Source organism: Lissotriton vulgaris, chromosome 10, assembly GCF_964263255.1.
Source record: "Lissotriton vulgaris chromosome 10, aLisVul1.2, whole genome shotgun sequence".
Lineage (NCBI taxonomy): Eukaryota > Metazoa > Chordata > Amphibia > Caudata > Salamandridae > Lissotriton > Lissotriton vulgaris.
In genome coordinates, this window is record NC_141698.1 from 834,568,327 (window position 1) to 834,710,035 (window position 141,709).

The 141,709-nt window shown below is 45.9% G+C and overlaps 1 protein-coding gene across 1 annotated transcript; it reads right to left on the bottom strand.

Annotated features, from left to right (window-relative positions):
• Positions 1-26,811: 26,811 nt before the first annotated feature.
• On the bottom strand, positions 26,812-80,863 carry LOC147688856 (protein QNR-71-like). The gene is made up of 11 exons (XM_086941761.1): positions 80,800-80,863; positions 61,884-62,033; positions 61,609-61,758; positions 61,244-61,390; positions 60,987-61,145; positions 44,304-44,915; positions 37,490-37,618; positions 35,813-35,912; positions 27,535-27,743; positions 27,234-27,324; positions 26,812-27,147 (listed from the first exon to the last, which is right to left on the bottom strand). The coding sequence occupies exons 1-11, from the start codon at positions 80,861-80,863 to the stop codon at positions 26,997-26,999; spliced, it is 1,962 nt and encodes a 653-aa protein (XP_086797887.1). The 3' UTR covers positions 26,812-26,996.
• Between the last annotated feature and the right edge of the window lie 60,846 nt (positions 80,864-141,709).

The following is a 141,709-nucleotide window of genomic DNA, read 5'->3' on the forward strand; positions in this document are numbered from 1 at the left end:
CGAAATAAAAGTCGCGCTAGCATTGGAAGCACAAAAGTAAACAAAATTAATCAAGCCGAGTTAGAAGCGAGTCTGGAGAGTTGTATGTGGTATCCAGACTTCATACCGAATCCAAAGCACCTAGGATTTCATAAGGATCAGCTTATACGAGGTAGACCGCACATGATGTATGGAATAAAGAGAAAATTGTCGTTTTCCGATAAAGTAAAGAATTTTTTCAAAACTGACAAGCCCATTAGAACGAGGGAAGGCGTACTCATTCCCCCGCCAAATACCCCTGCCTCTTTTATGATGTTTGATAAAGGGTATCACACTTGTATCTGGCTAGAAAATTGGGCAAAGTATACTGTAGATGACGGAGTCCTGGCGTTCCCTGTGGAAGGTACATTTAATGGTCGGATCCTGTTTAACTTAAGGACCCGCATGAATGAATTACACCCTAGACCTAGGTTGACCCAGTACGAAGCTTTGGAGGAGTGGGAGATTGAGGCTGCAGAGCGAGATAAACCCCGAATGGATAAAGGAGTGAGTAAGTGGTATCCCAGACTTCCAACGCCAACCAAAGAACAGAAAATGAAACAGTGGAGGCAGTCTATGTTAACTGAAGGACTGTTTCCCATGATGGGAGTATTAGAAGAGAAAAGAGGAAAATGTAAAGCAAAAACCCATCACCTAGCACCTACGGGGGATGTAGAAGATGAACACCTGGAAGACTTGTTAATGAAGGATCCACCTCCCTATGTAGCGGAATCAGATTCGGTGCATTCCCAAAGTTCTGTTACCAATTACCCCCGGAGTGGGAGGGAAAGTGATACAGACGGGACAGCTACAGGCAGTAAACATAGGGGAAGGGATGAGTTTTGCAGACCTAAGTCCATAGTCCCGAATTATCAACCATTCGGGGAAAGTCCCCCTCGATTGGTTGCCCCGACTGCCCCGAGTATTTATCCATCCTTAGTACCCCAGGTATTGCATGGCAATTCTGCTGAAAGAGGGTTGCAGGAAAAGGAGAGAGAAGTCCTGACTAGACAGCGAGAGGACTTAGCCAGAACCATTGCACAAATGCATCCCCATCCTGAGGCCTTGACCATCCCGGTAACTATTGGTCCTGCTATCCCAATGTATAAAAATGACTTGATTAGTCCCCTTCCTCCTGTCATCACCCCAATACTGCCTACTCCTAGCTTCCAGACCCCGAGGAAAGAAGTATTCGTAGATGAGGATCAGGAAAGTGAGTGTGAATCTGGAAGTTTAATGGATTTGCCCATAAGGGAGCCGAGGGCCAGTATAGTAGGGGCAAGAAGTCAGCCTAGACAAAAGGAAGTGGTGATTGAAAGTGCATCTGGAATCAGGAACGCCTCTTTAGTTTCCCCTGAAGAATTAGACAGATGGACAAAGGAAATAGAGAAGGAGACCACTTCACAACCTAAAACATTGGAAATATATAAATTAAGAATAGAAATAGAAGAAATGATGGCTGGGAACGTGGGAGTTGAGCGCCTGAGCTCGTATACTGAGGAAGAGTTACTATTCATCAGTAAAAATCTTACCCGGAATGCTAGGGTGCTCCACGAAAAGATAATGGATGCCGCCGCAGAAATGGGAGTTGATGTTAGCCGCTCCAAAATTCTTCAGAAACCCTACAGAGTGGACTTTTCAGACAAGGACTTAGAAAGCCTGAATGTGATGGGGAAACAGATCCAAGTAAAAGAATTGTTGAAACTCCTGCAGAAATGGGGCGAAGTGGGGAAGTGGAGAACAAGGTGGGCAAAGAAAAAGGAAGGCAGCAGGGCTGGGTCAGTATCTTCAGAATTTGTATTAAAGGAAGTAACCCCAACAGAAAAATTGTGTCCCATGAGGGAGGTCCCGGGAGGAAAGTATGTCCATGTCCCTTGGTCCAGGCAAGACATTGTGTCATTTACAAATGACTTCCCGAAATTACGCGAGAAACCAGTTGACTGGTACCGACAGGTAGAGCGTTTCATAAAAGTTCAGAAATGCCTGCTGAAAGACCTGGATGGGTTTTTCGATATTGTGGTCCCTGTAGATCTGTGGACGGAATGTAAAATAGAGATTGATTGGCCTAATGACGAATATCCCAGAGATGAGAGAACGGGAGCCCCTTCACCAGATGTAATGAGGAAATATGACCAAGTCATACAGTATCTTAAGAAAAAGGTGCCAGCCAAAGAGACAGATTGGACCCGAATAGATAGAACAACCCAAGAACGCGATGAGACAGTGCATTCATTTTACGAAAGGTTACTACAGGTGTTCAAAACTTACAGTGGTATTGATAATGTGGACATGAAAGACATGACCCATTTCAGTTACAGATTTGTGTTAGGATTAAGGCCTGAAATATCACAATGGATTCGAGATAACAAAATCAGTTGGCAGGGAAAGCCCATAGATGATGTCCTGAAATATGCGAAATACTGCGAAGATGAAATTGAAAATAAAAAGAAAGCCCTCAAGGAGAAAGTGATGTGGGCACAGGTGAAATTAGCCGAACAGCAAGAAAAACAGTTAAGTAAAATAACTTCTGATAATAATGTTCCGAATACCAATTCTGGGGGGGGAGGAAAGCCCAGACCTAAAATGAGTCGTGAGGAGGCCATGAAAAAGTTTCCGTGCCATGGGTGCGGCCAGATGGGGCATTGGAGAGACGAGTGTCCACACCTACAGGCTGGTAATGCCCCTGTAAATGGTTTAAATCCACAGGTGCCGAAAGAGGGGACAAGAAAAACCCAGCAACAGGTAAAATTACCTCCAGTACCTCGCGCTCCTAGACAGAATTTTAAGAGCCAGGGTCAGCAGAATGAGAGGGCGGAAGTATGGGAGGTTGAGAGTGAAAGAAATGCAGTCATTCCACAGTACTTGCTAAGTGACACCTTCCTTTGTGAAGATCAAGATTGACGGGGCCTGAGAGGGGAGGATGAGGAGTGCGTGCTTGGCGCCTCCTTGCCGGTAGACCAGACTGGACCATACATTGAAGGAAAGGTTGAAGGAAGAGATGTCACCTTTCTGTTGGACACTGGTGCTACCAGATCTACTGTAAGAACAGTGGATGTTCCTAACCTACCCCTCTCGGGAGAAGCGATCCAAGTAGTGGGAGTTTCGAATCAGATAATAAGTACCCCTGTAACTGAACCAATGGAGATTTCCATAGGAAATTTCAAGGAAATGCACAGATTTGTGGTCTGTGATTCCAGTCCTGTAAATCTACTGGGACGTGATTTGTTGTGCAAGATGCGTTGTACCATTTACTGCACACCAAATGGCGTTGAAATTCAGACCCCCGATGAAGATGGCCTGTACAAACTGATGTTAGTCAGACAAGATGCCGATATCAAGCCCTTGACAATTGAGGATTTACCTGAGGAACTCCAGCTAAGAGTGGTACCAGAAGTGTGGGATTTCACAGGAAAAGATGTAGGCCTGATGGCAAATGTGGACCCAGTTAAAATAGCAATAAAAACAAATGCTGTATACCCCAAAACCAGACAGTACAAAATGAGTGCAGAAGTGAAGGCTGAAATCACGAGGCTGCTAGAAGCAGACATAATAGAAGAAGTGTTGAGCAGCCCTTGTAATTCGCCTATCATTGGGATCAAAAAGCCTAGTGGAAAGTACCGGGTGGTGCAAGATTTGCGCAAGGTAAACCAAATTGTTGTGCCTTGCTGTCCCATTGTACCCAACCCTGCAGTGATACTCTACCAGATTCCTTGGAACGCAGAATGGTTCACTGTCATCGATCTGTGCCACGCATTCTTTTCCATCCCATTGCATCCAGAAAGCAAGTTCCTTTTCAGTTTTGAATTTGACAGTCATATCTATGTCTGGAATCGTGTCCCTCAAGGGTACACTGAAAGTCCATCGATTTTCAACCAGATACTGAAAAAGTGCCTTGAATCCCTAGTGCTGCCAAGAGAGTCTGTTTTGGTGCAGTACATAGATGACCTGTTAGTGGCATCTAAAACCCAGTCTGACTGTGTCACTGACACAATTGCCTTGCTGAATCACCTAGGAAAAGGAGGACATAAAGTGTCGCCTGACAAATTACAATTCTGTAAAAACTCAGTAAAATATCTGGGGCACCAGATAGAAAAGGGAATCAGGAAGGTCACTACCGAAAGGATCAAAATAATTAAAGCAATGGAACTGCCCACCACCCAGAAAGAAGTGAGAATGTTCTTGGGAGTTGTGGGTTACTGCAGACAATGGATTGTAGGGTTTGCGGCTCTAGCCGGACCCCTGATAAATATGACAAAGAAAGGAGTGGAAGACCCCGTCCACTGGGACAGTGAGAGCATGAATGCTTGGGTAACTCTGAGAAACTGTCTATGTACCGCACCTGCATTGGGTATGCCTGAGTACACTAAACCCTTTGAACTGTTCTGTGACACCAGAGAAAATTGTGCTCTTTCAGTCCTGACCCAGGAGCACGGATCAGTCAGACGACCAGTAGCCTACTTTTCGGCCACCTTAGACCCAGTGGCCGCTGGACTGCCTGGCTGCTTAAAAGCCGTTGCTGCTACTTGCGTCAGTCTAGAACAGAGTGAGAGCATTGTCATGGGACATCCCGTCACTGTCTATGTTCCTCACTCTGTTGTCATCCTACTGACTAGAACTAAGACCCAGTACCTCACACCTAGTCGGCTGACTAAGTATGAGAGAATTTTGATTGGTGCTGAAAATGTAACTATTTCCCGGTGCAATGTCCTAAATCCTGCGACACTGTTACCTGTTCCTCTGGATGCAGAATCTGATGAGGACGGGGAACATAATTGCATCGATCTGACTGAATATAGCACCAAGCCCCGTCCTGACATCCGTGAAATAGCACTACGGGACGGGGATAAAACAATGTTTGTGGATGGCTCGTGTTTGAGACATGAAAGTGGGAGTCTGAGTGCTGCCTATGCTGTGGTTACACTGACAGGAGTCGTCGAGGCATCTTACATGCGCGAGGTGAAATCTGCACAAGTGGCGGAGCTCATCGCGTTAACTCGAGCATGCAAGAGGGGAAAGAACAAAAGAATTACTGTTTACACAGACAGTCAGTACTGTTTCGGGGTTGTTCATGACTTCGGCCAATTGTGGTTACAAAGAGAATTCATGACTTCCTCAGGCACACCTATCCGAAATGGGAAGGTGGTGCATGACTTACTTGAAGCTATCCAATTACCCAAAGAATTGGCTGTGGTCAAGTGTGCGGCTCACAGATCTGGAAATGATGATGTGACTGCCGGTAATAGGTACGCTGACCAAATTGCACAGTTTTGTGCCCGTCACCAGATGTCCCTACAAATTGCCCGGTGGGATGGAACCAGCTGCCAACTTATGTTGTTTGATAATGTGTCAACGTGGGAAGAATTAAAAGAGATACAACAAGCCACAGACAGGCAAGAAAAAGGCAGGTGGGCCGCAAAGGAATGCGAATTGCGAGAAGATGGTGTGGTGGTAAATCCGGATGGGGTGCCTGTACTGCCTGATAGCTTGATCGACCCCATGGTCAGAATGATACATGAGCCAACACATATGGGAAGAGACGCAATGTGTCGGGTGTTTGAACAGGTGTTCTGTAATTCAAGGTTCAGGGACCAGGCGGAAAGGCTTTGCCAGAGGTGCCTAGTGTGTCAGCAATTCAATGCAGGAAAGAAGACAGTAGTGAAACAGAGTACTATTGGAAAGGCAGTAGGTCCCTTCGTTAGAATGCAGGCAGACTTCATAACCATGCCCAGATGCAAAGGATATAGATATGTCTTAGTCGTAGTATGTCTATTCTCCAGGTGGGTGGAAGCGTATCCAGCTAAGAAAAATGACGCTATCACCACAGCCAAATTGTTGCTCAGGGAGTTGATACCTAGGTATGGGATCCCAGAGACGATCGAAACAGACCAAGGTGGGCTTTTTGCCAACGATGTCCTATTGGAACTCTGTAGAGCCTTCAAAATGAAGCAAAGATTGCACTGTGCCTACCACCCAGAGGCTTCTGGGGTAGTGGAACAAATAAATGGCACTCTGAAGTCCAGACTGGGAAAAATGTGTGATTCCACAAAAATGAACTGGATAGAAGCTTTACCCCTGGTGCTGATGAGTTTGAGAAGTATCCCGAATCGAAAGACTGGCCTGAGTCCCCATGAAGTGTTGATGGGAAGAGTGATGCGCCAGGCATGGGTACCCGGAAACAAACTGCTAAGCATTTCTGATGATATGGTGCTAGAATACTGCAAGCAGCTGGGTGACCAAGTGCGTTCTCTCTCTCAGCAGATTGGAGAGACTGAAGACGAGTGGCCAAAGACTCCAGCACACAACCTGCAGCCAGGAGACTGGGTGGTGTTAAAGAAACACACCCGGAGCAGCTGCTTGAAACCAAGGTGGGGAAAGCGACGACAAGTGATCCTCGTCACTACCACTGCTGTGAAGTGCGCTGGTGTACCGAAGTGGATCCACGCCAGCCACACAAAGCGGGTATCTGGAGAAAACGCGACTGGAGCTGAAGGCAGCACAGCTGAAGAGACTTCCGAGGAGGAAGGTCCGGAACTAGCTGACATCGAACTGCCGAGCACAAGTCGAGACGTTGAATGGTATCCCGCCGACGAACCAGTTCATGATCCAATACGAACAAGGAAATATTCCTACTTAGACAGTGAGTGGGATAGTCCAGGTGAGTCAGGAGTAGAAGGAGAAGGTCAGGTCAACGAAAGCCACAACACACCTGATCAGGACATAGGCCAAGTAGGGTCAGATCAAGATCTCGTGACTCCTCCTGAAACTCCGGAGCCGAGAAAGGGACAGTTAGAAGTTAGAGCTGACGTTCATGCAGAAGAAAACGAAGAGATCGAAGAGCATGAACAGGAACAGATAGAATTAGATCAAAGTGCTCAGACAACGGAAACAACAGTAACCAGAAATAAAAAGAAAGTGCGATTTGAATCTGAGCAGGGACAGAATAGGGACCAGGCAGAAGAAATAGACGAAAGACCTGGAACTAGTCAGACAGGCAGGGAAACAGAAGTGCCACATCAAAAAGTGAAAAGAGTACACGAGGAAGGCGAAGTCTCCTCAACCACTGGGAGGCACGGAGGAAGAAGTGAACCCCGATACGTCAAGAGACTAAGGCTCAGATTAAAGACAGTCGGAGAAAACGATAAAGACCGAAAAAGGGCTCAAAGTGAAAGAAGTGCAGCCCAAGGCAAATCGCTGAGAAAGAGCGACAGAATAAAGAAACAGAACCGACTGTATCGGAGCCCTGAGTGGACGTACTTTGTGTTGGAAGAGATTGACGAGCCTCACCACAGTGGCAACAGTGACAACGAGTCCATTGCTGATCGGAGTTCGGACGAAGACCCTCCTTAAGCGAGCCCTGAAGTGAGCCTTTGGTGCAAAGAAACGAAGAGGGGTAGCAAAAGCCACCTGTAAGCTAAAAATGTCTGATCCGAGTGTCTCTGGGAGATCCCGGTGTGGGTGTCTCAAAACATGTTGTAAGATATGCTTGTGTAGTGTAGCTATGCTAATAGTAATGTGGATAGGACTAACAGTTTTTCTGCCCTTTATGATAAGTAGAGATCCAAACTTGTCCCCTACTGAACCCGAAGCAGTAGATGTAGGGGTTGTACAGACTGCAGAAACACCACGAAGACTAGAAAGACGCGACAAAAGAGTAGGACTGACACACACACGACCTGATTTAGAAGCACCAGATGAGGATGGACTACACTTTCACAAAATGAAGAACAGGACGCACTTAAATGTTTTTGCTAACTTGTTAGTGCATTATGTAGAAGCTATGGAAATAGAGGACTGTTATGTCTGCATGAAGCTACCAACTTCAGTGGCTGAAGGCGTGACATACCACCATCTACCTTTGACCTATGGAATATCCTGTAGTATATTAGCTAGCTTGTTCTATAGAAGCTCCTTGCAGTACTATTATTCAAATGAGGACGTAGTATTTTCTGAACTTCCCATTAGAAGACATTTGAACCGTGTACATACTACAAGTGACGTGACCCGCTATATGGGAGAATATTTCCTGACTATAGGTAACATAGACTTAGATCAAGCAAAAGAAGACAATCTGACCTGTTCTCTGCAAGAGCAGGAAAAGATGTTTATAAAGATGGCAGACAGAAGGAGAGAAAAGTTTCAGAAGAAGGCAAATGACGAGAAGGATAGAATCCCTAGGTGGGCTGAGCACATGGACAACACCTCAGAAGGCGAAGCCAGTCCTGCCTTGTTGCTGGATTTTGAAAGAAAGGGGAAACTTTGTATCCATAGGGAAAAGACAGAGTACTATAACAATGTATTCATCGGTTCCAGCGAGTGTGAACATAATTATAAGGTAATTGGAGGTTGGGGTTTCAAAAACGGGTCAGAACCTGTGTTTCCCGGAATATATTATATATGTGGGAACAAGGCTTATTTCAAATTGCCGGATCACTGGTATGGAAGCTGCTACTTTGGCATTGTTTTCCCGAAAATATACCATGTGAATAACGCAGCTGGAAGCGATGATGAAACTAATGGCTTAGTGCGTAGTAGACGCGAAAGTGTAGGCGAAATTGTAGGTGATATTTTTAGTGCACTGATACCTGGAATGGGGGTAGTTCTGAACACCCATAGAATCTGCAAATTGTCTACAGTAGTGGACCGGTTATCAACGGACACTGCTGCTGGTTTTCTGCTGGTCAATACTGAAATGGTTGCGATCAGATCAATGGTTTTACAAAACCGTCTTGCCCTTGACACCCTATTAGCAAAAGAGGGCGGAGTCTGTAGAATGCTGAGAGCGCAACATTGTTGCACCTACATTCCTGATAAGAGTATCGAATTAAAACAATATGTGAGGAACATAACTAATTTGGAAAAGGAACTCAAACCATTAGAGGTTGACAGTGCCTGGACGAGACTGACTGGAGGTCTCTCCTCTATAGGTAGTTGGTTTACTAACTTAGGTAGAAATATTTTGTGGAAAATACTGATGCCAATAGTTATAATAGGTGTGATTGTATTGATCATTTTTATCTGCTGCAAATGTCAAAGGTGTAAAAAGAAATATACAGTCAATCCGAGGGGGGTGAAAAGAAACATTGATGAGTTAGAATTAGAAGAACTGAAGAGTGCAATTTATAAAAAGGCGAAAAATCACCACTCTCATAGGGAAGCTGAAAGAAAACTAAACAATAAGTTTATTGAAATCGAAATGGACGATATGAATGAATGAGAAAAGTTGGCATCTGTTTCCTTCATGTAGTGATGATAGTAAATATCATCAAAGAGGGGATTGATGGAGCAAGGATTCGCACGTATAGCGCCTTGCTCGTATGCAAAACCCTTGTCTGAATTTCATAATAATATTAACACCGTTGTTCGTCATTTGTAAAGTGTTTTCCCCTACACGCGGGTGTCCCTAGGATGCTTGCTTGTTTGTCTTTTCACGTACTAACGAAGCTTGCACTGAAAATGGCTGCTTTGCCGCAAATTCAGTCTGCGCATGCGTCGGTCATACCCATGTGATGTGACGCACTCGCATTCTGGAGGGATTTTGCGCTCATGCGCATTGATGCTAAATATGGCCGCTTGTCTCTTACCACGCACTCTGCTTACTGCAGCAGCTTTTAGCCTATCTATTCTTTCGCATTAATCTTTAACGCTATAGTCATTATAAAGTAAGGGTTGGTTAAGTTTTAGCTTGGTATACAGTGCGATCATCTTTTATGTATGATTTTAATTTGTTTTCGCTTACTTTTCATGTACCGCGTCTTTGGGGGCTGGGGAGATCATGAGCGGAGCCATACTTGAAGCTCTGCTGGGCACCGTCACATGACCGGAGAAAGTTCCAACTGCGCAGAAGCTAAACCTAGCCAGCTGGCTCCTGAAGCACAATGCGCCTGGGAACCTCGCTGGGAATACGGAGTCTTACCTTGAAAGAAGCGATACTGTTGCTACCTATTGTAAAACTGTCCTGTACTGCTGTATTCTATGCATGGGAACGTGAACCTGGGGGGCGGGTATTCAAATTTGAATATCAACATGTGAAAACTGAATTCTAGGAGGTGGTAAAGACCGCACCACCTCTCCTGACCAATCACAATGTGGGAAACTGTCACTTGCAACATTAGTGGGTGGTCTAAGGGTCCCCAAAACTGTATAACTACCCTAGTTTAGCTTAGGAAAATTGTCCGACTTGTCCGAGTAGCAGACCTGTCATTGACCCTACGATCTCAATAGGTGCTCATTCTGAAAGTGCTGCGGAGCACTTTGTCCATACTTTCCACAATCCCCTAAGGGGTGGAAAATCCTAAGTGCTGGCGAAGCACTTTGCTGGGAATTCGAAAATCCAATCGGGGTTTCTGGCGGATTACTTGCAGGAGGGGGTAACGCAGGCGTTGCTGTCCGAAGCTGTGGGTGTTGGTCGTACCCTGGGAGGCCCAGTCCTTGACCTGAACCTGAGGGGTATCCTGTCCTTACTGTCCGTGAGCTGTACCTGCTCGCATTCTGGCATTCCTTTTCTGAGGGTCCCGGTCCCCGTCTTCCCAACTGACCCGTGGCCAGGGTTGGTCTTCAATCTGAATTAGGTAAATATAGATTGTGGGTTTGCGTATCTCTTTTTCTCTCTCTCTCTCTCTCTTATATCTGAATCTGGTAAAAGTATTCTTACCTGTGTTATTGCCTTATTGCCATTGAACTTATATGTGCCTGAAATTTTAGTTGGTTCCTTTTCTCCCCTTCTCCTTTAGAAATTCATTGATTTTATAAACCATAGCATGTTCCCGTTTTTCCCTTTCCTTTAGTGGATTGCAGTGAGCTTAGCAATAATATTCTGAACACATAGGTTAAGTACATGTTCTAGGTCCCATCCCATTCCTATGTTCTAGTATAACGTTGCAGTGAATAGTATGTGCTAAACTTCTCCCTGTAGTTTCCCATATATTCTAAATGGTCATACTTTTTGTGCAAAGTTACCTTTTGGTACTGATTTTGATGTTTGATATATTACTCTGTGTATCGCTTATTATTTTGGCTTCTTCACTTTGAAATCTTATATAAAAAAAAACTCGAACTTAATCAGGTGTCTGTGGTCATTTTACAAAACTGTGGAAAGTATTTTTAGGATTTTAAGGTGTATTGGATGTTAGGCCTGTCTACTTTTCTTTAACAGCTCCAGGTCCGTCAAGGAATTGCGCCTGCGGTAAGTCGGGTGCATGGTAAGCAGAGGTAAATCCAAACTTGATTACTCCTAGCAGCGTGCAGGAGGAGAAATCCTCACCCAGTTTCACCCAAACGAAATTAATGTGTTCTTCACGCCAAGGGCCCAGTGCGTGTTAAAGAATTGATAACCCGGGTGACCTGGGGAAAACTGCGCGCTCTAGCAAAAAAAGAACCGGGCTGTCTTTGGGCTGGTTTTTTCCTACCAAATCAAGCCCAAGCATAAATGCTTGTGGCTCCTCCCCCCGGCCACCAAGGTTTGGTGACCTGGTGGCCGGATGGTTGAGGGTAGTTTTAGCGTTTCTTTATAATAGTCTTTTTTGACGTCCATTTATTACCAGCAATGGCGGCTGAGGACTATAGAGTTTTGGAGGCTATGCGGCTTCTTAATGAGGCAGGGAGGCTCGATTTGGTGATTGGCAATGCGGTGGGCCCGTCGCGGACTCATCGTCAAGCTTCCGACGGAGTACCGGCGGTGGTGGCGGCTTGCGTCACCCCCAAGCGTTCTCGCTCGGGGGCACTGGGTGAACGTGGCCGCTCGCGTGTAAGGAAGGCGGTCCAGAGCGTGAAGGCGCGGACGTCCGAGGAAGTGGCGTGCCATGCTGAGGAGCGGTCTTGGTTCCGGTAAGATCTTCTCAAGTTGCGGTTTTGCCGGTTGGGGGCCGTGGGAGCTTCTTTTAGCTCCGTCGGTTTCAATTCGGGCGGGCTCAGTTCCGCTGTAGCGGGGGGAAAAAGGTGCGCAGAGCGGTGGCCAGAAGCGTTCTGCTTCGGCCTCCGCTTTTGAATTGTCCGCAGTCACACGAGGAGGGGGGAAGGAGTTGACGCAAGTTGCTTGCTCCCCCTCGCACATTCAAATACAGCCTGTACCGCCCGGTATTGAGGGGCAAAGTTTCTCGGCTTTACTGGCGCTTGCTATGATTCCTCATGCGTGTGTTTTGGGGAGGGGGGCGAGTTTAATGTCACCGACTTGTTCGTCTGTTCGGGGGCAGGAAGGAGTTATGCGGCAAGAGGGGTTACATCCTCAGGTTGAAGGTGATTTTTGTGATCAGGGTGCGATGGGGCAATTTAGCCCCCTGTTGTTTTCCCCCCACGCACCCAATAGGGGTGAAGTGATTTCTGTGCAGAGTGGGTCCGTGGGAGAGGGAGAGTGGGCACAAGTGGGGGGTTGGGTGGACGTGTCTTTTGGGGTTCAGGGTCATGTGGCAGGCACTTTAACTTTCCCTTTTCATTCCTTGGGGTCCACCAGGGGGTTTTCTAACAATATATTGCAGGTAGGCACCCTCCCTTCAAGGGGTGTTGTGAGTAGGAAGTCTGGAGTGGGAACAAGGCCTTGGGAGGGGCTTGATGTTTTTCCTTCATGGTCCAAGGGTATTCAGGAAGCTGATAGGGGCAGGAGTGGTGCCAGTTTTGGAAATCAGGCAGAATTGGAGGGGGATGTTGAGTTGCGCAATCCTATGTTTGTGGGTTAGGGGCCCCAGTCTCTTAATGTAGGGGTTCAAGACCAGGTGGTTTCAGGGGGCCAAACCTTGGGTCCTGCGTCGGCTGTGTTACAGGCCATGCTAGATTGGAGTAGTGGGGAGGAGGTGGTGGAGCCTTCCCCATCTCTTCGCAGGGTTGGTTTTTCTTCAGATAATGTGGTACGGCAGACCAAGGGGAGTATGCAGGGAGTTTGGTCCAAGGATTCGATTGGTTCAAGTGTGGTTTGTAGTCAGGGGCCCATCAGTCCAGCCTTTTTCTTTGCAGGTTAGGGATCGGCGTGGGACAGCGGACTCGGTAGGGCGGAGTCCAGCCCATGTTCACCGAGGAGAAGGGAGGGTGGGGCCTAGCGCGGCACATTCCGTACCATTGGGGGAGCCCGGTGTGGTCAGCAGATGCAGGTCCGGCGCGACCTTGCTGGCCCCTACGTATCTTCACGCAAGGAGGAAGGATTACACTGCTGACGACCTTCACAGGAGTAGTGAAAGGTTGAGGGAATACCAGCGCTTACAGTCGGCTCCCCCTTTAAGTGTTCAAAACGGGTTGGTAAGGCCCATTCTTTTGTGGAAGAGCCTGGGACAGCTCATAGGAGGTTGTTGGTGTCAGAAGCGTAACAGCACAAATCCACTTGCACCCCAAATTGATCACAGCAGCTAAACAACATGCATTGGAAGCAGGAGGAAAGAAGGCCAACACTAAGCCATTAGATAGCAATCTCTCATGTGGATGACAACAGCATTTTCAAGTAGGCTTTCACAAGGATTATATTTTTCACTTTACCCCACAAGACATCAGACACACACTACCATCCAACAGGACAGAACCAAAACTTAATAAACATCACTCGCCATCAAGAAATGCCACACAGACATTGATCTACCTCAATTGGGCTTTGTTCATTTCTAAACCTAGAGCATGCACAAGTATGTGGCAAACCCCTCTGACACCAGCACCAAGAGCATATTCTTACCACTCAATGGAAAAAAGAAAGAACCACACTCAAGAGTGCGATTAAAACCATGTCACCCAGACTGCTATTAAAGCTATAAAATGATTGGAATGGTAAAACGTGCGATATTTTAACTGCCCGGGACTGTATTAAAAGAAAAACGTACATTCCCCAGGTCACATGCGCCGCTTAATCTTCTACAGTTCCTGGCAAACCCCATCAGAAAGCAGGCTTCCTCCCTCACTTCCCCAAGCCAATCACAACGCTGCAATGACAGCATTGTGTGATTAGTGCGGACGGCGCCTGAATGCATGTCATTTTCTCTATATAGGCTGCATTCAGCCTACATAGAGAAAAAAGCGAGAGTGCGCATGACTGGTTTGGCCAGCCCCAGAGGGCCGACCAAACAGTCTGGGCCCACAACAGCGGGCAAGCCACACCCCCTGCCCTCAAGCAGGACCACCCACCCCCATCCAGGCAATTCTGCATTCTCGCTGTGCAAGAATCAGAAACATAAAATGGTATGTTTCAGCTTCGCGCACTGCGAGAAAGCAGTGGGGCAACACCCCCACACCCCAATGGGGGAGCCGCCACTGAGGGTGTGTGACATCTTGGGTCAGTCACTGGTTGGCGCCACACCTACCGATTCTAGTAAAGAAGGATAGGTTCCTAGGTGGGCAGAAGTAGCTGTGGTGAGACTACTACAGCTTCTGGTGACATTTTGGAGAACATCCAGTAAAGTAAGTAACCCAGGAACAATTTTAGCTATCAATGGGGGTTCACTTCACATCATGCCGAAATTGAGGAATTGTTAAGGGGGGCGGGGGTGGTAATGGGGCATAGGTGTTCACTCTACCATCCCCACAGACCAATGATCCGATTGAGAAAACTCAATACAACACAGAAAGGGTATTTATCTTACCAGTCTCTCCCACATTTTCTTTGAAAGATCAAGTGTGGATAATGATGGAGACATTTAAATGTACCCACATACTACTGACCAACCCTATAAGTTAGTTCAACAGATTGCCAGTACGAAGGTCCCTCTTTGGTTGAAAGAGGGGAGTGGCCAGAATGAAAGTCACTGGCCAAACTACAATCTGGGAATGGTCGATCATTTTCTCTAGAAAGAGCACAAACCAGTGCAGGGGAAGACTACAAAGGGTACACAAAAAGGTGTTTGTGAAAGGGAATTTCAGTGACATATCTAGTGCTTTTGCCACCTGGGGCAGTCCTGCAGTTTGCTGCCCAGTGACAGCCCTGGGTGGGATGCGCAAGTGAAAGGGTGAAGTGCTGCCCTCAGTGCAGTCGGGTGGACTGCCTCCCTAAGCTACGCCACTGGATTCAAAACTGCTTTCCCCAATTTGTAAATGTTTTGCTGGGCATAGGTTTGTTTTAGTTTTCGGGGAGAAGATGTGGGCGGCTAGCTAGGCTCACATGCTGGACCATGATGTCATTGGGTTCTGTATTCTATGTTCTATGAACACGGTTTGGACTTGGTTAGATCCTGCTAATGTCAATGCTATTCTACCACCAGTGACAGATCCCCAACACCTTTCAGAATGTTGGGGATCTGTCAGAGAAGTCACAGTTGACTGGGCTGAGCGGCCTTCTGGCGGGGTCTTGATCTGGTCTACTTATGGTCTCCCTGTGATCTTTTATCATCTTCAATCAAACCTCTTTGAATCATCTGAACTGAATGGACTTGATCTCTACAGAATTTTGGCAACTATCTTCAAAAGAAACTGCATCTTCCACCTCAAACTTCAAGCAACTCCATCTACATCTCTCAAGTTTAGCATCTACCTTCAACTGGCATCCTTGAGCCCACCAGTGACCTGCCATTGGTCACCCACTGCAACCGGCCAGTTGTTTGGGAGCCAGGGGAAGTGCTACTACAGGAGCTGCCCATTCACACTTTGGCGTCTACTCCCCACTATCTCTGCGCATCCTGTGCCTTCATGTGTGGGTAAGCCTCTAATTAAACAACGTCTGCCTTCCGCGCCACACATCATTGTGTACTCTCCACTATCTCGGTGTCTTGTGCTGAGCCTTCATTGAGGGTAAGCCTGATAATCTTCAAGCCTGCCAACGTCTGTGCCTGCCTATTCCAGAGTCTTGTGCTGGGCTTTCATTGAAAAGTTTGCTCTTCCTACAGCGAGTCCACTACTTTTGCTTCAAACATACCTGGCTCACAACAGTTTGAGTGTTTCCTTTTGAGACTTTGATAATCTACTGCTCTGTTGAGATTTGTCTACACTACAAATTTGCCACCCAGCACAGGATCCTACTCTTACACCACCACTTGCAAAGAGACCCGTTTGAAGCTGCATTGTCAGTGGCTGGAAGAACGATATCTGACTAGACATGCCTGGCTCTACATCTGAGGAGTATTTTTTTATTTGTACTCTGTTGGTGCCAAGTCTTATGAACATTTGGGGGTAAACTTTATTTGATTGAATTATGGGCCTTGGTTTCCTCTTCACATTTGGTAGTTCAACCGCCCTGTTGTGGTTTGAAAAAACAACGTGCGCCATGCACAGCGCACACTCTTACCTTCTTGCTCCTTCTCTGAATTTCAGTGACGCATTAAATTCCTTCTTCGCTGCCGGACTGACCTGTGTTTGAGTGTATGCCATTTATTGCAGTATTATACCTCTACTTATACGCCTTTGTAACTTGCACACGTCACTTTACTCCTCCTGTAATACACCTTTTGCAACCTCTTGTATTTTGTTTGTTCACAATTGTCACTTTTACCTCATGCTTTTGTAATTTGTTCACTTGTATTTTCTCCTTATGCATCATTAATGTTTCTTTTGTGAAACGCTCCCGACACCTTTGGGTAAAATCCACACTATATAAAAACGCATGCATAAATAAACATACAACCACCCAGCACGGCGTAACTTAACATGCCGCCATCTTGTAGTAGGCCCCATAGTTACAGTATTGGCCTGCTTTATTCACAATTTGCCAACCACAATCGTTTTTATTGCCAACCACACATTTCGGAAGTTAATCTCAAAGTTGAGGATTCAGTGAGGCGAAGTGACATCTTTAACGGCTTCGGAACTTGTCTCTTCCCTGCCTGAAGTGTTGTTTGTCTCACATGCTCGGTTTCTTTATGTGTTCGGTCTGCATATAGCACTGGACATCTTTCTTTACACTGCAGTAGTGTTTATGGCTCGGAACCTGTGGAAAATTCAATAGTAATACAACCTTGTCATCTAGTGGCCATTTAGCTCTATTGCAGCATCTTCGAATTTCTAATTAGAACACTCGTTGGACTGAGGTACATTTTCTATGCTTTGTTTTCAGCAGCACAAGCGGAGCCTACGACTGTGAGCACACAGGTGGATTTCATTCGAGGTTTTAAGTTCTTCTAACTGATGGATTTCAGATCTGGTTTGTTTCTCCTCTAACTCCGTGTCAAAGGTGAGATAGTCCCAACATTACTTGGTCATTTTTTCTATGCCTAACGGAGCAGATTGTTTAAGGCATTGTGTAACACATTGTGGCATTTTGAGTTTGGTATGTTTTTATTGCCTTACACCTGAAAGTTTCATTTCTCTTAGTTTGCTGGCAATCATAGGTTTCTTCTTGTTCTTATTCATTGGAGGCAACGCAGACGATTGTTACTCGGGTGAGTAGTCGCTCACCGGCTTGCATCACAGCTCTATATTGTTCATGGACACTAGGTATACACAGTCAGGGTACACACCATAAATTGTTCACTGTCTCTTGCATGCCACTGGTCTCCCAACACCGGGATCGCAATGGGTTTATGTCCCATCTGCTCACTGCGCACTCACGTTTCTCATGTGTATTGTTTTCCCTCTTACAGGGGGATGTATGGAAGGGTGTCGGTCCCTTTTGCATTCCGTACTCCTCTCTTTTCAAAGAGAGGAGTCATGGGTTCCTACCCAGTCAGTTCTACCCTTTTACAGGGGAATCATGCAAAGGTTACAGTCCTTTTGCATTAGTGCAGGTTCTTACCCAAATATTCCTTTCATTGCTTGGAATATGTCATGAGTACCTACTCATATGTGCCGTTTATCACAGTTACATTACTGCAGTGTACAATATGGTTTTCCACACAGTTTGTCCTCACACTGATATGTTTATGGGGAGTATTACCAGTTGTGTACAACGCATCTCTATCCCAAGAGATGCGTCATGGACTTCCACCCAAGCATTCAAGTTTACATCTTTGGCTTATGTCTTCCCCCATTTGAGTGCATTTCATGCTGTCATTGCTAAGTATGTTCAGTTTATATTGCTATATTTGCACTGTTACCTTTGTATTACATTCTTGTAATTATAATGAGTTTTGATTAGGAATCATCTTATTTTTCCTAATGTCTTTTCTTTGAGGGTTTCTCCTCGTGTCTCTTGTGGATTCTGAGCTTTCCTCTGCTTTTGTTGTGTTTTCTTTCTATGCGTTCATCGCAGCCGGTAGCCCTGTGTTTTGCTAGTTTTCAGCCTCCATTCATTCCTGTTCTGGCCAGTGGGTGTGCTTTGGGACAGTCTTGTGTTTCCCTTTCCTTCTGACACTTGCTTTTTCTTCTTTTCTGTTGTGTATAGAAGGGAGGATGGTTTCTAGGTTTGGTTTCATTTCATCTGTTTCTTGATCTCCCTCTTGTTGCTCTTTAGATGGAGCTCTTTGCTCTTTTATGGTTGCTCACTGTTCTTTTCTACTTTTGTAAAATCATTTTGCTTTCACTTTCTCAGGTTCTCCTCTTGTTTCTAGCTTGTTTTCCTGTACAAGAAAGGGTGATCTGTTATATCCTGCTAATGTCAATGCAATTCTACCACCAGTGGCATGTGATGATGCTGTTAGAATGTTGGGGATCTGTCCCAAGAAGTCAGTTGATTGGGCTGAGCTGCCTGCTCCTGGTGGAGTCTTGATCTGGTCTACTTATGGTCTCCCTGTGATCTTGTACCATCTTCAACAAAACCTCCTTGAATCATCTGAACTGAATGGACTTGATCACTGCAGACTGAACCTCCAGACAGCTTCAGCAACAAAGCAGGTTTTATCAGGGAAGGAAAGACTTCGACAATCCTTGTTGTGCTTATGTCCATGAACTTCTTAACTCCTCTACCACAACTACATTTCTATTAAGACCATGAATAAGCATTCCATCGGGATTTTGATCTCTATGCAAAGAACCCCCCCCAAATTTTAATATCAAACTGGCTTATCAAGGGGAGCCATTTAAAACACTGCATGTCTATGTTGGGCCCATGATGTACTTCTGGGCCCACACCCAGAGGCCTGGTGCCACCCCCCCCCCCCCCCCCCCTAGGGAACCCTCCCTCACAGACAACGCATGCAAACTCTGAATCGTCCTGGACTGCAAACTCAAAATGGACTGCCAAATCAACGCTGTCACCTCCGGTTTCCACACCCTCAGTCTCCTACAAAAGATCTTCAACTGGATTCCCCTGGAACACAGGAAAACCATCGCCCACACCCTCATCAGCAGCAGCCTCATCAGCAGCAGCCTGACTACAGCAATGCACTCTACACAAACAAGAAACTCACCCACAAACTCCAGAACACCTCCCCCAGACAGGTCCTCAAATTACTGCGCCACTGTCACATCACCCAACACCCAACACCAAACACCTGCAAACACTATACTGGCTCCCCAACGAGAAGAGAATCATTATCAAACTTCTCAACCACGCCCACAAAGCCCTCCACAACACTGTACCCACATACATGAACCACCACCTCTCGTTCCATGCACCCCAAAGATCCCAGCCCAGCTGTCCCTTGCCACAGTACCACGCTTCAAGAAGACCAGCACACGCGGTCTCCTTCCTTACGTATCCAAGGCATGGAACACCCTCCCTCACCACCACTCCAAGTTCCTGAAGTACCTCAAGACCTGGCTCTTTGATGAATCACCGGGAACATCCAGGAGCTGCGCCCCTCCCAACCCCACCTCAGCATTTTGAGACGCTTCTGTGGAGTAGTTGTGCTTTATAAACCATTGATTGAGGTCATACACAAGTCAATCATGCACTTCAAGGCACTCATTGGGGCTTAGACTAATCACACAGCTACATCCTGGCACTGGTCATTCCATTATTCTTAATAAACGTTCCCTACCACTGTAAAAAAGAAAAATGTAACTGCTTGATTCTTGCAGGCTTCATCCACCCATTAGTGGTGTCACTAGGACCCCAGTCTCCCACCCCCAGCTATGTGAAGTAACTTCCCCTGCTAGACCAGCAGTGACAAGTGCCTCCAAACCAGGCAGAAGAGCTTTTAAGAGGTAGAGGGGCTCCCACCGCCTCCACAGCCTTGCAAAAGGCCTCGCCAGAAGCAGATTACATGTACAGCTTTGTTTTCAGTGACTCTGCCTGTAAACACAGGCGAGCCACACCCCAGAGTTAACTTCCCAATGGAGAAAACATCCAGGCTTTCAAGGAACGCACACTACAATGTGTACTCCTGAGAAGGAAGCCGGGAGTGTTACTCGTTTTTAACTTAGGAGTGTCACTGTTGATAAAATTGTGTTTTAACCCTACCTTACCTCGGTGAAAGCCCTGGGACAGTAAGTGAAACCCTGGTAACCCGCGCAGCGGATCTTAACGCTGTCGGGGACCTTGCACAACAACCACTTGCTGACGCCATTGCCGTCGTGCACCGAGCCACGCATCCTTCAATGGCAACACCCCCCAGCCCCCTCCTCAAACACTAAATATGTGCATTTGGCGAAAGCGCAGCAGGCGCGCCTAAGGCAAGCCCGTCTGCGCCCGTCCGCGCCAGGACGGGCCTAGGGCCAGAGAGACTGGAGCTTTCCACCCAAACCACGATATCATACTCCGGAGACTCCCTGCTACTACTGAACCAGCCCCTCCAGCCCTCTTGCTCGAACACCCTTAAAAGGCGAGAGTTCTCTTGCCGTTTGTCCGCACTGCCCATTCAAATTCACTCCGGCAACGAAAAGTCAAGCACCCCGAACAATCAAGAAGGCCTTGTTAAATTGCAGATCTTTGCCCAAACATAGTCACGAAATCCACATGCTCCTCGAAGAATAGCAATTTGAGATTCTGTTCCTTACGGAGACATGGCTCACTTCAGACTCGGACTATGACATAGTTCAGGCGCTACCTCAAGGCTACCTTGTGCAACACCTGGATCGAGTGAAGGGAAAGGGAAGAGGGATAGCTATTATCCACAAGGACCAATTCCCATGTAGATTTCACGACAGTCCCCTTTCGGACTGTGAAAACGTACATTTTAGCATCCAACTATCTCCTTGTAACTCACTTTAAGGAGTCTTTATTTACCGCCCACCAGGCGCTTTGGGTCAATTCTGTAGCTCCCTCATGGAATATTCAACCGCCATGACGAGCACTGCCTAATTTGTCAATCTTAGGGGATCTCAATATCCATTTTGATAATAGGGATGACAAAACCTCCTCAGAGCTGCTCCTAGACCTAGCTACCCATCCCCTCCATCTTCAGAGTGACCAACCCACGCACAGTCTTGGACACTTACTTGATCCCATCTTTTGTAACATCGATGCTCTGAATATAAATGCCCCGATCCCTCTGCTTTGGTCAGACCACATGCTAATCCCTTTAGTTGGGAGATCCCGACCAAGTCTCCTCCCAACCAACCTCCTGGGAGACCGGCCCGTCCTTGGGCCAAACTAGACTCCGAAAAATGGGAGCAGGTCTTGGATCTTTCCAAGCCCAGCCTTGCAACTGACCCCCTAATGGCGGATGCGGAGTTCGCATCCTGGATTGAAAGCTCTCTTAACACCATCCTCCCTAAAAAACCATATCGGACATCCAGTAAAAAAAATTTCCTCCCCATGGTTTACCCAGGAGACCCGCCTTCTGAAGAAGCTATGTAAAAGGGCTGAAAGAGCGTGGCGGAAAAACTTCAACCCTAATAGCAAGAAGGATTATAGGCTTGCTATATTGAACTACAAAAAAGCCTTGAAAAATGCCCAAACTGCCTTTTTACAGGAGAAAATTAATATTGCTGCATCTTGCTCGTCGAGGGAGACTTTCCGAATAGTAAAACAACTTTTGAAAACTCCAGAGCCCACATGTCCGATTGACCTCTCGGACAACCACTGCGATAAGCTAGCCACCTATTTCGATCAAAAAATTCAAAATATCCTCCAGCAGCTCCCGCCAATCACCCCTATGGACTTACCATCTACTCCCCCAACGCAGGCCCACAACCTTAACACCAGACTTGAGACATTCAATCCCGTAAGTATACCTTGTCCCCCATTCTCCAATCTCTCAAAAGTGGCTCTCCATCTGACCCTGCCCCAGTTAAAATCTTAAAGCAAGTAGCACCCACCATCCTTGCACCTATGGTAAATTTGATCAATGCCTCCCTAGCAGACGGAGTAGTTCCCCCCCCCCAGTTGGAAGAAGGCGAAGGTTACAGCCCTACTTAAAAAACCTAATCTAGATCCCCTCAATTTAGCCAACTTCAGGCCCATCTCTCTCCTCCCTTGCATCAGTAAGATGACAGAAAAATTTATAAATGCCCAGCTGTCAAACTATCTCGAATCTAATGAACTACTTAAATCCTCACAGACAGGTGTTCGCCCTGGCCAGGGCACTGAAACAGCGATGGTAACGGTCGATGAGGCCAGGAAGATCATGGATGCAGGAGGATCAGTGGCAGTGATCCTCCTGGACCTGAGTGCGGCCTTCGATACGGTCAACCATCAAATCCTGGTCCAGCGACTCAGATCTTGGGATCACAGATGTCGCCCTGTCCTGGCTGAAATCTTTTCTGCATGACCGTTCATTCCAGGTGATACAGGGTAGCTACACAGCTAAAGAGACCCCTATACGTTGCAGAGTGCCACAGGGCTCCTCCTTGAGCCCTACGCTCTATAACGTATATATGTCGCCTCTGGAAAAAATAATCACCCCCCATGGTATCAAACTCCTAACTTATGCGGACGACACCCAGCTGGTCGTCTCTTTCTCAGCAGGAAAATCCTACCACCGACCTCTACTCCTGTCTGAGAGACATAGTTAGCTGGATGGACAGATCTCACTTGAAGCTAAACAGCGACAAGACGGAGATACTGGTGATGGGGAATCTGTCCCATTTTCGTCCGGAATCTCTATGGCCCCATGCATGGGTAAGCCCCCCACCCCCAAATCCAAGATCAAAAGCCTTGGAGTATGGCTGGACCAAAACCTTACCATGCACACCCAGGCAAGGAAAACGGCCAGAGTCTGCTATGGGCTCATGTGATCCGCCCGGAAAATTCTACAACTGCCCCCTTTCCTTCAAGGAAACTTCTGATCCAGGGCCTCATTCTGTCATGGCTGGATTACGGAATCGCATTGTATTTAGGCGCCCCGCGGAAAGTAACCACTAAACTTCAGGTAGTACAAAACGCGGCAGCACAGATTCTTACCAACACCAAAAGCCGTTGCTCAGCCAAGTCAGCCATTAAAGCACTTCACTGGCTTCCGTCATGGAAAGAGTGCAGTTCAAGGCGCTCTGTCTAACACACAAAATCTTCAACAGGAATGCCCCTCCCATCTTCAGAGATCAGATGACTCCTTACACCACCTCCAGACCCCTCCGATTCTCTAACGCCCACCTAACGCTGATACCTAAGATCAAGAGAGCTCGATCAGGAGGTCGGCGTTTCTCCTACAACGCCTCCAAACTGTGGAACTCCCTCCCCCCTGACATTCGCGCACAGCCCAATTTGCTGTCATTTCGAAAATCTCTGAAAACCTGGCTGTTCCCATGAGCTTCCCCCTCGGACTCCACCTGTACTTATTCAGCGCTGGGACGCTCACGGGCAGCCATGCGCTCTAGAAATCATTTAACATTTAACATTTAACATTTAACATTTAACAAGGCATCCCAATTCTGTCTCCACCTTCATATTGTGCGAGTTTATATTTGTGTATTTTGGAACTGAATTTTTACCTGAGAGTTTTCTTAAGTGATGCCCTTAGTGAAATAAGTCCTAGACTTAGCTCCTTGATGTTAGTTCTGCCCTCTGTTATAGCGTCAGAAAGTTGTTGCTCGGCTAGAGAAATATTTGATATAGTAATTTTTTCTAGCCTTAGTTTTTCAGCATTATCCTTGAATATATATTGCTGAGTGTAGCCTCTGATGCTGCTTTTACATGCATCCCATACATATCTGATAGATGTTGAATTAATATTAAATGAAATATATTCTAGAATGTGTTTTTTAATACCGGCAATGTATTGGTGGTCAGTTAGTAAATATCTGGGAAATGAAAACTGTCGGGCAATAGGCTGAGTGTCTAGATTTTTAAATTCGAATAATATTGGGTTATGGTCTGAAGTGATTTTAGGGCAAATTTCTATCTCATAGTTTTCTAGAATACAGTCTGTTGCCCAAATCATATCGATTCTAGAGAGAGTTTGATGTGGAGAGGAGTAATAAGTGAAACCGGGTGTAGTAGGATGTTTGGTGCGCCAGGCATCTTTTAGGTTGTGTATCCTGGCTAGTTCTAGAATGGCCGATCTCACTTTACCCATCCTATTTCTATTTCCTTTGCTTGTAGAGTCTATAGCATAGTTCATGACACAATTAAAATCCCCCATTATCAATAGCTCTCCGTCCCAGTCCAGTAATTCAATGGTCAATTGTTCATATAGTTTCGGTATATCTAGATTTGGCCCATAAACTATTCTGGCGTATAAGGTGGCTGATAAAAAGGCTAAAACTACTATTAAAACTATCAAAGGACTAGACTCTAAAATATATAGAAAACCAGAACAGATTTTGGAACAATTTGCCAAATATTACTGCCACCTTTATACTCCAGAAACAACACCTACTTCATAAGCAATTAAATCATACTTAGAGAAATACGTACCTAAAAGTTTGGACACAGAAGTAACAAGATCACTTAGCACTGCAATCTCTATTGAAGAGCTTGGTAAAGCTGGCAAGGCGCTCCCCCCAGGCAAGGCTGCAGGAGAAGACAGTTTACCTGTGGAGATTTATAAGATTTGTGAACAGGAACTTCTCCCCCTACTTAAACAAGTGATAGATTCTGTGGGAGAAACAGGAGATGCCCCTACCTCTTGGCGTACAGCTAAAATTGTTTTCTTTTTAAAAAAGAACAAAATACTGGAAGAACAGGGTTCATATAGGCCTATTTCGTTAATCAATACCGACGCCAAAATATTTGCTAAAGTACTTGCCAATCGATTAGCGCCTATAATGCCTGCTCTAGTCAATTGTCAGCAACACGGCTTTGTGGTGGGCAGAGATACTACTGCCCACGTTAATACTGCAATAACAGCCTTCGATGTTGCGGCGACCACTCTCACCCCACTCGGAATGGTCATGTTAGACGCAGAGAAGGCATTCGATCGAGTGGGGTGGGAGTACCTCTGGGCAACACTAACGGCGTATGGCATACAGGGGCAGTATCTGGGATGGATTCAATCTTTGTATGAGACGCATACAGCAATAGTTAGCTATTTAGGGAAGAATTCTGATAACTTTCTAATAAAAAGAGGCACTAGACAGGGGTGCCCTCTATCACCATTATTATTCGCTATAGCTCTAGAGCCATTCCTCAACGCACTAACTGCTCAGGTACATATAACTTCAATAGAACATGAAGACATGTGCCTTAAAATCACAGCCTTTGCTGATGACATTGCTATATATACTACAGACTTGGTGCGGGCCATACCTAAAATCATCCAGGAAGCTAGAGAATTTGGCGACATATTGGGATATAGACTTAACGTAAACAAAACACAAGTGATAGCTAACTATCAACCTGCACACCCGATAATAGGACTTTGTCATAATGCTACTTATTTAGGAGTCAAACTCACTGCAAATATCGAGAAAATTGTTCCATTAAATTATGACCCCCTATTCAAAGATATTGACTCCATGCTTAAAAAAAATGGAACAAAATACCCCTTAGCCTGATCGGACGTATTAATATAATAAAGATGAAGATAGTCCCGAAAATATTATACTTATTTAGATCTATCCCACTGCAACTTAATAAATCATACATTAAGAAAATAGAAAGTATCTGCAGTAGATACATCTGGGGATACAAAAAAGCCAGTCGGTCAATGACGATACTGAAATTACCTGTCGACAAAGGGGGATTAAATTTCCCGGATTTAAAAATGTACTTTCTTGCCACTTTTATGCAACGCATACGTAGCCTTTTGGCTAGTGAGGCCTCCACATTCTATCACCAATTTATGCTAGGCTTACATAGCAATAAGTTTCTATTCAGGGTACACGATCCAAATTACTATAAGAGAGTCAAATTCAAGACCGCGAGAGCCATTAAAAGAGTTTGGGACCAAATTATGGACATTGAAAAAATTTCCTTCTACAATGCTGAACTCCAAAATATGGGGGAACCCTGGGCTGCCAACCATCTTCGCATATAGTGCTTGCACCTTATGGATAGATCAGAACATCAACAAGCTAGGGGATCTTTATGGCCCTGATGGCCTTCTAAGCTTTAATGCTCTAAAAACACTATATAACATCAATGAGACAACATATTTTAAATATATTCAGATACAAGATTTCTTAACTAACCACAAGAAAATTGAGAATGTTGAACATTCAGATATCTTACAATTTATTTTTTCTAATCAGACCAAAGCGATTATTAGTAAGAGCTATATTATCCTTAATAAAGGTCAAGCTGGAGATTGCGAGAAAATGGCAGATAAATGGACCACTAGGCTAGGAATCAACATCTATCCTAACCAGATTGAAAGTTCACTAAAACAAACATTTAACAAGGCATCAACGACAAAGGACTAGATGGGCCAGTTTTAAAAACCATGCCTTCAACCACGAGGTAGCAGCCACTATTTGTTATGTCACCATCATGGAATCAAAGGAGACGTACACTAAATAGTTAACGTGAACACTTCAGGGGCATCATCGCTGGACATTAGCTTTACTGCAAGTTGAAGGGTTGTATTGGTTCTATACGTATGTAGGTTAGTCCGCACGCTGACAGTTACAGCGTCATGACTTCCTGGCAACAGTTTGAGGCACAGTCCCCCACAGCTGTAAGCACTCACACCAAATTACCTTTCCACTCATACCCATTTCCACTATGGACACAAATTTAAGACAAAAAAAATAAATAACCAAGACTTTAGGAAAAGGTTTTACTTTGAACCTTATGAACATTTGGTTCTCAGAGCACCAATTAAGAGTATTCAGTAGAGCAAGTGCTATAGATGCAGGTTGGTTAAGCAGCTTTTGTTTCATGCCAAGCTTGAATTACAGTGCTTCAGTCTGTCCCTTGGTGCTGCAAGTGCAGAATGTCTCCAGGTCTTTTATATGATGCCATCTTTGCCCTTCAGCAGGGGGCGGCTCTCGTTCTTCCGGTTTATGAAGACAGCCTTCATGTTGCTGAAATGCACCCCAAGGCCCTCACCGGTCGTGTTGTCACCAGCACTTTCAATGGGTTTGTATTGTTTGTATCGCCTGCAAGTAGAAAGGCACTTTTAATACCACAAATCACCCAGAAACCACACTGCCAATCACTGTGAACGTGGATAAGCAACACTTACTTGATCAGTAGGACAGCTACTACTGCAACCAGAACCACCAAGATGGCTAGAGTCAAGAGAGCAGCCGTCGCTGTTTGTGCGCTTCCAGACCCTGAGACAGAATTACGTTAGGCATTAGTTCAATGCAGCAGTCACCCAGCTATTCCACTCCATACTATTCGCTAGTGAGGTTATTCAAGGAGGCAAAGCCCTCCTCAACCCCACCTCTCAATAAGGCTGCACCTTGCATCACATGGAGGCCCAGCCACCACCGCCCGCACTAGTCAAGAATACAATGAGATTGGTTATCTGGAGCACTCACCATCCTGCACAGACACCATAATACCTCCAAGGACCTGGCTCGCATCATCACTTAAGGTAACATTCACGCAGTAGGTTCCAGGTGCGCTGAATGACCGATGCAGAGTCAGCAGACACTCGTCGGTGGTGGGGGCTACCTGGTCACATACTGTTCCCTGAGGCACCATACACGTGGAGTCCGAAATGACAGTGCAGGCATCCTTGGGAATGCTGAAAAAATATAAGCAAAAATTAAGCATTTGCAATGCAATAGGTCTCACATTTGCGAGAGTTTTAAGCTATTGGCTTTGTAAAGGACAATGCCTTTTTATCCATTTTGCTAATCAACACAAATATAAAGCATTGTCATTTACAAAGCCAATAGCTCAAACTCTTGTAAATGCGATACCTATTAAAAGAAGCAGCTGCCATTGACCCGGGCTGCTCAGAAAGTGAAAGCATGCATGGCGCACTGAATGTTGCAGGAAAGCATGTTATGCCTGCAGTAGGAGAAACTCATTAAAGAAATGAGTGCTTACAGACTAAGACATACCATGTAACAACTGGAGTAAAAGGGCAAGTCCTCATTGGAGCTTACAAATTAAGATGAGGTGGTACTAAGGAGGGACTAAGCTTATTAAGGAATCAGAAGCCAGCATTTACGAAGGTCCATGACAAATATGGGTGGAGCCAAAACAACAAAAGTGTGCCTTCTTAGGAGAAGAGCAAGGATGAAGAATCAGATTCTTTAGAAAGCCCTCACTCACCAACCTGGTTGGTGACATGCTTCCTCATCAGGCCCCGCCAGGAAGGTAGAGTACCTCCCCAGAATTACTGCGGAACTGGTTGATAATTGTCTGAGTGGCACGTGCAAGTGACTGAAGGGTGTTTAAGTATCTGGGTTGTGTCCAAAAATAATTGTATTCGTCGGCCCACCAGGCACGGATAAAAACCAGAGTGAGCGATGTATGCACTGAACAATCTATCCAGCATATGAACAATTGTTACTTACCTGTAAACAGGTGGTTCTCCAGTATTGGTGTCTTTCATAGATTCACATGCTTGAATATTCCCCGTCGTCGGAGTGGGAGTCCCACGGTAAATAAAATAGCAATAAATGCTAAATATATAATAATATACAATAATATATATATACATAATAAGGAAAAACCCAAAAAATGCATACAATAACCATCTGGTACCTAACCAAGAGTTTCCACATAGGAATGCATGGGGAAAAGAAGTTCCAATGCAGCCTATCCTTGTCATTATGTTAGTCCAAACTGCAGCCAATCAGGCGCCAGCAGCCCTCTAGAACCTTCTCCTCAGAGCTCAAGCCCTCAGATTTTCGTAGCACAAGAGTGACCACAGAGTCTATGAGGAGAAGCGAGCCTCTGAGGGGAGGATGGGAGGGTCGCATGTGAATCTATGAAAGACACCAATACTGGAGAACCACCTGTTTACAGGTAAGTAACAATTGTTCTTCTCCAGTATTGGGGTGTCTTTCATAGATTCACATGCTTGAATATAGAATAGTAAGCAGTCCGTATCCGTACACAAAGTTTCCAGGATGCAATGTATACACAAAAGGTTGAAATCAACAGGATTAAATCCATGTCACGGAAGTTATAACACTGTATGTATACATAGAGAAGACATGCACAAGACTGGAAACCATAGGAGGAGGGTAGAACAGAGGCTCACCTTATTGAAAAAGATTCCGGAGCACAGCTTGTCCCACTGCGGTATCCCCTTCGGCCATGGCACCCAGATTGTAGTGCTTCGTGAACGTGTGCCTGCTGGACCACGTGGCAGCTCTGCAAATCTGATGCAATGGAACTCCGGCAAAGAGTGCAGTCGAAGAGGCCACAGACCTGGTAGAGTGGGCTCTCACTGCAGACTGTAAAGGCTTTCCCGCTTTCTGATGGCAGAAAGCAATCGCCGAGGCCACCCAGCGGGCTACTGTAGGTTTGGTGACTGGTCGCCCTTTTTGAAAACGGCCATAGGCCACGAAGAGCTGATCTGATTTTCGGAACTGGGCCGTTCTGCTGATGTAGAACTTTAAACATCTTTTAATGTCCAAAGAGTGCAGGCGTTGTTCCGCAGGTGATTGCGGATTGGCAAAGAAAGACTTCAGTATAACAGGCTCATTAATATGGAAGTCTGACGGCACTTTTGGAAGGAAAGTAGGATTAGTGCGTAAAAGCACAGAATCCGGTTTGAACTGTAGAAATGGCTGTTTAATTGTGAAAGCATGCATATCACTCACTCGACGTGAGGACGTCAGTGCGAGTAAAAGCGCAACCTTCCAGGTGACATACTTGAGATCTGCGCTATGAATTGGCTCAAACGGAGCAGTCATTAATTGTGAGAGGACAATGTTGAGGCGCCACTCTGGAGGAGGACGCCGAACCGGTGGAAAAGTCCGAAGAAGTCCTTTGAAGAACTGACGTATCAATCTGGATGAGCATAAGGAGGCGGAGCCATCATGGCGGAAGCGTGAGATTGCCGCCAGAAAAACTCTTAAAGTTGCATGTGACAAACCCGACTGAGCCAGATGGAGAAAGAAAGGGAGGAGCTCAGCGGGCGTGGCACGCAAAGGATGTACCCCGGCGTCTGCACACCAGTGGCAAAAGCGTTTCCACTTCAACTTATAGGTTTTTATAGTTGATGGAGCCCTGGCCTGAGCGAGGATGTTACGACACTCTTGAGGGATGCTTAGATGTGCAAATTCACAGTGCTCAGGTTCCAGGCTGACAAGCTCAGGGAAGAGGGGTCCGGATGGTAGATTTGACCCCTGTTCATGGAGAGAAGATCCATTCGAGGATGAAGAAGAATGGGTTTGCATTGAGACAGGAGTAGCAGCTCTGAGAACCACGCCTGTCGTGGCCACCTGGGGGCAATCAGAAGGATGTGACAAGGCTCTCTCCGCATCTTCCAAAGTACGCGAGGCACTAGAGGGATCGGAGGAAAAGCGTAGGCGAAGAGATTCGACCAATCCATCAGAAGGGCATTGCCTTGGGACCCTTTGTGGGGATGCCAGCTTGCGTAAGCGGGGCATTTGCGGTTCTCTGGAGTCGCAAAGAGGTCGATTGCAGGGCTTCCCCAACGGTGAAAGACCATATCGAGTGTTGGCTGGTGGAGTTCCCACTCGTGGTTGGATGATCGAGATCTGCTGAGGGAGTCCGCCAGGAGGTTGGACAACCCCGGAAGATGTACTGCCGTGATTTGGATTTGATGATTGATGGACCAGTCCCAAATCGCTTCTGCCAAGCGGGACAACACCGGAGACTTTGTTCCGCCCTGCTTGTTTATATAATGCATGCAGGTCGTGTTGTCCGTTTGTATCAGAACTGACTCTCCCTGCAGCACTGGTTGAAATGATTTCAGGGCTAGAAAGATAGCCATCAGCTCCAACTTGTTGATGTGCCAGGTCTTTTGATGGAAGGTCCATTTCCCTTTCACGGACAGGTCTTGGAGGTGAGCTCCCCAGCCCTCCAGGGAGGCATCCGTCGTCAGTGTTAGATCTGGGGTGTTGGACAGAAAAGACGTGCCTGCTGCTAGTTGGTGTGGTTGTGCCCACCATTTGAGCGCCTTTTTCATGGGAATGGTGATGGAGACCTGATCGTTGAAGGAACCGGTGACCTGACGCCACTGCTTGTCCAGAGCCTGTTGGATAGGTCGCGCTCGTAGTCTGCAATGAGGGACAAGAGCGATGCATGACGAAGCCATCCCCAAAAAAGACTTCAACAAGCGGACTGAAACGCACTTCTTTGCGAGAAGTAGCGATACTAGCCGGAGGATCCTCTGTTGACGTTCCCGGGAGACAAATGCTTTGGCCAGGGTGGTGTCCAACGTTGCCCCTAGAAAATCTTTGCAAGTTGTTGGCTGCAATTGAGATTTCTCCAGATTGATGGACAGACCCAAGGAACGGAATACTGTCTGGCAGATTGCAGTATGATGTAGAAGTTGTGCACGGGATTGTGATTTCAGAAGGCAGTCGTCGAGATATGGGAATATCTGGATGCCTTGAAGACGAAGAAAAGCCATGACCGGAGCCAACATTTTTGTAAAGACTCGGGGGGCTGAACGGAGGCCAAATGGAAGGACCCGGAATTGGAAATGAAGGTGCCCCACCTTGAAACGTAGGAACTTGCGATGCGCCGCTAGAATTGGGACATGGAAGTAGGCGTCCCGGAGATCGATGGTAGTCATGAAATCTCCGACTGAGAGCAAACGCAAGATCTCTGTAAGCGTGAGCATACGGAAGGTCTGGTCCTTGAGATAATGATTGAGTGCTCTCAAGTCCAGTATTGGTCTCCATTCTCCGTTCTTTTTGATGACGAGGAAAAAACGGGAATAAAACCCCTTCCCTCTCTGCGACTTTGGCACAACTTCCACCGCACCCTTTTGAAGGAGAAGGCGAACCTGATGAAATAGTTCTTTGAGGTGCGGAGGTGGTGGTCCGGAAGGTGGCGTTGGAGGAGGTACCTCGACAAATTCCAATGCATGGCCTCTCTTCACAATGTCGAGTGCCCAACGGTCCGTAGTAATTGAGGACCATTGAGAACCAAACAGAGAGATTTGACCTCCAATTCTCCGTTCGACAGAGGAGTCATTGGCGTTTGTTGGATTGACCTCTGAAATTAGACTTCCCTCTGTAAGTCCTGGCAGGCTGCTGACGGGAAGACTGCTGGCGGTTACCGGTGTAACGCTGGTTACCTTGGTTGAAGGACCGGTATTGACTGCTTCCTCCACGAAAAGTGGACGTAGTGCCACGTCCTCGAGCACCCCGAAAGGGCTGTTTCCTAAACTGAAGGGTACCCAAAGCACGTGCAGTGTCCGTGTCCTTTTTAATGGATTGTAGCGCCTCATCAATATGCGCTCCAAATAATGACTCACCGTCATAGGGCATATCTAGGATTCGTGCCTGAACTTCCTGCCGAAACGAAGTCGAGCGTAACCAACCCTGGCGACGCAGAACAGCTGCTCCAGCGAGCTGGCGAAAACCGGTGCAGGCTACATCCACTGCACAATCGATAAGTTCTTCTGCCGTCCTCTCTCCTTCTTGCAGAATTTTCTGTGCTTCTGCCTTGGAAACATCTGGAAGTAACGCTATGTAGGCGGCTAGATCAGCCCAAGCCTGACGATCATAACGGCCTAAAATGGCCATGGCGTTGGCCACTCGAACTGTAGTAGAGGACATGGAGGAAAATTTTCGTCCAATAGCATCCAGGCGACGGCCCTCACGGTCCGGAGGAGCAGTGATCGTAGATGCCGGATTCTTTGAACCCCGTTGAGCTGCCTGCGTGACGACAGAGTCGGGCTTAGGTTGGCCTGTAAGGCATGCTGGAGATCCTATAGGAGCTTTGTATTTCTTCTCTAACCTTGGCAGCTGCGCTGGTAGAGAGTTTGGCGTCTTCATTATCTTCTCCCCTTCAGACCAGATGAAATCTATAATCGGGACTGTGTGGATCTGTTTCAAGGGCTGGTTTTTGAAATCGTATAGGAAGCAATCTTCCTCTCGGTGTGCTCGTGGCAGTTTGAAACGCTGTGCTGCCCTATCCATTAACTGGTGGAAACCTGCGATGTCCACTGGAGGAGAATCCGCTGCAGGCACCTGAGAAGGAGATGGTGTTTGAGCACGATAGTCATCCCACTCCGCCAAATGTTCCTCACCATCCTCATCTACTTCAGAAACTTCACCATCTTCACGCTCTGGAGGATTCTCGTCATCATCATCCTCTGGATAGATGGTAGTGTGAACACGAACCGATGTAGTACGGTGAACAGTTACAGGAGACGCTGGTTGAGGAAGAGCCAGAACCGGGTTAGAAACCGGATTCATTACTGATGGGACCGTTGTAAGCTGTGGCGTTGGTGGGAAACGCCGATTGTAGTCTTCCAACATACTTTGGAGGTTTGATATCATGGAGATAGGCAACATTGCAGTTGGAATCTGAGTGTGAGTTGTTTGATGTTGGTCATAAACATCTTCCTCGTCATTACTGAATTCTTGGCACTTAATATTAAGGTCCGAAAGACTGTGAGCTTGGCCATCAGACTCTTGATCAGAATCAGTCGCAAACAGCGGAGATGGAGGATTAATCATCTCTTGCTCTGTAAGAGTCTCGAACTGTGGTTTGCTGGACTGCAAGGGCAAAAGAGGCATAGTAGCAAAAGAAGAGGCCGGCGTCGAAATAGTGTCCTGCGTACGCGTTGACGGCATGACATCAATTGACTTCTGCGATGGGATCGATTTGGATGCCATCGTCGACGAGGAGACCGTCGACGGAGCAGTCTTCAACGGTATAGATGGAGTCATCGTCGACGGAACCTTTACTTTCAATGTCTTCGTCGACGGAGTCATCGTCGACGGAGTCATCGTCGACGGAGTCATCGTCGACGGAGTCATCGTCGACGGAGTCATCGTCGACGGAGTCATCGTCGACGGAACGGTCGTCGACGGAACGGTCGTCGACGGAGCAGATGGAATAGGTCCCCTCGTCGACGGGATAGCCGTCGACGGTGCGCTCGTCGACGAGAGCGTAGACGGAGTCAAAGCCTTCACACTTCTAGTCGACGACGACCGGGTCGTCGACGAGTGAGCTCTTTTCGTCGATGACGATGAAATAGGAATCACAGAAGGCACAGTCTTAGAGCTGAGAACCACTCTCATCGACGATGAAGACGTCGACGCTAAGGCCGACGACGATCCAGAGGCCATCGTCGTTGTGACTGTCGTCGTCGATTTGGAACCAGAGACAGCCATTCTCGTCGACGGAGTAAAAACTCCCGTCGTCGACGGCAAATCCGTTTTCCTCACAGAAATATTGGACCTTGAAGCAGAAGGAGCCTGAGAGCTTTGTCTCGTGGGCCCAGACGTGGTAGGCAAAGGTGAAGACACCGCAGGGGCCATTGTGAGGGAAACTTTCCTCTTTTTAAGAAATGGTGAAGGCACCTCCTGCACACTACCACGTTTAGAAGCTGCTTGAGAACGGCCTGACCCCAGACTTTCAGCGTCAGAAATTACATTATCTTTGTCTTTAAGCCTCTGAAGCCAGACAAGTAAACGGCCTTCTCTGTCCTTTAGAGTTTTCTCTGAGAATTTTCTACAGAGTTTACAGGTACCCACTTCATGGTCCGGGTAAAGGCAGTAAATACACTTACTGTGTGGGTCATCATGATATAATCTCAGCTTTCCACAAGAGGAACACGCTCTGAAGAGAGATTTCTTACTTGAAGACATTTTGGAAGAAACTGGAACACTTGAAGAAGAAAACTGAGCAGAGCTCAGGGAGACTCCCTTACACACGACGTGCGGTAGAAAATCTGAGGGCTTGAGCTCTGAGGAGAAGGTTCTAGAGGGCTGCTGGCGCCTGATTGGCTGCAGTTTGGACTAACATAATGACAAGGATAGGCTGCATTGGAACTTCTTTTCCCCATGCATTCCTATGTGGAAACTCTTGGTTAGGTACCAGATGGTTATTGTATGCATTTTTTGGGTTTTTCCTTATTATGTATATATATATTATTGTATATTATTATATATTTAGCATTTATTGCTATTTTATTTACCGTGGGACTCCCACTCCGACGACGGGGAATATTCAAGCATGTGAATCTATGAAAGACACCCCAATACTGGAGAAACATTGCTCACTGTTTTTATCCGTGCCTGGTGGGCCGATGAATAATATTATTTTTGGACACAACCCAGACACTTAAGCTCACTTCAGTCACTTGCCACTCAGAATTACCAACCAGTTCTGCAGTAATTCTGGAGTACAAAGCACACCGGGGAGGTACTGGACCTTCCTGGTGGGGCCTGATGAAGCAGGTCACCAACCAGGTTGGTGAGTGAGGGCTTTCTAAACAACCAAATTTGATTCTTAATCCTTGCTCTTCTCCTAAGGCACACTCTTGTTTTGACTACATCTGGGGGACCATGAGTGATCCTTAAAAATTCCCTCACTTGTTTATTTAAATATGGTTGGATCTTTAATTCCATACTCCAATACAGCATGCAACAGGCTGCCCAGGCTGGATCTAAATACAACTCTGAATTACAAGTGCTCACTATGTTCAATAGTTCTGAATGAGGATCCGCAATCTGCGACATACATCGTGATAAACTCAGACATGCAGCCACACTGCCAAGTCACTCCATTAGCAACAAAAACGTTCCCTAAATGGGCCAGACCACCAGTCCAAGCAGGCAGCTGGTCTCTTGCCCAGGGCAGAGGAGGCAGGATTAAGGTACAGGACTCTACCCAGAGCAGGTTTGAATCAGTACATACCTGCCTTGGCAGCGTACAATGAAGACAATATTAGAGTCAACCAGTGCTGTGGCCACCTCCGCTCCAGTGCTTTGAAGGATATTCATTTCCAGAATTCCCTCTAAAACAGAAACAAGACTGTCATGAGCAGATACTACGGGCAGCACTACCTCGCATCAGAATTCCAGCACCCATGGTGAAGACAATCCTGCAGATGCCTAAACAAGGCATGTGGTACAGTTTAATGCAAGCCACAGTAAGGCCAACATTGAAACGACGATTGTAAGGTCAGGGTCTCTTGCTGAACAGAGGGAGGTACATCTCGGGTGGCATTGCTGATGGAGCCACTTTCTAGGCCCCCTTCCCTCCCACCAATGAGATTTACTATTCCGTGGATTTTGGTATGACTATGCCCAGTAGTACACTGCCAGGTCTTCACCACCGGCCTAGCTGTGTCCACGTTAACATTGTGTGGGTATCAGGGATCAAAAATGTAACACCCATGTCCCACGCTCATATTCTGTGGCATAGAATGCTTCCGTTGTAGTGCCTGCGCTTCACCAAGGTCTGAAATGAGATCTTCATTCAAGTTTCCCTTTAAATCGCTACCATCCAGAACGTGCAAGCATGTACAGTACCCACATTGTGTACCACCACAATTTCGCCCACCTTACTTCAGATTGACAGGTAGAATTCTTTTGGAACAGGTTTTACATGTACATTAGTGAGAAGGGCGTTAGTCTACTCTACATCTTTAGAAAACAAGATATGCATAAAGACAGTTTAATACACACTCCAATGTAAATATGATAGTTGCGCCATTTCGAACACTTTATCATGCAGAAATGGGGTAGAAAGTTATGTAGGGCTACTTGGTGACAGACAAATTATGCAGCCTTTGAACACATAGCATCAAAAGGTGGACTATACAGAACTGGCAACATTAGCCAGTGTCGACTGCTTATTTCTAATCTTTCGGTTATAAACATGCAGAACATTTGATTTACCCTCCATGTCCTGGCAGGTGTCTCAAACTCATAAAACCAAATTGGACAATGATTTAGGATATCAAAGGCTGCATACCAAAATCTGGGTGGGAGGGGCAGGGAAAAAGTGAAAATAAAAAACCTAACTTCAGTGACAAGTCAAAACAGTGACTAATAACAGGGCAAACAAGGCGGTAATGAGGCAAACGAATGCTTTTAGTGGATGCATAGCCCACCTTTGCCAAAGACACAAATCTATAGTTCAGGCACTTGGCACTCTTCTGACCCTTCCCATTGAGGCCTGAAGGAGTATTCACCCTTACTCAGTTTACCAACCTAAAAAAAAAAACGTGGTTTGGATGGCTAATTAACAACTTCGGAGTATAAATTTCAGTTTACAATAGACCAGTAAACCTAGACTATGATTTAGTGCTCCTTTTCTGCTTTTTCCTGCTAAAGTTAAAGAAATGAAAGCAGTCAGTACAACTTCAAGGCTTTCTTCCCAAGGTGCAGAATGGCCCATCTGAGAGTCCAGTTTATATTCTATAGCCAATGAAAGACTAGTGACTGCTTAGGGCGGCTCTCCAAGGTCTTCTAGTAGCACCATACCGGCCTTATGTAAACGTATCTTTGAATACTCTTGCTTGCAGCAGCATGCACCGCTCCTCTAGTCTCAAGTGCAACCATTACCCACAAGGTCCAGAAGCCGTACCTACAATGGTGATGTTGCTGGAATAATACCCATATCTGTAGAGGAAGCATTCAACAGCAGGAGTTGAAGGACTGGAGGTTCCAGCTGGTGCAATCTGGACTCTCTCGGGGTTGACCACTTCAAAGAGTTCTAAAATAAAGAGAATAAGAGCATGCTACCATCAACACAGGCAAGTGTGACTCTTCCATAGGAAGCATGTATCAACAAAATCTCACAATACCGCCTCCTGTATACAGATCTGAACGTTCAATAGGAGATGTTTGCAAACCAACCCTCTAAAGTGCAAGGAAAGAAATCCCCCTACAAAAGGTACGACACCCGAGATCGAAGTATACACAAACCCTTATTCAAATGAGCATTAGCTTCCAAGGGGGCTCAGTTTATTCCCCAAGTGATTACGCCAGGACACCTGGGATGCCTGCTGGTAACCAGGCGCTATATAAAACTCACAATAATAATAATAATAATAATAATAATCCCACCATCCGAGCCCCACCCACTGGTAGGCCTCAGTACAGGATAGCACAGCACTTACATTTTACCAATCCACTTTGACTTTAAGGACATATCATGCCCTCTAGAAGTAGTTACAAGAACATCACATACCCTTAGGAATGCGCTTATGCCCAATGACAGACAAAGTAGTCATCACCCCTGAACTGCATCCACAGTGGCATTCGCCATTTCACACTTCTAGCCGAGGGATGCCAGTCACCCGGAGCAACAGGTGAGCAGCCCATTTAAGTTGCCAGTACTAGAGCTGTGTGGACCCACCAATGGCAATAGAGAAGCAAATCTCTGGTGCAACACAATGGTATGCTATCAACAAAAGTCAAATGCCAATTATAGTGGCAGAAGAAAGTACTATATAGGTAATCCACAGAATGACCCAGCAGCCACGAGTTCAATGCTTCGCTCCTAAGATACAGGTGTGGCTTCTTTGGTGTCATTGGTCATCTTAGATTCCAGCTTCAATCGGTAAACTAGGCACATTCTGGCTAGAGAATTCACTACACTGCATGGATAGCAGCACCTACTGTTGGCAATGTATTAACACAGGGTACACAAACACTGTGCCTCAAATGTTACAAGTACCAGTTTGTACATATTTCAAATCTTGGTCTTTAGTGCAATGCTTGGTTATCTATTGCACTAAGGTATACTAATGCCATAAGGAGACGGGCTTCAAGACACTTGGAAGAACAGTGTTGTATTTACACCACACAGAGCTCAGAGGCCCTGAACAAGGACCCAATTAGAAACCCTGGCGATGAGGCTTATAGGACAGGAGAAAGATCAGGGGTTTTGAACAAATTGAAAAAAAAGGTCATTGAATGGTTATCAGCCTAATGAACTGCTCGGCAAGGTTTACAAAAAGCGACAATGTCAGGAGCCCAGTCAGTTTAGAAGGCAAGCTCTTTAGGAGCGGACCTTCCCAGGATCAGTCAGTCCTACAATTTCCAAAGCAGGCTGCTCAAATCAAAGACCGTTCCGCTTTTGCCTGGGTAACGTGTAGCCGCTTAGTAAAATCGTATGCAGTGGTCACTGTGGGCTCAGTCACACCATACAACAGAAACAGACACTGCGGTTAGAGGAGTGCAGCTAGACAGTGGCATAGAAAGGGGGTGCGGTGGGTGAGGGCCACCCTGGATGTCAATGAGGGGGGTGACAATTCATTCCTCCCGCTCTCACCTGCAGCCTTCAGTGTGGCACCATCGCGGCCGGCAATCAGCCCCCCCCACCTTTCAAGGAGTCCCAAAGCAGGTCAGCAAACGCAGGTGCCACCCCGGACTGTCTCTGGTCTAGTAACGCCACTGCAGCTAGGACAAGACCATTGGCACCACTGAACCAAACAAACAGCTTACCACAACTGGAGAGATTTGTCCCAACTCCAGCTCACTCATAGTGCTCCAAGTAATAAAGGTTTAACAAATTAAACTGCAACAGCTCACTCCTACATACAAACCACCTATATTGGGTAGTTAGATTGCATTCATGCTCAATATCCAGAAACCTTAGCATCAGGTCGGGTTGAAAGAAGTTTGCTATATAGAAAAGCTGGTTTCAACAGTTGACATGTACAGTGCTTCTGGATAACCTGCAAGTGTAGGAAAGTGCTCCTTTTTGTATAGTCGGCCCCCACTTTTAGCTCCAAATTCTGATGTTATGACTGATAGTACACGGAGTCTGCTGTCCAGACCCTTGTGCCCACCCCTAAAACTTGTGCGACATGGTAATCCCCAAATTGGGAAAGACTTCACCCCCTTATAAGTCCCTAGTATATGGTATCAGTGATACCCAAGGCTGCAGCACGGTTTTGTAACACCTTTGGTGACCAAAGCAAACTATTGTCAGCAGGCCTGTCATTGCAGACTGTTGGAGCAGTGCAAACAGAACTAGACTGGCCTTACTATGTGTGGTACATACATGGCCTTTAATATATGTAAGGAACCCTTACGGTAGGGCTCCTCAGCTAGGCATGAGCGGGAAATCAGTTACGCCCGCGAATTTTGCGGATTTCCCTCAAAATCCGCAAAAAAAATCCGCGGACGTAACGGGTTCAAAAGTTGAACCCCCACTCATGTAACTATTTTACAATGGCGCCAGCAAGCTGCCAGCGCCGTTGTAAAATAGTTACAAAGTTAGCTTGCACAGGAACCACTAGATAAAACGAAGCAGGTGCTGCTTTATTTTATCTAAGTGCTTCCTGTGCAAGCTAACTTTGTAACTATTTTACAACGGCGCTGGCAGCTTGCTGGCGCCATTGTAAAATAGTTACATCATACATGCCAACATTTCAGAAGAGCAAAGTGGGAGATTTAAAAAAAATCGGGAGGGGCGTTGTCAACTAGAGTTCTTTATTGACAAACAAACACTATAAATCAGAACAATCAAGGATAGTTGTTGTATCCACATTCTCCAATTTAAGCCACCAATATAAAAGGATCATAAACAAACATGGGGCGCACACACAGCAGGCATGTCTGTTACGTGAGTAGGCTGGGCACATTGTGTTTGCATGGGTTTCTGCAAGTTCAAGGGTTTTGTACAATTTCGCAATTTGCGAAATTGTACAAAACCCGCGAACTTGCAGAAACCTGTGCGAACACAAAAAAAAATCCGCAAAATCCGCGAATTTTCGCAATCCGCAAATTGCCAATCCGCAAAATCCGCCCATGCCTATCCTCAGCCCAAGAGGCTGGATGCGGTACATTGAAGGGGAGGACACAAGAGCAAGCCTATATGTCCTTGTAGCGGTGTCAACCATTTGAAACTACTGTAAGTGTTAACGGTCCATTGAACATGGGATGTCAATTGGGCACTTGATTGGCAGTTCTATTATGGCACCTCTAAAATAAGGCATATTTGATACCAAGCAGGACATCACTCCTGACAATTATGCCCTGGGGGACATCACCTGAAGTAGCTCACCTGGTTGTGCTCAGCTGTACTGTGCCCACCTGGTTGTCCTCAGCTGTACTGTGCTCAGACTAATCAGCACGTGCTTTCCCACATCTGCTGTCAAGAAAGAATTCTGACCTCCTGCCAGGCAGTGCAATCACTCCCAGAAGTCAGACAATACTTGGAAGGTTATACCTCCCGCCTCCCAAGCAGGCTAGTGCCACAACAAGGAAGTGATCTTCAAAGGCTGCACTGCCTCCGATATGCATAAGGGTGGCCCCTCAGTGAAGACAGCCTTCACCATGCCCCAGGTACATTTGCACCTGGGCAAAGCTTGAAAGGAGCCATGGAACAGTCATACCCCCAGGATGGCTGGCCACACCAAGGAGGGCAGCCTGTTCTTTACACCTAAAATCGAATTCGGCCATCATTAGGAAGGATGAATTAGTGAGTTCTGGGTAGAAAAGTTGACCTACACCACTGGATGTGGTCACCTCTGGCAAATTAGCTGCAGTTTTGCTTCTAGCTCCCACACCGCTAAATCTAGACAGGTGGTCAAGTGCATTGTGGAATCAGTCTTGCCTGCCTCGAAGTTTCAGGCCAATAGATCACTTCCCTGGACCCTGTGTAGTTCCCAAAAATTTGCTTTGCTTTCACTAGCCAAGCATAGTTATCAAATCTGGGAACCATCCCACACATTGCAGCATCATAAGCAGTAAAAAATAAAATACTGACTTGTGGCCAGGTCCTGGGGCCTACCTCACCGTAACTCAAGGGTTCCAGATAACAGGATCTGCCAGTGACTGATTGTCGCTCAGTAACATTGTGGCCGATGGCAAAATCAACTAGTCTATGCGTTTTACAGCATTGATTGAATTCTGCTTCAAAAATCTACAACTCCTGTTATATGTATGCTATTCAGTTCATTCTGGTGTTTAAAGAAGATCAGACTATTTTTTATAAATGTATGTCAGATTGAGTTGTGCCAATTACTTCTATTCCATGTTGGTACTCTGAAATGCTTAACACATGTTACTCCTGTAAAGCCAGACTGCCTTTTGAAACTCTAATAAATCCTTAGCTCACTCCTAGAATCAAAGGAGCATCTTTGGGGTATTGTAATATAACACAACAAGGCTACCTTGCCTTACCACTTTCCTACAGTAGCTATGTGAACTCTACATATTTTCCTTGGTGTAAGCATCAGGCTGTGAGAAAAATAAAAGTAATCTCAAATGGCCATACAATATTGAACCAGGTCAGCCTATATAGCCAAACTCATTACTCCCCAGATTAATGCTTTGTGATCAGAGTTATAATGCTCATGTGTGGAGAGAAGAAAAAAATACAGATCAAGTGGAAGTTTTGGCTGAAAATATACATAAAAACATTATGAAATATTTGTTATGGCCTCTGTTTCCATCCGAGTAGTATACGGTCCAAAGCAATTAACATTTCGACCCCCCCAAAAAAAAAAAAGTTCTGCACAGTCAAGAGTAGGGTCAGTGGACACCAACAGAGCACCCTATACCAGACGCATCCGATACCTGAAGCAAAAACAGATGGTAGCAGTCTCTACAGGTTTATTGGCCAACCAGGGTCAAAGGACAAACTAGCTTGAAAGGTTTATGGTATAAGATCGGAATCTGGCATGGTGGAAATACCAATGGAAGCAGCACCACAAATTGACACTTCAAACAACCAGCTCCCCTAATCACTTGTTTGAACATACTACCATCCATCACCCCTCCAGGTCCTATTCTCAGTTTGGCAATATGTCAACTAGAGGATAACCAGGGCTCACGGTGTTCGTCTGTACAAGGAACAGAGACCAGGGGTTGAAAGGCAGGGACCCTGGGCATCAGCTGCACCAGCTGGAAAAGTGGTTACACAGGGAGTGGGCTAGTAGTTATAGCAAGATTGTTCATTAGATACTTAAACAGGGTTTCCGGATCCTGTGGCAATTCTGAACAGTAAAAATATATCTTGCAGGGGGAAGTACAAGGACAACACTTCGTAGCAAGGTTGTGGGTGAGGCAGCAGTGGCTGCTATGTAGTGGTGTGGGGGTAAATGAAGAAAAAAACCTCTAACTTCTTAACACATGGTCTGCTTCCTCTCCTTCCTTTGGTGAGTCCAGGAGCAGGAAGGAAGTAGGAACTAGGAAGCTCCCAGAATCCTAGTCAATCAATGCTGTGCTACAGCAGCATTGCGATTGGTCTGAGCCCCGTGGTTCAGGAGGCTGGGAATGTTCTCCACCCAGGTTGTGTATTACAGCTGGTGGAGAACATGCAAATGGTGGCGGATTGTTTGGCCGACCCAGAAGGCCTGTCATGCGTAGTTAAGAGGGCCACCACTCCTCCCCCTGTTCCCATGACGTCCAGCCCCGTCAGCCCAACCAGGATCAGAATAAGATGATCATGTTATTGCATTTCCTTTTTGAACTGCATAGACGTGTGGGGCGACGCTCCCACACCTGTGGAGGGGGGGGGGGTGCAAGGACAACCCTTCTTAGAAAAATTGGATGTGGTAGAGAGGCAAGTTGGACATTCTACGACTTTCTCAAACTAAAGGAGGGGTTATGTGAACACACATGGAAATTGCATTCATGAAAGGTAGACAACTTGCAGTTACGTGGACACATTTTTTGTGGCTTCATAGCAACCGCCTTCATTCTCCTCAAACTTAATTTCATGGTGAGGTGGAAAGGAGGATAGGGCATACAGCCAACAGAAAATGGTGTAAGCATTTGAAATCAGCAGGCTGTGCTGTAATGGGGGGGGGGGGGGGAATGCTAATCAACATAGCAGGGGTAGAGATGAGTTAGAGAAAGTTAATTGAATAGATCACCGACAGAAATCAGCTGGAAGAGTGAAGAGAAGAATAGTTCAAGTAGGTGTTAAGTAAATTGTAGGCCTCTACATTGAGAGACTTTATTAGCGGAGATTCCCCATTTATGCACAAAACAAATCTTTCATTATTGGGTGGACCGCACGCAAATATCCTCAAAGAGAAGGGCCAGCATGCCATGCAAGTAGCAGCACAGATGAACCTGGCATGGTGCATGTCACATTTAGGACAGCTACACGAGCTGCTATCTAAATAGACGTCCTGCTCCTGAAATGCTATACAGCGCACACCTTCATGGACAAACATCGGACACCCCTGGACTTGCAGCAAACCGGATGAGGACTGAAATAAGAGGATGTATCATGACTAAGGCATTACCCTGGGCAAGTCACATCTCTTCACACCTGCAACAAGTGAGAGCTCAAGTTGCACGGGGGCTGTCTTGACTAACTGCAGCAAGTAATAACTGTTCAAAATTAATTCCTTTTTCTGTAAAACCCTGCACAAATAACATTTAAGCTGAAATTACATTTGGCAACGCTGAATTCTGTGAATACAACCTACCTTCCAGCTCTAGGGAGGATATATTGACAGTGGATGGCACAGGCCCAGAAGTGGTTAATGGTGGCACAGAAGTGGTTAATGGTGGCCCAGAAGTGGTTGGCATAGCAGTGGTTGGTGGTGGCCCAGTAGTGGTTGTCGCAGTAGTGGTTGGTGGTGGCCCAGTAGTGGTTGTCGCAGTAGTGGTTAACAGTGGCCCAGTAGTGGTTGGCATAGTGGTTGGTGGTGTCCCAGTAGTGGTGGTCGCAGTAGTGGTTGGAGGTGTCGCAGTAGTGGTTGGAGTTGGCACAGTAGTGGTGGTCGCAGTAGTGGTTGGAGGCGGCACAGTAGTGGTAGTCACAGGCACACATGGTCCTGGAACAGCAGCTTTGATGGTCAAGTTAAGGCTGAAATTCCCTGTAAGGGTGTAGGTGTGCATTGTAAGAGGACTATTGGAATCAAATGTCCCACTGCCATCTCCAAAGTTCCAGTCATAAGAGATAGCCGAAGCATTCAGGTAATGGCTCGGGTCATTGATGTACACAGTGAATGATATCGGCGAGTCCTTAATAAATATGTTGTCTGTTGCATTACGATCATTCTTCTGAGAGAGACTCACATGGAAAGGAATTTTGTCTGTAACAGAAGAAAACAATGACAAAGTTTGGTTTGATCCAGAGCTAACTTGAAGTAGTAGTTAACTACCTAGCATGGATTAGGAATTAAAACCAAGCACAACTACTAGCAAAATCCGTGGCAGGCCATTTGATTGTTCCACTGCATGCATTAGCCACATAAAACGCGAACAAGTTAGCCTTCGAATTTACATTGTTAAAGGGAACTTTGCTAGTGCTTTCTGGGAAGCAGACACGCTTAGAACATGTAGAGGCCTATTAATACAGCTGTCACACTAAAACAGTACTATTATTGGCTAGGACTCAATTTTCTTTCTGCATTGCTCTGGAGTAGTGCTAGAGTTGTTCAAACCTCTGCGTTTCCTCCCTGAATCCATTGAAGACACTTACCTTCCACATTACGAAACTAGTGAGCTTGACCAGACAAGTTACAAGGTCGGGGAAAAACCCCTCTAGTCAATCACACAGTGGTGGCAGCCACAAAGAAAGCGGTGGGACGGGTGAAGGGAGCATGGGTGTTTACATTTATTTAATAAGGATCTTACCTTAAGCTGCCAGCCACCTCCCACCTTGGTGTTCTTCCTGGTCCCATCAGGCACTGGGGCAGACTCCCTGTGCAATCCCCACGCTGCTCTCATGCAAGGTTGACGCGCTGCTCAGGACAGAGTCAACGTTTCTCCAGCCCAGCTGTTCAATACAGCCCAGTTGGAGAAACCTAAATGGGCATGTGTGTGTTGCGCAAAAAAAAAAAGTCCTCCCTCCTCCCATGGTCCTAGCCCTCCCTCTGCATGCTTGCTCAGCCAGTGACAATTACACTGATGTTAGAACAGGTTTTTTTACCTGCTGGCTTAAGCCAGTGGGCGATGCTCCTCCGCCATTGCGGAGGAGGCACCCCTATAATCCCATTTTTCAAAAATGGAAAAAATGACCAACAGGGCCCATGGATCATAGCTTGAAGTTTTAAGCAGCAGAACTCTACACGTCTTAATACTTTAAAGCCCAATTAGCAACTTCTAATGCTAGTACCTCAAAAACTACTGAATGGATGGTTTACTCAAACAAAAGCAAGACCCTAGTAATGATCTACTTTCATGCAAAGTTTGGTGTAAATCCTTTTAGCAGTTTGGATTTTAGGAGAATTATATTTCCCATGGAAGCCAAAAATTAGATCATTTCAACCCTTCACACACCTTTAACTCCCCCACCCCTCCCAATTCATTTCCCCCAAAATAATGGACTTTAAATAAACCAAGTTATACTTTCTGGGAAGCAGACACGCTTAGAACATGTAGAGGCCTATTAATACAGCCATCACAGTAAAATAGTACTACTATTGGCAAGGACTCAATTTGCTTTCTGCAGTGCGTGGTGTAGTACTAGAGTTGTTCAAAGCTCTGCGTTTCCTCCCTGAATCCATTGAAGACACTTACCTTCCACATTACGAAACTAGCGAGCTTGAACAGACAAGTTACAAAGTCGGGGAAAAAAACCCTCTAGTCAATCACACAGTGGTGGTAGCCACAAAGAAAGCGGTGGGACGGGTGCAGGGAGCAGGGGTGTTTACATTTATTTAATAAGGATCTTACCTTAAGCTGCCAGCCACCTCCCACCTCAGCGTTCTTCCTGGTCCCATCAGGCACTGGAGCAGACTCCCTGTGCAATCCCCACGCTGCTCTCAAGCAAGGTTGACGCTCTGCTCAGGACAGAGTCAACGTTTCTCCAACCCAGCTGTTCATTACAGCCCAGTTGGAGAAACCTAAATGGGCATGTGTGTGTTGCGCAAAAACACACCACAAACCAGTCCTCCCTCCTCCCATGGTCCTGGCCCTCCCTCTGCATGCTGGCTCAGCCAGTGAAAATTAAACTGATGTTAGAAGAGGTTTTTTACCTGCTGGCTTAAGCCAGTGGGCGATGCTCCTCAGCCATTGCGGAGGAGGCACCCCTATAATCCCATTTTTCAAAAATGGAAAAAAATACCAACAGGGCCCATGGATCATAGCTTGAAGTTTTAAGCAGCAGAACTCTACAAGTCCTAATACTTTAAAGCCCAATAAGCTAGTACCTCAAAAACTACTGAATGGATGGTTTACTCTCAAACAAAAGCAAGACCCTAGTAATGATCTACTTTCATGCAAAGTTTAGTGTAAATACTTTTAGCAGTTTGGATTGTAGGAGAATTATATTTCCCATGGAAGCCAAAAATTAGATCATTTCAACCCTTCACACACACACCTTTAACTCCTCCACCCCTCCCGATTCATTTCTCCCAAAATAATGGACTTTTGATAAACCAAGATATACATAATTAGAAAAAAATACATTCCAGTTTTTACCCACACTGCAATAAAAAAAATTCTACCTAAAGAACGTATATACAGCAAAACCAACCCATAGTGTTTACCACGTGCTCCAAATTCAATTGTTTCTGCAGGGACAACCCCATGTCCGATAGATTGGTGGTTCCAATTTTTGACCACCATCTACTCTCGCTGGCGATTCTGATAATGTAGGTGGGACCGAAGTCATCCATGGCAATGCATCTTCAGGTGTACAGCGAGGCTCTTGGTTGAGGTATCAGACAAGCTCTGCAAAGGTGGTAAGGCGTGTAGAAAGCCCCAGTTCCAGGGGTCCCATCCATCACTCCCATTTCGGAATTGGGTGCACTGGCTTTGAAGGTGTGTACAAGCATATTTAGATAATATGCAAAACATCTTTCCGAGTAGAGATGCAGATTCTATCCCATGGACCAAAACCTTCCAGTTGCGCCATTGTGTTTGATGCAACTCACCCTATGACCGAGGAGATTGCTCTAGTCTATGAAGTGAAGGGCCATTCACCAGTATGAGGACTGCTTTAGTGACATTGGTTCACCATAGAGAAGGTGAGTTACAGTCTAGGAGCGTGAGTTCTAGTTGTTATGCTGGGTCACCCCATGACAGCTTAATTGGACAGCCCAGTAGTGCAACCATTTGTTGGCCATGCCCAATCTTCCATTGTTAGTTTGTCAGAATTTGTTCCAGGCAACACTGAGGGAGAACATCCTGGCCACAAAGCAGATGGCAGAAATTAATAAATTATCAGGGAGGGGGGATGGGGGACTAGTCTGGGGTGAACGTTTGTAGTTCTGTCTAGTAGTTTCCTGGAAGGTTATCCACAGTTCGAAAATCTCTCATTTTGGCAAACGGCCCCTCGCGGCGGGATGCTTGGCTTTCACCTTGTGAATACCCTGCCGGGGTTATCTCACAGGGGAATACCAGGACGGGTTCCCTAAGCAAGCGCCGGGAAACCCTTTGTGGGTAGCTGTGCGCTATGTAAGCTCAAATACATTTACATTTACAAGGTGGGCCAAGACTCTGTGTAAAGTCAGAGATATATTGGTTTGCAAGGCGGTAACTTCATTGTATCCCCACATCTGGTCATGAGGGGTATTGTGCAATAGGCCCTGTACAGGTAATAGGCACCTGGTGTCAGAGGAACTAGCCTGATTACCACAGCCCTGGGGAAAGGGGCTCCGAAACAGACAGCATGAGCAGCCAGTGAGGCAATCTGGGGATATCACTGGTAAACCAACTCCAAGGCTGGTCAAGCAAGATTGATGAACTGTGTTGCCAGTTAGCCCCTCCCTCCCAATCTTTATCATACAGCGGCAGACCAGGACTCCACTTCCCTTGGTCCAGCCGGCCTTTAAACTCCAGCAGCGTAAGCTAGCCCTGTAGCTTGTTGGACCTCTTCTCAGAGGTGGCCCACCAGCCATTGGATAGGATCACGAAGGTAGCAGATCCGTTGACGTGTCTGGGCTCGCAACACTGCTTGTTCCACTGTCCAATAGGTGGACTTCAAAACCCTGGGTCTGGAGAAACAGGGGGCTGCCTCTGCTGCGGGCCCATGGTTTGGTGTGACATGTCTCAATGTCAACTGGCCTAGTCAATATAGGGGCCACTCACCACAGCTGCCCAAGTCTTTGCTGCAAGGCAGGGCGGAGGGTAAAGCTGCAATACAGCAGGCAGCTTAGGCGACAGGATGAGCAGATTCAAAGTGCTGCCACATTGGCCACTCATGCCAGGTCCCTCCCGTTTATGGATTTTAGTGTAGTCATAGCACTAAACAGTTATGCACCGATTTGCACAGGGTTAAACCAAAAACAAGTCGGCATGATTTAATACAGTTACAGGAGAGTAGCGGACTCCATGTTTAATGAAAGCCCATAAACATGCAATTAGAACGAAGGTCATTGGGGCGGGTGGGCAGAGAATTTTTAGCAGGAGGTTTATTAGGTCCAGTACAGATACCAAATTGGAGTATCATATGGTCTAGCTCTACAAGAATACAAATTCCCCTTGGCAGCCCAGCACAGGGGAGCATAGGTGAGATCGTGCGAGTGTGTGTGTGTGTGTGGAGTGTGAAGAGTGCAAGGACCTGGCACAGCGATCTAGCCAAGACAACCCTTCAAGGAAGACAATCAGGAGAGGACACCGCTTTCTGGGCTTGTATAAGGGTGTCCTAAAGGTCAGACTGGAATACAGTGAAGGCTGCGCTTCTCATGTGCAGGGAGCGGTCTTCAACCTGCGCCAGGACAGCAGAGATGGGGCGCAGAAGATGGCCAGCCTCAGGTAATAGTTCAGCACATCAGCTGGAGTGGTCCAGGAACCTAGTAGTGAGTTTTGACCTTTCGGGTCAGGGTTTCTCCCCTTCAAAAAGGAAAAATCAAGAAGTCTCTGCCTGGCCATTCAGCGGAAGAAGACCAGAGCGGTCACAAAGTTAAGCATTCCCAGACCGTAGGAGTCAGATGTGCTGTGGTGGCATGGCGACAAGGGCACTCTGGGAAAGATTTTTATTTTCACAGGAGTAAATTATGCCTTTTGCAGAATGAAAGTTGGTAAAAAAAAAAAAAGGTTAAACTGGTGTTGCGTGGAATCCGAGGTCTTGGCCAAAGACAGTTTGGAGTGCCATCTCAAGGTACGTTAAGGACGTGCAAGTAAACCCCGCATGGACCCTGGAGCCCTTTATTTAGCAAATTGATGACAGTAGGAAATTGGAGTGTAAAGCAGCAGGCATAGGAGGTGCTTTAGGTGGAGCCAGTCAGGTCTGCTGGAGTGCAAGTGAAACTTTCATAAGAAATTCAAACTGATCACACAAGGCCAAGAAGTCTTAAAGAAAGCCTTTCTCAAGCAGAAAGCATTTCAGCAGTCTCCCACTGGGTCAGATCCTCTAGTGCCAAACAGACTAATTTGGCCAACGGTCAAAAGTTTTAAAACGCCCTTTCAAAAGTGCTACTGAATCATACCTACAGTGGTGAGCCTTTTGCAATACACAAGTACATTATAAAGGTTAGATATGTTAAATTAAGTTACCAAATCAGATTGTATCCATCAAGGTGCTCCTCATATCAGTAGGCATCACAAGAGTTCAGCTCTGGGTGCTTTCCGTAACCTCGCCTCCAGATACCTTTCACAAGAGCTTATTGTTCACCTTCCATGTGGGCACTCAGACCCTTTTTGATCACTAGGGCTGTCAAACTGGACCACATGCACTTTAATCGTAAATATTTCAATTTGTGTTATCTGACTGCATATTCATTAAGGGCAATCAGCTTTAGGCATAAACCTAAAAAGAAGTATGCCACAAGTCTCACCACACGCATGTGGAACCCAAGAATCTTTACGCGGACACCAAGACATACCCCAATGGTGTCAAATTAACTGGTTTTACATTGATCTAAATCCAAGTCAAGTCAAAAAGGCTTTATTTCGATAAAAGAATTACCATAAAAGAAGCACGTAAATCACAGTACACAATTTGTAAGATCAGAAAAGCATGTATAAAACATTCTCACAGATTGCAAAACAGTTCATTAAGAAACAACTATGTTTTTAAAAAGGAATTAAACAGTCAATTTGAGCCTTTTGGTGCGGATGGACCAAGCCCATGATAAAAATTTGGCTAAAACACAAGCATAGGTGGCACGGCTATCAGACGTTAATATCCTGATTGCAGTCACATGACTCCTAGTACCCAACTGCCGACATAAATTTGAGCCAGACCCTTCTTGGATTTGCATACTCACTGCACTCGAACATAAAATGTGCCAATGTCTCTGGTTTGTTTAAGCACACTGGGCAAAGCTCTGTGGTTTGTTCACGTGGTTTCCAACTGGATGTAAAAGACTGGAGGGGAAGGGTTCCTGCTCTGAATTTGAAATATAAAGCCCTATCAAAGGGTTTTTCAATAATGTCAAGATACACTTCCCGCTTGGGTTGGTCTTTAAACTTCAAGAAATCCTCCGTAAGCCTACCCATAGTAGAACTAGTGTTTCTTTTTGAGGAGATCCAGTCCCAATATAATTTCTTGAGCGTAAGCTTCAGGGGTGAAGTTCTATTTGACCACGCTTCATTTAGGCCCAATTTGGATAGCAGCAACTTCATGTCTATTAACCATTTAATTTTGTGCCACCCTGGTAGTGACATGATTTCTGCCAGGCCTTGAGCATATTTGCTGAGTTCCTCCACACGCCAAAGCCGCGCCCAGAGCAAGAGTGGACGAAACTTTGCAAGGTCATCAATTGGGCGACATCCCAGGTCCAACATGAGAGGGACCGTGGGCGTTCCCTGCGGTAAAGACATAATCGCTCTGCAAAATTTCATCTCTGATCTTGGTAGAGCATCGGAAATAGATGACCCCCAGAGTTCGGCCCCATAGAGAGCAGAGCTAACACCCTTTGCGGAATATATTTCTAAGACTGTAGCTATAGGTCTTATTTTGCAGGAGCGTTGTTCTTTCAAAAGAGCTCCTGTTATTCTCTTGTGGGTCAAAAGCATTTTGTCCAAGTGTGGTGTCCAATCCATTTTATGTGAGAGGCGTATCCCAAGATAGTCAAAAGCTTCTACCCTCTCCAGTGGTTCAGCATTCAGGATAGGAGGGCGGACTGGTTTTTGGGGAGGGTTCAGAACAAAATATTTGGTCTTGCTTGTGTTAATTACCAGGCCGCGATTAGCACAGAAAGATTGAAAGTTATTTAAAAGTCTTTGGAGGCCTATTGGGGTCTTGGATATTAAGAGCGTATCATCCGCGAAGAGGAGGGTTGGTATGCGTTCGCCAGCCAGGGATGGTTCATCTGAGGGATGTTTCCGAAGATGCTCAACCACCCCATTGATGTAGAGGGAGAAAAGGGTGGGAGCTAACACACATCCCTGGCGGACACCTCTCTCTACCGGGATACTACTGTTTTTTTCCCCCCCTGGGCCCCACCTAATCTGGGCAAAACTACTTTCGTGCAGCCTAACAAGCAACACAAGCAAGTAGTGCGGCAACCCCATATCGGCCAGGACGTTCCATAGGGTCTCTCTAGGTACAAGGTCAAAGGCAGTCTTTAAATCGATAAACGCGAGATAAAGACTGCCCTTGCCTATGACCACAACTTTCCAGTAGACCATCATAAGCCTAAAGGCTTGCTCGATTGTCCCAGTTCCAGCTCTAAAGCCCGCCTGGTAGTCAGTAAGGATTTTATTTTCGTCTACCCAATTAAGAATGCTTAGCAGTAGAACCTTGCCAACTACTTTTTGGCTAATATCTAACAGGCTAATGGGCCTATAATTTGCCTTGTCATCCCTGGGGCCTTTTTTGTATATAGGGACCACCTCCGCCCCCTTCCTCGAGGAGGGGACGGGGGCGCCCCTACAGATAGCAACGAGTAGGGAATGGATCAGTTTTCCCCACCTTGAAGTATCTGATTTTAAGAGGTCACCGGGGATGCCATCCGGGCCAGCCGCTTTTTGAGGAATAATAGTGCCTATTGCGTATTCGACCTCCTTGATGGTAAAATCAAAGTCGCTAGGCTGGATGTTCCTAATTGGAAGGAGCATGGAAGAGCCCCCAACCCCCCCTTGTGAGTCGCTCGTCTGCAATTGATCAGCTTGGCGGGTGTAGAGCTTGGAAAAGTGTTGGACCCACGCCTGACTAGGGATATTACAAGTTATTAGATCACTATCAGGCCTATTCTGAGCTCTAATAGTATCCCAAAAGCTTTTTGGATCCCTCTTGGAGCTAGCTTCTTTAAGAGTAGACCAGTAGGCCTCCTCCCACTCCTTTTTTGCTAGACCTAATGTTCTCTTGTGTTCTTTCCTGGCTAACTGTATTTGAGGTTGAGATTTGCCTTTAACGGCCTCAATTAGCCGGGACTTGGCTTTCCTGCAAGCTGCAGTATACCAGACGTGCATACCCTTGGTTTTATTCTGGGACGTAAGCCTCCCAGCATTGCCCTTTACCCAGAAGACTTCCCCTATAGTCTTAACAGCAGCCTCAAAAATGGGTGTTGCCCTATCCACTGCCGTGGATAAGTCAATAGAGTCAAATTCTATTTGTGAGGCCGCAAGAATCAACTCTATATTAGCAGGTTTGTCAGGATTACTGGCAACTTTGTCCCACTTTAAGCGCCTTCCGCAGGAGGCAACAGTAACCTTATGTGAGCATTTGGAGGGTGCTGACAGTGCTTCATTAGACCAGGGATTCATGATGGTTAGAGAAAGCGAGTTGTGGTCGCTCTCGACAGTCGGTATAATTGACATGTCTTCTACCCTACTCCATAGCCCCAGGTCCAACAGGATATAGTCAATCCTTGAGGTATGACCAACCCTGTTGAACGTCGGGGTGCCCATCCGGTCAGAAGGTGTACGGCTGTTAACGGCTCTTAGCCCAAACTCAAGAGTCAGTGCATTTAGCTGTACTGCACTGCTGGTCCAGCGCCTAAACGGAGGGATGGAAAGTGAAGGGATGCCCCATCTGCTGTCTTCTTCGCCCAAATCAGGGATACCATCTAGGGGGAGTGGCTCAAAGGTGCAATTAAAATCAACTGCTACTATGGTATGATTAGCTCCTTTGCAATCCCTGAGCTGCATCTCCAGATCTGCTATTACGGGTGAGGTATGCCCATTTTTAGTGCCTCTAGCATAAACATTGTAAAGAGCTAGAGTCAGACCACTACATGGAGTACCTAGTAGGATGCCTAAAATGTCTGGATTATTTATCTGCTTGGATATTATTCTACAGTTCAGGGAGATGCTTACCCAAGTAATGAGACCCCCCGAAGGGCGCCCCTTTCCATTCATTGGTTTCACTGCTGGGATGAAAAAGGTGACAAACCCAACCCGGTGGAGTGGTTCTGTGCTCCAAGTCTCTTGAAACATACAGATCTTATGTGCTTCTACCCGATCACTCCAATCAGGCAGATACAGTTTCCTATGAATGCCCGCAAGGTTCCAACTAAGAATTTTTATTTTGTCCTTGGTGGTTTTCCCTCTAGTACCAATGAGGTCTCTAAAACTAGGGGATTCTACACATTCCCTCTCTAAGGCAGGGGATGGTGGCTTGGTCAGGCTAGCGGCTGACTCAGTTGGAGAATTAGAACATAATGGGTAAAACATGACTGGTGTACCCTTCCCCGCACCCCTATTGATGTCAAAATGCATGGGGAGAGCTTCAACATAATTAAGTCAATCCACCTCTTCTAGCGTGCTGAATCTATTCCAGTGGGCAAACTGGGATACAAAGGGGTCAAAAGGAGGAGGTGGACCTAGCCATGGTTGCTGCCACTGATGGATAGTATGTTGTGGAGCATGCATATACCCTCTATTTGTTGGAAAGCTGAATTGGGGGGCATATTGTCTGGGGGGCATGGGTAGAAAGACAGACAAGGGGAGTGGGTAAATTTGAGTAGCCGGCCCACTAATAGGTGAATTGCAAATATAATTCACTACCACTACGTCCCTAAAGATGATAGTTATAACATCACCTGCTATGGTCTTGGTGTTTCTACCCACCCAATCCCCTCTTCTAACTGCGTGTATTTCGCCACACATGTTATTGGGCAGTGGTTTGTGAAGGTGGAGCCACTGGGCACATTTATTCTTTAGTTCGACAAGGGTTTCTCTACTACCCTCCTTCAGTGGTGGCACCCCCGTCAGTACAACCACAAAGGGTGAGACTTCCGGCGGCAGGTTGATTGACTTAAAGCGAGCCGGCCTTGTTTTGGAATCATAGGGCTTGTTAAGGGAGGTAGTTGCTGTCGAAATGGTGGCTGAGCTCTTGGGACCCTTAACAGATTGGTTAGATACTTTTTTGGAGCCGTGTGGTGTTTGAGGCTTTATAATAGGGTCTATACCACTAGGAGTTGGTAAAGGCGCAGGAACTTTTCCCCCCCTTTGAGCCTGATGGAGCGGTGCTGCTCCTGGTTTATCAGGTATAACTTTGGTTTTTGCAGTAGGGACTTTAGATAGGTTACTATTGATGTTATTCACCAAGGAGACTTCTTTGGATTTCCCTTTTAACTGAGTGGTCACATTTCCACTTTACTTGTTAGTCCATTTAGTGTTGATTAGTGATGTTAGTCTATCAATTTTTGACATTAAGGGCTTAATTTGAGCCGATATAGTAGCTTCAAGATCTGATGTTAAGTCTGCTACCATATTTTCGACCCAACAAGGAATACCTGAAATTAAAGTTGGAGCTGGTGACACAAGATTATGGTTCCTGGTGTTGGTTTTAGGTTTTTTCTTGGTCTTAGGTATATTCCTTGGTCCAGACGATACAGGAATGACTCCTTCCCCTGATGCTTGAGGGCATTTGTCTTTGATGGGCTCTGGCCTTTCAATTGATTGGCAAGCTTCAAGGTCTGGAGTGGCCTCTAGGTCAACAAATGATGAAGCAGACTCTAGTTGAGACTGATAAGTCAACTAAGTTTGGAACTGTAAGTGGGCCAACAACAGGTTGAGGTAATGGAAGGGAACGATTAGATACAGTTTGCTGGGGAGGTGAGCTTACAGTTGATAATGGGCCCAAGGAAGAGCGTTTAGCATTCATAAGGTCCAAGGATACTCTTCCTTCCAGTTAAGAGATACTGTGATCGATTGTCTCATTAACCCGGGATATAAATTGGTCTATAGGCCCAGTTATTTGGGCTACGGCCATCGCTGTTTTAGTTTTACTTCTTGTTCTACCGGGCATGACGGACATGTGTGGAAGCTTGCAAGTTGAATATTGGGACGGTGTGAAGAGCCAAGAGAGGTGGCCCGGTCCCGTCACTGCCGGGCAACAACGGGCAACAACGGGCCCGCCCTTGGCCCGGGCTTAGCTCCGCGCGCGTCCCGCGTTGCGCGTCCCGCGTTGCGCGTCACGGATCTTACTAAAGTACTCCCGGGTAGAGAGGGGGCGTGGCACTGGGAGGGGGCGCGGCTCACCCGGGAAGAGGACACAGCTGAGGATGTTGGAGGCTGGTCCTCGCAGTCCCGGGGCCGCGCCTCTCGCCTCCTCTGCGGCTGGAAACTCCTTTCACCGGCAGGAATCACAAGAGAGGAACAGGTAACAGCTACTCCAGTAGCACGAGCAGGGTTGTGGCAAACAAACTCCTCTGAGCGAGCGGCACCCGCGAATTGGGGGCCGCGAGGAGTAAAGAGCACTTCGGTGGGGGCGGGCACTGGGAGGGGGCGCTGCTCACCCGGGAAGAGGACACAGCTGAGGATGTTGGAGGCTGTTCCTCGCAGTCCCGGGGCCGTGCCTCTCGCTTCCTCTGCGGCCTCGCGGCTGGAAACTCCTTTCACCGGCAGGAGTCACAAGAGTGGAACAGGTAACAGCTACTCCAGTAGCACGAGCAGGGTTGTGGCAAACAAACTCCTCTGAGCGAGCGGCACCCCCTAGAACTGCTTAAGTCCAAAGTGTGGATTGAGCCTGTCTGTCTCCTAGGAGATTCTGAAAAGCAGAAACCGCTTCCAACTCCCTGGTCAGAAAAAGTACAATTAGCTATAATCGTGCAATGTTGCATCAAGCTTTAGCTGCTGAAATTTCAGATTCATAAACGTGCATACCAATTGTTTCAAATCATGCCTTTTGCAACAAAGTAAATGCTCCCTAGGACCTTTGAAATGCTCCTCCTGCTATTGTGCTTCCTCGCGCCTCCCACAGTTTCAAGCTTCCATTACGTTGGTCACGATTAGCACTTGTGGCCTTCTGTTACCGTATCTGCCTCTGGTTCGTGGCAGACGAAAATGTGATATCTTAATTTGCGCTTCAAAATGGTAGGTGTAAATGGGACATTTCATAGTTCAAACTTAAACAAGGCAAACCAAGTTGTCCAATTATATTTTCATTCAAGTATGGCATTTTAAGTTAATCATGGATTTTCAGGTAGTTTACATAAAAAGATAGTATCCGTCCCCTTGGAGAGCCTTAGTAAGATTGATAATTAAATCCAAGGGAAACTATCCTACTCTTGAAAATTTGATTGGTGAGATGTTTAACTACATGTGTTAATCAAAAGGTGTTGCTGGCACAGAACTAAGGAGTTAAAAAATCTCGCAATTAAAAAAAAAGTGGAATAGCGTGGTATAATAGGTCAATAAAAAAGGTAAACTGCAAAAAAGGGATAATTTAAATTGTGGTCAAATGTATACAAAGAATGTACAATGCAAAAAAAAAAAAGAAGTTAAGGATAAACAAAGAAAGGGGATGATAGTCTAAATGATATACTGTGAATTGACGACAATACAAGTCTATTACTCAAAAAGGTATAAGGCCCAAATGCAAAAATCTAACTGGGAACAAATGCTACTTTTAATTTAAAAAAATGCACTGGATTTTTAATTAGTCTCGCATGACTAGCGGTACCACTACTTTCTCACATTGCATGGTTACTGAATTGCCTGTGGATAGGTGATTTGAAAGAACTCTAGTCAAACAATGGTCTGGCCCCTCAAGACAATCTTTACAAGTGTGAAAGATGCTCTTTTTACCATAACTTTAAAATATTCTGTTCCCTTAATCAAGAGCAGCAGCTACAGACCATCTACCTGCAAGAATGAAAGCAAAATCCTGAGTGGTGGAATAGAATATTTGTTTAGCCATATCGTACTATTTCCCAAACTTGGCAAAAATCTGGGAAGCTGGAATTGTGCAATAAATGAGCCCATCCATAAAGAGATAACTACTCCAGTCTGAAACATTAATAGTGGATTATTCTAGTAAATATACGAGCCAATGTTCAACCTGAATCAAGCTTTGAACTGGCTTGAGAATCAATCTCAGATTGAATAGGCAGGCTTTAAAGGAGGACATGTGGCAACTGGTCACAGTTTTAAACATATAGCCCATAAGGTCACTGAACCAGGTGGCTCCCTCCTTTAACTTTCACACCATATTAGATTTAGTTAGCCAAGATATTTTGTGACTCACGTAGGAACAAATGGAAAGTCACAGAAGCTTAGGGCTTCTGAAAGAAATACATTAGTTCAACTGGGCCAGGGTAGAGCTTGTTCTACACGACTCAAGAATTCCCATTTAAAGCGCATAGCGTCAAGGAAGTGTTAGTGCCTACTCGATTTGCATTGAATCTAGAACACCTCCTGAATACTTCGAAACTTTGCCAAAAATGGGTGGGCACTATATACTGGTCTTACCATGCAGATTTGGTGATAACTGATAATATACAAATTGGGTTGCAAAGTAAATGGATTGTAACCATTGTAAATTAGTTACATCTGGAGTGAACAAAGGCCACCTTTGGTTCAAAACAAGTGTTTCACAGGGTCTATTGGTGATTTGAACGTTCGAGGAAGCTTTATAGATTTGGATACCACTTTGCAAAAAGTTACTTTGGACACTGCACCCACTGTAAAATCCAGGGCATCTTCAATTGGTGATATGACATTTTGGTGGATCCTCTTTGGAGCTGGTGTCAAAAGTTTATAAAACCTTGGCACCACCGCAGATGTTAAGCAGAGTGGAGATTTGAATGAGTGGTAAATTGGATTAGGAGAAGGCAGGCCATTATCTGAAAACTTTGGAAACTCTTCCAAATTGTTCCATGGTACAAGCTGTTAGGGTGGAAATCAATTTGAAGCCCTGGTGTAGTGTTGCTTATAACCTTACAGTTCTGAAATAGGCAACTAGCTTCCAACCAGTTAAGTCTAGTCTTTGTAGACATTAACAGCAAGTTAAGCTCGGCAATAATTACACAACTGCTTGTGAATGGAAGATAATCAATTTAAGGGCTGGAAATCAGATGGCTCCATAGAAGTAAAGGAGGAACTGTCTGCTCCTAGGGTTGTGGAATAAAGTGAAATAACCCAGAGGTAAGAACCTTGGAAAAAAGATATGTATATCACCTATGTTCGAGAGACTGGAAAGCAACTTTGCCTTATGTGCATACTTAACCAAATAAAACAATTGTTGATGCCATGACATTTAGATCAAGTGTAAAGCCCTTTGTCAATTTTCTGGGTTTAAAATTATTCCTGGAAAGTAATTGGAATTTGTAGCTGTGGTTTTAACGGTTATATACAAATTAAAATGTAATGTTTAAGTTTTATTAAACAGGGAGTTAAACAATCTGGTTTGGTGGAATATATAGGATAATGGCCCACGCTGATAGTAGGGACATTTTTATTTCCGATTCAATGTTGTGTAACTTGTGCTTTGGGAAGATTTAATGTTTGTAAGTGATTTGTAAACTTATTGGGAAGTTAAACATTTTGCGAATGGTTAGGCTTGTGTTTTGAGAATATGGTCTCAAAGGCCTACAGCTACATGCTTCGTTCAGGTTTTTGGTTCCATTTTAAAAATTGCAGGTAAAGCAATATGGATGCCTCAAATCAGAGCTGAAATTCATCAGCAAATTACTGCCGAACACCTTTCTTTGGATCCCATGACTTGCAATGATCCAATCCATGGATCAGGTGTCAAAATATATAAGAGGTACAGAAGGCTCCCAGTAACTGAAATGTTGGCCCCCTATATGCACCATTAGTAAAGTCAGGCGGTTAAACAAACTTCTGTTAGTTAAGTAATTCCATGTTTGGCAAACACCTGACAAATGGGGCACATGACAAGCCAGCCTACACAAGAAATATTTATTAGCAACTACTTGCCATAGAGGGTGAATTCTTCGACTTCTGGGAGAAGCAGTCCTAGATGCCTACTGAAATTGGAAACCTTAGTATCCAGCAAGTTGATACGGCTTGCAACTTTGTAGCACATTGATGGAGGCTACCACCAAGATGGAACCATGAAATGTAGCCAACACTGAAGTCCAGGTCAGTCAAAACTTCCTGCCCAGTTTAAGGATTTAAATGACAGGTTTATTAAGTGCTAACCTGTACCTAGCCCATGTCCCATCTCCACTCAGAACCGGGGGGGTTCTCAAGTCCTGGTTCTCCATAGAACTTCAATTGGCGAGCCACAAAACTGCATCTACCCTCATTCCAGTCAGCCTTAAATGGTTCTTAAAAATCAATTGTACTAAGTAGGATCACTGTCTCTCAGTTTTGCAAACTGGAGACTGTAGCTTTATTTCCCTACTTTGAGTTACCCATGGTTTTACATGCGTTCATGGGGTGGGGAAATCTTTCTGCTTGTGCCACGCCAAGTGGTGAGCTTGCAATTACTCCGTGAAAGCAGCAATTCCTTTCCGTTTTAAAGGGATTGAAGGTCAGCCACTGTACACATCAGAGTGATCCCGCTCCCAAAGATCCACAAATTGAGTTGTTATAGCATACAAGTAGAAGTCAGATTGATTACACTTAGTCATGTCCCCGGCACCGCTGCTTAAATTGGTTACTCCGCATACTATACATCCCTTGCACTCTGCCGAAGTGCCAAAAATTAGTATAAGCAAGTTTAACCACTTTCATCAGCGCAGAGGGTACTGAGGGCAGACTATTGTCCCCTCCCATGAACATTCTATATAGTGGCTTCTGCTTCACTTCCGTTCCCAGACTCCTCCCCAAAGACACGTCATTCGCTCCTGCCCCTAAGGAACAACTCCACCTTTAGGCCTAAAAAAAAAGCTCAACCATGCATTTCTAGTCCTAATAAACTATTATCCTGAAGATAAATCATGGATGTCACTATACTGCCCTACTTGCCAATCCTTTTTGGAGATTCTGGCACCAATTTTCAAAATTTACAGTACTGCCTTAAACTGTAGCCACGCTGCAAACAATTCTAATATCTGTAAATACAGAGCAGCTACTCAAAGGAGATCAGGGTTTTGTAGCCCACAGGAATTAACACTCATCATTGTGTTGCTCACCTGTTACAAGATAGAGAGCACTCGAGTTTGCGACTGGGGTGTGCTGCCGGCGTCCCCTCCTATATACAGACACTTCCATTTGTTGGGTGCCAAGGGGGATATCTGTAGTGTTCAAGGAAAGGACCACTGAAGACCCTCCCAGTTGCTGGAAATATTGACCTAGAACAAGACACAAGTTAGCAAGCATGGCCAAGAGAAAGGCAACTTGGACTTTCAGCCAATTACCACATTAGCCAAGATTCATAAAACCAAATTACCAAGTGTCTGGAAGATGTAGATAAAGTTGTGCCTCCGCCTGTCATGGTGACGAGGGAAAGGCTTGCCATCTGGGAAGTATCCTGGAGAGCTGTAGTCCAGCCATTGCGTCCAGTTGTACACAAATGTACCTGAAAGCACTGATGGATCTGCAACACATTCAAGAATAGTTCCAACATAAGCAACAAGAGTCAAACACTTTAACTAGGTCTTCATAACTAAAAAGGAACGCCAAAGACCATAGTTTGCTGAAACTTATACATTTGTTGCAATCCAGCATCATGGCAAAAGGACCATTCAGACGCCCATGGGATGGACTGGGGTGGTGGCAGTCCGGCAATCTTGTTGCCAAGCAGTATATTCTTACCATCTCTGCACGTCCCACTGTGATCATACGCTATGTCTCCATTCTCATCTTCCTTCTGGCACCTGGGGAACTCCAGTGAGACTACAAACGTCACATTTGATCCCACAAGAGCTGGGCTGTCACTGGTCAAGCGTGCCACAACCTTTCCACCTATGAAATGGGAAAAGAAACACAAACGCAGGTCTGATAATGTTTAAACACAGGGCTAATATAGGAACTTCAGCAAACTGATGACCAATAGAAGACTAAAATGAATGTCAGTAACCAGTTGTCACCTTTCCAGCTTTTGGCCCATCTTGAGTCCCCCTCTGCCCAGGCTGGATAATTCTTCTCATCCCAAGGGTTGCTGTTTGGAGACCAGCCATCCAGCTTACGGCCATGACCTGGGAAACAGGTTCTGCGCTGTTGGGCCACATCACGAAAACCTAAACGAAAATAAGTGGTTCAGTCCACTTAAGGTACATAGTTTAACAAAAATGGGGTGACCCTGTGTCCCTCAGAACCTGGGTATACATTCTTAATCAAAAAAGTGGTTCTGTTGGGTTCTCGTAAGTTACTTATCAGCACACCAAGTGTCACATGCGTAATACAATTAAATTAAAAAAAAAAAAATTTACCATGAGTATCTCACGCCTGAACAAAGAGGATTTTCAAAATAAAGACCATGAATCGGTGTGTACGTGACTACTATTTATGTACATGTATATTCGCGTATGCAGTAGATCAAGGCTGTCAACATAGGGTAAACTATTGACATAAAAGGTGATCCATGCGACATATGTGCTTAGTGCTCAACAATTGTGCAGTATATACACAGAGTGATTAGGATTTCTGTACAAGGGGAAAAGAAAACAAATGGCTAGACAAAGGACCAATTGCTCTGTTAGCTGATAGTGCTCCTTTTGATCTGCAGAGCCTTGGTCAATCTGGGCCTTTCATTGTTTCAACCCATAGTGTGCTCCATTGGGTAGTCACTTAGGGTCTTCATCAGGACAGTGTGGGGGAGGGGCAGTGCTAGCCCAGTGCAAAGCAGACAGTCCTGGCTGCATGTGCCTCTATTGGCACCTGGCGGTAGAATCATGATTGACCCGCGCGTTAAATTTCTTCGGAAGTGTAGAAGAAAAATCGGTGAAGGGGCGAAGGACAAGCAGACAACGATCCTGCACTGCCTCTGCGATTTAATAAGGTACATAGTAGTCAAAAAACAGCAAAATAGAAGTATAAGCATCCTATCCAGCCGCAGCTCCTCTGCTGAGAAGTCGCCACATTGAGTTCAATGGAAAAATAAATAAAATGATAAGTTAATGTTACTTCATTTTTTTGTATGAACCATAGCCAGGTTAGTGTGGGCTTCGCTGTCCTCACAAGGAGGAGTGGTTGCTGCACCATAAGTGCGTGTGACGGTTTGGCTGGGCACCTTGGCCCTTAGCATGTTCTCCACCTGGCTGTACTGCAAGACCAGGTGGAGAACATGCAGACTCACTCCGTGTCTGAGCACCAAACTGAGGCAGACCAATCACGATGCTGCAGTCATGCTGGTGATTGCTGTAATCTCCAGGAAGCACATTGACTCCCCTAGTCAATCACAACACTGCTGAGGAGAGGTGGTGGCAACCAGCAGGTAAGTTAGTTTCTTTTTAATTTGCCCCACCACTACATTTCCCTAGCAGCTGCTCCGAATCTTACAGTGTGGGAAAATAATGCGCTCTGGGTAGCTTGCGTGGCATTGCTAGCCTTGTAGCTGAAATGTCTGCTTCTCAGGCACATAACTTACCAGCAGTCCTTAGCAAGCACAAACCAGAGGTTGACTTCAGCTTCAGAAGGGGGTGCATAGTGCAGCTAGTTCATGCAGTGTTTATGGGGACAGCAGCACAGGACGCAGTACACACACCCTTCCTCAACCTCTGCTACCCCACTTAGTAGTGTCAAAGTTTAGTTGGCAAAGTCAATAGGTCTGGCTTTTATGCCAGTGCGTGTAAAAAAAAAAAAAAAAAAAAAAAAGACTACTACAATGGATTTAGTTAACAGAGTCACTTCACTTAAATAGTTTTGTACTTATCGGTTCTTCAATAGATTGAACCAGGTGTATCCATAGGATTACTACACAGTTAAATTTCAAATTTCAAGACGAAAGGTAAACGAATACCATAAAGAGAAGAAATACACAGCAAAAAAGGAATAATATTCAAAGTTATTTATGGAAAAAGATTAAGAAAATCATGGGGATAGACATAGAACAAAACTCTACACGTAAAAGTTATGAAAGGTAGTATATCCAAATCAACAGGTCAATTCATAACAGTACATCAGCTCCAATGATCACAAGGAAAACCAAAATCATAAATGTATCATGGTGTCCTTCTACACAAATGATGTTGAGGAGTTGATGTGAAAGGTCGATGTTCGGTCTTGTATGGTTTCAAGTGTTTAAACAGATACACATCAAGTGAATACAAATACAAATTGACAGACAGTATACTTTGTAACCATTGGCTATATTATACTCACTTTGGTACATCAAATGTAGTGAGCTAATTTTCAAGGGTAGGCACTGTTGCAGACCTAATGCACAAAGTCGATCAGATCTAGAAAATTGCGAGGATTGATTTAATGTAAGGGCTACTTACATTACGTAGTGTGATTGACATATTAAAAAAGACATAGGCGACATACCTTGTGCAGCTCTGTAATAATTAGAGAGCTTGTTAGATGATGTTGGGCTGTTTACTGTCCAGATAAATCGGAAGTGTTCGCAATGTCTGCAGTAAAAAGTATATATATATATACACATATACACACATACACACCCTTATTTCGTGGTTTGTATATCGCAATTAACAGCAAGGCAGTGTGGACATATACACATTGAATAATGTTGGGCTAAGGGAAGAGCCCTGTGGTACCCAGCACTGGAGGGGAATTGCTGCTGATCCGATGTTACTCTCCCAAACCTGGAAGGTGTGATTGCTCAGAAATGACGTGAGCCAGGACAGGGTCGTTCCTACCCCCCCTATGTCAGTCGCTGGATGAGGACCTGGTGGTTAACAGTGTCAAAGGCCGCACTTCGGTCCAGGAAGATCACTGCCACTGATCCTCCAGAGTCCAGACTGCATCTGGCCTCCTCAACTACTGCCAAAAGGGCGGTGTCCGTACCCTGTCCAGTCTGCGAGTTCCGGAGAAGGCCGTTAGATTTCAGGAAGTGAGAGAGTTTTTTATTGACTAGCCTTTCCGTGACCTTGCTAAGTCCGGGGAGTAGGGAGATTGGCCTATAATTGGCCAAATCCGCTGGGTCTAGGAGCAGCTTTTTAAGAAGGGCTTTGACAATGGCTCTCTTCCATCCAGGAGGAACCCCTACCTGAAGCAGTGAGGTGTTACGGTCAGTAACAGGTGTGGCGATTGTGTGTGCGCGATCATTTTTAGGATACGCATGGGTACTGGCTCGCTAGGGGAGCCACTTTTAATGATGGCCAAGGTTTTGAGTACTTCGTCCACTGACACAGGGCCAAAAGAATCCAGGTGGATGGCTGGTTGACAGTTTGGGTCGGTTCTGTGATTAACTTGGGGCAGGGTGGTTAAAATATTTTGAATTTTTTCGTCAAAATAGTTTGCCAATTTGTTACATTTGTCCTCAGAGGTGTCTAGAGCTAAAGGAGGGTTTGGTACTTTGAGCAGTTCCTTCATGATGAGGAAGGTTTCGCTAGCGGGGTTGGGAGGATTTTTTGATTCTTTCGTCAAAGAACTGCCTCTTGGTATTACGCAGTGCCGTTTTGTATGTTCTCATGGCGGTGCGGTATACATCTTGTCTGGATCTTGTCCCGTCTTTCCTCCAGAAACGCTCCAGTTTTTTACATTCTTTCCGTAATAATTTTAGCTCGGGTGTGTACCAAGGGGCGGGGTTAGCTCTCTTCTTTTTCTGGGTGCTTTTTTTGGGAAGAATAGAGTCGAGTGAGTTACAGTGCCAATCAGAATGCTGGTAAGTGTATTCGAAGCCTACGCTTTGCGAGTAACTTTTAAAAATAGTGATTTAATTGGCACTAGTAATTCTAAAAAAAAAAAACTGACTGTATAAAAAATACTAAAGGAAAAATACAAGGCAACAGAACAGTGCAGAAGTCTTCGGTAATTTGCATTCAAATTCACAGTTCTTTAATTTAAAATACCCCCAGAACGATGCCGATTGCCTCCTAAAGGCCGAATGCCTGGTGCACCCATGCTGCGGCCATGCTTTTATGCCACTATTTACTGTGGGCGCCTGAAACACTAGAGCGATGCCTCTGTTCAGTGTCCCAACCCTCTAATCTGACATCACCACAGCATAGAGAGCTGCAATATAGTGTTTCCCCCCAGCGCAGCTTTGTGGCATGGAGGTCGTTACTATAAAGCCTGCTGCTCACATGCACAGCAGATCCACCATGGAGGACATCACAACAACCCTGAACCAAGCACTAGTGCCTCGCTCTGCAGAGCTATGCGCAATGGTGACAGGCTTTGAGCAGTGGCACCTGACTGACCCAGAGGAATAGCATGAAGCACTGGCCCCTGGGCTGGGACAGGCCACTCGCTGCAGTAGCTCAAGCACCACCTTGTGTCCCTCTATCTGAATGCCATGCACCAAAACCATGCAGCCGTTCTGTGCAAACAAGTACCCGGCTCGGGCGGCATACACAGAGTACCCTCACAAGGATGCCAGGGACGAGGAGCTGAGAGTTGGGCCAAGCTGTCCCCTACCTCCCACTGTCGGAAGATGCAGTCTCCAGTAGAGGGATCAGGCCAGTCTGGAATGGAGCACGACCATGGTTTTCAATCCAGAGGCCGGAGTGTGCACCTACTTAGGCCACCAACATGGATGAGGAACTTTTGGAATATTCATAATTGGTGACTGTAGTGCATGTGCAGTGGCGTGTATGGGGAGGAGGGGGAATAGCACCTAGTGCATGCCGCCCATATGCTGTGGGTGCCGTTTCATTCAAATAGCAATGGTGCCACTTGAACAGCAATTGACTGCTGGTTAGGTTAATATTTAAACTGGTTAACAGCTGAAGCTACTGTGTAGTGGAAGGCGCCAATGCCCTCCATCCTGATTTTTAGGTGTTTCCAGGCTCCCTTTTCCAAAATAAAATCATGCATACTTTGCATAGAGAAGCTGTTGGTCAGCAAGCTTATTCCATTGGTCTGTTAATTTGGAATTCAAGCTTTGCTTCTGCCTAGCAGAGCATACACTGACTGCACAAAGCTTGGGCACATCTACTAAGATATTCCTTTCTCTTCAGCGACATCTAGAAGAGTGTTCATATTCATTTTAAATACTAGCTTTCTTTTCCTGCAATTCAGGTGCCTAATAAAATGGCAATTTTTCTGTCTCATTTTTACAGTTGCCGCTATAAAGTACAAGAGTCGTCACAATGTAGAAGCCTGCAATTGGAGAGCTTAGTGAGGTGGCAGCTTATCCTAGTCTTCACAATCCATAAAATGCAAGGCACCACTAGGTTTTAAAAAATGTCCCCATTAAAATTGCTGCTACAGGGTATGTTTTGTTAATTTTATAACGTTATTGCAAGAATAAGTCTGCCAAATGTAGGTTATTTCCCCTCGTTTATTTTGAAACATGGGGCTGGAAATAAAAACACTGGGGTCATTGTTTACGCACGGTAAGACCGGACCACTAAAGTTTTTTTTTTAACTTTTGTAAGAACCAGTCACTGGTTGCTTATTTTTCGACATTGCCACGGGATAGTCTTAAAATAATCATCTTCATAGAAGTCCAGCTAAGGTTGCAGTAAACACCACAAAAAAATTATAAAGCAAGTCATTCGGGGTGTAGTAAGTAGCATGCCAGAAAACACTTAATCAGTAGAAGTTTACTTTGCTCAAGATGAGAAATCGTAATACAAGTGCATCTGTAAAGCACAAGTCCACCCCTTGGGTGACAAACATCCGTTAAGCACCAAGTTGGCCCAACTCAATGGTATTTGTTTTATTGACCTCAGACAGCCAAGTAGACCCACCAGGACACAATCTTGTGACAAGGCTGTAAAAGGTTCCTGGATGTGAATGGTCCACTTACCAACCAGAGCCATCTCATCACTTCTTCTAAGCGGGCCAGTAACATCTCACCCATCACCTTTCATTATTAGAGTCACCTAATCTACAAATATTCGGGATCCAACAAGAGCATTCAAAGAAATCAGGCTTCATTTACCTCTATGCAAGACACCCACCTCACTTTTCCTCGAGATTGAACCTCCAAACATTGAAAGAGCCTATTCATTCCAAAGTCAACATAGTTTGTCATGAATGCCTCTCCCTCAAGCCAATGCAAGTCCCGATAGATTAATCATCTCACATCACTTCCTATCCACCCTTCATGCTAACCGTAATACATTTAAAAGAATGTTTTTAACACCCCATGTTTTAGAGCAGGCAGGCCTACTGGTTTGCTTCCCCTCGAGACAGCATTCCCGTTTATGGTTGTACGATGGTACAAAGCGCTGGTACATACATCAAATGCCTTTGCCTCGCATTTAGCACGCGTGTTTAAATTTCATACCAATACCAGGCAGTGTTTTTAGATTTAAAAATATATTTGTGTGTGGTGGTGGGGGGGCATGGTGGGAGACCAACTTACCTTAATTACGTGGTATGGCCATGCGTTGTAAATGCATATTTGTGGTAATAACATGCGCGCTAAAAAATAGGAGGCAAAGGCATGCAATGCATTTACCTCATCGTAAAGGCTGTTTCCCCATTTTTTATGGGCTGGCCTGACAATGTAGCTGTCCCCAGACAATTTTGAGATACGAGAGGAGCTTTGGCTCAGCAAAAATAGGGGATCAAGAAGTACACGTTTTGCAAGGGCTGAAGTTGTGTGCTTCCCTAAAACAGTACTTACCCTCCACACAGCTGTGCTCGTATGTTAATTTATCCAGCTGCCTGAAATTGAACTATCAGGGGCACACACACACGACATTGTAATGCTTTTAAAGTGTTCAAGACAGCTAGATGATGTATATAGTGTTTCTCTGGCAGTACAACAGATGGGAGGAGGGTAGTCATTAACGATGTTTAGGTCTGGCTTTAAAGTGCAACTGCCATCGGACCTTTTTTCCCTACACCCTCTTTCCTTTCACACAAAAACATCCGTTCCCATGCGGTTTACTTGTAAATCTTCATATTACCATACAACATTCCTTTAAAGCCAGGCCTGCTGGCATGGTCAACGCTAGTTAAACTTCATGCATGACCCTTTTTAACTCCTTGATTAGGAGTTCTGCTCCTTTAATATTGGGAAGGGCGTGTTCCAAAGTGAGGGAGTTGTTCCCCATCTTCAAAGCTTTAGAACTTAAGACTGCAATCCAATTGTTAGAGTGACCACATTTAAAAAAAAAATAAAACTGGCACATTTCACAAATGTACCGAATTTAGTGGCCTCTGCCAGGACAGGTTATGAAAACCCGTAAATGTCCTGGTTAGGCATGGGGCGAATCTTGCGAATTCGCAATCCGCGAATTTGCGGATTGTGTGGGGCATGGCCGGGCGGGAAAACTGCACATCGCTAGTGTGAGGGGCAGGGCCAAACAGGCGAGGCTTATATGAGAGTTCACATGCCTCTTGTATGTATAAAAGGAAAGGCACGGATCAGAGAAGCTTGTGGTCACAGAAACTGCACAGGGATTGAGCTAGTGAAAGTCATCTATGCAAAGGCCTCCATCAAGCATCATAGCTAATTTTCGACAATAGATATGGGAAGAGCGCACACCTACCCAGCCTCGACAAAACACAAATTTTTGGGGGGCTGATTAACTTTGCCATCACACCAAAGAGCGCCGGGGTCCCTCGAGTTAACTGTCCATCAAGTGGGTAAAGGGCCCGAAGACGGTGCACACACTACTAGTGTGTGGGGAGGGGACAAACGGACGGGGCTTATATGAGAGTTCACATGCCTCTTGTGTGTATAAGGACAGGCACGGATCAGAGAAGCTCGTGGTCACAGGGATTGAGCTCGTGAAAGTCATTTATGCAAAGGCCTCCATCAAGCCTCATAGCTAATTTTCGACAATAGATATGGGGAGAGAGCACACCTACCCAGCCTCGACAAAACACATCATCCTGCTGTAACTATTTTAGGATGGCGCCGGCAAGCTGCCAGCGCTATCCTAAAAGTTACTAAATTAGCTTCATCAGGGCACTAATAGATAAAATAAAGCAGGTGCTCGAGCACCTGCTTTATTTTATCTATTAGTGCTTCCTGTTGAAGCTAACTTTGTAGCTATTTTAGGATGGCGCTGGCAGCTTGCCAGCGCCATCCTAAAATAGTTAAAAGTTCAACACAGTTGAACTTTTGCCCCCGAAATCCGCCGCTTGCGGATCTCCTGTAAATTTGTGGATTTACCGAAAATCTGCGAAATCCGCGAGCGGAACGGATTTTCCGCTCATGTTTAGTCCTGGTGAATAAGGACCACCGCGATTCGTGTTTCCCCGGTGGCATAATAGAACACTTATGTATTTTATTGCGTTTTAGTCCAAATGCTGTAAAAAAGTTGGTTATTGTCGTTTGCTGTATTATTTAAGGATGGGATGATCACCTGCATAATTGTACACCCTCAGTGTGCCTGAGGCAGCAAGAGTATCTTTCCATTAAATGTGCATCTATTTAAAGCCTATTTTAAGGGCACTTTCTCTGACTGCCAATTTTTGGCAATTCGGTTGGTTCTCACACTATGCCTTAAAATATTGTTTGCATTTCCTTCAGCAGGCTTGCTTTTTGAGTGGTTCTGTGCATCAAGTGGTCTATTTCACTATGAATGGATTAACTGCTCATAGCAGGTTAGGGGCAGTTCTTCCAAATGTCCATTCCAGATTGCGCCAGCCGTCCTTTGTCTAGTGAGGCCTCACAGCAGGCTAGTCTGGCCTGGAACACCCAAAACTGAGGCACAAAGGTGTGAGGTTTTGTACTGGCTAATATAAACCGAACAATGGGATCAAAGACAAAGGACTCCCCTTATGGCCCCATCATCTTGCACAAGAGAATCTGCAGTGCCACCCCATCACCTACCAGAAGAAGCACCCCTGAAAGTCTAATCATCAGCTGCTTCGCAACGGTTTGGATCTTCACCCTCAACCCACAGAAATGCTGGCAACACAATTACACTGTAGGGAAGTTGTAAATGCCCTCCGTCTTGTGCCATGTCAAACCTAAGGCATCAAAATGGACCCCCCCTTGGCTTTTCAATTAGTACTCTGAGCCAATCTCAGTCACCCCTCCAGCATTCGCAGAATCTTTCAAGCTTCGTGCCAGTCATTGTAAGCTTCCGACCTCTGAGCTGAGCGGTCCTTGCTGAAGGAATGGCCTAGCAGGAACCTAGCATTGCCAGTCATTGTAAGCTTCCAACCTCTGAGCTGAGCGGTCCTTGCTGAAGGAATGGCCTAGCAGGAACCTAGCATTGCCAGTCATTGTAAGCTTCCAACCTCTGAGCTAAGCGGTCCTTGCTGAAGGAGTGGCCTTATCTTATCTTATCTTAGGGACTATTTGTAAAGCGCGCTGACGCCGAAGCTTCCTGGCGCTAATAGACAGAGTAGGTAAGGGGAAGCGCAGTGAGCGAGAACCGAGCTAAGGGGGGGGAGGTGGTTTTTTAACAATTTTCTGAAATTGAGAAGGGAAGAAGAAGATTTGATAGGGAGAGGGAGAAGGTTCCAGAGTACAGGAGTTAGGTAGGAAAAGCGTCGGCCGCCGAATTTCTTAGTTTTGTTTTTGGGAGTGACTAGCAGGTTCCGGTGAGCTGATCGGAGGTTTCGTGTTGGGTGGTGAGGAATTTGAGGAACCCGGGGCCAGAGCAATGAAGGGTTTTAAAGGTGAGACAAGCCACCTTTAAGTCGGCCCTTTGGTCTATAGGGAGCCAGTGAAGGCTGTGAAGCAAAGGCTTGGCTGATTGCCATCTAGGGGTTCCATGGATCAAGCAGGCAGCTTGATTCTGTACGACTTGGAGGCGGTGTAACAGAAATTGTGGGAGACCGTGGTAGATGGGGTTAGAAAAGTCCAAGCGGGAGAGCACAAGTGAGATGACGGTTTGGGAGAGTGCCGCGGGGGGGGGAGAAGGTGACGGACTTTGCGGATCCTCCGAAGTTGGTACATGCAAGAAGAAACTACCGCTCCAACTTGGGCTTTGAGGGAGAGTTCGGCGTCAATGATTATGCCCAAACTCTTAACTGTTTTTGCTGGGATAGGGGGAGAGCCAAGCTCGGGAGGCCAGAACTGTGGGCCCCAATGGGCATGATTGAGTCCAGGGAGAAGGAGCTCGGTTTTACTGGGATTCAGTTTTAATTGATTCTGGTTCATCCAGAGTTGGATATGAGTCATGACTGCGTGGAACGTATTGATGGCCTGTGGAGAGTTAAGTGAAAGGATGAGTTGCAAGTCATCGGCGTAATTATAGACTATGACGTTCCATTTTAAAAGGGATTGGATCAGTGGCCGGAGATATAAATTGAATAGAAGCGGCGATAAGGAGGAGCCCTGGGGGACTCAACAAGATGTGGGGGATTTTTTTGCAGTGTAAGGGCCCAGGCGGACCGCCTGTGTTCTTCCTGTGAGGAAGGACCTGACCCACTCAAGGGCTGTGCCCTGGATGCCTGCCTGCTCGACACGGTGGAGAAGAATGTTGTGGTCCACCGTGTCAAACGCGGCTGATAGATACAGGAGGACGAGGGCTTGGGGACGGCCCGCGTCCGTGTTGCTCCCAAGTGTGTCAAGGACTGCCAAGATGACGGCCTCTGTAAAATGGGCAGGTCGGAAGCCAGCCTGATTAGGCTCAAGATGGCAGGAGAATTCAATAAAGTGAGACAGGCAGCAGGTGACATGGGCCTCTAAGAGTTTGGAGAAGTAGGGAAGGAGAGAAATGGGACGAGAATTTGATGGCTCCGCAGGGTCGGCACCGGGTTTTTTGAGGAGGAGTACTAAGATGGCATCCTTGAACGAGGTAGGAAAGGTGCCACTACTAAGGGATCTGTTAAGTAAGTGTAAAATACAGTCCGGTAGGTTGAGACATATGCTCTGCAGGACAGATGGTGGGCAACAGTCATTAGGGGAGCCAGATTTCACACGGGTGGCAAGTTCCGCTAGGGAAGTCGGATCCAGAGCGGGAAAGGTAGTGAAGGACAGGGAGTTGTTGGAGGAAGTATCCAGTGAAGATGACTGGGGGAGAGAGGGGATGGACTTTTTAAGATCTTTTCCAGAAAAAAAAAAAGAAAAAAAAAAAAAGTTCAGAGTGTCGCAGGCCTCCTGGGTGGGGGTCTGAGCTGGGAGGGTTCTGTCAGTGGTTAGCTCATTCAGGACTCTGAACACCTCCTTGGATTTATCTGCTGCCGATGAGATCCTATTAGAGAAGTGTTCCATTTTTGCTGACCTGATGGCTACTTTATATTCTTTACGTGCGGCCAGATAGGACTGTCTGGCTGAGTCAGAGTAGTCACGTCTCCAAGAGCGCTCGAACTGGCGAGTTTTTAATTTGTGAGCCTTGAGGTCGTCCGAGAACCACCTATGAGAATTCCGATGCCTGGTGCGAGGAAATTTAACTAGGGGAGCAAATAGGCCACTAGCCGACTCTAGCCAGGAGCCTATGTCTTGTTCTAATTCGTCGATGTCCTTGGAGGGGTGAGGGCCTGGGCAGGAGTCGGCATGGGCGGTAAGGAAGCCCTGAGCATTGTATGTGCTCCATTTCCGTGACAGACCACCGGCCATCAGGGGGGGTGGAGGTCTGGTCGGCGACTGATGGTGGTGTCCACCAGGTGGTGGTCTGACCAGACACAGGGGAGTAGGTCTGGTAGGGACAGGGACAGGTTGCAGGACCAGATCTGGTCCAGAATGTGTCCCTTAATATGGGTGGGTTGGGAGACATGTTGAGTGAGATTCAGATTATTTAGAGTCTCGAAGAGCTCAGTGGCATGAAATCCGGCGTTGGTGTCGTTAAACCAATAGTTTAGGTCACCAAAAATGGCGAAACAGGAGTACATCGTTAACAGGGTGAACAGTTGTTCACTCATGATGGAATAGAAAGAAGGCATAGGATAGGGAGGCCGGTACAGGAGGAGGAAAGTGAGGGGGCTGGTGTCAGTTTGCACACTGATAAGTAAGTTCTCCACCTCTGGGAGGGGAAGAGAGTAAGAGAAGATGGAGGGCAAACGTTTAGATATCATGGCTGCCACCCCACCCCCAGGCCGGTCGTCAGGGCGATCGGCATGAAGAATATAGTAGTCAGGGGGGAGGGCAGCCAGAATATCTGAAAGGGACTCTGATGTTAGCCAAGTTTCTGTAATCAGAAGCATGTCAGGATTGTAGTTAGATAGCAAGATAAAAATGTCATGGGAGTGCTTCACTAGCGAACGGGTGTTCAAATATAATACCCTTATGGGCGTGGAGTTCCTAATCGGCACCGTTGAAGGTAAACGTTCGCCTAGATGGAGTTGGTCAGGGCGCGTGAGGCCGACAGCAGATATGCGTCGAATGGCCGTTGGGGGTGGCGTAATGGCGGTATGTTGCAGCTCTTTAAGGGATTGAGCAGAGTACATGATCAAATGGTCGGCGTGGTGTGCCCTAAGGCCCGTCCTGGCGCGGACGGGCACAGACGGGCTTGCCTTAGGCGCGCCTTCTGCACGCAAACGGAGCTCCTATGGCCTAGCAGGAACCTAGCATTGCCAGTCATTGTAAGCTTCCAACCTCTGAGCGGTCCTTGCTGGAGGAGTGGCCTAGCAGGAACCTAGCATTGCCAGTCATTGTAAGCTTCCAACCTCTGAGCTGAGCGGTCCTTGCTGAAGGAGTGGCCTAGCAGGAACCTAGCATTGCCAGCCATTGTAAGATTCCAACCTCTGAGCTGAGCGGTCCTTGCTGGAGGAGTGGCCTAACAGGAACCTAGCATTGCCAGTCATTGTAAGCTTCCAACCTCTGAACTGAGCGGTCCTTGCTGGAGTAGTGGCCTAGCAGGAACCTAGCATTGCCAGTCATTGTAAGCTTCCAACCTCTGAGCTGAGCGGTCCTTGCTGGAGGAGTGGCCTAGCAGGAACCTAGCATTGCCAGTCATTGTAAGCTTGCAACCTCTGAGCTGAGCGGTCCTTGCTGGAGGAGTGGCCTAGCAGGAACCTAGCATTGCAGACTGTTCATCGGATTCTAATGAACCCGAAAAGTACTGCACGTGCATTATCGTAACACTGAACTACTGTTGCTTCGGTCCAAGTTTTGCATCCTCAAATTGCGTGTAGTTACAAAACGAACCCTCCATTTATAAAATCCAGCATGAAAACCAGTCACTTAAAATCGAATTAGAACCCCTTTCAAAACACCTTTTCTTTTCCCCCATCCACTGCATGTCTTCTCTTCACGGGCACAATCTTCTCCAAGTCACGTGCATGCCTGAAGCTCTATTAAAGCATTTCTGCAACTTCCGCACAGCTCATTTCAAAGATCACTAGCACAACCATCTTGAAAGCCAAACCCCTCATATGCAACCTCTTCTAGCTCACCTCCCAATCCCAAACCCCTCCCAATCCCAAACCCGAACTGCCATACAACCTCCACTCACTAGTGACAACACCCAACTCTTGATAACTTATTCTACCACATTACATGAGTGAAAGCATGAAATGGTTTGCTTTAGTGCCCAAGACTTCCAATAAGACTGCACTAAGCCCTAACCTTTGGGTCTGGAGTAGTGTTGCCCATCATAAAGTGCTTCAACGCACTGCCAGGGGGGGGGGGGGGGGGGGGGTATGAGCTATAGAAATGAATGGCACTCCTTAACATTGCAGGAACACCATCGGCACATGCCTGATAAACTCAGCCAGCTGTACCATTGCCCAGAGTAGGATTCTGGAAGCAAAATAGAACCAAAAAGTCATTACCCAGATTTAAACATTAAGAAAATCAACCCCTGCCATAGAACACCTGCAAGTGAAGCCAAACTTGCAATAGTTACACAGCAAGGAGTGCAATCTTGAGAAACAATTGCCTTACCGTAGCCTTCAGTGATGGAGCTTCGGAAGCAGCACTTGGCTCTCATCTGCATTTTTAACACTCGCTGACCTGATCCAATGATTGGTGAAAGCAACATTCGTAAGCCCTTTCCACTTGTGGATGAGCAGAACACAAGCTTAGCAGATTTTTTTTAATAAACACGTTATGGGTGATATGGTTTACAATAACCAGAAACGATAAGGGTAGCTCATTGGAGATAGTTAAACGGTCCTACGATACAGGTTGGCACAAGGAGCTGCAGTTCATTGCTTCACGACAAAAAGAGTCTTCGGCTTCAAGGAAAGGAGGCCAACCAAGTCAAAATTCTCCACTAAGGGCCCCAACTCATCTGGTATCTACTCAAACCCCATATATTTTCCATTCATATAGGGCTTTAAGTGGGCCGGGTCTCGGCAGTGTTCCGCACCGGTGCCGAGTGCAGTGCCTATCGGAAGGTAGATCACCCGACAGTGATCTGAATCGGCAGTGGGGCAGGAGGGGTGAAGGGCAGAGGTTAGGCTCTAAATGCACCAGGTCTACAGCGTTAGAGCCGCTGCATGGACTCCTGCGGTCCAATATGAGCAGCTTCTAGATATCTCAAGCCCACCATAAATAAAATTACATATTTTAAGAGTTTAATTCAACATCCTTAATTGGGCGTTCGTTATTCAGTACTGAAGCATTTTCAATATTATTTACAACAGTTATTCTTATGCAGCGGATGTATGACGTTACAACGCATACCATTACAACTACCTACCATTACAACACGACCATTACAACGCATAGCGCTTAGAGGTGCTGGATAGTGGTAAGTATAATTTACTATTCCAACTCCAGTCCCCGTGGACACTAGGGAAGGTGTTGGATAGTAAATTAAACGTATTCCCTATCCTAGAGCGCCCCCCAGCGCAACGCGTTGTAATGGTATGCGTTGTAAAAGTTGCGTTGTAATGGTAGGTAGTTGTAAAAGTTGCGTTGTAACAGGTGTATACCTTATGCAGCTAACAACCTTTGACAGCGCCAATAGTCCTGGCATGTGTTCTGTCAGTCGTATTGTATCTGGATGCAGTAATGAAGAGGAAGTAAAATACCAGACGGGAAACATTTTGGTAATCAGAAAGTTAGGTTGTGTTTAAGCCACACCCCTGATAATATAGGTAACCCTCCTCGGAGACCCCCCTCCAGCTTATTTATACCACCTGAAGCCCTGCATATATGTGCACGTGTCTGTTCTCCGTATACGGGGCTTTGCAGCAGTCCCAGTAGCTTGCAATGGGCCCTAGCAGGGTCGGATTGGGATCACAATTTGGCCCGGGCACTGAAACACCATTTGGTTACACACGTCAATGTCCTTGAATATTAGATGTAAATACATTAGGAATTTGGACAAGTATGGTAGTGCACTGTCCAGTGACCAGCTGAAAGAGGGTGCAAAGATCAAAAATTGGATTATAAATTCAAATCTGTTCCGAACAGGGGCCCAAAAATATGTTTGGCCCAGGGCCCCCAAAATCCTTAAGATGTTTGGCACAGAATTAAGTGAGAGGATACTGTTTTTGCACAGGAGACACGGGGGGGGGGGGGGGAAGGTGACAATGGCGCTTTGCTGAGCAACTAAAAAAACAGCAAGGCCCCTTTCTGTCACAAAATTATTTGAGCCCTTCAGGGAAGGAGCAACTAATAAGCAGCGAAGCCCCTGCTATTACTAACCTACTCAGCCCTCCCCAGACCTTCAGCTCAGGGGCACATGAACAGCAGTGAGGCCCCTGCAATTAGTAAATTAATCAGCCCTCCCCAGCTCTCCAGGCCTCAAGGCAATGTCCTGGCAGGGGAGCACGAAACACAGCTGCTGGGTCATCCATGGTAGCCAGGGGGAGGCTGAGGTGAAGATGGTGCAAGTTGTAAAGATCACCTGGCCCCCACAGCCAAACCCATTCTTCTTCGCCCACTATTCCCTCTGCCGTTTTTCTCTGGACCCCGACCCGCCATCTTGTCCATTCCCTCGTCTTGTACCCTTCTCCCTCATTTCCTCTTGATGATCCTCAAATGTTTCTTCCCTTTTCTGTTTTGCCTATATCCATACCCTTGTTACCCTCCCACTGTGCTGTGACTGCGTCCCCCCTCTGACCCCACTCAATGGAATGCTGCCTGAGAAAATCTACTATGTGTGTATATATAGGTATATAGAGAACTCTAATCACTGGTATATGCAGTAGAACTTTGTACTCTCTACCATTCCTATGTGACTCTTAGAGTATATCCATTTGTTTCTCTTCCTTGAGTGACTTTACGACTTGTACATTTGCAATTTTTTCTGCTTGTATCTTTTATGTAACACATGTACTCCTAAGTCCTTATGTTTCGCAACTGATTCTTATGTAAAGCGCTCTGACACCTTCTGGTAAAGTTCCCGCTATATAAAATATCACATTAAATTAAAAAACAAACAAACAAACAAACAAAAACCTAACACTGTTTATGTGCTGCGTGGGCCCCAGGTGAAAATGGCTCAAAGGCCTGAGCAACACCTGGCCCCCAGGGAGGCCGATTTTTGCAAACAATCACCCCCTCCCCAGCCACCCTCAGCATGATTGCTTTGCTGGGCAGGGGGTGAAGAGGAGAGGCCACAGCGGATAATCACTGCACAGTGAAGCTGCATTCATTCCTCTGTCTGTCTCTGTGCCCTCTGTGGGCCGTTTTTCTCCCCTTTCCTAGTCCACAGAGATCACGGAGACCAAGACAGAGAAATTAATGCAGCTTCACTGTGCGGCTTCAAAAGAGGAGAAAAAAAAACGGCCCAAAGAGGGCACAGAGATACCGGCCTTCGGCTGGAGCCCGAATGCCCGCATTGCCAATCCGCCCCTGGGCCCTAGTCAAGCGGTACTCCAGCACTGAGTGCGAGTGCCAGTATTTCCAGGCCAGGGGGCGCTCGAAGAGACGGCCCAGCGCAAGGTCTAGTATACCGACTGCCTGCCCTGAACGGCCAGCCTCTGGATTGCGCATATTCCGTTTAAAGTCGTATGCCTTCGTCCCCCTCCATCTCATGCCAGCTATAGTTTGGGCCCTCTACGTTCATCCAGTGGGTAGGCGCCATATAGTGGTCAGGGCCGGCTCTAGGCTCATGGTGGCTCTGGGCAGGGAGCCCGGAAGAGGGGGTCCGGGCGGGGCAGAGCACACAGGCAAGTAAAGAGGGGAAGGGGTCAGGGAGTTTAGAAGTGGAACAGAGCCGGAGGCCGCCAAATCCCTGCCAGGGTTCACCACGCAAATATGTATCCATCCTCAGAGGATTAATATATTAAGGATATATATTGGCGTGGTGGCCCCTGGGGTTTGGTGGCCCTGTGCAGGTGCACAGCTTGCACATGCCTAGAGCCAGCCCTGTAGTGGTACCCGCCGCAGCGTCACTGGCAATGGTCAGACATTCTCGAACGTTCCTTCGCTTGGAGACCTCTGCTGGGGCCCCGAGATCAGCCCCGTTCACCGAGGGCCCCTAAAGCAAGGCAGGGGCTTTGATTAACCTCTAAGTGGTAGCCCCATGGCAGGCTCAGGGGCCCCGTTACAGAGCGAGCCGCAGACGCGGGGCCACCGACCTCCTCCTTCGGGCAGCACCCAACCCCCACCCCCACAAAAAAAAAATAAAAAAAAAAAATCAACCAAGCACCACACAGCGACTTCAGGAGCTGCTGCGCCGTGCAACATCGAACAGTTTAAATGACTGCGTTTACCTTTCCAATTCCCTTGGAAACGAAAGTCGGTGCCGAGCAAACCTTAAGACAATGTGCCATCGTCTGCACCAACCATACATGCCAGCTTCCAGATTCAGACTGCAGACGCCCGGTTTAAAGGCAGAATACATGTCATTTTTGTCTTCCTCAATTGTACAACTAACTCTACTCCAAAGAAATTGGATAGAAATACAATTCCCATTTCTCGGCTTCGACACCTTTCTAGAGGTTCCAAAATGTTGGGTAGCATTACCATCGTGTAACCTGAAAGAACTCTGCACCTTCAGACCGATTGGGCCGCAAAGTTTGTTAAATACTTTTATTGGGGTGTAAGGATTCCCCGAAACAATTGTGTCCTAAACCGCAATTTAAACAAGTAAATTGGCAGATCGCTGCTATGCTCTATAGCAAGTTTAGAAGAGTTCTTTCGTGATTGACCACATGGTTTACCAGGTGCTTTTGTTATAAACTTCGAACCTCTCACAAACTTAGCTCTCGAAAGACTGTTCTTTTGGTGACGCATGTAGATGCGGTGACCTGGGCTAAAACCGAAACTTCCACAGTAGGTGCCGTTATCGGACACCTCCATGCCACAAGGCACATCACTACAAACTAGCAGCGTCAGGAGTTGCTTCGCTTAAAGTTAACCCCACACAAAAAGCGAATTTAAGTAGAAGAGGGTCTCTCTCCTCGCATCTAATGACTATGGCGGGTCATCCGAGGGATGGGCTGCTCTTTTCGTTTCCAGGACCAGGACTCCAAGAAGGCGTGGTCTGTCTTCTCTGAAGCAGGACCCATTCAACTAAAACCCTACATCATACCGACGAGGACAGGTGCGGGAGAGCCCGTCGTAGGAGCTGCGAGTCCCCCTCACCGGCAGGGGGCACACGGCCCTGTAGGACTGATGCTTACAATCAACTGCATTCATTCAGGTGCCCAGGCGTCAACATTTGCGAAGGCACTCCTGCGTTTCCACCAACTGTCCGTCAGATTTCGGGGAATACATTTCCAAGTAGTCAGAGATGGTCAAAAGAAAATAAAGAAAAGTACGTTTAATGTCTTTAATCCCGAATTATAGAAGGGAGCTCTGAAAAAACAAAAGCGCATTTCAGGCAGTAACATTTTTAAACTGCAGATATGATTGCAGGTGGGTCCTAAGAGCCGCACAGTACAACGGTTTGTTGACTACCCCGCGTGTGTAGAGTACCACGAGACCCAGAGATTGCAACCTCACAGCGCCTACCTGGCGCGCAAGACACCGTGGGAGAGAACTCGTAGAACTCGCCTGGCGCACATGAGGCTTAGTAGAGCCCCCCTCCCCCCTGTATCCCACCTGGCTCACTAACACGCAATGCTAACTAAAAGATAAGCGCGGGCCAGCTTGCACCGCTGATTTTACGCTCCTCTCTCAGCCACAGCAGCAAATACCGCGCAAACGTCTGTCACCAGCGTGAAACCACTCACTCGTGACCGCTCCCACGCCAAGCACCAGCTGCAGGACCCCGAGCAGCACCACCGCCGGCTTCATGTTGAAAATGAACTCCTGCCTCCCACGCCCCCTTTAAAGCCCCGCGAGGGGCGGCAGCTGAGGCTGATTAGCAGCCTGCCCCCTCCCGCCCAAGGAGCGCCACTGCTGCGGGGCCCGTCATGTGATGGAATTAGGCCGGGACGCTGCCGCTTCTCTGTACCCCCAGCGATCCCGCGCTCATGTGCCCCTGAGAGAGGCTTACGGAAAACGCCGAGTCTGAGAATCCAAACTGCCTTGCCCAGGGGCGTAGGAGACACTAAAATTCTGGGGGGGACAGGGGCAACCTTGTGGATTTTCCATTGACCCTATACAAATCACCGCCCGTTAAACAAATACAGTCGCATAGTTTTGAAGTGAAATATTGAGAAAAGAAGGCATGTAGTCACAGTTTGCATGTATGCTTTATTGTTATTTACATTCACATAGTAATCAGACCTAATGTTAAAGAAACATGTATATGAATCTTGCATCTTCATGCACCAAGCAAAAAAGGTAGCTGACTTCGGGTGAGGGCGTCATGTTTGTAAGTGCATTATGGTTTGAAAAGTACCTGCTGCTGCATTCCTGGTCTCCAGCAATTTTCAGGCAACAATTAAAATGTGAACATAACTTTGGTGATTAATGATCTTTATTGAGAGAGATCAGAGGTCTGACTACTGGAAGTTTTGTCACATGTTAACGTAACCACGTGTTAATATGCCTGCTGCAAAGAACATGTACCACGCAGATCAAAAAATGCATATAATGTAAATAGGTCAGTGAGTTACTGCTTTTGTCTGAGAGATTCTTTTGCTATTTGCAGTTTATAAGTTAAAATCCTAACATTGAACAGTGAGCTATTAACCGTCATCAAAGAGCTGCATGAAAACTGCAAGGTATAGATTAGAACGTTATGATTTTTACCCAGTCTTTCATTATCCGAAGGTTGGAAAATGGGTTCATTAGGATAGAAATCAATTCTGATTATTAAAGAGAACCCCCAACCATGGTGTTATGTTTTAAATTCTGGGTTTGTGCTTCTCTAGTGTTGCAAAGCGATCTGTGCCCTGGGCAGTCCCCAACTTTTTGCTGACTGGTACTGGTGGTACTTGACTCTGGCTGACCCTGGCCTCTGACTAACCAGGCCCAGGGCCAGTGCTATGTTGAAAGAGACACTTAGAAATACAGTAAAAACACCTACATACACTAGGGTGCACTACGGGTTAGAGTACCCCTATGATTGACATGACCTCTCCTACAAAGGCCCTAGTACATAATAGGGCATGGGGATTGAAACTACCTTTAAGTCCCTACTATATATTAGGGCATAGTGGTTTAGAGGCCAGCAGCCCTTCCTGCACTTGCATGTGTGCACTGCTGTAGTTTAAAAGCAGGCCCATGTTGGAGGACTGCTTTTAAAATGCAAATTGTGCCCTGACTTTTGGGTTTGGGGCACTTACAAATTGATAAACTACAATGTTGGGGCATATTAGGTATCCACAGGGGTTCCCCTAGGTGTCCCAGGGGTTAGAGGTAAGGTATCTACAAGGAGGACCCTTATAAAATGAGTGTTATATGCCCTGGGTTTAGTGAAATTGCACATTTCACTGCCTACATTGTAGTAAAGTGCTTCCCAAAATCGGCTTTTGTGCTAGGAGCACTGTGAAGTGAGGATCTGCAATATTTTGATATAATCAGAACCCCTAAAGTCTTTCCTATGTATTCTAGGGGTGGGGGTGGGGGTCCTGTAGGTATAAGGAGGATCCTCATATAGACCCTGGTATTGGATCAATTGGCCAGTTAATTTTTCTATTGCAGATCCCCAGCCCATAGGTTAACGTCGCAAGAGGTTATTAATTAATAACCGGAGAAAGGATAGTCATACTACTAGGATTAAAAGACTCAGAAGAATGTTAATGATAAATGCAACAATGTGGTATTGTTGAATTTATTCTAAAATGTACAGACAATAAGTTGTAAGACTTTCTTGTCTGCAAGCCACAATTTAGCCCTCTAGTTCCCTGCCCTGATTTGTCAGAGGTAAGTGGATTGGACTTGCTGTTTTAAGAGGTGATAATTGACCCCTGGAGTTAGGAGACATATCTGGGAGTAGAGGTTGCTGGTCATGGGAATGCCAGAGCCAGGGGGAGGGATAGTACATAATGCTCTTCAAGGGATAGAGGAGACAAGCTGGGGTAATCACTTTACATCTCTCTCCCCACAGTCGGATGAGGGGATTAAGGAGGAATTCCCAGGTATAAGGGGAGTGGACCTAGGTAGATGAAGCCATCCTGTAGGCTGGTTTAGTTATTAGTTCTGCTCCCTCTGCTGGAAAATCAGCCATGATGAATTTTGGAGAAATTGTGCTCTCTTTGGGAAAATAATGCCACACTTTAGAGGATGTGGTCATACCCTGGAGCAGTCCCCTGCACCTCATTGGACAGCAGTGTCCTCCTTCTTGACCCAGAGAACTTGGAATACGTATCTGAAAGGGACAAAGCCTCTCAGATGATGTTGCTTCAAACTTGGGAGAAGAAGGGTCCCTGCTGAGGAGTTTGATTTGCACCAACCAAGCCCTGGACTCTGAAGATTGTGCCTGGTGCACAATCTGGAATTACAGTCCTATGGACTACCTTGCTTCAAAAAGACTAAAGAGTGGACTCCTTGCAAGCTGAAGGTTAACAGAGCACACCTAGACCACCAAGAACCCCCAGCCTGGAGAACTACCAGTTAATTTGAAAGGACAAACGTCCAAGTGGATTGTGGTAACTGAAGTCCATTTCAAGGACCATCTTGGAGATTCTGGACTCTTGGAGTAAGTTTTGGACACTTTGAGACCCTTTGAAAACTTCAGGAAGAAGTTCAAGAGGTTTGGAGAAGTTTGGAGCAACTCTGGTAAAAAGCTCTATAAGTGGACCGACTCACTTTGGCCAGCCAGGCCGACAACCATCAACCATGAGTTGGCCTGCCGCCCAGGTTCCTCTGGCTGAAAAGCTCCAGGCGGTTGTAGGCGGAATCCCAAGCTGGTGAACCCTCACCAAATCCGGCCTAGTGAAAAGCATTGAGGGACCATGCAAGAAAAAGCTCTGCAAACATTTCTAATTCCAAACTTAGAAAAGGTGACCGGGGCCAACCATGAGAGCCAAGCCACCCACCATCAACTGTGTGCCAGCCTGCATCCCTAACTCGTACGGCTGGAAAGCTTCGGAGGTTGGACTTCCATAGGTTTGACCGGGACTTCGTTGCAAGGCAAGCCGGCGAACCCTCCGCGAATCAGGGCTGGCTGAGAGCTTCGACGGACCCCGTGAAGAAAAGCTCCAGAAAAGTTTTTAAGTCAGAAAGTAAAAACTTTGACCAAGACCTACCGCAAGGAGTAGTCCCGCAGGGCTTCATCATGGTTGGTCTGAAACTTTGACTTTGAGCAGGTCCAGCGTGACCAGATGTACCAAAAGGGGATATACGTTTCTATGTGCTACATCATGCTAAATTTTTTAAAAGTCATATTCCCGGTTCCCTACATTGGATTTTTTTAATTTTAAAGAAAAAAATATTTTGTATTTTTATAAATTGGTGTTGGATTTTTATTGTGTGTTGTGTCTTAATTACTTACTGAATTGGTGTTTAAATGCTTTACATACCTGCTCACAGCCAAGTAACCAAGGGTTGAGCATGAGAATACTTTTCGAAGACTGGTACGGAGCTATATATTGAGGTAGTGTCCTTATTGCCGGGGACAGATATACATTCGCCCCTACTATTAACCCACTTTCCAACATCCAGACCAAGCACTCTTAAACAACACTGTCTACAAGTATGGATGACATGTGACTCCTACACTCTGTAGTTTTATTTACCATTACCTATACACAGATGTACACACCTATGATTGACTGCCTCTGTGTAGTGTGAATGATGTAAAGTGTTGACACACTGCACTGGTATGAGTGGCGCTATATAACTAATTAAATGCATCTGAGAGAGTGGTTATGGAGACTTGGGCAGCACTATTAAAGGGTGGTGGTAGTGAGGGAATCTGTGGCGGAGCTGGGTTGTTGAATACCAAGGCTGTCTATCTGATTTCATCGCCTGCCTCCTTTATCCACCAACATACTCTCCCTCCACATTATCTCACTCTTCCAGGTACTTTCTCATCTTTGCTTTCTCCTTTTTCTCTGTTTTCCATATTTCCCTTCCTCCTTCTGCCAACAACCCGTGATGCCTTTCTCTTGTTCGGTTTTAGTCTGATGGTTTAACCACATGGCTGCTGGGCGTTTCCCCCCCCCTGTGCTGGAAAATGCCATTTTAGTGGCACCATGACGAGCTCAGCTCGTCATCAGCACACAACACCCGTGGGTGATGACGAGCTGAGCTCGTCATCAGCATCGAAAGGGTTAAATAATGTACCGGTCTCTAACAAAGAATACAGTTACGCATCACCTGCATACACCAACTTAAATTAAGCATCATTAGCTTGCAGCCCACAAAGGTAATGCCAGAGTGGCTATTCTGGCCCTTTCTGCATTGTACATCCTTCCTGAATAGCAGATACACACTTGTCTCTCCTTTCTGCAAGACACAAGGATCCCAGCCTTCTCCCTTCCCTATGGAAGGGAGAAGTGTGCGTGGCGATTGGTCTCTCCGACTGCCAGCAACCGCCGATATTGTAATATGGCGGGCAGCAATGCAGTCATCAATGGCGGTGGGACTGTCAACGACGCGGTGATGTGGCAGTCCCACCACCATTATAATCACCCCCTAAGTTTAATGTGCATGCAAATCCAACATTACCAATCCCTGGTAAGTTGTACTACTAGAGAATTAAAAGTCCAATGGAGGTACCAATGGACGAGGTGGACTGGCCTCAAGGGTCTTGTGACCTCAGTGACAGAGTCACTGTCGCTCTAGTGTGTGCTTCTTCGTATGCCTGCTCACAAGACTGGAGGTGAACTGCATGGATTGTGGTGGACAGGCCTTCAAGGTTAACCCACACTTGCCACCATTAGGGTCCACCTGCTGGTGCTCAGACACCAGGGCTTCTAAGGTCTATTGGGCCTTCTAAAGTGTAGCATCCGAATGAGCTCTGTCAGGATGGACTGGTCATGAAGGCTGAAAATGGTGCTCCAGTTCCAAATTTGGCAGCTCTGGCCAGAGTGCCACATCCTCTCCCCCTCTGAACACCATACTGCCCCACTGGGAGAAACTGGCACTGCCTTCAGCTACAACCCAATTGTGCTGAGATTCAATTCAAATTGTGCATTGGACAAGAATAAAATGCTTTCTGAAAAAAACGTAACACCCTGTAAAAAGCAAACACCGAATGCAAGGATGAGCAAAGCATGTGAAATGTAAGCAGCATGTAACAACGTGGTTACCTTAACGGTTTTAAACTCATTATTCAGAAATTAGTAAGTGATTTTGCCTGAAAAGTTCAGGATATGACTACAGGACCAGGAAGGGACCCGTTTCAATGTCCATTGCTTATATCCTTTCAAAATGTAAGCACTTTGGTTTAAAAAAGACCAAATCCTTCAACACAGAGCTGCTGTACACATTTTATAGGCTAAAATAATTATAACAGTTGAAAACGCTCATATTAAACGTTTTTCAGTCCACCTCTCAACCAGGTATTGCAGTCCCTTTATGAATGGTGCACTTCCCCACTCTGGGGAAACAATGTTGTTCAAAGAAAGAAGATAAAAAGAAAGTAGCGCTTCACTGGAGAACTCTGTAAAGCACCGCTAAGGTGCATGGGTGTAAATAATAATCTGGCCTGTCTGCTGATCACTCTGTATTGCTTTATTTGGTTATTTAATTATTTTTCTTATTTTGATACTTTTTTCTCTCCGCCCAAGGTTGTACTTTGGGATAGAACCCTGTCGGAAAAGGAGGACATTTCCAGCCAAAGTGTTCTGCTCGTTTCTGGATCTATTTCACTTGGGAACAAATAAAGAAAAGGAGAGGCAAGAGAGTGTATGTAACAGCTGTCTTTTGAAATCAGCACTTAAGGATAAGCGAGAAAGATACAGAAAGAGAGGGAGGAATAAAGAAAGAGAGAGAGGGACGGGGAGGAGGGAAGCTACCAGAGGCAGAGCAGGAGAAGCGGACACTATCCTTGCCTTCTCTGGGCATGAAAGAAAAGAGACAGAGTTGTTTTCTTTCTCTGCCCTTCCCAGACTGGCCAAGCCTTACATAGCTGCCAAGGTTTCAGATTGATATGTGTGACATTTTCATAATTTCAGTGTAATTATGAGTGACATTTCAACAACTATGAGTGACACATTCTCATGAGCAAAATCAAGACGAGGGAAACATATAAATACCTGCAATTACACCGATTTGGGCAACGAGAAACTCTAATAAGATCTTAAAACTGTAGAAAGGTACTAGGAGAGGAAGGGCCCTAGTATGGTGCCCTTGTAACCCGATTGTACTGTTAAAAACACATGTGTACCATGATATTAATCAAGTCTTTCAGAGGCAGTTCTTTATTAAAGTTCTGTGCACATATGCAGACACAGGCAGTTAAATACAAGATATAATACATACTGGATACAACAGATTGTGATTTGCATTATAAAATTGACACTATACTTTTAAAGTCCATATGTTTTGGGGAGAGTGTTGGGGACTGATGGTAGCCACACATGCCTAAAAATCTCCCCAGACGCCTAAAATGTCCCCAAAATCTCCCCAGACGCCTAAAATGTCCCCAGATGCTTCTCTGCAACTTTGAGAAATTACTAAACAGCTCACTGGCCTTTGTTTCCATAAGCGGCACAAAATCACACTTTCTTCCGTGATTTTAGAGAGAAACTCATAGGTAAAGTCGACATTTTAAAATATATTTTTTCAATTCCCTTTTTCTTTACCCAGAGGAATAGTCTCTGTCTCCTACAATGTACAGATAGGGTGTCCGCAGTAAGAAAGCTCAGAGGGTTGAGCACTTGCTGGAGTGATGTGTTTATGCCATGAACTGGCCTTCTGGGCTACTTCCCACAGTTTGGCCGGCTAACGTAGACAGGTGTTGGTAGCTGCACTTCAGTAACGTGGCTTCATTAGCAGAGTTATACTCTGGGGGTACGTGGCTTGTGCGTCATCAGTCACACAACAGGAAAATCAAAACAAACAACACAGGCATTTAAAATCGAAACTGAGTTAAGGCACAAAAAAAGCAATGCTTGTTCATTCTACTAGAGCATCTTACTGATCCGCAGCTTATCAAACAACGGGGTAAAAGGTAGCTGAGTTATAACCCAAAAATCAATAATTACTGCACACACGGGTCACACGCTGGGTGACTGTTTTATAGCTACGAGTGGGAGGGACATAGGTTACATTTTCTGAAAATATAAATACACCAGCAGGGGCGGGGCTGAGGAGGCATGTCTCTTTTTGTGATCCTTTTACTCCACACATGGACCGCCTGGTGGCATAGGTTTGGTAAATACTGTGTGTTTATGATAGCACACCGGTCACCCACAGGAGGAGCAGGGGTATTGTCTGGTTTCTGACCTGGTTATCGCACACGTGGGTTAAAGTGAGTCCGTAAGTGCCTTGCGTGCTGCATGTTTTACTATTACTGAATAGTATGCAAAATTATTACATTTTTTACGTCTCACATAATTTAGTCAACTCTGCCACATCATTTGAGCCTCCATTACCTTAGGGTCCCTGGCACTAGATGCAGCATGTGCATGGTAACCTTAATTTTCTGTTTCGAATGAGTCGATCAGAGGCACACTGCTTGCAATATTAATGTACTGAGCAAAAGCATCTGTGCTCTACCTTTTATCTTTAAAAGTGCGAACACCCACATTTGTTTGTCATGATTGCTTGTGGGGCGTCGCGCTAGCTCCCCTCATTGGATGACTGGGAGAGGATTGTTCCCATCAGAAGCCACACTGTACCGCCCTCTTTCTCATCATTTGGGTTCTCCTTACCCAGGAGACAAAACGGCCGGTCTGATGTTACCGTGACCGATGGATGTGACAAGTGGGTAGTATGTATTATTCAAAAATTAAGGTGGCTACTGAAAAAAGCAGTGTATAGTGATAAGAGTGAAATAGTGAGGGGTTTTAATAAAATTACTACTGCTTTAAGTGAATAGTAATGATAAAATATCACCTGAGAGTCCCAGGTTGTGTACTCAACCGTATACCATATGTGATGGTTGAGAGGCTTCACCCCACCTGGCTGCGGCTCAGGTATGAGGAGCACCGCTCTGACCGTCGATGTCTCCTGGCAGTCATCCGAACTGTCTGGGAGCAGTAGTTTTACATAACAAGGTCCCGAAGAATGCATTTGAAAATTTGTTCTAATGATGCAGAAACATGTTGACCACCATCAAGTACGGTTATTATTTCAAACCCGCACTTGCACTTGCTTTTTAACCTTAGGGATTGGGAGATACTAATAAAATTCGTTTTTCTACCCGATTCACCTAATTTTATTAAAACCCCTCACTATTTCACTCTTATCACTATACACTGCTTTTTTCAGTAGCCACCTTCATTTTTGAATAATACATACTACCCACTTGTCACATCCATCGGTCACGGTAACATCAGACCGGCCGTTTTGTCTCCTGGGTAAGGAGAACCCAAATGATGAGAAAGAGGGCGGTACAGTGTGGCTTCTGATGGGAACAATTTTCTCCATATGCTCTTGCGCCTTGACTTGGCCTGCATAAACCAGCATGCACGGTGTTCTCACGGGTGTTATCTGCGTAGTATTGGTTTTGTGATCCATGTTGATTGACTTACTCTGTATGACTCCCAGGTACAATTTGTTGTTATAATATTGTGTTTGGGGCATGTACTTGGCCGGTCGTTAAACCTGCCCTCAGACCCTCCTCCCATTGTTTGTTGTGTATGTGACTGGGAGAGGAGCTGTAGTGCGGATGGCTGGAGGAACCACCAGCTAATCAACGAAACTAGATTAAAACTCAAATTAGGGCTCAGCAAAGTAAAGCCTATTTTTAAACACGACGGTCACTTTTAAATGAGTGTTTTATGAGGCGCATTTGTAAACATCCGCCGATTATGGGAATAAAACACTAACACATGAGGAGGGACATGAGATACAGGATGACTGAATGCGTGTGACTGAAGATCTTCAGTAGTAAAAGCCTTACTGCAGAATAACAAAGGGCAGAGGGCGGGTTTCCTCTTTGACTGCAGGGAGATGAGGTCACGGGTCAAGTACAGGGCCATTAGGTAGCGCTTTCGCGCGCTAATGGCCCTGCGAACAACAGAAGGGAGAGGGGAAATTCTTTTGTCCCCTCGCCCCCCACCCTTGTCCCCCGTGTCCCCCCCACTCAAAAATCTGGGGGGGATATGTCCCCCGCGTCCCCCACACTTCCTACGCCCATGGCCTTGCCGTCTTGCTTGAGGGGTATTTGCTGACCACGTTGGGAGTTCGCAGGGGAGAGCTGCATCAGGGCATCTGGTCCCCCCATCCCCCGCTGCCGCCTACAAACCGCGGCCGACGAGCGGGGGGACTACAGCCCCCACAATCCCTCCAGGCCACGCCCATTGACGCTACCAGCCGCGCCCGGGGTGCACAAAAAGAGCGAAGCTCCTTCCGCCTTGCGGGACCGCGCCGGGCAGAGGGCCGTCCGGGGACAACCAGGGACGGGACGGGCCACCCCCTTGACACGGACTATTGCGACAGGTACTGTTGAACTTGGACTGGCTGTCTGTGCCTGATAGGACATTTGAACTTGTTGATACTTAGCTGTTCAACTAGGAGGAGGGGGGGTTGGGTAAAAACATAGTAAATATAGTACTAGATAGATTTAGCGATCTACAAGAAGGAAGCTTGGCCTGTTCTTTGGGGAAGTTTATGAGCTAGCCAAAGATTACATCCACTATGTCTAATCACCCCAAAACACGCTCGGCTATGAGAAAACACACCTAGTCGAAACTCCTAAACAAACTCTGGCTGAAACAAACATTTCTGCTCCCAACAAAGCTAAAAAAACCCACCGCAATTGATTTGATGTTGAGGAAGGTATCTGGGGAGATAGAACGTATGGAAAGGAGCTTATCCGCCTCACCCAATCCAATAGTAGCTACCCCAACGCAATCTAGAGATCATACGATAGCTGACAGCCCCAACATGATTGAAAATAAGCAAGTAACCCGTTAGAGGGCGTTCCCTGTGCTCACCCCTCACCTTTCTCTGGGGCAGAAAACTCAGGGCACAGTCACCCTATCCCCCTTAGTAAACCTAAACAACGGGGGAGGACTAAGGGACAACAGAGAAAAAACAAGTCACTTATACGAGATGGTCGCCCCAAAAATAGACAAGAGGTCATCCTGGTAGATAACAAGGTGCACACAAACACAAATCCACCAGGTTGGATTGAGGAGATTATAGGAGAACTCAAGAAACACATGGAAACTTTTATTATCACCCAGTTGAAACCAATCATAAGTACGGTGGACAAAATAGCGAGCAAAATGACCAAACAAGGCAAGACAATAGACCTGACAACTAAGAAACCCCCTTCAGGCCCAAATCAACCCATAAGTGTGGCCACTAATAATACTAATAATACAATGACAAATAACAATTGTGTTAGCCATATCCAACACACGATTGCCCAGGTACCTGATGTCCCGAAAGTTTCACAAGATCTTAGAGGGGGACTAAATCAAAAGACGAGCACCAAAAATATTGATAAAGCCCCCCAGCAACCGCTCACACAAAGGGGCCAGGAAGACCATCATTTAAGAACTGGCCCCTATAGCCCACCCTACATGGACTTTGACCCTTTCTACAGCCCAGATAGCCCCCCCCCCACATATAAATTTACCACCAGAAGCCAGTCCCTATGTAATAGTATTTGCAAGGGTACCGGAACTCAGGGCATTAGACAAAGAATCACATTCTCAACTACATGCTAACATTTCAAAGGGGCTGGATCTTCACAGACCATTGAACAACGGGGAAAGGTGGGAGATAGTGCATGTAAGAAGAGTTAACTGGCTTGGAGGTAGGAGAAAAGATATAAGAGGGGATTGCATTGTGACAAATTTCAGAGATGCTAGATTGGTGGATTATATACTGAGGAACTCTAATAGAAACCACACTAGTACAATTTGTTCGCTCCCCCTTGGGTACTTTTACCCAAGGAGATGGAGCAGTAATAATTCTGACCACTCAATGTGGAATCCTAGAAGACCACAACATACCCAAAGGGATAGAGCCACAAACTACCTGACCAGTTTCTACCTCCCCGAGACTATCCCCAGTGGAGAAACAGATTTGCCCCTCTGCAGTCGCTCGATGAAAATGATTGACTACCCCCTACAGACAAAGAACATGTAACAACTACTGCATCAGGGGAACTAGCAAGTCCTGTAATAGAGGATGGAATTGTTAATAGTAGGAATGGGTTAATAATAAGGACAGAAGACCCCCCAAAACAGTGGGAGGAGAACGATAAGGTTTCCGAGACCTATAAAATAGGAGAGGGTAGAGTAAATGAACACAGTATAGTGGGAAAGAAAGCAAACAGGGCAGGATTAACATTTTTGTCTTGGAACGTAGCAGGCCTGGGGGGCAAATTCGACAATAAAGAGTGGAAAGAGTACATAAGGGGCTCTCATATTATAGCCTTACAAAAAACATGGGCACGAGACCCTGACTCCTGCCAATTGGAGGGCTACAAATGCTTCTTCAGGCCAGCCCAAGGAGTGCAATCTGGGAGGGCGAAAGGAGGGTTAGCGATATATGTCGATTTAGACCTAAAAGGCACTTGTTCACAACCTTTGTGGGTGTCAGATACTATACAAGCAGTGATATCACAGGGACAAGGACAGAGATTTCTAATTCTAAATTTTTACAATTCGGGGTCAATTGAGGGAAACCTTCCCATACTTCTAGAGTTAGAGAGAAGGCTAAATGAAGAAACAGACCTAAGGCAGGGGGGGGCCGAACCAATTGTCCTGCTGATGGGGGACTTTAATTGTCACCTGTGCCCAAAACTATTCCCTATGTCCCCTGATTGGTCTTCCTGCCCTGTTGAAAGTGGACCACACTTCGAACATAACAGAGAAGGCACACTGCTTATGAACTTACTAGATAGCTTTGCTCTTACCCACACAATGGACCTGTTGCCAGTGAAAGCAGGGGACACCCTCATACCCACATTTAAAGGAAGAGGTTGTGCTTCTATAATAGACTTTATAGTAATCTCTGCCTTTGCTAAAGAGCAGATTAAAAAGGTAAGAACGGAGTGGAGCCCCTTTAGCGACCACAACCCCCTAACTCTTGAATTAGAATATAATGATTTACCGGTAGAACATCTGGGGGGACATTGTAATTCGACCATCGGATCAAGGGAGGCGCATAAGATGGGCAAAGATTAACCCACAAGAATTCTATAGCACCCTAGTGGAAAGAGGGAAGGAACACATAGAGATCTGTCTTGATCTTGCAACAGAGGGTAGAGAAGTGGTCCTGGCATTCGAATCCTTAACTAGGGTAGTCGAAGGACTATTAAAAACTAAGCGGCCTACTAAAGAACTGACAACTCCAAGATGGTTTAATTCGAATTGCCCACGGGCACTGAGAGAACTAAAACATAGTCTAAAGAAGTCCCCGAGAGAAAAGAATGAAATCACCCTCTGTAGACGCAATTACAAAATACAGGTTAAGCAAAGAAAGAGTGCACTCCAAAAGGAAGGATGGGCAGACCTTAGAGAAGCAGGAGAAAACAGGGACTATACTCAATTCTGGAGAATTATAAATAGACCCTGCTACCAAGACTCTAGCTCCCCTGTAATCAGCACCAACATACTCCCCGAACAGTGGATTAACCATTTTAAAAGTCTCTATAACCAACAGGAGGTAGAAAACGGGGATGGAGAGTGGGAGGGTCCCAGAGCAATTGAGTTAGAATTCTCCTGACTGGAAGTCCTAAAGGCAATGTTAGGGCTGACGCGTAATCAGGCGCCAGGCCCGGATGGCACCCCCCAGACCTCTTTTTAAGCAACACCGACCTATGGGCACCGATTATGACCAGAGTACTTAATGCAGCAATTAAATCTGGACTTCCGCGATCTTGGTCAACTGCATTGTATGTTCCTATATATAAGAAAGGCTGTAGGGATAATCCACAATGCTACAGACAGAGATTGAGGTCTCAGCTAAACTACTAGGTAGGGTAATTCTAAACCGCCTTACAGAGTGGACTGAGGTACACAACACCCTGGTGGATACCCAATATGGGTTTAGAACAGGCAAGTCAACTAGTGACCAATGTCTCAACTTATACCTACTAGTTGCTAAATACACCAAATCCGATAAAGGAACAATGTAAATGGGGTTTATGGACCAGGCAGCTGCATTCGATAATGTAAATAGAACTAAACTCTGGGCACTTATGTACAGATTGGGAACTGACCCAGACCTGATAAACAAACTAAAGGAACTCCACTGGAACACCACTGCCAAAGTCCGCTATAGCGCGGGAGGGGTGAGTACTGATCCCTTCCTGTGCACTAGCGGGGTGAGGCAGGGGTGTATCCTGGCTCCCTTCCTATTTTCCCTTTACATAAATGGCCTGGAGAGCGCACTGATGACGTTGGGGACTGATTGCCCAAGAGTAGGATCGCGTCACATACCGGTACTTTTGTACGCGGATTACGCGGTCCTACTCGCACGAACAGCAGTGAGCCTGCAGCAGCTAATCAGTGGCTTTGTAAGGTTCATGGAGAACCTAGATCTTTCAGTAAATCTAAGTCCTTTATCATGGTGGCAGGAAAGAAACCGGCCAAGAGATTTGTGTACTAAAATTGGAACACACGTTTTGGACACTGTAAACACTTTCTTATATCTGGGTCTCTTGTTTGATGGAAATATCGGGTTTGCCCCATTGATGGAGGAAAGGTGCAGGAAACTTGTTTCAGAGAATGGCGCCATCTTAAACTTTGCACGTAGGCTGGGTCGTTGGTCTCCTGAACAAGTAATGACGCTGTATAGAGCGGTCAGCACTTCTAAAGCCATGTACGGGGCAGAGGTGTGGGGTTTTAGGGATGCACACCAGATACAAGCGGAGGAAGATAAATTCCTAAAGAAATTGCTAAAGTTACCACAGAGCATCTCGGCAGCAATTACACACAAGGAGCTTGGCACCCCGTATATATCTGACTTGATTAAAGTAAGAACAATTCTGACCTGGCTTCGAATCTGGCTAAACCCAAACGCTGAACTAACTAGACAGACTATTGAAGATTGTCTCCGGAGAGATAGGTGGTTACAAATCCCATGGCTTAAATACTTTAAAGAAACCCTAGAGTCTATTGACCACTAAATATTGTTTACTGACCCATCAAAGATGGATACCTCTTGTAAATATCGCATCCAGAAGCTGCTACTGGACAAATATGAATATAGCAGGAATCAACTTGACTCTGAAAAAACTTCTGTAGTAGCACATTCTCTCGTGAGCAATGAAATGGGTATGGAACCATATCTTTTTTTAATGCATAGCCAACAAGAGAGGTTTTTAATGTGTCGTTTTAGGCTCAATTTGTTACCTAACATTTTAGCTTATCCGTCTGGTTTTACTTTAACAATTGAGCAGAAGGTTGCCTGCGGCTGCGACAATAGGTCTACGCAAGACACCCTTCATTTTGTACTATTATGTTCTTTTTATAGAATCCCGCGCCGAAGATTTATTGTGGATGTTTTAAAGGAGTCTAAAATTTACCATGCTAAATCTGCTTTATTATTCTTGCAAAGGGCAACTGATATGCGTACTCTGTGTTCTATCATGAGCTTTTTAAAAATTGTAGTCAAATTAAGAAACACCAGGGGTTGATGCTGAGGTAGGAGGAAATGAATTAAATGCTCTCTCCCTTTTAAGTAATGTTAACAACATTTTAAAATTGTTTTTACATTTTTTTTTTAATATTGTAAAGTTCAGAAATACATTGGAATTTGTTGTATGTGGATTTGCATTATGTATTTTTATGATGGTTTTTAACCATCGAAATAAAGATGAACTTGACTTGACTTGCCTCTGACTCACTGTCTGGAATCTGAAGAAACAGGCCCTTTGGACGGGTGCAGGCCAGGGATGCTCTCACGTGACTGGCTCTCTTCAGATTAAACTTCCACCGACACCTGCTTTCCCCAGTTCACCTCTCTGGAGCAACGTAAACAAAGTAGGGTCATAAATGCAAAAGGAGAAATCATTAGATGCACCGCACTCCAGGGGAAAGATGGCGGCTGCTCACTAGCGGCTGTGGCAGGAGTGCAGTGATGACGTAGCGGACCGGAGCTCCGATGATTTAATATTGCCCGGGACTCAGCGCACTCGTTAATGCTGATGCGCTTTGGCTGCCTGAGAAATAAGTGATGCAGTTTGCCCCCTCATGTTGCGGGATGACTAAACAGCTTTTACACGCTCTGGCGTCTATTCTTACCGCGTTGCTGCAGAAGGGAGGACGATTCAACGCTGCTAGGAGATGGAGGCGGAGCGAACGCTGAAAGCTGCAGCAGCTGAGGAACGCAGTAGCGGCAGCCACACAGAGATCGGTGTGCATGGGCGAAACCGGAGAGACGATAGAGCAGCTCTCACCTAAGAACTACGGCGGGTGTTGTATACCGGAGGAAAAGCTCGACAGCCCAGAAGTTATGGCTCCAAAAACTTAATCCTGTCGGTAAACCGCCGGGCAATAGGAAGAAGCACCACATACCCAGAAAGGAAGAAACAGCGGAATCCGGAACGGTGCACACACCTCCACCTGACGAGCGCTGCAGGAAGAAACAGCAACAACAGCAACAGACTGGCGCACGAACCAGGCTTGCTACTGCTTCAATAGCTGAACTTTTCGCCAAAGCCGGTAAGAAGAAGGGGGCAGAAGGGGCTGAAGAGGCCGGAAAGGATGCCGGGTCCACAGTTAAAATGATTGACGCTGCATTTGGAGCTGATGTTGGGCCACCAAAAAACTGTTTATCGACTGAAGAGCCCAATACCCCCAATATGCCCCCCAAAAGTAAGGAGAATGAAATTCTTTCAGGTGCAGGAGGACTGATAAAACTATGCCCAAGGATATTAATTTAAAGGAGAATCGGATACAGCAAGCGGACTCAGAACTTTTGCAGGGCTCCGTTTCAGTAATTCAATCGTATCACACAGAAGATGAAATGCAGGGTGGAGATGTACCTAGCAGCGAAGTCATGAGCGGCGAAGGGAAGGAGAAAACCCCAAGTGAAGCCTTCTTTTCAGCATCAGATGGCCAGGAATGGTCTGAAGATGGAGAAGCAGGCTCTTCTGACCTAGACTCCGAGAGTGATCCTGATCTAGATCAGCCTGCCACAGCTTTAAAGGCTTCAGGGACTATAAGTAAAGGGGCGTTCTCTGCTCCCCAGCACGAGTTAAGCTGGGATCACCTTACGGATAAGCCTACGCAGGACAGCCCTGGCCTGGAGTTCGCTCAGATGACACTTTTAGAGACAATACATCAAGAGATCCTCGCTCACAGGGAAGAAACTCGCAAGGATAACCAGAAAGTTCACTCCTCTATGAAAAAAATGCAGGGAGTTGTCAGGAAACTCTCAAAGGTCTGTACTACTACTAGTGATAGAGTAGCAAATTTGGAAGATAGGATTGTCTCTACAGAAACTGAGGTTGCAGAGGCAGTCTCTAAAGTCAACACTTATGATGCTCAAATGATAGACGTCCATTGGAAGCTTGAGGAAATGGAAATCAGGCTACACAGGAACAATTTGCGAGTTCTGGGAATTCCGGAGGGGATTGAAGGGTCTGACATTAAGACATATATAATTAAGCTATTTACCCAGGCATTTTCAGAGTTGAGTGAATGGGACTGGTCCTCCGAAATTCCAAGAGTACACCGTACCCCTTTCAAATTGAGAAAGAATACTAAGGAGGGGGATTATCCAAGGGCAGTTCTAATATTTCTTGGGAATTTTATTTTGAGACAAGCCATTTCAGACCTAGCAAAGCCAAAAGCGAAGCGGAGTGTGGAAGGGGTTTCATTTTTCGTCAGGCCAGATTTCTGCCACACCACGGTGGAAAGGCGCTGGCGGCTGAGAGAAATGATCAAGCCTTGTCAGGACAGGAACTTACAGGCTTTTCTGGTAAATCCGGCGATGTTAAAGATTATTAACAACGGAAAGACCCTATTTTTCTCCTCTGAGATCAAGGTGAAAGGATACCTTGATTCTCTATCTGTGTAAAAAGTTGCTATTTAAGCCATATAATAGGGTTCAGTTGAAGCAAGTAGCTGATGTATAGGCCCGGGCAAATGCAAATGAAAGACTATAACTTTATACTGATAATTGTTTTTTTGGATTTGCTGTTGTTTAGAGGGAATCTAGGTTTGGGGCTCCATTGTGTTAGTAGGTTATTGTATTAGTTTATATTCGTCCTCACTGCCCTCATTGCGCTCCATCATTGCACAGACAAGGTCTGCGTGCCCCACAGTGAGGGGAGAGTAGGGGGGGTTGGATGGGTGGGATGGTGGTGGTAGAAGGGGGAGAATGGGAGGGGGGTGGGGTAGGGGTTGGTTGGGGGGAGTGGCCTGGTAGAAAAAGGGGAAAAAAAGGGAGGTGGTATAGTGAAGGGCAAGACCGTGAAGTGATGATTAATACTATGTGGAAGGACTTGATTGTTGAGTTTAAAATAAAATACAATGATAAACATTAGAATCTGTACTATAAATGCGGGAGGCTTGAATGACTGGAAAAAAAGACAGAGTTTGGCATACATAGTTAAACATGAAAAAATAGATATACTTTGCGTTCAGGAGACCCATCTGCCTTGGGCTAAACGCAGGCAACTCTTTTTGAATGGCTTTGAATTAGCTGTTTGCTCGACTCAGACATCTACAATCAGGGGTGTTGCTATTTTAGTTCGGAAATCTTTGGGCAGAATAAAGAAGGTAAAAGCAGATAGTAACGGGAGATGGGCAGTAGCTGAATTAGAATTAGGTTTCACGTTATGTGCAATTTACGGTTCAAATTTTGATGAGCCTGATATTTTTGATTTTTTAGAAACTGAACTAGCTGGGTGGCATACCCCGTTGATAGTAACTGGCGATTTCAATATTTTGGCTGATTGGAACGGCCATACACCATATGCAGGCCGTAAGCCTAAGGTTTCCCAATCCATACAATCCCTGATGGGCTCGCATGGGCTACAGGATGTATGGGGGGCTAAATCTCCCCAGGATTATGGGTTTACGTATTTTTCTCACCCCGCTCAGAGGCATACAAAGCTGGATTATTTTTTTAGCACCTCATCAGTATTACCCAAAATTGATATTAGTAAACTCCCCAGACTGGTATCAGACCATAATCCCTTAATTTTATCATATGATTTAGGACATATAGAAAGGGAAAGAAACTCCTGGTCCTTTGAGAAAAAATTGCTTGCTGATGCGAGATTTGTGGACCACTTGAAAAAATGGGTAACACAGTTTTTTGATGCAAACAGGTACAGCACTTCTAGGAACATGGTCTGGGAAACTTTTAAGGCGGCCCTGAGGGGTGAAACTATTAGTTGTTCTGCTAGGTTGAGAAGGTAAGACAGGGAAAAGGTTGAGGTTTTAATGTCGAAATTACTGAAAGCCGAGGAACAACATATTAAGGATATAGTAGCTGGGTCAGATAGTTCTGAAAGTCAGAATGTACTTTTAGTAGCTAAAGCTGCTCTCCAGAATGAAATAAATTTGAAGGTTATAGGAGAGTATCAGACCAATAGGATTAACAGTTATGAGACAGGGGAACAAGCAGGGAGAGTTCTCGCCCTTCAGTTAAGGCAGGAAAGGGTAAGGAATACCATTGCTCGTATTGAAGAGAATGGGGTAGAGTATACAGAAACTAAAGATATCCTTAGAGTATTTGAGAACTATTATCAGCGGCTTTATGAGTACGAAATGCCTAGCAAGAAACCTGGTGAGGGAATCCAAGAATCTGGCCCACAACTTGATGAATCAATCAAAAATAAACTTGATGAGGATATTACTTCAGGGGAAATTAGTACCGCTCTCCATGAATTAGCCTCAGGGAAAGCCTCAGGACCTGATGGGATTCCCCTTGAAGTATACAAAGCTATCGAAGTAGAAGTTGCACCACTCTTAGCAGATCTCTTTAATGGTGTTATGTATTCTGGCTTGATACTGGAGTCTTGGAAGGAGACAAATATTGTAATTTTTCATAAAAAGGGGAAGCCAGTGGAAAAGGCAGGATCATATCGCCCCATATCTTTGATTGATTCAGATACCAAACTTTACTCAAAGATTCTGGCGAAAAGGTTGAGCAGGGTCATTGGCGATCTTGTTTCCCCGTGGCAGCATGGGTTTGTCCCCGGCCGGGGCACAACCAACCACATAGGCAGGGCAATTACATTATTTGACGCCCAGGCTGCTACGGGGGGGGGTAGATGGCCATGATCCTGCTCGACGCAGAGAAAGCGTTCGACCGTGTCGATTGAAGCTTTCTCTGGGGCGTTTTGAAGGTAAGAGGATTCGGGCCTAATATTATTGGAGCCCTCAAGGCAATGTACGCAAAACCTACAGCGAGGGTGACGGCTATGAGTCAGAGATCTGGGGTGATTAACATCAAGAGGGGGACCCGTCAGGGGTGCCCCTGCTCCCCCATCCTTTTTGCTTTGTACATCGATCCTCTTATCCAGAAAATCTTGGCCTGTCCCGGAGTAGCTCCAGTGATCTGTAATGGCTTTCCTAATAACATTTTGGCATATGCTGATGATCTTGCAGTATTAACAACTGATCCACAACAATCTCTCCCAATTTTGACGGAAATGGCTAAAGTGTTCGGCAGTGAGTCTGGGTATCTGTTAAACGAAACAAAGACTCAGATTATTTGCTCCAAGAATATTAGTAAAACCGATCATAGATATGTTGATTCTGCAACCTACCTAGGGGTTAAAATTAATGCCAGTGTGGAAAAGATTGTCTCTGAGGACTATTTACCACTAATTAAAAATCTAGAATCTGAATTAAAGAGAATAGATGTGCTCCACCTGTCTCTGGTAGGAAGGGTGAATGCATTGAAGATGTCTATGTTTCCTAGAGTGCTGTACCTGTTCCGTGCTATTCCTCTACTAATAGAGGACAAAATTATGAAACATCTGGAAGCTACCTTCATTAGATTTGTATGGCAATATGGAAGGGTAAGGCGCTCCACTAATTTAATGTCCCTACCTAGAGAAAGGGGTGGATTGGCCCTCCCGAATCTAAGACTTTATCACTGGGCATGTCTCCTGCTTCAAATGACAATCTCAGTCCAGCCCGAACCCGGTACTATAGGTCCAGAGCCGGTCGAAGAACGAGAGCCACCTCAGATTTTTGAGATGCTTCTGAGGGATAAGGCATTAGGGCTGCTGCACCGTGAGTTGGAGCGTGGTTATTATAAAAAGACTCGGCTAAAGACATTATATGGAGCCTGGCAGACGTGGAAAGCAATTATGAAATTTTTTAAGGTCCCAAAGTTTAACACATATGTATAATTGTCTAACTCGTCCCTCATGGCTCAACTGAAAACCAATAGAAATTTACAGGAGTGGAAGAGATTGGGGCTATGTCCCTGGGAGATATATTGGAAGGGGATAAGATCCTTGGATTTGAGGCATTGCAGGAAAGATTTGGCATTCCAAGTAGTCACTGGCTGCTGTATGGTCAAGTTGCTCGTACGCTTGGTGCGGTTAGGCCTAAGATCTCATCGAATGCCGACTTTCCTATGTTGGAGGTACTATGTAGAGGAGGTAAGAAGATTAAGATCATCTATGACTCTTTAATTGAACAAATTCAAGATGATTTAGAAAAGGTAGAGTCAAATTGGGCCTTAAAACTTGATGATCCAGATGTGGACGTGGATCTCTCCCTTTTACTAAATAAAAATATATTTCGGGCTTCTAATCTTCGAGCACAACATTACAAAACTATTTTTAACCTGTACCACACACCGGCTAAATTATATGCATGGGGAATAAGGGAAAATGACAATTGCCCTAGATGCAATGAAAGCCCTGCTGACATAACACATATGTTTTTCTTCTGTAATCGGTTGGATGATGTTAAAAGTGAGATTATGAAATTTTGGAAGGGGCTGCTAGGTCATGTCATCGATCTATCCCCTACTTTAATGATCTTCGGTAATGACTCTAAGTTGGGCCTGGGAGATGACGAGAGGGCCCTAATATTTATGTCTGCCGCAGTACTTCGAATTTTAATTTCTGCAGCCTGGAAGGATGCGACTGCCCCGTCCTTTCAGATGTGGTTATCCAGATTGTTGGGTATTCGTAATATTGAGTCAAATTTGTACAAATTTAAAGGTATTAAAAAACGTGAGAAGGGTGAGCGTCTTTGGCCCCTGTAACAAACTGGAGGGCTTCAAGAATCTGATGAGCTGAATCAATTTGACGCAGTCGCGGTTGCGTTTCAGCCAGTCGTCTCTTATGGCTTCATCAGGACAAGGGTACTTCAAACTTGTTTCAAAAGGGCATACTCCAATCCCTAATGGGGGGACGGTATCCCCGTCGGTACACACTCCATGTGTCCCTAATGGGACACAAGACTTAGGCGCTTTTGTTATGAAATGTCTTTTACCTGCAATTTATTATTCCTCTCGCTAAAGTATACATTGTAGATTCTGTGGAAATATATCAATTGTTATTTTAGAATTGTAATATGCTTCTGTAACCACTTGATGAATTTGTGTCCTTCCTTGTACCACTTTCCCAATAAAAATAAAAAAAGGGACATTAACCATCACCCCTAAAAAAAAATTAAAAAAAAAGATGCACCGCACTCAAATATTGTTTTTACCGTTTTATTTAGTCTCGCTGTAGCATCCATGCGAAGGCGAGGCCAGGGGCCTTATTTATGAAGGCCTTGCGCCGCCGGTGCGTCACTTTTAACATGGGAAAAAGTGACGCACCGGTGGCGCAAGAGCTTCATAAATAAGGCCCCAGGTTTCTAGTTCTGGGCTTCCAGTTGGTTGAAATGAGGCAGAGGGGACTACAAGTCCCAGAGAGCTATGTTCTATAAAAGGAATAATACGGCACAATCAAAAACTAAGAATCCCTTCAGTGCAACGAAGAATAATTAGAAAAAAACCCTGTTCCTTTCCTGCCAAAAGAAGAGGCCCTCAAACAAGGCCTGGGGCGTGGTGAGGGTTGGGGAGTGAAAAATAATTGGCTGAGCTGGTATTGCGTCTTGTCCTCGACGACGACGAGTATGCAGAAGTCTAAAAAAACATGTCGGCAACTTAATTAATGTACCTAAAAGCACAGGAAGAGAAAAAGATGGACTGGGCTAGACAGATACACCTTACATTTCAACAAGCAAAGGTTGTTTGTTCTCAACCACTAGTGTAACTATGAGCGAACCCAAAACAAATGGAATTAGGCCCGAATTCACCCAAGCCTAGCTCAAACTCCAACCATAGGACACTCCTCGCAAAGGAAGACCAATGTCCCAGACGGGCCCTAAAAGAGGAATCAATGAGCGGCAAGCATTGGCAAAACCAATATGCCCGGAATTTGCAAACAAAGGGGGATAACTTCTTTTCACGTTTTTGATTGCACGCATGTGCAACACACAAACAACTACGTACCTCAACGCCATAATTGTTCAGCCACATGCGTGCAATAACATGACTGGCTCTTCTGACAGCGCGGGGACACACTGACAGTGTAACCAGGCGCTATACAAACTCATAAATAAATAAATAAATAAATGTTAAGCTAAAAAACATTCAATTATATAATTGTGGAACAGTACAGGTGGTGCTTCACACAAAGTAGGTGTACATGATGCCGATATCCCAGCGCCCACCACACACACACTGCCCTGGTTGAAATGCATATACCTATAGACTGAAGACCGTCAGAAAAAAGACAATACCACACCAGTAAGTGTTGGCGAAAACTTTGTTGCCGGTTTATTATTTCATATGTAGACAAGGCATCGAGTGGCTGCCAAAAGAGGCTGGCACAAGGTGGCACCAGGTGGCCAGCTTCAGGTAAATACATTCCTCTTAGTTCAAATGAACATCACAGCAAAATATCCATATTGGAACAGAGAAAAGGTAGCATTGGCTTTGAATGATTATAAAGTGACCATGAAGCTGTGATTCGTAATGTTTGCACTTTCCCTCTTTTTTGCAGTCTTGCTATGACACCACCATAGCAATCATACACGGTGCATACAGTGCAGCCTGCGATGTCCATACATGCTGTATTGAATGCAGTACTCCACAGAGCCAATCCTTAACCAAAATTGGATTGGATTACTCTAGTGTCAGTCTCAGTTGCCTTGGTTTTATTGGTGGCTTTCCTCCCTTTCTGTGCCTGACCCGCCCACAAGAGCCTTTTGATTTCTTCACAGGAGATGAACTCATTTGTCCAGGGATGGGCGCGTTACCTCTCGGCTTAATATTTCTGCTTGTTTACATTCAAAGTCTCTTTAGATATTACTATTTTACAAGATCTTGTGAATGCTTAATGTCGGCCAGGTCATCTTTACCTTTCTATTCCCTATTTACATTTTCAGCCCACGTTAAGTATTACGTCAGAGCACTGCCACAAAAAGTGAAGAATGTAGTAAGTCTAACTTCAATATATATAGCATCAGCCTGGCTTCTGATACTGCGCCGCCTGCCAGTGTGTGAGATGGAAACATATGAAAAGAAAGCATTTGACTTCAATAACTGAAAATGCCTCATCATCATATGTAAAAACGACCTATTGCATACACTTGTTATACAACAAACAAACACATGCGATCACATGCACTTGCGTCCTTCTCTCAAGCCATCTATCCACTATTTTAAAATCTATTATCGATTATAAAATGAAACCCATGGGCTTGTCAATGTTTGCGCATAATGCTCTGATTGCAGCTCAGTAGGCGAATGCACCATCAATGTTTGCGCATAATGCTCTGACTGGAGCTCAGTAGGCGAATGCACCATCAATGTTTGCGCATAATGCGCTGATTGTAGCTCAGTAGGCGAATGCACCTGCTGATGGAGTCTTCACGCTCCCTGCAGGGGGCAGACTCCAGTCTCCTTCGGTGAAAATAAAACAAGCACTGCTAATTGGACCAAGGGCTGAAGAACTGCGACAGCAAGCATGTTATAAACCCACTGTATGTAACGGGGTCTACCGGAGGGCACCAGCAGGTACAGACACGCCTCAGACTAAAGGTACAGTTCTCCCGCGTGCCAGGGGCCCGCCCGAGGGGAGACTCAACTTAACTCTTTCACCCCCCCCCTTTTCTCTCTCCCCTCATCGCAGGACCCGGGGGCATGCATGACAGATACGGATGCCCTGGACTGGCCCTTTAATGCAGGAGAAGATGCCGAGTGGGAGGAGTCCTCCTATCAGGAATGTCCGTCAAAAGGTGAGCCCGCCGAATCACAGGTGTGCTTGTTCACCTGGAGGTCGGAGGAGAGACGTGTGAGGAGAGCGGATTGTCGAGAGGAGAAGGCGGAGGACGTGAGGATTGTTACATCGGAGGAGAGAGCGAGGGACGCCGACGAGGATACCGAGAGCCGAAGGAGGAGTGCCGGAGACGGAGGTCAAAGACGGACATCAGACCCCACCGGAGGCGAGGACACGAGACACCTGAAAGGAGCAGATTCGGCGCCTGCATCGGACGGAGGAAAGCCAGGAGGCCACCGTTCCTGTGAGCCGCCCAGCCACTCACCCAGGGGAGGTGCGTGGCTACGCCAGGTGCGTGACCGGTTGCGGGGCTGGGTGGGAACCAGTAGTACACTAGGTACGACTCCACGGGACACCTGACTCCCCGGTACCTTTCCCTGTGCACTAGCCCCCACCCTTACTCTCACGTTAGTACACTGTGTACATAACGCACCGGTGAAATTCCCTCACTCCCTTCCCTGTACGTCCCTGTTGTGGACAGACGCCTGACCCTATCCTTTGTCTTCTCTTTGTTGTTTGGCTGGAGAGCTACTCCGCAAGCCGGGACGGACTCGGAGGAGGAAGACCCTGCCCCCAGAGGACCGGAAGGGACCCGTAAAAAGGAGAAGGTTCGCCATCGGAGACGGAGTAGAAGCCGGTCCCCACGGAGACCCCCCTCAGCTAGAAAGAGCTGTACAGACCAATTGTTTGCATCAATAAAGCCTAAGTTACCCCGAGTTCGGTTGTTGCCCTTATCTCCTGCGCCGCCACCCCCGCCAAGCGTAACAGTGGTGGAGAATGCGGGCAATCTAAATCCCGATACAGAGATGGAGACCCTTATCCAAGAACTTGTTAAAGGACAGGAGACACTCGGGTGGGTGGCCGAACAGCAATTGACTTCGGCCCAGGCCGACCGCAAGATCCTAAAAAAAGCTCTAGCAGCCAGAGAGGAGAACCAGCAGGCATGGGTTGATCCAGGACCCCCCAGCGTGACGGGAGATGAGAGATCCAGTCCCCATGGCTCTTCCGCGGTGGCCTTGCAGAAATACCATGCGGGAGACGATCCTGACTCCTTTATGCTTAATTTTGAAAGGGCTGCGAGGGCCTGCGGGTGGCCCATGAGTAAGTGGCCCTTCTTTCTAGCGCCTCTCCTGTCAGGGGAGGCTCAAGCCGCCTACCAGGTGGCCAATCCTAATGGCGATATCTCATATCCTGATGTGAAGAAGATAATACTTGATCATCTGGGCCTGGATCAGGAGGCCTACAGACTCAGGTTCAGAAAAGAAAGAGGTGCTCCGGGGGAGAACCCTAAGACCTTATTTGTGAGACTGAAGATGGCCGCTGATAAATGGTTAACCCCTTCCACCAGTACCAAGGCTGAGATCATGGATCGAATATATCTAGAACAGTATCTAGAGGCCCTCCCTTATGCTACCCAAAGGTGGCTTAGACAACATCATCATTTGACCACCGCCGAAGCCGTGGACATGGCCACCACCTTCTCCCGAGCCCAACCCCGCTCTTCGGGGTGGGAACCGGAGCGTACCCATAGGCCTCAAGGAAAACCCGAGAGACGCCCTCCCCCTCGTCCGGTGGATCCCCCTAAAACACGTACATGGAAACCCGAGACCCCTACATCCTCGGGGCCCCAGTGCTTCGACTGTGGCAACTGGGGGCATATTGCCCGGTTTTGCCCCACCAAGAGACCCCCGGAAGAACCCATGGAGGTCGGATATTTACCACGCACCGTGCTATATTCAGCCGAGATGGGGAGCACATACAGGGTGAGTGTACAGGTGAACGGGTCGGCTATTCAAGCCCTACTAGACTCAGGCTGTAGGCAGTCCGTTATCCAATCCCACCACGTCCTCAAGTCACAGTATCCTTCCCGCCAATCGGTAGCCATTAGATGTGTACACGGGGATGTTAGATCCTACCCCCTTGCTCAGATACCCATATCTCCCAGGGGAGGTCCTCAGCAGATGGTAAGAGTAGGGGTCCTCAATACCCTTCCTGAACCTTTAATAATAGGGACCGACAATCCTAGGTTTTTACAGTGGTTCAAACAGAGTATAGGTAAAGGAGAACCCCACCACCTAACGCCCAAGCCAGCCCTGTTGACTCCGGAACCGTGGGTGATGGACAGGAGCTTTAAGTTTGCCCAGATGAATGACCCCTCTCTGTATAACGCCTAGGAGCAGGCCCACCAGGACACGGACAACCCACATCCCCGATACCCCAGGTTTCTCATAGTCAAGGAGCTGTTATACCGACAGGCGAAAGAAGAAGAGGTCGAACAACTACTGGTCCCGGTATCATACAGAGAACAAATACTGTTCTTAGCCCACAGTCACTTAGTAGCAGGGCACACAGGCGCCGAAAAGACAACCCAAAATCTACTCCGGTACTTCTATTGGCCGGGTATTTATAAAGACGCCCACAGACATTGCCAGGAATGCAGTGTGTGCCAGACGAAGAACATGACTCGTCCACCGGCCGTGCCTCTCCAGCCACTTCCCATTATCGGCAAACCGTTCGAACGAGTTGGAATGGACATAATCGGACCCCTACCCAAAACAAGAAAAGGATACCAATATGTACTGGTATTAGTAGATTATCCCACCAGGTTTCCGGAGGCCTTTCCCCTAACGGCTACTACCACCAAACAGGTAACAGACAAAATGATTGAATTGTTCAGCAGAGTGGGGTTCCCAAAAGAACTCCTGACGGATCAGGGCACCCCCTTCGTTTCCCGTCTAATGAAAGAAGTGTGTAAATGTCTGGATGTACACCAAATCAGAACTTACGTATACCACCCACAGACGGACGGGTTAGTAGAGCGGTACAACCGCACTCTGAAGGCCACCTTGAGAAAGATGATGGAGGTCAATGAGAACGACTGGGATCAAATACTACCCCTGGCGCTCTATGTGATTAGGGGGCAACGACAAAGCAGCCTGGGAGTCTCCTCCTTTGAACTTTTATATGGACGACAGCCGCGGTCTCTGCTGGAGATGACAAAAGAAGCATGGGAGAATGAGATTCCGGAAGAAACCTCTTCCACTCTGGACTACGCCCATAACCTCAAGGCAAAACTGGGGAAACTGCGAGACTTGGCCTATGCTAACATGGGTGTTAGTCAACAAAGGCAGAAACAAGCCTATGATAAGGGAAAGAAATGGAGGCAGTTGAAGGAAGGAGAATGGGCTCTCGTCTTGCTGCCATCATCCACCCAGAAATTCCGGGCCAGCTGGACAGGCCCCTACAAGGTGGTTAGAACCATCGGGAAAACCACCTACAGCCTTCAAACCGGACCCAAGAAAACCCAGGCCTACCATATCAATATGCTAAAAAAATGGTTAGGACCCCCGCCTGTGGACGTACAAGTGGCAGGAAGTATCAGCCAAACCAAGTCCACAAGGGAACAACTGACTATTAATGAGGAATTGACCCAAAACCAAATCGACGATGTACAGAGGCTCCTACATAAGCATGAGGGATTGTTCTCCGATCTGCCTGGCCGAACCACCCTGGCAGAACATTGTATAATCACCACTCCGGGAAAAGTGGTCCAGATCAAACCCTACCGGGTGCCAGAAGCAAGGAGAACCGCCATCAAGAAGGAAGTACAGGACATGCTGGACCTTGGGGTAATTAGACCGTCAACAAGTCAATGGTCAAGTCCCATAGTGATGATCCCCAAACCTGACAGGAGCCGTCGCTTTTGTATGGACTTCCGAGCGCTTAACGCTATTTCAGAGTTCGACGCATATCCCATCCCTCGCGTCGACGAACTAATAGAACGACTAGGAGAAGCCGGATACATCACGACCCTCGACCTTACAAAAGGGTATTGGCAGGTGCCCTTACGGGAGGAGGATAAAAAGAAGACCGCCTTCAGCACTCACGAGGGTCATTATGAATTTACCGTCCTCCCGTTCGGACTACATGGGGCGCCTGCCACCTTCCAGAGACTCATGAATACCATTCTGGCTCCTGTCTCTAACATAGCCTCAGCATATCTGGACGACATTGTCATCCACAGTAAAACGTGGGAAGAACATCTGCAGCATGTCCATCGGGTTTTTGTTGAACTAGAAAAGGCGGGTCTACGAGTCAACGCCAAGAAATCCAGGGTGGCCTTCCAGAAGGTGAAATACCTCGGGTATGTCTTGGGCCATGGCATGATTGAACCGCAGATCGAGAAAGTAAGGGTGATAGCGGACACTCCATTCCCATCCACTAGAAAAGAGATGAGGGCATTCCTAGGGTTGGTGGGGTATTATAGGAGATTTATCCCCCTGTTTGCTGACATTGCCGCCCCCCTTACGGATGCGCTACGACATCCGGGTAAATCCAACTCGCCGATAAAGCCCACGGAAACCATGACTGATGCCTTCAACCACCTGAAGCGTATCATCACCACGACACCGGTATTGAATTCACCGGATTTCTCGATTCCTTTTATGCTGCACACTGATGCCTCCGATTACGGCATTGGCGCAGTTCTGTCCCAGATAGGGAAGGACGGGCATGAACACCCGGTGGTATATGTCAGCCGTAAGCTCTTCCCCAGAGAGTTAAAATACGCCACCATAGAGAAGGAATGCTTGGCTGTGCGTTGGGCTGTTGAAAAGCTAGCCTATTACCTAGAGGGTCGCCCGTTCCACCTGTACACTGACCATGCTCCCCTCTTATGGATGTCCCGCAACAAGTCCAACAATGCCCGGGTGATGCGGTGGTTCCTGGCGCTAGAGCCCTACACCTACACAGTGCACCACAGGAAGGGGTCGGAGAATGTTAATGCAGACTACCTTTCCCGACATCCTCTCCCCGATCGGGAGCATCCTAGTGGGGAGGTGTAACGGGGTCTACCGGAGGGCACCAGCAGGTACAGACATGCCTCAGACTAAAGGTACAGTTCTCCCGCGTGCCAGGGGCCCGCCCGAGGGGAGACTCAACTTAACTCTTTCACCCCCACCCCCTTTTCTCTCTCCCCTCATCGCAGGACCCGGGGGCATGCATGACAGATACGGACGCCCTGGACTGGCCCTTTAATGCAGGAGAAGATGCCGAGTGGGAGGAGTCCTCCTATCAGGAATGTCCGTCAAAAGGTGAGCCCGCCGAATCACAGGTGTGCTTGTTCACCTGGAGGTCGGACGAGAGACGTGTGAGGAGAGCGGATTGTCGAGAGGAGAAGGCGGAGGACGTGAGGATTGTTACATCGGAGGAGAGAGCGAGGGACGCCGACGAGGATACCGAGAGCCGAAGGAGGAGTGCCGGCGATGGAGGTCAAAGACGGACATCAGACCCCACCGGAGGCGAGGACACGAGACACCTGAAAGGAGCAGATTCGGCGCCTGCATCGGACGGAGGAAAGCCAGGAGGCCACCGTTCCTGTGAGCCGCCCAGCCACTCACCCAGGGGAGGTGCGTGGCTACGCCAGGTGCGTGACCGGTTGCGGGGCTGGGTGGGAACCAGTAGTACACTAGGTACGACTCCACGGGACACCTGACTCCCCGGTACCTTTCCCTGTGCACTAGCTCCCACCCTTACTCTCACGTTAGTACACTGTGTACATAACGCACCAGTGAAATTCCCTCACTCCCTTCCCTGTACGTCCCTGTTGTGGACAGACGCCTGACCCTATCCTTTGTCTTCTCTTTGTTGTTTGGCTGGAGAGCTACTCCGCAAGCCGGGACGGACTCGGAGGAGGAAGACCCTGCCCCCAGAGGACCGGAAGGGACCCGTAAAAAGGAGAAGGTTCGCCATCGGAGACGGAGTAGAAGCCGGTCCCCACGGAGACCCCCCTCAGCTAGAAAGAGCTGTACAGACCAATTGTTTGCATCAATAAAGCCTAAGTTACCCCGAGTTCGGTTGTTGCCCTTATCTCCTGCGCCGCCACCCCGCCAAGCGTAACACTGTACCATGTGACTTCATGCGGCAGGATAGAGTGGGCTCCCTGCATGTTTTTGTTTTTAGGTCGAAACCTACCAACAGTGCAAATAATAGGCTTTGCTAACGACATCTTGGGGACATTCGGAAAGGTTCTCTGGGAATGCATTCCACCCACTGCTTTCTATTGGCTTGGTGGCTTGTAAGTCACTTTTGTTTGCTTTCGAATGGATGGCTTTATTTGTTTTTGGCTGTCCAGCTTGAGTTGTAAATGTACATGTATTTATATAGTTCATCCCTTCCCTTACCCAATTCCTATTTACTATATACTTCCACCCGTACTGAGGGCCTCATTTACGAGATTTTGGGACAGGGCAGCGTTGCAAGGAATCTTGCTGCACTGCCCTGTATAAAAAGAAAAAGACAACAATGTGCTGTATCTATGAGATACGCAAAAAGTACAATGATTGACAGAATGCAGAACAATGTCATACATTCACCCCAGTACAGAGATCTGGGCCTAAATCCATCGTTTTTTTGCTCACCATGCCATTACAGTTTGGGCAGGGTTGTGCCTGGGGTAGTGTTTTAGGGTAGGGTAGTGTAGTGTAGGGTAGTGTTTTAGGGTAGTGTTGTGGAGTGTGTGTTATGTAGGGTAGTGTTAATAGATGTAGAAATTAGCGTAGTGTTGGGGGTTATTTTTTTTTTTTCTAAATGCTTTGTAAATCTAGGCGGGAATTAGGATCCATTGTAAAGACATTTCATAAGCATTTGAAAGCAAATGCGAACTAATGGTATTCGTTATAGAAAATTGCGTTGTAGCGGTACTTGCGAACTAAAAAGGATGTTGTAAAAGTATGCATTGTTTTAGTTTGCGAAGTATCATCATATATTCACGTCTCGGCACACCCATCACACTTAGGGTGAAAAGTGCTACGCAAACAAATGACCTGGCTTGGCAGTTCGGGCTGGGCTGTTCCCATGAGGCACAGGGTCACTACTGATTTGCATATGGCTGGGTCTAAACTGGGGTGGCATAGTGAGCAAAAAAGTGATGGATTTAACCCAGATCTCTTGACTGGGGGTGAATGTATGAATTATTCAGCATTCTGTCCATCATTTGTTTGCGTAGCACGTATCTATGAGATATGGTGCATTCCTGTCCTTTTCTCTTACCAGTGGCGCACAATGAGCTGCCATGGGCCAAGTCAGGCACCCTTGCCCCATGAATTGAGGTGATTTCATCTTTTTATGTGTGCTGCACAATGCAGCACATCTAAAAGCGGAAAAAACGAGGAGAAATGAAAACAGTTCCTCCCTTTCTGTGCCTGCCCCACCCAACGGGGGCCTTTTGATTTCTTCACGGGAGATGAACTAATTTGTCCAGGGACGGGCGCGTTACCTCTCAGCCTAATATTTCTGCTTGTTTACATTCAAAGCCTTGTTAGATATTACTATTTTACAAGATCTTGTGAATGCTTAATGTCGGCCAGGTCATCTTTACCTTTCTATTCCCTATTTACATTTTCAGCCCACGTTAAGTATTATGTCGGAGCACTGCCACAAAAAGGGAAGAATGTAGTAAGTCTAACTTCAATAAATATAGCATCAGCCTGGCTTCTGATACTGCGCCGCCTGCCAGTGTGTGAGATGGAAACATATGAAAAGAAAGCATTTGACTTCAATAACTGAAAATGCCTCATCATCATATGTAAAAACGACCTATTGCATACACTTGTTATACAACAAACAAACACGTGCGATCACATGCACTCGCGTCCTTCTCTCAAGCCATCCATCCACTATTTTAAAATCTATTATCGATTATAAAATGAAACCCATGGGCTTGTCAATGTTTGCGCATAATGCTCCGATTGTAGCTCAGTAGGCGAATGCACCATCAATGTTTGCGCATAATACTCTGACTGGAGCTCAGTAGGCGAATGCACCATCAATGTTTGTGCATAATGCGCTGATTTTAGCTCAGTAGGCAAATGCACCTGCTGATGGTCTTCACACTCCCTGCAGGGCGCAGACTCCAGTCTCCATCGGTGAAAATAAAAGAAGCACTGCTAATTGGGCCAAGGGCTGAAGAACTGCGACAGCAAGCATGTTATGAACCCACTGTACCATGTGACTTCGTGCGGCAGGATAGAGTGGGCTCCCTGCATATTTTTGTTTTTAGGTCGAAACCTACCAACCAGTGCAAATGCGAACTAAAAAGGATGTTGTAAAAGTATGCATTGTTTTAGTTTGCGAAGTATCGTCATATATTCACGTCTCGGCATACCCATCACACTTAGGGTGAAAAGTGCTACGCAAACAAATGACCTGGCTCCGCAGTTCGGGCTGGGCTGTTCCCATGAGGCACAGGGTCAATACTGATTTGGATATGGCTGGGTCTAAACTGGGGTGGCATGGTGAGCAAAAAAGTGATGGATTTAACCCAGATCTCTTGACGGGGAGTGAATGTATGATTTATTCAGCATTCTGTCCACCATTTGTTTGCGTAGCACGTATCTATGCGAGATGATGCATTCCTGTCCTTTTCTCTTACCTGTGGCGCACAATAAGCTGCCAAGGCAGGCACCCTTGCCCCCCTAATCCCACCCCTGCGGTGGTAGAATCTGACACATTCCCAGGTTTACAATTCCTCATAAATCTGGGAATGCTTCAAATTCCATGGGTGTGGCATGGTAGCACCCAGAGCAACACCCATGGAATTCCCATTTCACGCAGTGTTCTGCGTGAAAGATGCACATATTTACAAGGCCATGAAAAGCCACGTAAAGTAGCTTTGTGTGGCCTTGTAAAGATGCTGCAGCACCTTGTACCACTGGAGTGCCAAAAAAGTGATGCTCCAGCGGCGCAAAAATGCCACAAGGGGCCTCGTAAATGAGGCCCTATATTTCTGTAAACAGGCCATTAAATCTTGTACTTATCTTGTCACATTTGCTGTGCATTCAAAGACCGAGGTCAGATGTCAGGCTCTGCCTTTCAGGGAGCATTGTATTTAGAGAGAGTATTTATGTGACATTCCTGCTGAGTACCCATGTGAGACAGAAAGGCTGTAGGATGTAATTTTTTCTAGCTGGCTACTCAGGGTGTACTGTACGATATTTTTATTTCTAGCACAAAACGTATATGTCTGTAAATAAACTGTGGAGCTATTTCAGAATATGGAAAGCACAAATGGAGCACATTTTTTGGTAATTCTGGATTGTGGTGGAAAAAAAAATGTATACGACCAAAACAAATCATTACTCTAGATGATGACATTTTCACACATTTTCATTTGTGTGCTGTATACATATATTAGTACAACTGTATGTCTGTGAAAATGTAATGGTCTTTTCAATTGAAGATGTCTTGTCTGTATTGGCAGTGCGCTACCACACCATGCATACTCCACTTTACCCCACTCTATCCCACTCTACTCTACTCCACTCCACTCCACACAATGCCACTCTACTCCGCCCTGCATCACTGCACTCTAAGCTGCACCACTCCACTCTACACCACTTCACCCATTGCCTCTCTACTTTATTCCAATGAACTCCGCCCCACACTACTCTTCTATGAACTGCTGCACTCTTGGTTACTGCACTCTACACTAATCCACTCGAAGTCACTCTAATCCACTCTGCACTCTATGGCACTGCAGTCGATGAAACTCTACTGTATGCCACTGCACTCTACGCCACTTCACTCCCCCTGAAACAATCTACTCTATGCCACTCTATTCCACTCTGCGCCATTCCACTCTATGCCACTGCACTCTACACCACTCTACTCTATGCCACTAAACTCTATGCCACTTTACTCAAAACCAATACGCTCTACACCACTGCAATCTATGCTAAACTACTCTGCACCACTGCACTCTACACAGTGTATTTTTTAATAAAAAAAAAAAGCTTGGCTCAGATGATGTCTTTCAATAGATCACAGCGAGGTAGCTCTTCTGCTACTTACAAAACCCTGACCCAGAATCAGGTTGTCTACGAATGATTTAGCACCAGGTGCCCTACAAACATGTGGTGCACTAAGGACGATGGGGGCGGCCCCATTCCATCTGCGCTCCGGTCCCCAAGCGAGCAGCTCTACCCACCGGCCCCAAGAGGCCGGCTATACCAGGCTAACCAAGGCTCCATGGCAATGTGGTATTTTTATGGTTTAGGGGGGATTCTGACTTAGAGGTGTTCAGTCATAATCCCACAGATGGTAGCTGCACCTCATTGGCTCCTCAGCCAAGTACATACACCAAATGTCTGAACCTGCGGTTCCTCTCGTACTGTGCAGGATTACTATTGCAACAACAAATCATCAGTAGGGTAAAACTAACCTGTCTGACAATGGTCTAAACCCAGCTCAAGTTCCTTATTAGTGGGTGAACAATCCAACGCTTGGCGAATTCTGCTTCACAATGATAGTAAGAGCCGACATCGAAGGATCAAAAAGTGGCCTCGCTATCAAAGCTTGGCCGCCACAAGCCAGTTATCTCTGTGGTAACTTTTCTGACACCGCCTGCTTGAAACCCAAAAAGTTAGAAGAATCGTGAGTCCCGCTTTCACGGGATGTATTCATACTGAAAATCGAGATCAAGCAAGCTTTTGCCCTTCTGCTCCGTGAACGGTTTCTGTCCTCCCTGAGCTCGTTTTAGGACACCTGCATTATTGTTTGACAGGTCTTCCAACCCAGTTAAACTCCCCACATACTCTGCAAGACTCTTCTCACTGCAACTGCACCCTAAGTCACTCGACTCTACACCATTGCACTCTATATCACTTTACTCTGCACCACTCTATGCCACTGCACCAATGCACTTTATGCACTCTACACAAGTGGTTCTTAACAATTTGACTTCTCTGGACCCTCACCTAATCACCCTTGGAACCCGGGGACTCCCTCTGCATCATTATTGGAATCCGGTAACCTCCACCAAATTATTACTGGCAGCCAGGGACACCAGTCTATGCATTTCCGACCATTTGAACTGCAAAACAATATACAAAAACATACAGAAACAAGCGTTCATCAAACAAGGACACAAATTATGAAATATTTAATTTAATTGACAAACAAATATAAAATAAATAATCTAATTTTTAATTTTAATGAAAGGTTGGTGTTTTTTTAAAGTTTGAGTTTATTCATCAAAGACCAATAATTTACAAGAAAAAACAATAAGTACCATAAATTACATTACATAAAAGAAGTAATTTATCAAGAAACATTCTATGAAAAGAAAGGGAAAGAAAACGAGGGGGAGAGAGAGAAAAAGGACGGGGAAACAAGGGAAAGGGAAAATAGATATACTATTATAATCTTAACACTTTTGTAAACTTGAAAGGAAAATAGCTTATGGAAATAATTTCTGTATGCATCAGGAACAATTTGAGAAGCAAAAAACAACTATTGTTTTAAGAAAAAAACATCTAAGGGATTAATAATGTGAACGCATTAAAATAGAGAGATAAAAGACAACAGGCATATCAAGGAGGTGTCCGAACCTCATCTGAAGTTCGGACAAATGGATGCCTATTTGAGGCAATGTAGGATAGGTATGTGGATATAGGAAGCCGTAAAAGATCTCTTTTAATGGACACAGACATAGGGGAAATGTAACTGGTATCAAGTCTGTGAAGAAAAAAAAAACTGCATTCCACCAGGCTCTAAAAGGGACTTTGTCAGCTTGTTTCCAAGTAGAAGTTATTAAGTGGAGAGTTATTTCCAATAACAAATCTTCTATTTTAAAATTAGAAGAAGATTAGGGCCAGCTAGGTGATAAAGAGCCTAGAAAAACAGTGGAAGGGGATAAGGGGATTTGTGTTCTAAAAATGTTATTAATCTGGGACCAGACTAGTTGCCAAAAGTGTTGTAATGGAGTACAATCAAAAAGCACGTGTTTAAAATAAGCATTTGTGCAAGCGCAGGACCACCAAGTAGAATTAGAGTTTATAGAATAGGAGGTTAATTTTGCCGGAGTAAATAAACGTCGTTGATATACAAAATAAAGGGTTTGAGACGTGTTAGCAGCTCTGGAGGTCTTATGGATTTTGAGTCACAATTTATCCCAAAAGTGGGTGTTCCAACATTCCGTAAGATCCTTTTCCCATGCCAATTCAACTTTTGTTTTCTTCCTGTCAGAAGAAAGAAATAAGCATTTATAAAGTGATGCAGCTGAGGAAGAAGTAGTTATTAAGGAAAATAGCATGGAGCAATTGGAGGGAGGAGAAGTTGTTGGTGGTAGAGAACGAAGAATATGGGAGAGTGAAGGATATAAAAGATCATATTGAACCTTACAGGTGGATGGTAGAGAAAATTGTGTTTGAAGATCCGAAAAAGATAAAGGAATATTATTAATTAATAGTTGTGAAATCCAAAGTAGTCCCTTAACTCTCCAGGATATCCAATAAATAGTGCGATTCTTGATGTGTAATAAATTATTGTGCCAGATGGGTTGTTGATCTAAGGAAGAATATGAAGGATAGGAGGAGGGTATTAATGGCGCAAGGATTTTACGGGAGTGAGATGATTGGAGTTCGAAAGGAAGAAATATTGTTGGTAAAGGCTAAAGATTCCTCAAAATTGAAGGGAGATATAAAATAATTTTCTAGTATCAACCAGACTGGAGGGTGTACACACTGATTAAGAGAAAGGGAAGATTGTTTTAAAGAGAAAGTATAGTGATAATATTTTAAATCAAGAAATTTAAGACCACCAGAAGTCTTGTACGCCTTCAGAGTGGATAAAGCTATTCGGGCTATTAGAGCTATTCAGGGAGATTTATTTTTCCAAAGAAATTTTGTTAAAAGAGAATCTCTTTTTTAAAAATAAAATCCAGGAATATGTACAGGAAACATGGAAATAATATATAGAACTAGAGGAGAAAGCATCATCTTAATGGAGTCTAATCGTCCCCACCTAGAGATTAAAAGCGGGTGCCATCGATCAATAGAGTCAGATAAAGTTTTGGTTACGTGGGCAAAGTTTAATTTTAGTATTTCGGGAATGTTAGAAGGAAACCATAGGTCTAGATATTTTATCTTAGAAGTTTTCCCAGAAAAACCGGTACAAACCAGTAGAAATGAAATCCTGTTTAAGGCAAAAGCACGTTGAGAGGAAGAACTTCACACCTGTCTGAGTTGAGACGATAACCGAATAGTTGAGAAAATATATCAACCTGTTTCATAAAAGCAGGAATGGACATAGAAGGATTAGAGCAATATAAAAGAATGTCATCTGCATAGAGAGACATTTTTACATGCGAAGTATCAAGTCGAAAACCAGTGATTTGAGTGTCCTGTCTAATTTTAGTTAAAAATGGTTCTAATGCTATTATAAATAAAAGGGGAGAGAGGGGGCAATCTTGACGTACTCCCCTAAGAAGCGGAAAATAACCTGAGATTTTCCCGTTAACAAAGATAGAAGCTTTAGGACCTGAATATAATAACGAAATAAGAGATAATAATTTAGAGCGAAACCCTATTCATTTTAGCGCCTGAAACATGAACTCCCATCCAATTCTATTGAATGCTTTTTCAGCGTCCAATGCCATAGCTGCAATGGGATAATCAAGAGAGGAAGCTTTATTAAGAATATTAAAAAAGACTCTGGAATTATCGGACGCCCTTTTACAAAACCCGATTGTTCGGGACCAATAAGAGTAGGTAAAATGGGATCAATACGAAGAGCAAGAACTTTTGCAAATATCTTATAGTCAAGATTGACTAAGGAGATTAGGCGATAATTTTTGCAGAGCGAAGGGTCCTTGTTATCTTTGGGTATTAAACAGATCATGGCTTCCTGAAAGGTACCAGAGGAGCTGCCTGCTGTGATAAACAAGTTAAAAAGTGATAGAAGACGTGCGAGAAGGAGACTAGCAAAATACGCATAAAATTCAATAGAAAATCTATTTGGACCCGGAGCTTTCCCCCTTTTTAAAAGAGAAACTGCATAAGTAATTTCAGAAAGCGTGATATCTATTTCTAAAGATGTAAAATCAGTATTATGAGGTGGAGGTTGATCAATAGATTGAAAATAAGCAGAGAGATCAGTTGAAGTCGGTTGATGTTAGGGAGTGTATAAAGTTTTATAAAAGGAAACAAATTCTCTTAAGATGTGAATAATTAAATACCAGCAGAATTCCGTATAGACTCAATTTTAGTCCGATCGCGCCGTATTTTCAAATAATTTGCCAATAATGTCCCCCTTTTATTTTGACCTCCATAATAACGAGCACTAAAGGTTGGTGTTTTTTGTGAATTCAATTGAGGCCATTCATCAAATATATTATATCTTGTTTGATGCACCTGCACTGCTCCCACAAGTCAATGTAAGGATACTAACTTAATTTTGAGCCTCCAGTTTTACATTTTGCTTCCTTATTTATATAGTAGTTATTACTCTGATAATATTATTTAATTTTCTAAGCAGATGCGGACCCCCGAGTAGGCTTCGCGGACCTCCAGGGGGACCTGGACCACAGGTTAAGAACCACTGCTCAACACCAGTGCACTCTCTGTCACTCCACACTGCAACTCTGCACTCTCTGCCACCCTACTCTACGTCACTCTACACCAAAGCACTTTATGCCAATGCACTCTATGACAAGGCACTTTACGCCATTATACTCTATGCCACTACACTCTATGCCACTACACTCTACATCACGGCACTCCACACCAATCCACTCAATGTCGCTCTAATCAACTGTGCACCACTGCACTTTGACACTGCACTCTATGCCTCGCTACACTACTCTGTACCACTCTACTCCACTCTACTATGCACAACTGCACTCTTCTGCACTGTACCACTGTACTCTTCATCACTCTACTCTAGCTAAATTGACTTTACCTCACTGCACTCTACATTACTGCCCTCTATGACACTACTCTGCAAGACTGCACTCTCCGCCACTGAACTCCGTGCCACTGTACTCTAAATCACTCTGCTCTAGGCCACTGCACTCTACTTTGCACCATACAACTCTACCTCACTTTACTGCACTCTATGCCACTCCACACTACTCTGCATCACTCCCCTTTATGTTACTTTAATCTATTCTGCACAATTACACTCCATGCAACTGCACTCTACACCACTGCACTCTACGTCACACTGCACCTCTGCACTCTACCCTGCATACCACTTCACTCTAGGCTGAAACAATCCACTCTATGCCACAGCGCTCTTCCCTCTTCACCACTGCACTCTATGCCACTGTACTCTATGCCATTGCATTCTACACCACTGCAATCTACTGTGTACCACTCTACTCTACGTCACTGCACTCTACGCCAATGGACTCTACACAACTTTACTCAAAGCTAATACACTCTATGCTAATCTACTCTGCACCACTGTACTTTATGCCACTTCACTATAGTCTAATCTTTGACACTACACTCCAAGATGCTATACTCCATGACACTCTACATCTATTAAACTCTGCTCCACTCTACTCCATGACACTCTGTGACACTACTCCACTCTACACGCTCTATGCAACTTCCTCTGCACCACTCCATGCCAATATACTCCACTATATTGAGTGACACACCATTCCACCCTACTCCATCCCACTGCTACATGCAACAACACTCCACTCTATGCAACTCCATGCCACTCCACTCTACTCTACTCTACTCTGCACCACTCTATGCACTCTATGACAACCCATGACTCTCTACGCCACTCCATAACACTCTACTCTACCCAACTTCACTTTACAGCACTCCACTCATTTACCCACTAACATTTAGCCATGCTGAACAGCAGGCTCGCTGGTGTACAACATGGCTAAATCATATTGGCCACGCCAATAGCTCTTGCATAGGCAAGACATATTGTCTTTGCCAGTTCTTGTTTATCTCTGAAGCCGCTTCGAGCCACATCTATGGAACATCGGCTGATGGCCACATTTGAATAAGTACAGTGGTTGGGGTCTTGCTCTACCATTGATGCCATAGCCGCCCCTGTGTACATGTACCTCAAAGTATTTCCATTACAGCCTCAGTTTGCATCTGAGCTCACTACCACTTCTTGCTAAAGTTAAAATCCACCCTCCTACTACTGAATCCAGTGTGCACTGCACACACTTGCTCCAGGGGCAAAAAACACACACAACAAAAAAGTCAAATTCACAGTTTTTAGTTACATGTGTTCTAGGGGATGCTGCACAATGGGAAATATGGCATAGAATAATTAAATACTCTTTTTCTGTGTTCACATAGGAAGATATGGTGCAAATCAATGTTTCCACTTTTAAAATGTGAAGATTGGACTGTGTTCAAGACAAAACTAGAACAGTGTGGCATTAGTTTTCTTTTTTATTTCTTTTATTAAAATAGAATCTTTTTGCTAAAATCTTTATAATAACAAGACTTAGCAGTCCTTCCACTTTGTACTGCAGTGCATGTGAAATCCAAATGTTCTAAGAGGACCTGATTTTCTTGACTAATACATTTTTCTTCAGCAGCATTGTGTCCAACAAGCCTCACCTCTTTGCCTTCTTATCTTCAGGCAACCTAACCTCCATACCCATCAAATCAATCTCAATACCCAAAAAAGTCAACACTACTCCTGGACTCACCATTTTCTAAACAGCTAAAGGCTAGTGGAGGCTGGTAGGGAACGAGGGTGGCAGTGGGGGTGAAAACATATATTTCACTTCCCTCTGCACAACCGTTGTCTCTCCTCCATCGTCTCTTCCCGGAAGCAGAGAAGCACACAGGCTCCCCTAACCCAATCACAATGCTGCTGTCACTAGCATGACAGCAGCCTCCCAATTGGTTGAGTGGCTGGTTCAGCACTCAGGCAGGGAGTAGGAGCCTGCACATGTTCTCAACCCAGGCAGTGCAATACAGCCAGGTGGAGAACATGCTAAGTGCGCATGACTGTTTGGCCGGCCCAAAGACTGTCGGCCAAACTGTAATGCGCACTTGAGTGCACAAATTACTCCTCCCCCTGCTGGCTGTGACGACAGCCAAGCCCTGCCCTGCCCTGCCCCGCCCCAAAACTGGTTTCAGCACAGAAAAATAAAATGATAATACATTTTGTTATCATTTTACTTTTACTTTTTTGCGTTGCTGAAAAGCAGTGGGGCGACGCTGCTGCACCTTAGTGGAGGAGCCTCTGCTGCTAAAGGCACCCCTACATCCTGAATCAATGCTTGAAAACTGTCCAGAGTCTCCAGGTAACCGCTTGAATGAAGCAGAAACACAAAGAAAAATCTTCCAAGTAGTAAGTGTCTGATTAAAAATCGAAATTAAAAGTGAACAACCACTACAGAAAACTGCTAAACGTCCCAGATAGGATATACGGTCAGAACAGCCCATTGGCATAGCCCTATTAAAACATAAATTGGCTCTGTATTGCAGGGCCAACAGTCTAAAGTCATCTGAGAAAACAAGCAGAAGGCAAAAAACATACTTGATATTACTCTTTGCCATCAAAGCCCCTCTCCTCTTCCCCAAATCAATGGTGTCCTTCCTCTGATGCATCCTGCACTGAACTCAGCTCACACTCTATGAAATCATTAGCAAACTTCCCTTCTGGCAAGGCAGGTTTTGAATCAACCTGTACTCACCTTTCTCATTCTTTGGCACCACTCCTTTGGGTGAAATGATTAGCCTTTACAATGGACAAGCAATAAATGGTATATAGCCACAATAAGTGAAGGGGAGGATTGCCATTGTACGGCACCAATCTTCCCTCTAATTTTTTCCCTTTGTGGGCGGCAGTTCAGGGTGTCTGGCAGGCCCGGGCTTGTCATAGCGGGCACCGGGCAATCCCCCGTGGGGCCGCAAGGGTGGGGGCGCTTTTGAGCCCCTAGGGGCGATTTTGTTACAGGGCCGTTTTTGCATCAGCGGCCCTAGCAAAGCGCTCTGCGGCATCTCCAACCCCCCCTGAGGGGGGGGGGGGTCGGCCGAGCACTTTGCCAGGGCCGGTTTTGGTTCCCAGTCCGGCCCTGGTGTCTGTGCACGGCAGTCAAGGCTACGTATGATGAAGGCATACAGCCATTTACCAAGCAAGTGTGTCATAACCAAAATCTGTGACACAGAGTGCTCCTAAGTCATACTTGAAACTTAAAAATGTAGATTTTCACTCACTTAACTACATTTGAGGCAGTTTGTGAAGCACGACAGCATGATTGTACAGTATGTGACTGACATACATTGTATTGTGCTCATAAGACCACATCCACCACAATAATATATATATAGGATTATATTTATTATATATATTTATATTATTTATATAATCACTGAAGAATAGCAAAGGTTATAGGGACGTTATAGTTCTGTTCAGATTTTACACACAGAACCAAAGAAATTTAACAGTTATAGTTATCTCAAGTAACTATAACTCGTGGCCTAAGGAACTTTCAACTTGCCCCCTGCCATGCACAGTTTTCTCATCAATAATTTCACTGCAAATGTTGCCGTGATATTATCAATGATGTCATAGAAGATGTGGGGTAATTAGCAGTTCATGGCGAGGTCCTGATTAATGCCAATGACTCAGATGGGCAATAGTGCTAAGGCATGATGTCCACTTTATAGTCAAGGGCTTTGTAGTATATGGTTATTGTTAGGAATGACGCGCGTGAACGCACGCGCGTCATTCACAACAATAAAACATCGTGTTGTGATTTGAATGTGGAATCGCTGTGTGTAGTGTTCGCGTGAAGTATGTTAGTGGGTTGGTACCGCGTGTCTGTATGTTGTTCTTTGAATGTTGATGCGTGCATGCAGGTCTGAGTCGCGTGTGTGTGTTGTTACTCAAATCAGGATGCCTCGGTTAAATAGGTTTGCCGTACGGTTAAACGGCACTTCAGACTGTACGCTGCGACAGCAGGATGTTATTAAAGGCTTCCCTTACCGGATCTATGTAAATCTACTTTCTGGAGTGTTTATTGACTTCTTCAACACTGGCGACGATCGGAAACACGTTCCCATACGTGCAACGAGCACATTTTCCAAGGATTTAGCTATTTTTTTTTCAACAAATCGTGCTGATTGGCTGTTACACAAGGAAGTTTTACACCAGTGTTTTCTATTGGATGTTCTTCAACGTTTCTCATTGGATTATACCAAATGGAGTAGTAAGAGAGCTCTTTTCATTGGTTATTTTCTTGGCTTCATAAAAAAAAAAAAAAAAAAACTTTATTTATTCAGTTCACTTTGGATTTGGAGTGCCAACTACTGAACATTTCTTGCCTTGAAGAGTATTTACCAAGAAGAAACTAACCGTAAGTGACATCTGTGATTCACACACACTGTTGTGAGTCATACATATTTATTTACTTTGTTGAATAATTAATTTTCTTCACTGTTAAATCTTTCATTCTTATTAACTATTACTGGGATTCAACCCCCTCCTTCATTTTTAACTAGTAAAGGTGATCCTCCTATTGAGTGGGACATTTGGGAACCCATGTTTTTGGCATATGTTGAAGTCTTAGAGGAAGAAGAATGTGGAGCAGAAAGGAAACTAGCCTTATTAAAGCACTGTCTTGGTGGAATAGCACTTAAAGAGTTCAAGAGTCTCCCTCCGTTAAGTGACACGTCTAATTTAGATGTATATCAAATTGCCACTAGGCAATTAGCTATTAGATATGGAAAAAAAATCAACATGGTTATGGAAAGATTTAAATTTTATTCGAGGAAACAAGCAGATGAGTCTATTGACAATTACGTATCCTCATTGAGAGCATTAGCAGTCACTTGTGATTTTGAGCACATTAACTATGACCAAGTTTTAAGAGATCAGATTCTTATGTGTACTAATAACAAGAAAATACAACAAAGACTATGGACAACTTCAGATATGACTTTAAATGCAGCCATTGAAATTGCAAAATCAATAGAACACTCAGAAAAATTTGTAGATGAAATACGTTCACAAAATAACAGTAAATCTGATATTTCAACTATAAATAAAGAAAATGAGAAATTTAAAGATCCAGGGAAATATGGGAAATATACTAATACAAGAAATGACAACCAGTATAAGAATGAAAACAGAAATAGATGGCAAAAACCTGATCAGAGAATAAATACATGGCAAAGACCTGATCAAAGGATGAATATGTGGCAAAAACCTGACCCTAGAACTTATAATATGTACTGTTTCAGATGTGGTAGTAGTTACCATTTGGGAAACTCAAGATTGTGTCCAGCTCTGGACAGAGTTTGCTCAAGATGTGAAAAAAAGGGGCATTTTTCAAAAGTTTGCAGATCTGCACCAAGAAAAGTCAGTTTAATTCAAGATCAGGAACAAGGAAATTCAAGTGATTGTGAATTTGATGTGAATACTATAATGTGCATAACTAGAGAACCAAAAGTAAGAAAGTTTCCTTCATGTTTCATTACTATTAATGGAGTTTCTACCAAGGTATTTGTTGACTCTTGCTCATGGTACACAATTTTACCTGATGTCCTGTTTAAATCCAACTGGCCGGATATTAAATTGACACTACCAGATATTACACCAAGTGGTTATACAGGGCACAAATTGCAACTTGTTGGATATTTCATTGCTGAACTTAAATTTAAAACCTACTCCACATATGGGAAAGTGTATATAACAGAATCTGGTGATTCATTATTGGGTTGGCCACATGCAGAACAATTAGGAATGAAACTTAATCCTAATGCTGATCCTCCTGTTTATTGTATTGATCCTGAATCTAGCAAATCTGCACAAAGTAAAACTGGAGAAGACTTAATTTCAAAGATTAAAGAAGAATTCCCTAAATTATTTTGTGATGTTCTAGGCAAATATAAAGGATTCGAACATCGAATAAAAGTACATGCAAATGCTTTACCTGTCCGCCATAAAGTGAGGAATGTTCCTCTTTCCTACAGAGAAAAATTAAAAGAAATTCTTGATGACATGTGCAAAAAGAATATTATTGAACCCATCGAATCATCTCCATGGGTTTCTCCCATCGTAATTTCGATCAAATCTGGGGGAGATCTTCGTGTATGCATAGATTTACGCAGTTTGAATAATGCAATTTGTGTGGACTCACATCCCTTGCCCAATCTACATGAAATGGTTTCCACATTGAACAATGCCAAGGTTTTCTCATGTTTAGACCTAGCAAGTGCGTATCATCAAGTTGTTTTGCATGAGGATTCAAAAGATTTGACTGCTTTTATTACACCTGAAGGGCTATATTGATTTTGCAGGATGCCTTTTGGATTAGCAAGTGCAGCTGCCGTTTTTCAGAGGCTAATGAAAGAGACACTGGATGGGTTAACCGGAGCAATTGCATTCCAGGATGATATTTTAGTATTCGGAAAAGACATAATTGAACATGACAAGCATTTATTTAAAGTTTGAATGCCTTATCGGAGAAGGGTTTAACTCTGCATGCGTCCAAGTGCAAATTCAGGAAGGAAGAGGTAGAATATCTTGGACATTGCATTAGTGCTAATGGCATTAGACCTAAAAATTCACATTTGGAAAACATCAGCAAAGCTCCTATTCCCCAAAACAAAGAACAGTTGATTGCTTTTTTGGGCCTTGTGGAATTCTATGCCAAATTTATCCAAAACTATGCAAGTGTGATTGAACCTTTCAGGATGCTATTGAAGAAGAATGCAAAATTTGTATGGACAGAAACCATGACTAAGACTTTCGATGCTGTGAAGTCAATGATTACTAAGGCGCCCTGTCTTAAACCATTTGTAATTGGAAAAAATGTATTGTAACAGTAGATGCAAGTAGTTGTGGTTTGGGTGCTGTATTGATTCAAGAGGAATGGGGTAAAGAATGGATTGTATCTTATGCCTCAAGAACATTGAGAGAGTCTGAACGTCATTATTCAGTGATTGAAAGAGAACTTCTGGCGTGTGTTTGGGGTGCTGAACATTTCCGACCCTTCTTATGGGGAACGAAATTCACCATCAAAACTGATCACAAGCCCTTGGTACATATACTATCACCAGGGGGAGGACGTACTCTCTCTTCAAGATTGGCTAGATTATCTTCAAGATTACAGAATTTTCAGTATTCCTTGGAATATATCCCTGGGAAATCGAATGTTCATGCAGATTGTATGTCAAGACTTCCATTAGCTTGTAGAGATTCAGATTGACAAAGATGAATGTGAAGTAGCACATGTTTATAATGATGTTAATTTAGTGTTTGGGGAACACTCTGTAGTAGATGAGGAAACATGGAATGAGGAAATGAACAAAGACTTAGAACTCATGAAAGTTAAGGAATTTGTGTTGGAAGGTTGGCCTGAAGGAAAGAACTTCATTGGTGGTTTAATGAGCTATCACAAAATTAAGGATGAATTGGCCATAGAAAATGGGATATTACTAAGGAATGATAAATTTATTCCGCCTTTCGGTCTCAGGAAAAGGTTTTTGGATTTAGCTCATGTTGGGCATTTTGGAATATCAGTTACTAGAAGACGTTTAAAGAATAATTTCTGGTGGCCAGGTATTGATTATTTTGTTGAGCAACAGGTGAAATTGTGTGGATTATGTGCCAATAGTGACAAAACAGCTAAGGCTTTGCCCAGTGTACCACAACCTGTTGGTTTACCAGCATCACCATGGAATAAAATTGGGATTGATATCATTGGACCTTTCGGTGTTCTACCACAACAACATTCTTTCGGTATTGTGCTCATAGATTATTTCTCAAAATGGCCTGAGATAAAGACAGTCAAGGAAGTCACTAGTGATGCTATTATACAATTCATGGATGAAGTTTTCTGCAGGGAAGGTATTCCCCGAGAGGTAGTGACAGATAATGGACCGCAGTTTGTCAGTAAGCAAATGGAAAGGTATTTTAGCAGATGTGGTATTTCTCACAGAAGAATAGCAGTATTCCATCCTGAGGCCAATGGTCAAATAGAAAGATTCAATAGAGTTGTCAAGGAAGCTATCCAACTAGCTGTTAAAGGTGGATTGTGTTGGAACAAAGCTCTACAGTCCATGTTATTGTCTTATAGAACTGCTCCCAATGCAATTACTTCACTATCTCCTTTTGAGATGTTAAGAGGGCGTAAACCTAGTACTAATTTAGTGCCTTGGTGGTTAAAGATTAAAGACAGTAATCGTGTTGACTTTGCAGAAGTGGATTTTGAAGAAATTCGCAGGAAAGTGGATACCTATAAAGAAAAGATGAAGAAAGATTTGTCAAGAGATAGAACAGGGAGTTGTGTGCCTGTTCATGTTGGTGATTTGGTGAGGTTGAAAAAAGGAAGCTATGTACATAAGGGATGAGCAAAGTGGTCTGACCCTGTTAAAGTGATTGAAGTGTTTAAGAATGCTGTAAGAGTGACTGATGGAAGTGTGTGGCATTTCAGCAGAGTTTTAAAATATAATACTGGCAAGGGAATTCCTGAAATTCCTTTATCAAGTGCTGTTTTGAATGAAGATGACTCATCCAATGTATTTTTGGACGTTGACGCTAATGATTCCAAGTTATCTGTGTTACCCACTGTTTCCATTGACAGTGAATCATCTTCTGCCCCCATTGATTGGGACTCACAAGAGTTATTGAGGAGCTCGAGATGTCGCAAGATTCCTTCTAGGTTCAATGACTTTGTTCTTTCTTAAAAAAAAAAAAAAGAGGGAGGTGTGTAGTATATGGTTATTGTTAGGAATGACGCACGCGCGTCATTCACAACAATAAAACATCGTGTTGTGATTTGAATGTGGAATCGCTGTGTGTAGTGTTCGCGTGAAGTATGTTAGTGGGTTGGTACCGCGTGTCTGTATGTTGTTCTTTGAATGTTGATGCGTGCATGCAGGTCTGAGTCGTGTGTGTGTGTCGCGTGTGTGTGTTGTTACTCAAATCAGGATGCCTCGGTTAAATAGGTTTGCCGTACGGTTAAACGGCACTTCAGACTGTACTCTGCGACAGCAGAATGTTATTAAAGGCTTCCCTTACCGGATCTATGTAAATCTACTTTCTGGAGTGTTTATTGACTTCAACAGACTTCAGGGATTATTACTTCCAGTTAGCCTCCTTTTTAGTTTTTAACGTGGTTATGGCTAGTAAAAATGGAAGGATGTGTGACGGACATCCTACCCTGTAGGGTGTGTGCAGGCACCCCACCTTTGTTCAGGGAGCAGGGTTGCTAAGGTATGGCACACGTCAGACCACACATTACATGAGAGTGAAATTACATTACTTTGGCTGCTTATTTCTAGAATCGAGCGGGGGGCGTTTCGGGGTAATGCGCTTTCTTTCTTGGTAGCAGTGATTATGAAGTGTAGGCAAAGGACCAAAAATGGCAGGTAGGCGCCCCTCTTAAATGGCCTGGTGAAGGTTGCAGGTGCTCTAAGTCAGCGCAGGCATCTCTTTAACAAAGAAGGCCTATAGGGAGTGTGAACGGCGCCGCCAGGAGGCGCCAAATCCTTGGACCCCGGGTGATGGTGGTGAAATGGGCCTCTGCAGTGGGCCTCTGCTGCCTAAGGGCGAGCCAGGAAAGTATATCACTTCGGGTGATCAAAGCCTGGCCGTGTCTCCCGAGGAAGTGGTAACTTCTTGTCTGACAAAATTATAGCAGCATAAAGACTGTTGTGTGAAAGTGTAATATCTTCATTGCAAACTGCATTGTAGTTACGGGTCCTGCAAACAATGCCTGTCCTTTCAGTATTTCATTTGAGAACACTCGTGTTCTCTTTGTTCATTTTGTTTTTTTTATTTTACACAAGAGGAGCATTAATTAAATACAAACAGCATTAAAAAAAAATTCATTATTCATAACACCCAATTATTGAAATGTCATTCCTCATTAAATTCCAATCACTGCACATAATTCATTAGAAAGCCTTCTTCATTTTCAATAAACAAAAAAAACATGGACCAAAAGATAATTAACGAGACCGCAGTATGGCATCGTATATTACCTTCCAGGGCGTGGCTTAGGCGCTGATGTAGGCAGAAGCGAGCTCCGGAGCTCCTCCGAGGCTGCCCTCCGTAAACAATGATCCTGACCAGCAACTTTGAAACCCAGCGCCACATTCTGTACATGAATGTCCGGTGCCCCTCTTGAGCGCTATTACAGATGACGGCGGAGGCGAGAAGGGGCTGAAAAAAAAAAAGGGTTTAATACCTTCCTTGCTGCACACCACAGCCTCGGGTGGCAAGATGGCACCCTCGCCTTGTGCGACTGGCAGAGATAGCGGCGATTGAACCTCGCAGCCACCCCGGAGGAGCTGAGGTCCTGATATTGGGATTGGAGGAGGCATCTCGTACCGGCGGGCGGGGGCAGTACTTTCACATCTGCTTTGCCCCAATTGCCTGGCCCTAAGATGGCGGCGCCCGGGCCAGGACTGTCGGAGTTTTACGTCACTTATATCGACATGCTGGCCCCGCAGCTGGTGTCTCTCTATAATCGATCAAAACAGGTTGGCTATCTGCCCACCTCAACGAGGGAGGCGGTGATTGTCCCGCTCCTTAAACCGGGGAAACCGGAGTGGGACCGAACAGCGTATCGCCCCTTTGCGATGTTAAACATGGATTATAAGGTCCTGAGTGGCATATTGGCACATCGCCTGATGGTGAACATGACGACTCTGGTGCACAAAGACCAATCTGGTTTCATCCCCTCCCGGAACACGGCGGTGAATATTAGGCGGCTGTGTCAGCTACTGCATGCATCGGCGGTGAGGAGGCATGTGTACTATCCATAGACATCGAAAAGGCTTTTGATAGCCTTGAGTGGCCATACCGGTTTCGGGTTTTGAGGGCCTTCGGCAAGGGGTTTGTGGCATGGACGCAGATCCTATACTCCAGTTCAACAGCCAGGGTCTGGACGGGAGGGGGTGATCCCCACAGTGTGTGCTGTGGGCAGGGGGGACGAAGCGGGGCTGCCCACTGTCTCCCCTCCTGTTTGCCCTGGCAATGGAGCCCCTAGCAGTGCGTGCACTGATGGGGGAACACTACAGGGGCCTAGAGATGCTGGGTCGAATGCATTATATTGCCCTATACGCCGACGATCTACTGATGTTCCTTGCCGATAACACTGACGCGCTCCGTGGAGCTCGGGAATTGCTAGAGAGACTGGGACGAGTTGCGGAACTCAGGGTTAACTGGGCCAAGACCTGTCTGTTCCTGATGCATGGTGACCGTGATGATCCCCCTGAGGGGCTTGATGTGAGGTGGGAAGGCAGCTGCTTAACATACTTGAGGGTGAGGATTTACCATGACACAGCTGATTTATTTGAGGGTAACATAGACCGGGCCCGGCGCAATACCAAGAATAACCTGGACTTCCGGGGGTCTCTACCTTGGTCGGTCACGGGACGAGTGGCACTACTAAAAATGATAACCCTCCCCCGGTTGCTTTATTATTTTGTGACTTTGCCACTTTGGATAGGGGGGAGGTACTTCTCCCAACTCAACTCCATGGTCTCCAGCTTCTTGTGGGGTTCAGGGAGGCGTAGAGTGGCACTGCCTACCATGATGCGCCCAAGGCAGGAGGGGGGCTTTGCAGCGCCTGATTTCGAGGCTTACTACCATGCGGCCCAATTCCAATGGTTTACCCAAAGATTGGCAGGGAAATTAGGCCTGGAGATAGCTCAGAAAGGCTGGGACGTAGAGTTGCACCACCTGGCGCAGATTCTCCTGCGCCTTCCGGTGCGGGAAAGGGCGGTCCCCAAGGAGTTCTGGGTCCTGAGGCTCTGTTGGAATAGGGCCCTATGACGTCATAAAGGGAGTCCGGCGTACTCGCCTAAGATTCCGATATGGTTCTGCATGGAACTTCCTCATGGGGGGCATTGGCAGCAGCTACATGAATGGGAGGAATTCGGGATCTCCAATCTTGGGGATCTATACGAAGATGGTGCACTCCTACCGTTTCAAGACCTAGTGGACAGACATGAACTGCCTGCTCAGGACTTTCTCCTACACGCGGCCGTGACGGCTGCTGTGCGCAAACATTGGAAGAGAGGACTAGAGGAACCACGGGTCTTCCTTCCTTGCCAATACGTGGTCACCTCTGCGGGTAGGGTTAAGGCGGTCACGTGCCTGTATCGAAGACTGACGCAGGGCTTGAGAACTCCACTGGAGGGATGGCGCGCTAAGTGGGAGACTGTATTGAAATAAAAACGTACATTCCCCCAGGTCAACGCGCACTTCATCTTCAACAGTTCCTGGCAGACCCCGTCAAAGCAGGCTTCCTCCCTCCCTTCCCCAAGCCAATCACAACACAATGGCAGCATTGCGATTGGTGCGGACGGCGCCTGAAAGCATGTCATTTTCTCTATGTAGGCTGAATGCAGCCTACGTAGAGAAAAAAGTGAGAGTGCGCATGACTGGTTTGGCCAGCCCCAGAGAGCCAACCAAACAGTCTGGGCCCACAACAGTGGGCAAGCTACACCCCCCTGCCCTCAAGCAGGACCAACCACCCACCCACCCACCCCCATCCAGGCAATTCTGCCTTCTCGCAGTGCAAGAATCAGAAACATAAAATGGTATGTTTCAGCTTCTCGCACTGCGAGAAAGCAGTGGGGCAACACCCCCCTCACACCCCAATGGGGGAGCCGCCACTAAGGGTGTGTGACATCTTGGGTCAGTCACTGGTTGGCACCACACCTACTGACTTCTAGTAAAGAACGATAGGTTCCTAGGTGGGCAGAAGTAGCTGTGGTGAGACTACTACAGCTTCTGGTGACATTTTTTGAAAACATCCAGTAAAGTATGTAACCCAGGAACAATTGTAGCCATCAATGGGGGTTCACTTCACATCATGCCGAAATTGAGGAATTGTTAAGGGGGGGTGGTAAGGGGGCATAGGTGTTCACTCTACCATCCACACAGACCAATGATCCGATTGAGAAAACTCAATACAACACAGAAAGGGTGTTTATCTTACCAGTCTCTCCGACATGTTCTTTGAAAGTTAAAGTGTGGATAATGATTGAGAAATTTAAATGTACCCACATACTACTGACAAACCCTATAAGTTAGTTTGACAGATTGCCAGTACGAAGGTCCCTCTTTGGTTGAAAGAGGGGAGTGGTCAGAATGAAAGTCACTGGCCAAACTACAATCTGGGAATGGTCGATCATTTTCTCTAGAAAGAGCACAAACCAGTGATGGGAAGACAACAGAGGGTACACAAAAAGGCGTTTGTGAAAGGGGATTGTAATTGCATTTATATAGCACTTACTATCCCTGACGAGGCATCAAAGCTTTTTTTCGGCAAGTAACATGCTAATCCAGAACCTAAGCTTGTGTATGGTAAAATCCCTGTGCAATCTTGTAGTAATTTTAAAAACAGCAAGCCTCTTAAAGAGATGTTTTTTCATGGTGTGGTGAAGCTCAAAGATTGGTGCATAAGGAATTTCAGTGACATATCTAGTGCTTTTGCCACCTGGGGCAGTCCTGCAGTTTGCTGCCCAGTGACAGCCCTGGGTGGGATGCGCAAGTGAAAGGGTGAAGTGCTGCCATGCGCTGCCCTCAGTGCAGTTGGGTGGACTGCCTCCCTAAGCCATGCCACTGGATTTAAAACTGCTTTCCCCAATTTGTAAATGTTTTGCTGGGCGTAGGTTTGTTTTAGTTTTCGGGGAGACTATGTGGGCGACAAGCTAGGCTCACATGCTGGACCATGATGTCATTGGGTTCTGTATTCTATGTTCTATGAACACTGTTTGGACTTGGTTAGATCCTGCTAATGTCAATTCTACCACCAGTGGAATGTTAATGTGATGATGCTTTCAGAATGTTGGGGATCTGTCAGAGAAGTCACAGTTGACTGGGCTGAGCAGCCTTCTGGCGGGGTCTTGATCTGGTCTACTTATGGTCTCCCTGTGATCTTGTATCATCATCTTGAATCAAACCTCTTTGAATCATCTGAACTGAATGGACTTGATCGCTACAGAATTTTGGCAACTATCTTCAAAAGAAACTGCATCTTTCACCTCAAACTTCAAGCAACTCCATCTACATCTCTCAAGTTTAGCATCTACCTTCAACTGGCATCCTGGAGCCCACCAGTGACCTGCCATTGGTCACTCACTGCAACCGGCCAGTTGTTTGGGAGCCAGGGGAAGTGCTACTACAGTAGCTGCCCATTCACACTTTGGCGTCTACTCCCCACTATCTCTGCGCATCCTGTGCCTTCATGTGTGGGTAAGCCTCTAACTTAACAACGTCTGTCTTCCGCGCCACACATCATGGTGAACTCTCCACTATCTCGGTGTCTTGTGCTGAGCCTTCTTTGAGGGTAAGCCTAATAATCTTCAAGCCTGCCAACATCTGTACCTGCCTATTCCAGAGTCTTGTGCTGGGCTTTCATTGGAAAATTTTGCTCTTCCTCCAGTGAGTCCACTACTTTTGTTTCAAACATACCTGGCTCACAACAGTGAATGTTTCCTTTGGGGACTTTGATAATCTACTGCTCTGTTGCGATTTGTCTACACTACGAATTTGCCACCCAGCACAGGATCCTACTCTTACACCACCACTTGCAAAGAGACCTGTTTGAAGCTGCATTGTCAGTGGCTGGAAGAACGATATCTGACTAGATGTGCCTGGCTCTACATCTGAGGAGTATTTTTTTTTTATTTGTACCCTGTTAGTGCCAATTCTTATGAACATTTGGGGGTAAGCTTTATTTGATTGAATTATGGGCTCTTTACATTTGGTAGTTCAACCGCCATGTTGTGGTTTGAAAAAACAACGTGCACCATGCACAGCGCACGCTTTTACCTTCTTGCTCATTCTCTGACTTTCAGTGACGCATTAAAATCCTTCTTCGCTGCCGGGCTGACTTGTGTATGAGTGTATGCCATTTATTGCAGTATTACAACTCTTCTTGTACTTTGTACGCCTTTGGAACTTGCACACGTCACTTTTTTTCTCCTGTAATGCACAGTTTGGTACCTCTTGTATTTTGTTTGCTCACAATTGTCACTTTTACCTCATGCAACAAAATTTGCTTTTGTAATTTGTTCACTTGTATTTTCTCCTCATGTATCATTAATGTTCCTATTGTGAAGCGCTCCAACACCTGGGTAAAATCCACACTATATAAAAACGCATGCATAAATAAACATACAACCACCCAGCACAGTAATGGCCTGCTTTATTCACAATTTGCCAACCAGTCTTTTTTATTGCCAACCACACTGTAGAGAGCCACTCGGGCTCTCCACTACAATGTATCTTTTTCCCCCACGCACGCACAACCCCGGGGCGGGCTCGCGCCGGGGTATAAATAAACATGCGGAAGACCGCTCGGGGTCTTTCCGGCTAACCCTCTACCAGAGTCATTGTCACTTATTTGCCAGCACATCCGTGCCACGTGGTAGGCCTCACCTGCACTCACCCGAGCGGATCAAAAATGGGACTGGACTGCGGCCGCAAATAAAGCATTCCAGAATGTCAAGGCTGGTTTTCTGGACAACACCACTATGGCCTACTTCCAGCCGAGGAGAAAGACCGAACTGATTGTGGGTGCCAGTCCCGTGGGACTAGGAGCCGTCCTCCTGCAAGAGTATGGTCCGGAAGAGTGGAGGCCAGTCGCCTACGCCAGCAAGGCACTGACGGACACGGAGACCAGGTATGCACAGATTGAGAGGGAGGCCCTGGCCATCAAGTGGGCATGCCAGCATTTCCATCTCTACCTATGTGGACAAGAATTTACGGTGGTCACGGATCACAAGCCTCTCCTGCCCCTCTTCGCCGGGACCTCACGATTGGCTCCCCCACGGATCGAACGGTGGGCTGTCCAGCTGCAGGGCTACCGGTTCAAGGTTGTGTTCCGGCCCGGGGCTCATAACCCCGCCAACTATCTATCACGGCACCCGGACGTCACCTCACCACAGCCATCCACCGAGGACGGGGAGGAGGTGGAAGAGATCGTGCACATGGTCACGCAGGCCGCGTGTCCAGACAACATGTCGCTCAAGGAGATCGGAGACACCACAGCAGGAGATGAAACTCTCACGAAAGTCCGCCGAGCCCTCGAGGAAAACAGCTGGGCCCGCTTCCTCGATGGCGCCGCTAGCCTCAGACCTGAAGTCAGCCACGCGAGACAGCAGCTATGGCACATACGCAGCGAACTCAGTGTGGGAGATGAAGGAGTGATCCTGCGAGGGCATCTCATAGTCATGCCAGAAAGCCTCCAGCAACGAGCGTTAAGCCTAGCCCACGTGGGGCACCAGGGCATGGCTAAAACGAAAGCGCGCCTAAGGAGCAAGGTGTGGTTTCCAGCGATGGACAGCCGGTTATATGATTATACCACGACTTCAGTTACCACGCATGGCTTTACCACGCGAATTTTACCTCGCAAGTGGCTTTACCACGCTGGTATTTACAACGTTGCATTTGTCTACGAGTAGAAACGTCTTACCTGCACGTCTTTCTCCTCGAGCCCTTACTTCCATCCTCCTTTGAAACAAACGTCAAAACACGTACACCGAAATAAAAAAAGGACTGTTTTTTTGACGTACACGGCACGTCTTTGGGGGAGGCTCTTTCCTCTTTCTTTTAATTTTTTCCCGTTTTTTTTGTTAAACTAATCTGCTTGTTTTTTTTGGGGGGGGAGACCCCCCCCAGCCCCCCCAAGCTCCCCTCCGAGCCCCCCCCCTCCCTCTGCCCCCTCATGCCCACGCTGATCGACTTCAAGGAATACCACGTGTCCCCCCTAGCCTGTGGTAAAGACGTCGTGGAAGGAACCCTGCGTGGAAGGCACCCTGCGTGGTAAGTGTCACGTGGTAAACGTGAGTAGTGGTAATGCCTTCGTGGTAAATGATGTTTCCCTGGACAGCCAAGTGGAGGAGATGATACGATCCTGCCATGCCTGCACAATCACCGGGGGCGAACCCCTTCCAGCACCCGTAATCACCGAAGAAGCGCCTCGGGCTCCCTGGACTCAACTCAGTATAGACTTCGGCAGCTTCCCGGACGGAAGGCACATGTTGGTGCTGGTGGATTCCTTCTCGAAGTTCCCAGTAGTAGAAGTCATCGCATCCACAGCATTCCCCCAAGTCAAGAGGGTACTAAACCGCGTGTTCGCCACAATGGGACTCCCCGAGGAGATCAAGTCCGACAACGGACCCCCCTTTCAAGGGAGAGAATTCCAATCATACCTTGAGACCCTACGAATCAAACACAGAAAAGTCACCCCGTTGTGGCCTCAAGCCAATGGAGAAGTGGAGAGACTGATGCGAACAATAAATAGAGCCCTTCGGATAGCGGTGGACAACGGCGAAGACCTGGAGATGGCCCTGGACCAGTTCCTAGGGGCTTATCGACAGACACCACACTCGACGACCAAATGCGCCCCAGCACATGTACTGTTCAAGCGGGCCCCCAGAGATGGCATACCCACAGCGAGCACATGGATGCCGGAAGAGAGAGACGCCGAGGCTACCCAAGCAAGGAGGCGAGCCACCAACGTCAAAGCAAGCCTGCATCGCCATGCCAAAGAACCAGACATCAGAGTAGGGGATGCGGTGGTCGTCAAGGATCGCCATCCCGGATGGAAGTTTCGCACGCCATTTGAACCCGAAGTGTGGAGAGTAGAAAAGATTCAAGGGACAATGGTCACTGCAAAAAGAAACGGACAGACCGTGACACGAAATATCTCATGCTTCAAAAAAGCAACTGAAGCAGCCGCTGGACATCAGCGGGCGGAAGAAATGGAAGCGGAGGAGCTGGCGCTGGAAGATTCTGACTATCCCAGCTCCCCGAGCCCTCTACCCGGACCGCCACCAAGGGAGAGTCATCCGAGGCAAATGTCACCCTGCCTCGGTAGCGGGCCAAGTCAACCAAGGGCAGTAGGGGCGAGTACAGATCCAAGGACAACCCCGGCTGGGGTTGTTGAACCGTCAGGGACCCGGAGTCGTCGCTACAGCCCGAGGCCCAATCCGATACCCAGCCAACGGCTGAGAGACTTTGCATGGACATCTCCTTGAACTGTGGTTCGAGTGTCTGGGAGCAGAAAGAACTAAAACAAAGGAGGGATGTAGAGAGCCACTCGGGCTCTCCACTACAATGTATCTTTTTCCCCCACGCACGCACGCACAACCCCGGGGCGGGCTCGCGCCGGGGTATAAATAAACATGCGGAAGACTGCTCGGGGTCTTTCCGGCTAACCCTCTACCAGAGTCATTGTCACTTATTTGCCGGCACATCCGTGCCACGTGGTAGGTCTCACCTGCAACTTTACACACACATTTCGGAAGTTAATCTCAAAGTAGAGGATTCAGTGAGGCGAAGTGGCATCTTTAACGGCTTCGGAACTTGCGTCCTCCCTGCCTGAAGTGTTGTTTGTCTCACATGCTCAGTTTCTTTAAGTGTTCGGTCTGCGTATAGCACTGGACATCTTTCTTCACACTGCAGTAGTGTTTATGGCTCGGAAAATTAAATAGTAATACAACCCTGCCATCTAGTGGCCATGTAGCTCTGATGCAGCATCTTCGAATTTCTAATTAAAACACTCGTTGGACTGCGGTACATTTCCTGCTTTGTTTTCAGCAGCACAAGCGGAGCCTACGACTGTGAGCACACAGGTGGATTTCATTCGAGGTTTTAAGTTCTTCTAACTGATGGTTTTCAGATCTGGTTTGTTTCTCCTCTAACTCCGTGTCAACGGGGAGATCGTCCCAACATTACTTGGTATTTTTTCCTATGCCTAACGGAGCTGATCATGGTTTCAGGCATTGTGGCACTTTGTGTTTGGTATGTTTTATTGCCTTACACCTGAAAGTTTAATTTCTCTTAGTTTGCTGGCAATCATGTTGCTTCATGTTCTTATTCATTGGAGCAGACGATTGTTACTCGGGTGAGTAGTCGCTCACCGGCTTGCATCACAGCTCTATATTGTTCATGGACTCTAGGTATACACCGTCAGGGTACACACCATAACTTGATCACTGTCTCTTGCATGCCACTGGTCTCCCAACACCGGGATCGCAATGGGTTTATGTCCCATCTGCTCACCGTGCACCGTTTCTCATGTGTATGGTTTGCCCTCTTACAGGGGGATCTATGCGAGGGTGTCGGTCCCTTTTGCATTCCTTACTCATCTCTTTTCAAAGATACGAGTCATGGGTTCCTACCCAGTCAGTTCTACCCTTTTACATCATGCAAAGGTTACAGTCCTTTTGCATTAGTGCAGGTTCTTACCCAAATATTCCTTTCATTGTTTGGAATAGGTCATGAGTACCTACTCATATGTGCAGTTTATCACAGTTACTTTACTTCAGTGCACAACATATTTTTCCACACAAAGTTTGTCCTCATATTGAAATGTTTATGGGGAGTATTACCAGTTGTGTACAACACATCTATCCCAAGAGATTAGTCATGGACTTACACCCAAGCATTCTTCAAGTTTACATATTTACCTTAAGTCTTTCCCCCATTTGAGTGCATTTCATGCTGTCATTGACAATTAAGTTCAGTTTATATTGCTATATTTGCACTGTTATCTTTGTATTACATTCTTGTAATTATAATGGCATTTTGATTAGGAATCATCTTATTTTTCCTCATCTTTCTTAAAGTCTTTTCTTTGAGGGTTTCTCCTCGTGTCTTTTGGATTCTGAGCTTTCCTCTGCTTTTGTCGTGTTTTCTTCCTATGCGTTCATCACAGCCGGTAGCCCTGTGTTTTGCTAGTTTTCAGCCTCCATTCTTTCCTGTTCTGGCCAGTGGGTGTGCTTTGGGACACTCTTGTGTTTCCTTTCCTTCTCCGACACTGTTGCTTTTTCTTCTTTTCTGTTGTGTATAGAAGGGAGGATGGCATCTATGTTTGGTTTCCTTTCATCGGCTTCTTGATTTCCCTCTTGTTGCTCTTTCGATTGTTTTGCTCTTTTATGGTTGCTCACTGTTCGTTTTTACTTTTGTATAATCATTTTGCTTTCACTTGCTCAGGTTCTCCTCTTCTGTTTCTAGCTTTTTGTTTTCCTGTACAAGAAAGGGTGATCGGTTATATCCTGCTAATGTCAATGCAATTCTACCACCAGTGGAATGTGATGATGCTGTCAGAATGTTGGGGATCTGTCCAAGAAGTCAGTTGATTGGGCTGAGCTGCCTGCTCATGGTGGGATCTTGTCTACTTATGGTCTCCCTGTGAATTTGTACCATCTTCAACAAAACCTCCTTGAATCATCTGAACTGAATGGACTTGATCACTGCAGACTTAACCTCCAGACAGCTTCGGCAACAAAGCAGGTTTTATCAGGGAAGGAAAGACTTCTGCAATCCTAGAGATTCTCATGTCCATGAACTTCTTAACTCCTCTACCACAACTACATTTTATTAAGACCATGAATGAGCATTCCAACGGGATTTTGAACTCTTTGCAAAAAAACCCCCACCCAAATTTTAATATCAAGCTGGCTTATCAAAGGGAGCCATTTAAAACACTGCATGTCTATGTTGGGACCATGATTTACTTCTGGGCCCACACCCAGAGGCCTGGTGCCCCCCCACCCTAGGGAACCCTCCCTCACTGACAACACATGCAACCTCTGAATCATCCTGGACTGCAAACTCAAAATGGACTGTCAAATAAACGCAGTCACCTCCGGTTTCCACACCCTCTGTCTCCTACAAAAGATCTTCAACTGGATTCCCCTGGAACACAGGAAAACCATCACCCACACCAGCAGCAGCCTGGACTACAGCAATGCACTCTACACAAACAAGAAACTCACCCACAAACTCCAGAACACCTCCCCCAGACAGGTCCTCAAACTACTGCGCCACTGCCACATCACCAAACACCTGCGGACACTATACTGGCTCCCCAATGAGAAGAGAATCATTATCAAACCTCAACCACTCCCACAAAGCCCTCCACAACACTGTACCCGCATACTTGAACCACCACCTCTCGTTCCATGCACCCCAAAGATCCCTACCCTCAGCCCAGCTGTCCCTTGCCACAGTACCACACATCAAGAAGACCAGAACAGGAGGTCTCTTTCCTTACGTATCCAAGGCATGGAAGTCAAGTCAAGTCATAAAATTTGTATAGTGCACTACATACCCAGAGGGTTTCAAGGCGCTTAGGAAGGGGAGGAGGATTATTTGTCAAATATCCACGTTTTAAGCTGCTTTCTGAACGCTAGGTGATTCTGGGTGAGGTGAAGGTAAGCGGGGAGTGAGTTCCATGTTTTGGCAGCCAGGTATGAAAAGGATCTGCCTCCCATGGTGGTCTTGTTGATGCGAGGTACAGTGGCGAAGGCTTGGCTGGAAGAGCGAAGTTGGCGGGAGAGGGTGTAGAAGGACAGTCGAGAGTTGAGGCAATCTGGTCAGATGTCGTAGAGTGATTTGTGTGCGTGGGTAAGCAGTCGGAAAGTGATCCTCTTATTGACGGGTAGCCAGTGAAGGTCTTTAAGGTGACCAGAGATGTGTTCGTTGCGTGGGATGTCTAGTATGAGCCTGGCTGAGGCGTTTTGGATTCGTTGTAGTTTCTTCTGGAGTTTAGCGGTGGTGCCTGCGTAGAGGGTGTTTCCGTAGTCCAGTCGGCTCGTGACCAGAGCGTGGGTGACCGTTTTCCTTGTTTCGGAGGGGATCCAGCGAAATGTTTT

Bases quoted from the DNA above. Each gene is read 5' to 3' on its own strand.
- LOC147688856 (XM_086941761.1), bottom strand. From the start codon at position 80,863: ATGAAGCCGGCGGTGGTGCTGCTCGGGGTCCTGCAGCTGGTGCTTGGC. The intron at 44,916-60,986 runs GTGAGCAACACA...CTTCTGTTACAG, and splicing joins TGCTCTCTATCTTGTAACAG to ACAAAATTCCTTTCCATGTG. The intron at 37,619-44,303 runs GTAGGTTGTATT...TCTTTATTTTAG, and splicing joins ATCCTCCCTAGAGCTGGAAG to AACTCTTTGAAGTGGTCAAC.